Below are 133,341 nucleotides of genomic sequence, written 5' to 3' on the forward strand. Positions count from 1 at the left end.
CTTTTATCGAAAAAAAAATCGTACGCATGCGGGCTTCATCAACTGCAAATAGATTGACTTGAACAACGGATTTGAATTTGGCAATAATTCAATAAAAAACACATTTTTGTTAGTTTGCATGGGGTTTATTTATTATATAACAACTAAAAACGCACAAACTCGGTCACTCAATACAGTTCAATGACCAAACTTTAAATAGCGAAGGTGGGTTGGACAATGCCTTAAAAAGCAGCTAGGGGAAATATACCCATTTTAATCACTCTAAGCCGTTCGACCAATTCTCATCACTTTTGCCGTTTTCCGCTATTAAATCAACATTTTCAGAAGTATCATCAATGGAGAGTTTACTTGAGCTATTTATTACTTTGGAACAGTCAAAAACACTTTATAAAAGCTGAAATTTATTATCAAAGTGCTGATATGCCGATAGTAGAAATAGGCTGAGAAAGGGCATAGTTCCCCTACTTTCACTATTTTTACCTTCTGTTCCTATTACAATCTTTAACTCCACTACAATATAGACACCACAAACAATGATATTTTAAAACGATTATCACTCTCTTTTCAAATTAAACATATTAGTTAACAAAAAACCGCTGCAATCAGCACAAGCAAAACTGTAAATAACAGCGCGTAGCAATACAGATAATAAAATCTTGATAGTTTTGAACAAGGTAACTCTAAGGATGAAAAGTTTTATCAACTTCTTTTCGAAAACCATATGTATTTAAAGAAGTTCTAATCAAGACTGAAAGGCTTTGATAAAAGGGGCAGGACGAAGAACACTAAAACGAAAACAATTTGATAAAATGCCTCGTTTAGTAACGATAAATTGCAAAATAACATGATGTACATTCACTTTGACACAATAATGATAATGCACAGCACCAGTACATGCAACAATTGCAAAGCAAAAGAATTTCTGGTTCAGTGAAATGTTCCGATTTCTCACAATTCTATCACAATTCAAACACGATAAAAAACCACCAATTAAAAAATATTTTATTATTATCAACACATAGTTATTAAGTCATATGTAATTTTAAAACATTAACCGAAAATTCACTAGTAATTATGCCCAGAAGCGTTTTTCAAAAAATCAGCTCGCCTCTCAATGTATTTCACTGCGCTGTTCACGTACAACTGAATATGTCAAAGTGAAAGTACAAATCTAACAAGATTGATAAAATGCTTACGGAAGACTCAACAGATTTAAAGCAGCATTTGTTGTGTTAATCAAGCTATATCAAGAATTCTTCAGGCGTACTTAAAGTGTAAAGTTGAAAGCTTAATTAAAACTTCTAAACAAAATTCTTCATGATATCTTGAAGAATTCTTTAAAATATGTTTAAGTTTGTGGAATGGTAAAACCTGTTGGATTTGGTGAAAGATGTAACAAATCTTTATTGCATTTGATAAAACTATTATAAAAATGCTTAAGAATCAAAGGCATTTGACTTGCTACTTGGGCTACCATCCACCCCCACCACGTCGAGAACCGGCACCGGTGCTTCAGCAGCGAACGCGAGCGCTCGCGGCCAGCGGACTGAGTAGCAGATCGTCGTCGTCAGCGGAAAGACAGCGGTACGTACCGAGTCCCCCACACACACATACACTCACAAATATACACTTTTGAACCGACTTAAATACTTTGATTAAATTTCCCCTTCCGTCTCCCAAAAGAGGAGTTTTTATTCAACCCGTAACTCAAGAAAAGTGAAGTTCCCAAAGTTAAGTTCGCGTATCTCCTCGTTGGTGACTAGCGCAGCCGACCCTGCGATTACCGTGAGTCTGTGCTGTGACTAGCTAACCGTTGGCAGAAACTAATGTGGGAAAGTCCTAAATAGTTTCAATTTGAATCCAGTTTCATTGTAATAACATTTATTTTTCAATCTTGTTATTTTCCAGATGCTGAAAGAACTTAAAATGTTCGCCTAGTTCTTCAAAAAAATCAAAAATAAAACTATTAAACTTCAAAAAAGCAATTCAGTTACCACACTGAAAGCCAAAAAAACTTTAATTGGAAACATCCATTCACAACAACAATAACACACTTTAAAGCAATTCCATTTCATTTACTTAAACTTGCAGAAATTAGAAGTTATAAGCAAGAAGTTGTACAGCGTTGCTTTGGCGTTCTCGATTGCGAGATTTCTACTCGAAACTAAGTGTCCGAAGGCTTGATTGTTTGGGCAATTGCAAACCTCTTTTTAAACCTAAGCATCCATCCACCTCGGGATTTTAACTGCCGATCTTTGGATTGTGATTCCAACTGCCTACCAGCGAGTCCACCGAGACAGGACTCAGGGTGACGACTACTACACCTAGATTGAGCTAACGACCTAACCTCTAGGTTAGACCAGGTCCAACATTTACTTCCCCGTCGGGCGGAAGGCGTGATCAGACAAATCTCGTCTAGAAAAATGCCACCAGGACCTTCTGGGATCGAACCCAGGCCGACTGGGTGAGAGGCAACCACGCTTACCCCGATACCACGGATTCCTGTAATTTTGATTTGTAATTTAAATGTGTAAAGTTTCAAATTAAAGTTATGTTTACTAAATATACTTCAAAATAATAATGTTCATTGATGTTTTACTCACATTAAATAACGTATTTATGGGATAATTTGGAAATTTAATCAATTTTCTGTTTTCAAATCTAAAATATATATTTTATTTTAATGTTGTCAATGAATCGGTTATTTCAATTATTTCCAAATTCAACGTAAAGCTCCTTTAAAGCTCTTCGAACACTACTGAAACAAAAGCTTTAAAATCAAGAGACGAGAGTATTCAAACCACTTCAAGTTTTCTCTATCTCTCAAAATTCTCCAACACCAATGAAAACACCAAACGAAACAAGTTTTTCTTCAGTTCGATTCGCATATAGGACTGCTGTTGCTACATCTACATAAGTCGCAGGCAGTGTTTTTTGCTTTTTCTTGGCCTTTCAAAGCTCTCAACTCTGCCTCAAAACCACTCAGTAGCATTGTGTTGCTAGCAGAATACAGAAGTTGCCTCGAATCCGCTCAAAATTAGCTTTCAAAATGCACGTTTCACAGTCGGTAACTGTATGTTCATTTTTTGTTGGTTTTAATTGCGCAATATTTGGAAGAACTAATTTAATTTCTTTTAGATTTTAGTTACGCTAATTATAGGCGTTGTGCAATGTGATGTGTCTCATGTGCTAGGAGGTATTATAGTACAGGAAGAGATCTCCACGATTCCACCCCCACCTAAACCGTACGCGTTTAGTTATGCGGCTGGACGGCATCCAGGGCACGTTGACCGAACGCACAGTGAGGTGTCCGATGGAAGTGGCACTGTCAAAGGATCGTTCTCGTACGTGGACCCCAGAAATCAGGTCCGCACTGTGGAATACATTGCCGATGCTCACGGATTCTATCCGCGTTTGAGCCATTTGCAAAAATCTCCTCAACAAACCGAAGCAGTTGAACGAGCCTCGCAAAAACATTTTGCGTTGTACGCTAAAATTGCCGCAGAGCACGCGAATCCTCACTATCAACATGTCGTAAGTATACGTGGGCTGCAAAACCTCAACTCACATGTGAGTGACTCAAATTTTCTCAAACGTTTCGCCACACTCCTAGGAAGCATCACTGCCCAGAGATACAGTTGCAGTTTCCAAGGCCAAAGATCGACATTTTACGCTATATGAGAAAATTGCCCAAGATCATGCCAGAATTGCAGCGGAACGAGAAGCAGAACGACTCGCTTTCGAGGCTACTTCGGAAGTGACCCTATTGCACTGAATGTGTTGCAAAGTGAAAACCTGAAAGCGTGTACTAAAATTGGCTAAAATACTCAAGGACAACGAACAGTGAACAGTGAACACCCTTTCAAACTTGAATGTTAATATGTTTGTATTTAAAGAAGTACACCTAATAAACCCGTTTAGTTTGGACGGCGTGGCCCAAGAGCGTTCAGTATAAAGTTGACAAACAGCCGATTCGAGTCCTTAGTCTTTGCATCCTGCTTATTTTTCGCCGGATAATCGTAATCAGCGTATTCATAGTAGTCGTAATAGTCAGTATACAGCTCACCACCATCGTCATACCCATAAAGAGATTCTTGCGCAATGCCAGGACGACGGATTATTCCATAGTCAATCAGTGTCGGTTGCTGTCTACGAATAGGTTTGGAAACTATTGCGGAAAAAAAACAAATTAAACTTGTTCTCTGAATGGACAAAATAAGACTTACTCTGTCGCGGACCGTACCAGTATGCGAATGGTTGTTCAAATCTTGCAGGAAGTTCCTTATTTTGCGGCACGTACGACATTCCTCCGTTCCGTCTATTATTTGGCAGCATCGCCTGTAAATCGTACATATCTGCAATTACATTGAAAACCACATCCGGTCTGCCGTATTCTGAAAAATGAAATGAATTAATTTATGTTTACCGCTAGTACTAGTGGACGAACTTACGATAACCGACGCATGTTCTTGCACTGCAGGCTTGCTGCTTTCCATTTTTACCGGGACCAGCGACAATCGTTTGAGAGCTTCCCGGAACTTTTCTCGTTGGTTTTTTCTTACCAGCTGTTGTTGTCCTCATGGTTGTTGTTGTGGTGGTGGTTGTAGTCGTTGTAGGAACTGCAACAGAAATTTCATCACATTTTAAACAGATAGCAATTATCTCTCGAGACTTACCGACAGTAGAAGTGATTTCATCCTCGTAGTAATACTCGTACTCATCTTCTTGTCCTCGTACTATACCCATCTGTTGCAGTACAACAATAAAAGCATAAAGCAGAATCACAATATCAACTTTGGATTTCATTTTTACTCTTTCAATAACTAAATAACAATGGCAGCCATGGGCGCTGGGTAATGCCTTTAAATTCAAATTCTGCTAATGGCATATTAATTCGATATTATTTAATTTGGTGCTGTGATACATTGAATTAAAAGTAAATTTCATGTGAATCACCTCTTGAAGGACAAATATAACATACTTGTAAATTTGATCACATGACATTATAATTGCAAAACAACAAGTTTTTTTTCAGTTAACGAGATTTCTGAAATAATAAGAATATTAAGCTTAACTTCAAAATTCTCTCAACATTATTCATTGAATTAAATGAAATACCAAACAGTTAACATTATTAGTTAACATTACTAGTTAAATCAAATACCTAACCAAGTTTATTTATGTCGTCATATATATTTATAGGATCATAGCACATTCCATTATATATATTATTTAATTTATTTATGTGTTATAGCATCAACTGTTAACTAATTTGAAGTGATATTGTAATTTTTTTTACACATTTCTCAATTAACATTTACATTTTTAATATTTTGCTTGAATTAACTGGGGTGACATTGATATGATATCAAATTATTTTTCGGAATATTTTTCAACTGATAAGGCTGGTACAAATTTTATTTAATGTTTTAAAATTGAAAATGTCTTGAAATCAGAACAATTTTTCGGATTGTGTTTCAAAAACAAATTAAATCTATTATGTACAAACAAATTCAAATAATCTGAAAATTCAGTATTTTTTCGAATTGAACTCATTTTTATTATGACACATTGAAGTATGAATGTATGTATGTATGTTTGTATTTATTGGAACCCTCGTCTTGGCAGGACTTGGCCATGACCATAATATGTTTCAACTTCAACTGAGCCGCTTTGGTTAGTAACCGACATGTATGTTAAGGACCTTAAAAGATTGTAATTCGCATTCCAACCATTTCTTACGAAATGAAAAAGAAAGACAATGAAAATCAAGTGCCTTGGGCCAGGCAATCCACAACTACCTCATCCTGTCCATAAATATATGAAAGCTCTGGGATATTTTTTTAGAGGGATTTGATTTTTTGAAATGTAAATAAAATAAATGAATAAGGCCGTTCCAAACATTTACAAAGTTTATGGACCGAAAAATCAAGGGGTAAAACTTTAATCAAAAAATATCAAAATTTTAATGGAAAGAAAAGTGCATTCAACTAAAAACTATCAACTTCGAAAGTAACTATCCTGCAAAAATAATCACTTTTAACCATCTTTGGACTCGTTGAAAAATATTTCGAATACTTGTAAATTATCAATGTACAGTATCAGTATCGAGGGACATAAACTTAAAAATATATTTTCATAGGTGTAAGGAACATATAACAAATGCAGAGCAGAGCATATTATTTCAATTGTTAATCAGAAACCATCCCGATTTTGGTAGCCCTAATTTTAACTTGGGTTGGGACCCGTGGTGTAGGGGTTAGCGTGGTTGTCACGATGGCATTTTCAAGACGAGATTTGTCTGATAACGCCTTCCGTCGGACGGGGAAGTAAATGTTGGCCCCGGTATAATCTAGAGGTTACGTCGTTAGCTCAGTCCAGGTGTAGGAGTCGTCTCCCTGGCAGTAGCATGCCCTGCTCCTCGAGGAAGGTGGGGCAATTATATGGACGTTTTGAAAATTTCGTCGTTCATGGACGCCTCCCGACTAAAATTAGAACAAATTTCTGAGGATGGTGGGGCAGTTGCCCCATGTTGCCCCACCCTGTGCACGCTAGTGCTCCCTGGGACCTGTCCCAGTGGACTCGCTAGTAGGTAGTTGGTCTCACAATCCAAAGGTCGTCAGTTCGAATTCGGGTGGATGGAGAGTAGCGTGGCTCACGGATATATGAAAAAGACAAAAGTGTTCAATTCCAAACGCCTCGACCGGATTTTTGTAGCAATATGGCCCCAGAACATAGCCTGAAACTTTGAGCGCATTTGGTTAAGGTTTAGTACTTCCACCATTGACCTGAAGTTAGTATGGAACTTTTAAAGATTTACTATGGGAAATTTTCACTTTTAACCTCTTCTTAGATAAAGTTTCCCAAAACCCAATCAAATTTTCTTATTCTCAAGTTTCTTATAGGTTTTGATCCGGGGAACAACTTTGTAGAACATCGCAAAGCGCTAGGAATTGATCCTGAAAAGATACAGGATATTTTTTGGAGCTAGGATTTTTTTTTAACGTGCTCTAAAAATTTGCCTGTATCTTTCCGGGATTAATTCCTAGCGCTTTGTGATGTTCTACAAAGTTGTTCCCCGGATCGAAACCTATAAGAAACCACTACTTTGAGAAAAATTCATAGGGCATAGGAAAATATACTCGAAGAAGAGTTAAAAAGTTGAAAATAAATAAATTAAATTTATTGAAATTTCTTTATAACTTCAGGTCAATGGTGGAAGTTCTAAACCTTAACCAAATGCGCTCAAAATTTCAGGCTATGTTTTGGGGCCATATTGCTACAAAATTCCGGTTGAGGCGTTCGAAATTGAACACTTTTGTCTTTTTCATATATCCGTGAGCCACGCTAATGGAGAGGTTTGCCTTCGGACACCTAGGTTCCTAGGTAGGAATCTCGCAATCGAGAACACCAAGAGCAAATAATTTATTTATTTTTTATCTTTATTCATTTTAACTTTGTGTAATAAAACTAAATGGATAGGATAGTTACAAAAGTGAAACTAATTTTAATTTATGACTAGAACTTAGCAAAAATTATTGTTGATGCCAAAAACCAGACATGACAAAATCCAATGTTATAAATTGAATCTGTAGCTGAACTTAGTTCATACTAAATTTTGGCTTAAGCCAAATTAAACTTAATTCTAATACAAAGATCATTAGCAATTCCCTACTAGAACAGCCTCATTAAAAAAAAAAGTTGTCCGATTGGGCTCAAAATGTTTGTGGTCGAAATACCCGTATTTTTTCTTGTTTGATCCTTAAAATGACCTACGCCGTATTAGGGTGGTCCAAAAAATTGGCATTTTCGTCGATTTTCGTAAAAAAACACATTTTAAGCGTGATTGAGTGGGCTTTAAGAGAAAAATAGTTCGGAGTTTCAAAAATTTAGCCTTATATTTGAAAAGGTCGTATGAAAACTTGAAATCCGGGTTTGGAGGTCTCGGGATCGAATGCCCTATGTCTGAAAATATTTTTATCGGATTCCTCGGACACTTTGACATAACATATCCTAAAATGGCGAAGTTGCATTAACAGGATTCCGAGATGTAATTTTTTGAAAATAAAATCTGGGGTTTCGACGCGCCACGCTCAAAAACAGGAAAATGACGTAAATGGAAAAACAACTATTTTTACTATATCTGCGATAATTTTAAAATTTAAGCGATGGTTACCCAAATGGCCAAACAAAAAAAAATACGGGTTTAATTATTTCGGCCAAATTTGGAGCCCTATCGGACAACTTTTTTTCGAATCAGGCTGTTTTCATATGGAATCGCTGTCATGGTATCCATGAAAAATTATACCATGGAAAATAGAACATGGATGTTATGGTGGCCAATGACAACATAAACCACCAATCAATATCTAACTAATATTATGTAAATTGGAATTTCCCTACCAGGCCTCTCTCTTGAGGACAAATTTTGTTGAAGATAGCCACCTCGGTTAGAATTTATTACGCCTGACGTGAGTTTCAAACCGATGACGGACGGGGCCACAGAAATTAATATTAGTTTTTTTAGTACTAAGATATCAATGTTGAAACCGAGTTATTCATAGGGGAGAGTGGGGAGACTTGATCCCCGGGGAGACTTGATCCCAAGCCAGTATCTCGTCAGCATGTGGGTAAAACAATTAGCTTTGTTCTAGAAAGTTGTGCGAAATTGACTAAAACTCATTGTAGAAAACAAAGAAAAAAATTAAAAAATGTTTAGATTGAGTTACACACATTTTTCTAAGAAGTGCTGCAAAAAACTTCCAAGAGATCTTTTTTCTTTGTTTTGATAAGTATAGAAAACACTCAAAAATTATTAAAAAAAATATTTTTTATACATGAATTGTTTGATAAATATATCAACTCCCAAACCCTTACGCATTTGATGTTAAATTTATCGTCATACTATTTTTACAATCAATTGTTTAAAAAAGTGCGTTTAGGGAGACTTGATCCCTGCATTTTTACAGTCACTGGAATCAGCCTCAAAATTAAATAACTTGGGTGGGTTTTCGTACATAGTTTCCTTTAGTATAGTTGTACATAACTTACTGCAGTTTGAACCATTATTCAAAAGTATTGTAAACAAAAATTACCAGCTTTTGTAAACATGCTCAATTTTGGTCTAAAAAAGAAAATTTTAAGTTTTTAAATATTATACATGCTAAACTTGTTATATTTTGAACACAAACGTACAGGTTTAATGTGAAATTGCTGTAACTTATAGAAAATTAAAAGTTTGGATGAATAAGAAACATTTTGCTTAAGATTTCTTCAAAATGATGAAAGGGGGATCAAATTACCCCCAACATTTTGAAAATGCCGGTTTAAAATATTTTTTAAAAACGCTTGGCATTATTCGAAGAGCTTATCTGATGAAATACCCTTATCAGCCAAACATAGTTGAATGATTAAGCTTTCAATTCATGCAAAAAGATCATAGTTTTGTGAGAAATTGACAGAGTTATGTGCGATACAAAAAAAAGGGATCAAGTCTCCCCACTCTCCCCTATATTTATTGACGAAATATCACACGACTTGAAATCTCAACAGCAATGTTTGATTTTTTTATAAATAATATCCCCAAAATAAATCTGCTTGACCTCCAGTGTAACAACAGCACTGTCTACAACTGGAACCTCCATATTGTTGAAATCCATAGTACGAAGAAATAAAGTCTCTTGTATTCCAGAACACGGGTTTAGCCGCTTGGAGTCTTCTTTGTTGATCATAGTAATACAAATAATCGTAACTCATACCGTTTGTAGCTTCTACTTCAGAATATTGATCTTCGTAATAATCTACTGCCGTTGTTTCACGATCATATAATTCCCACCAACATGTTTTGTAACGCTTGGGGAAAACACTTGTAACAACTCTTTTTTTAGCGCCATACCGATTTACTGTTTGTAAGGGTGCTAATTTATACCAACGATATATTGTGTCACTAACTGGTCCCATAATGTGTTTCCGACCGTTTTTGTTTTTGTTGAAAAATCGAGAAAATGGATTTGATGGCGCATAATAGCTTGCAGCCAAGTAGTCCTGAGAAAAAACGCACATTTTAATAAGTGTTAGAATTTTGTAACTAAAAACATACCTGAACTAACATAAAAATCAATACTGTATTGCATTTCAAGATCCACATCGTGCAAGTGTTGTAGCAAGCAAAAACGATCAACCAGGACTGTTCATTATTTTTAAATCAGTTTCTACGCCCTTGTAAACACTAATTTGATTTCACTGAAGCATTACTACCGGACTATTATTTCAAAGTGGAGGTGAACACTATTACCGGAAGAAAATTCTGGAATATTTTTTCAATGTCATTCGGTGCACGACAATTTCCAAGCAAAAAAACAACTAAACAATTCATAACAAGAATTAACCAAATGGAAAATGTTCCTGCAACGGTATCAAAGTCTAACGACATTGGTTCAGTTGAAAGATCTTCCCTAAATTTATCCATTCCATAAATTCTTTGTAAATAATTGACGGTACCAAATGCTTGTAGTTGTAAAATTACTGAAATATTTTGTTTTGGCTGGGCTCACAACACTTAACTATGATGAACACACATTTCCAAAGCTTCTGGAATCGATTCAAAGTACCGTTTTGCAGGTTCATGCATGTAGTAAAAAAACCCAGCTGATTGAATATCTTTTATTAATCCTATTATCATCTAACTCAATACTATTACTTTAGTTATGGCTTTTTTGGGAATTTAACCAACGGAACCCCCAAAAATGCAAGCCACGTCGTCAAAACTGGCGTAACGATGATTTCCACTTTAAAAGCTTCTAAACATCTAATACTTTGATCGCTAAACATTGTTTTTGAAATCATCATAGCACAAATCAGAATAGTACAAATCACAACCCAAGCCACCGTATCGAAGGGCTTGACTAACTTTTGAAACGAGGTAAACAGCCTTACCCTTGGCGCAGCAATAACAAATTCGTTAATAAAATGAGGCTCGCCTTGTTTAAGATATAAACTACGATCCGCCGTCACTCCTAATGTACCGAAGCCCAAGTCTACCAAATTGTTTTGAATCAATCTCATCAATCCTGTACTGTTTCTTTTCTTAATTTCTCCCAATAGAGCTCCATCCTTTTTCAGCACATCGACGTCGTCGTGCTATCTTGTCGCACCCGACATTTCGACGTTCCGAGAAAAACGCGTTTTAATGTTTGACCTTGAATAAACAAAAACCAGAGCACGCAATGCAAACAATAACAAACACGTTTTTTTTTGGCTAACCATTCTGTGCATTGTCCCGAAGTTTGGTTGAAGTTGGTTGCTGGAGTCCCGAGTTATAATTACAAATGTTTACGGGAGTCTAACTTGCACAAGCGTCAAACGCGTTCTGACCTGAAATCCCTCTAGCCAATTGTCGCACTTACATCATTTTTTAGGGAGCGACAAGATAGCACGACAAGATTGAATCTACTTTCATATGTAAAGTGACAAAAATGCACGGAGTTTTTTCGGTTTTTATTGAATATCTCAGGATTGAAATCGAATTTTGGGGATCTGTGAAGGTCAAAAGGTGAGGCATTGTGAGCTACACAAAATGGCGTTCTAAACTCAATTTGGCCCAAAATGCACGTGCGACAAGTTAGCACGACGGCGACGACATATGCTACAGGAAAGTTGTGACGTTCGGTGACAGTTTCTATATTCGACACTTCTAAACCATTGTAGCACGTTTTCATAGACGAATCCTCCGAAACTATTGTAAACGGTTCACTTCATTTTCGCTAGACGCGACCATGACAATGACATTAATGATACGCTTTTGATATAACTTTTCAAACATTAGTTTCAACTCATCCGAGTTCAACGATAGTGTACAAGCCTCATGACTGTTTGGGCTGATTTTTTCATACTGTTTACGGAATGCTTCGTATGAGTCTACAACAAAAACGTTGTAAAAGAATGGTGGCATTCCAGCATAATATGCAAATGTGATTGACATCATTTTACTATTCAACTGAATGGCGTTCGTAAAAATTTCTATTGCATCATTATTCTTAAAACTGGTTTTACTCTCCATATGAAACCAAATTGGTTTGTACGATTCAACATACTATCTTTCCAGAACGTTTGATAGTGCTTCACTAAGCACATTTTGATTTGTAGGTGCAATATTATGAATAAAACAGTTTACATTCACATTGAATGTTCAAAAATTGAAACATGTTCTAGAAAGTGTGTGTTATTGTAAGTCTTTATTTCTAAATGTGAAACGCGTTGATACAATGATTTGTTGTTTTTTTTTTTTTGTGAAATAGCAAATGTAAGCTAGCACTTCCATAATACTTCGAAGCAAAAGCTTGTTACGCTTAAAGAAACGAATATCAACCAAATTATAAAGATGGCCGAAATCGTGTCCATATCCAGAGGAAGTGGTTCTACGCTATGAAACTCTTTGAAGCTCGTAATTCCAAAAACACTTTTCCAGTACTTCATTAGGCCTGCAGCTTGCAAATTTAAAATGTCTTCGTCAAACATTGCATTTAACGGAGAGTCCTTGGGGTAGTAAATTCCAACAGCATAAGTCGCAATAACATCCGTTCCAGTTTTCACAAATCCTTTTTTTATGTTCTGTTGGTTGAAATAGTTCAACGTGGACGATGGCAGTAGAATCACACCATCTAGATCTCCATTTAGTAACTGCGAAAGTTTGGGATTGGTTTCATCAGGGTTGATGAACTTGAGCCTGCAACAAAATATCATTAAAACAGATTGATGTTGTGATTAGTTGATATATCTTTACATTTTTAAAATATCCGGGGACGATGCAAAGAATCGTTTTGCAGGTTCATATAAGTAGTAGTATAACTTTTCAGATTGAATATCTTCTATAGTTTGAACAGGCTTGGTGTGTTGTCCTTTGTGAAAGTATTTAAACATAGCCCCTTGATACAAAGTTCTAACCATCAGCCCCATAACCATCCAACTCATTACTATTGCTTTCGTTTTATCTTTTTTGGGGCATTTTGCTAAAGGATTTCCTAGGAATGCTAGCCAAGTAATCAAAACTGGAGTTTCGAAAGCTTCAACTTTTAAAATTCTCAGATATCTTACGTCTTGTTTCCCAAACATAACCTTTGATACAACTATTGAGCCAACAAGTGCAATACTAATAAACATCCATGCCATAGTATCAAAAGGTTTATATAACTTCTCGAATGACGTATACAGTCTCCCGGTTGGAACAGCTATAATAAACTTACTAATGAAATGCGGTATTCCCTGTTTGAGATAAAAGCTACGTTCTGCTGTTACTCCTAGCGTACCAAAGCCAAAGTCTACCTGCTTGTTTTGAATTAATCCCATCAAACCAGTGCTATTCTTTTCCTTAATAACACCCCAACTAGTTCCATCTTCATTAAGAACATACTGTGCAGTGAAATTGTGATGTTTTGCGATAGTTTCTACCATTACTACTTCCAAACCATCGAAACTTCTATTACCAACTATTGTGAATGGGGCAACATCGTAAGTTCCTGCTTTTAAGTAGCACCCATTCATGTTAAACAGATGATTCGGGAATAAGTCAATATCAATTTCAGAATTATTGTTACTTATGTTTGCCAAGAGTTTTGGATTGATTTTACTGCAACTTCCTTCATGATATGGGAAATTTGTATAAATTTGAGCTTCGCCCGGTGTTGTCACTTTTATAACTATTGCATTGATTATTTTGTTCAATAAAAGTTTCTCAAATATAATTTCAACGACATTGGATTCCAATGCAAAGCAAATGATAGTGTACAAGCCTGAAAGGTCATATCTATCCGTATTGATCATTTCGTATTGCCGAAGAAATGATTCATATGACCGAACAATCAGCACATTATAGTACGAGGGATGCATTTCAGAGTGCAATACGAAAACAATTTGGATTATTCTGCGACTCGATCGAACAGCGTTTACCAATATCTCAACATAATCATTGCTTTCAATATTATCATTTCTTGGTGAACTCAGTAAGACTGGTTTATGTGTATTTATGTAATACTTTTCGAAAACAATAGTCAAAGCATCACTAATAAAATCATAGTTGCCATTGTTGGAAGATATTCCTTCACAGGACGGAAAGATCAAACATAAAATGAATAAACGAACCATTTCAAACCATAGATTCCTTCCAACTAGTAATTGGTGTTAGGCATTACTCTATAGAGAAGCAATATCTTGTTACTAATGTATCAGTTTTAAATAATCTGATAGAATAGTTCCATTGGTTTTTAATTGATTCTCGTTTATAGGTAACTATTCTTAATTACTGCTTTTAATCGGTTGTTTTTATCAACGGAAAGAATTCCGTAAACCAATTCAAAAACAAACACAACGGTGCATAAGAACAGCCCCAATGCCCATATGATAAATATACCAGACACGCCATCAAAGTTTAATTGTTCAGGTTTTGCATCGCCAAGATCGAAATAACTAGTTTCTCCAAAGGAACGGAGCCAGTAGTTGAATATTCCAGAAACATGCAGCTGAGAAATAACCTTATCGAACATCATATAGAAAGGCGAGTTTTTTGGATAGTAAAAACAAACTAGATACGTGGCAACGATTTCGGTCCCAACGTTGACATTCCCTCGACCAAGATTTTTTTGATTGAAATAGTTTACCATGGCTGACGGTAACACTAGAACGCCATCCCAATGTCCATGCATTACCATCTTCAAATGATTGAAAGGATCATCTGTGTTCTTGGTGATTTTAACTCTGAAAAAGAATGTATTCCAATTTATAATGGCAACAATCACACTTTACTTGAATGTACCTTTTCAGAACATCAGGAAACAACTCAAAATAGCGCTGGGTCACATCAAACATATAGAAATATAATCCCGCTGCTTCCACATATAGGAAAGTTCTAACTGGTTTAGTTTGTTGACCATGATGTAAATATCGGTAGGTCGCACTCTGGTATGATGTACGAACAACTAGTCCCAAAAACAACCAGCTAGTAATGACGGATCTTGCCATCCAGTTGTTGGGGAATTTAACCATTGGATTTCCTAAAAAAGTGAGCCAGCCATTCAGCATCGGATTTGGCAAAAAATCAATCCAAGGAAGTTTTGAATATTTCAAGTGTTGCTTCTCGAATCGAAGCTTCATTAAAATCATTCCCATACAAACTGCAATTGAAAGTAGCATCCATGCGTTCAAGGTGAATGGTTTGAACAACTTTTCCAAGGATGTAAAATTCCGTCCCGGTGGAATGGCAATCACAAACTTGCTGATAAAATGTGACATCCCAGCCTTTAGATAGAACGATCATTGAGCAGAAATTCCAACGGAACCAAACCCCACATCAACTAATTTGTCCTGAATCAGACCCATCAGTCCAGTGCTGTTTTGAGGCTCGATAAAACCCCATCGCATATTGTTTGCCGGATAGATGAACTGCACGGTGAAGTTATGTATTGTAGCCACTGTTTGCACTATTCGAACTTCTGTTCCATCGTAAAATGTGTTGCCATAATGATCATTTTTAGGTATTGTAAACGGTTCCAAAGGATACGTGCCAACCTTCAACTGACATTGGTTCATATTATCAAACTGATTCGAAAACAACGAACGATCCTGAGATTCAGCTTTGCCATCTTTCGATACCATCACCAACTCTGGGTTGACGTTTGCACAGTCTTTATTGCGAAAGGGACGATATGTGTAAACTTCGATCTGATTAAAGGTACTCGGTGCTATAAATAGCACATTGAAAATTTGTTTCTGATGTAAACAGTTGAAAACTCTTTTTTGCAATTCCGTCATGAAACTACTTACTTTTCCTGTCATTCTTTAACGACGAAATAGCCTACTTTTCTGTACCAAAAATAACAGAATCGAATAGCAACACATTTCAAAATAAATGCTGAAAAGTTCTACTTTTCAGCACTGAAATGAGGGCTGAAAAGTTGAACTTTTCAGCACTTGTTTCGAAAAGTAACACTTTTCAACATTTTTTTTTATTTAAACGATTGATTGACAAAATACATGAAAATTTGACTTAAAATTTGACTCAATGGGTGTTTTTCGGAATTGCAAAAAATGTTGTATGGAACTCGTTGCAAAACTTGATTTTTTCAGCACTCTTCGTATTTATCCAACTCGGTGAATCTCGTTGGATAAATGTACGACTCGTGCTGAAAAAAACCTCTTTTTGCAACTTGTTGCATAAACTACTATTTACTAGTTCAGATCCGTTTCTAAGAACATGTTGATAAACTACAGTGTACATTCCCGTTGAATCGTACTCAAAAGCATTAAATGATTGACATATTTTTTTAAATGATGTAAACGATCCGATTATTATTACATTGTAAAACGATTGATATACTCTGTTTTTTTGCTGTCCATTTCTTATAATGATAGGTAATTGGTAACTATATAAATGTAACACTTCTGTTAAAATATCGAGTTGCTCATTTTTTTCAACGGCATCTTCGCCAGAAAAGTTTATCAGAACACTTTTGTGGACGTCTGCATACATGTCTAGTATATGCGCGAGCGTGAAACTGATTTGATGTGAATGAATTTTATCAAATAATAAAAACGAGTTCAGAATAACGAATGCAAATCGAACCATCTTGTACTTAGTATCGAAGAACACTACTTTCAATTGAAATGCTAGCAATGTGGAACTACGGTTAGTAATCGATATGTCTATTACAATCATAAGCCACTATATTTTTCTTAATTTTCGTTCATAAAAGAACAAATAGTATTATGTACTGTTAGGATGTAACAACACTAACTGGAGCGAGATTGAAAGCAACATTGGCTGGTGTTGCACCTTCAAAAATTAAATGCAATGAAACTTTTGAAAAAAAATGTTCCGAATTGCTTTTGATCATTTATGCGATTTTTTTATTACAAGATACAAGTACCTAAATCTCCTCACATAAATAAATTTCGTTACACCCTAATTTGACTGAAAAGCTCGTTCGAAATTTTTAAATTATAACATTGCCAGAATGCTATAAAAACAAATTGATCAATATCACTTACTTATTGCAAGTTTCGCATTCAAACATTCTGCACAGATTTTTCTTAGTTAAATTTATTTGACATTCAGTTATGTTTTTTATTTCAGTATTTCATAAGTGCAGAAACTAACGTAGCTGAGACCATCTTTCAAAACCTGACCTGAAGGAGAGTTTACAATTACCTAGGACATCAAGTTGATTAGTTAAATGAAAATGTTACAAAAGAAACCGATTAATCTGATAGGTGGCTCCTTCTGAAAAACTCTATATTCGCAAAGATTCACTGAGGTATGGTGAGGACTCATAAAAAAATGGCTACAAGATATGGAAAAAAATCATTACCTGATGGGTTTTTCAGATCAAACAGTTCATCCACAACAAATAGTTTTAAACACGCAATCTCAGATAGATCCACGTGCTTTACAATCAAATATCGTGTGACTCGTGCTGTGTATTCATGTTATGTAAAACAATTTGTGAATTTCATGTCAATCGGACATGGTGTCAATCTCATCAAACCAGTTCATCATGAAATTCTTGATGGTTCTGTCACAGCTTTTAACCTTATCGCAGGCAATCATGAAAGAAGACTATTTTCATAATAGAAAGCTCAATTTTAACGTACAAACAATAGTGTCGATCTTGAACGAGTATTACGTAAACGATCACTTACCAACCCAAATAAGCTATTCAGTGTCAGATGCTAAGTTAGTTTACACGCAGAATGATTTAATAAACAAAGTGCTAAAATATGCAAGCGAGAATTCAAAAATATTATTCCACTTGGCACATTTCAGGCAACGTACAACATTTTTCTATAACCTCATATTCATTGATGATCTCTGTGCTTTTCGAAGTGTGCTTTTATTACTAAATAGTGGATTATACAATTTTTCCGGCCTCTATACGGTAGTCATCACTGGTTTATTCAATGAAGCACTAATGCAAGAAATTTTAGCAAAGTTATGGTCCATAAAAATTACAAATGCAATCGTTTTAACAATAAGCCACTCTGACGTTCATGAAACTATCTCAATGTACACATATTTTCCATTTGAAAAAAACAATTGCGGCCAGGTCTATCCAGTTTTATTAACAAACTTAAAATCACACAATGATTTCAACAAAAATGTCATTTTATTTCCAAATAAATGGGAAAATTTACACAACTGTAGTTTAAAAGCTGGCACGTTCGAAATTAAACCATTCATAATCATGGATTATTCAAATGGAGAATTTGGACGCAATATTGACGGTTTTGAGGCAAAACTCATAGAAATAGTTCAACGTAAGCTCAATTTCCAAATCCAATATCATTTTCCGGCGATTGGAACACAATGGGGTTTTATTGGAGAAAACAATAGCACTGGTCTAATGAAAATGATCCAATCTGGACAAGTCGACTTTGGAATTGCAAGCATCGCATTAACGGCGGATCGTAGTGAGTTTCTTCAAGCAGGGTCAGCTCATTACACTTCCAAAATTGTATTTGCTATTCCCGATGGACGGTTGTATACTTCTCTTGAGAAACTATTCCGACCGTTTAAAACGTCCATGTGGTATGCTGTAGTATTTTGCTTGACATCAGTTGCTTGTTCGGTAGCTGCATTCTACCGACTTGGATCTCATCGATTACTAAACCTTAATGAATCCAGATCTCCTGTCATGAACATTTTCAGTGTATTTTTCGGTGGGCCAAGTTCAGAAGTTCCAGAGCAAAATTGTGCCCGTATAGTGCTCTTTTCATGGATATACTACTGCTTCATCATTCGCACTGTCTACCAAAGCTTATTATTTCAATATTTGCAACAGGAACAAAGATGGCCTAAGGTAGAAACCATAGATGATATTGAAAGAGAAGGGTTTACATATTATATGGCGGATATAGCACAAAGATTCTTCATCAACGCGCCACATGTTCTTGAAAGGTATGATATACTCAAAGTGGTCTACTGTTGCTAAACAAAAAACTTGAGCATCGATTCTTTTTTTCAGAACTCAAATTTTACCACATGAATCCGACTATTTAAGTAAGGCACTAGAGCGATTAGCACGAAATGAAATCTACGGAGTTGTTTGTGTTGTACTCAATAATATTGCTTATCACAACAAATTTAAAGCTCATATAGGCATAGTTCATGCAATGACTAACCCCATCCTGACGTATTCTATTGCTATGCACTATCCCAAAAACTCTCCGTTGGTAGAACACTTTGATAAGATAATCAACAAACTTCAGCCAAGTGGAATTGCAGACCATTGGGCAAACAACTATGGAAATAATGCATTCCTTCATCAAATCAAGCAAACTTACAACGTTCCTAAACCTTTAACCAATGCTCAATTGATAGGATTGTACAAAGTATCTACGCTTCTACTAAGTATTGCAATTATTGTTTTCTTGTGTGAACTGCTGTATTCACATTTTGGATTTCATCACCGCATTAAAATTTTGAAAAATAATTCAGGAAATAGGCACCAAAAAACACCCAACAAAAACAAAATCATATATCATGAAAAAAAGAAGCAATCACACTCAATGGAAAGCTATTGAAATGATATAAAAAATTCCACAACTTCATGTGACTATTGTACAATTAATTATTTAACAGAAAGCAAACATGAACATGATCAATGGGTAACGACTTGACAGTTATTTTTTTTTTTTCACAATTAGATCGTATCCCGACAATGACAATGCAATTTTACATTCGTACCAATCAGTCAATCATGAAAGCTCTATTAGTGTTGACCATCTACACTGTAGCAGTGAAATCGAATCTGATTTCCAATAATTCTCAAAATGAATACATGAAAATTATTCAATTGTATTCTAGTTCCATTTTGTATATAATAGAAAATTATTATGAAAGTTCTATTTATCCAATATATGTGTTATACAATGGTATGAAGTCAGATACAATGTTATTTCAGCAAGATATTTCAAATGCAATGTTAGGCAGTGCAAGTAAAAATTCGAACAATATATACTATGTATCGTGCGAACAACTTGGATTACCAATTTATCATAGTGTCATGTTCATTGAAAGCTACGATTCCCCTGGAAAAACTTATTCCAATTTCGATCATTACCACTCATCGGGCCGGCATACTATCATTTTGAGTAGTAGCAGTACTTCCAAGCAAATTTCACTGAAAAACCTTTTCAAAAACCTGTGGTCCTCAAACATAACAAATGTCATTGTTCTATCAAATATAGACGATAATGGAAGTATCGAAATTTATACTTATTTTCCTTTTCATGAGGAAAATTGTGGTCAAATAGAATCCACCATTTTAACGAAATTTAATCTCGATAATCCTCCCGACAAAAATATCGTTTTATTTCCAAATCGATGGACAAATTTTCACAATTGTTCCGTAAAAATTGGAACGTTTGACGTTAAGCCTTACATAATCGAAGAACCTGAAAATATCAAAACCAAATTTAGTGGCATAGAAGCTGGATTAGTTCAAATTGTATCGCAGAAATTAAACTTCAACATCGTGTACCAATCTCCAACTAATAATGTTCAATGGGGATTTATCCGTCAAGAGAACAGCACTGGCCTTATGAAAATGATTCAAACGAAAGAGGTAGATCTCGGGGTGGCATGCATCGCCTTGTCACCCCCTCGTAGTCAGTACCTTCAATCAGGAGTGCCTCATTATATTTCCAAAATACTGTTCGCCATTCCTGACGGTCGTTTGTATACGCCACTGGAGAAGATTGTCCGACCGTTGGAAGCAGACACGTGGTTCGCGCTGGGATTTAGTCTGATTTCGTTCATATTTTCAACAATACTTATCCATCGAAGCTCTCAACACCATTTAAAGATGAAACCTGTACCAATCATCAACATTCTGAACATGTTGTTTGGTGGCTCCAATCCCAATCCACCTCGCCAAAATTATGCAAGAATACTACTGTTTTGGTGGGTTTATTTTTCTTTCCTAATTCGAACGATTTATCAAGGACTGTTGTTTAAATATCTCCAACATGACCAAAGATGGCCCAGATTAGAAACCATTTCGGATGCTGAAAAAGAAGGTCTTACATTTTATATGGTAGACGTTGCGGAAAGATACTTTACTCACAGTCCGGAAGTGCTCAAAAGGTAATTATTTCCTTAGCTACATTTTCTTGAAACTAAATACTACAATCTCTCCTAGAACATCATTTCTACCACATGAAACCGACAATGTGATCCTTGCATTGGAGCAGATGGCACAGCATGAAATTAAAGGAGTTGTTCTTGTAACATTAAATCACATTGCTTACCACAACAAACTTAATTCAAAATTAGGAATTATCTACGCTATGATCGATCCAGTTGCCACTTACTCTGTCGCGGTTCACTATCCAAAAAATTCGCCGTTAGTGGATATTTTTGATAGAATATTCCTTCAGCTGCGAGCTACTGGAATTGTAAACTATTGGGCCAATAAGTATGGAGATTACGCATTTTTGGCCATGAAATTGGACAACCCAGCTGAACCAACACCGCTGGGAAATAACCATCTCGCAGGATTATACATAATATTCTCGATTTCTATGTTTATCGCTACAGTGGTGTTTATTGGTGAAATTCTGTCTGCACAATTGAGGGAATTGTTTTATAAAAAAAATGTTTGTTAAGATAGAATAAGATTATATTATAAATAGAATAACATACTTAAAAATCAATCAAAATTTAAAAAATAGAAAAGAACTCCTAGTGTTTCCTCATTTGATTCGCATGACAATGGCAAAGTTGTAAAAAAAAAAACAAAAATACATAAATACACCGTCTCGAAAAAAGCCACCGGGGCCGACTGGGACTGAACCCAGCCGCATACCACTAAACCACCGGACCATACAAAAGTGAGAAACAAGAACACAAATCAGATGAAAGATTATGACGTCTGTTTGACCAAGGCTGTAGAGTCGAAGTTTGGAGGAGTCAGGTACTTTTTAGGATCCTGAATTGGTAATGACAAATTCTGAGAGATTCTAAGCAGCCAGTGTCGGAATCGGCTTATTCTCACCAACGTTGTGTAGGAGTTGTTTTTGGAGTAGGATCCGGTTGATTCTATTTGCAGTGTCGTAGAGCTAGAATCGGAGTCGCTAAATCTCCAGGAGACGGTTATTTTCAGCATCTGAAATCGGAGTCAGAGTCACTGTGATACCTACCCGACGCTTCAGTAGAGTGGTTTAAATTTGACTTTTAGTTGTCTATTACTACAGGGCTGAGTTATATGGGTGCACTAAACATTGAATCCCGGAAATGATCCCGGATAAAAACTGAAACATCTCAAGCCAAGTATTTTTTTCCATACAATTTTGCAGTTTTAGATCCAAACTAGGAAAAATAATACAATCAAACATCAAAGTTATTATTTACTTTATTATGTGCTTAATATTGCTCGTTTTAAAGCCAAAAACAAATCCTTATCACACACGCCAAAAGTACCGAACCACTCTGCCAGAAGAGCTACCTCCAGATGAAATATGTCTAGCAGCAGGACGTTTCCGGACAACGTATCTACTACGATTGTAGCCGTAAAAGCTGCTCCAGGGCATTCCATAGCCAGCTGATGGACGTCGCATTGGTTGAACATTACGACGAACTGGTGTCTTTGTCTTGTGACCCAATAGATACCAATTAATTATCATTTTTGGAACCCGGTTACATGGACGAGTAGTTGTAGGATTGACCACTATTGGTGGTTCGGTGATCACATCGTAGTTACTGTAATCGACAATAGTTGTCACTTCAAGCCCGGGGTCAACTCCACCATTCGGCAAAACTGTTGCGGCTGGCGTTTCTTCAGGGGCCTGCGTATCTGTTGGTTGAGTTTCGTAATCGTAATCCACTGGATATGGGTAGTCGGCCGGCTCTGTAGTTTCGCCATAGTCGTACTGAGCCTTTGAAATTTTCTATAATGATAAAAAGTTGGACATTATTACAACAGTTTTATTCTTAGTTAAGGTTTAAATACCACAAACAGTAAAATCAAATATACAACTTTGAGTTTAACGTACAACATCCTTGATGTAAGTTTCAAACTATACTGAATTACTAATATTAGGGTGTCAAACTGACATTAAGTGGAATGTCGTCAATTTATAAATCATTGCATTGTCCATCATGATTAATCACACGATTCAACCTTCATAAAAGTAGAACGAATGCTTTAACGATGTCATTATTTTTGAATTCATCGAAAAATGAAAGATACCAGTTGATTATATTTAATACCTCTATTTTTACAATCACAGTAAAAACGATTGCCTAACAAGACACTCTGTAATCCGTAGTTTAAAAAAATTGACCAATTTTACTAGTAAAATAGCAAGAGAATGGCCTAAACAAAGTCCACATTAACTATGGTGCCCAGAATAAAGGACTTTTTTGAAAACCCCGCTCCACGAGTTAAATATTGTTTCTTGAGCTATTGTAGGACTCTGGGCCAAATATGAGCAAAAGCGGTCAGCATTTACCCATTGATACTCAAAGGTGAACTTTGTATGGGAAAAAAATAAAAAAACAGATATTAAAAACCCAATTTTGTACATCCATCCAAAAATTCCCAAAAATGATTTTATAATGAGAAATTTAATCCTCAACAACTTTGTACAAAAACAACATACCAAAGCTGTAAAGCACGATCCTGAAAAGTTATTAGCAATTTTCACCGACTTCAAGTACAGTCATCCCACATATTCGGAACACTTTTGTGGTAATTTGTCAATAGGATGCAAAATGCAACTTTTCTGTCGACCCTACTATTTTTAGGACCTTTATTTGGACATTCTCTTGCTATTTCAATAGTAAAAGTAGTACTTTTTTAAACACAAATCTGCCTTTCAAGACTACTTTATCCAGAACAGCAACACCCTGCCTCCAAATTGCCTGTTCCATGATTGTGGGATGTTATTGTGCCTCCCACAATTGTGGAACACCTGAATTTAACTGATATTTTTACAAAAAAGTTATCAGACCTTTCATAAAACAATACTAAGCATAAGTTTTATTGGTTTCAGAGTGTGAAGTCATTATTTTGTATAAAATAAGTACACCTGGGGAAAAAAAGTTTGTTTACATCGTAAGAAAAAAGTGTTCTGAATTTGTGGATTGAATGGGTCAATGTTTTTCTTTAAAAACCTTGATATTGAAACGTAAACATATACAGCCGGTCTATACATCAACCGAAAGATCGCAAGAAAAGCTTTCACATGAAGGTAAAAGCAAATCATTATGTTCAATTATTGACTTTCCATGATTTGTTGAATATTGGCTGATCTGTAAACTGTTCCGAATATGAGGGATGACTGTATCAATTGGTTAATCTGAACCAATTTCTCTCAAAACTCGAACAGAAGCTTAAAATAACCAAAAAAAAAATAACATTTTCTGCTTGTGAAGCAGGGGGTCGTTTTTTTCTGAGCACCCAACTGCACATTCAACCCCCGGTGGTTGGTTGCTTTTTAGTTCGTACCCCGTTGGTTTGACAAAGTCATACTAAAAAGTGACGAACTATCACTTTTTAAACGGGACTCACACTTCCTATTGAACCAAACTGTGAAAAGAGGGTATCAAACTTAAAAGTTACCCCTTTTTTGATAAAATTATTTTTATTAGGTCCTTTTCGATACTGGAGCTTGACAACAATTGGTGTCAAACCATCGGGGTTTCTATGTAGTCAGGACATAACATGTCGTCTGCTGTGTGCTATCTTGTGACATAGACCATTTTGGTCGAAAATGAGTTAATGATGACGTTTTGCTATACTTAACAAACACTACAAGATGCTTTAACCCGATTTTGGGAACTCGCTTCCGTTTCCCGGATATCGCAATGCACACTTGTGACATAGACCAATTTATCATCAAAATGATCGTGCACATTTGTGACACGTCATACATGATGTTGGAAAATGTGGAAAATTTACCTTGATTTTCACAAATTTATGTTGATACACACTTTCTAAAGGCAATGTAATGTTTTGTTTTTGAAAATATACTGATTAAGTCGGTTAAACTATTGATTACAAACTATTTTAGTTTGTATAGGAATTCTGTGCACACTTGTTACACGTAGTACATTTTTACTTTCAAAACACACTTGTGACACGTGTTTTCCAGATTTTTAGTTACATTTTATAATGTAACTCTTAGTAGGTGTCACTAAATTAGTCCATACTTGGAGCGTTTGTTCATCGATAGTATACGAACAGATCGCTTTGTTTAAAAAAAGTTTATCATGTTTTGTTGTGAAAATATTCAACCTCAAACTTTAAAAATCGTTTTACTCGAAAAATACCAAATGTCTATGTCACAAGATAGCACACAGCTGACGATGTATTTTAAATTTGTGTTGCAGCAATATTGTCAAAAGCCTTGAGCGAACAATAGATCATTTTCAATTATCAACTTAAACACTTAAAAATTTAATTCAGAAAATTAATGTTATCTTTACTTAGTAGAATTTTTTTCGAAGAATCTGATAATTCAGTCAATTGTTTTATTCGTACTCATGAAACTTTGAGAGTAATAAAATAAATGAAAAAAAAAAATCCAAAAACAATTCTTACTGAACGCACTACGTAAACTAAACTGGACTACATTTCCTCTCCCATCGTATGAAGCACGTTGCATGCTCATAAACATATATCATTAATCATTACAAGAACGTCGTAAATTTGCCATGCTCTCTTTCATCAACGACATTATTTCAGAATATTCAGTTATTCTAATTTTTCGGGATCGTGTGCATTTTTCGGGATCGTGTGCATTTTTCGGGATCGTGTGCATTTTTCGGGATCGTGTGCATTTTGGGATTGTGTGCATTTTTCGGTTCTATCCATTGTCATTCCCCAGAATTCCATCAGAAATAAAAGAACTTCTAAGGTTTCTATAGGTTTCATGCAGTCAGCAGCATTACTTTCAGAAATACGCAATAATATTCATGAACCAAGCCGTACCCACCACTTTTTAGAAAAACTGCATACAAGACAAATTATTCAAAAAAATCGCCGCTAAATCAAATGATGAGCATTTGTAATGAAAATTCACAGTACATACATTTCGACATGTATACGAAAAAACTATACAATTGAAATAATATCTAGTATGTAAGAAAATTGTAAGTAGTCTACATAAGCTTGACGAGTCAACAATAAGCAATTAAATCCTTTTTATCAACATTTTCATAGTTATAGCACAGACTGTAGTCTGTGGTTATAGCACAGACAACAGACGTTTGGCACATAGGTGGAACTCCATACAACCTGATAGCTCAAAAAGTGGCACGATTGTTGAGTTCTGTCACTGGTATAGTGGAAATTTGTCCACGCTTGTCACAGCCTACTCAGCATCAACAACTGTAAAATTTGAATCTATTATACCTCTTGCAAATTGACAGAACAAAATATGTATACCACTTGTATGTTGACAGAAGCTTCAAGCATTCATTCATTAAATGAAGGAGTTTATGTTGCTTTGGTGACGCGATTTCTTTGCTAATGATTCAATTTTTATGCTCTTTCTCAACAATTAAAGCTCTCCCTCGTGATTCCCTGATGGAAAATGGGTTAGTGGCGTCGTTGATTTGAAAATTGAGAGGAACAGATTTAAGAGCTGCGAATCTCCTCCTCATATTTTTGTTCGATGTCAAAGAATTCAAGCCATGTACTACCAGTACTACCTAAATACCTGTTTGCAATCGAATAAAATGATGAGCCATGATATCTGAAAATGCAGTTTTAAATGCACAGTTTTTCCGGCATTTTGGAGCAGGAAAGGTAAAAGAATCGCAAAAACAAACGGCCACACGAGAGCCGCACGAGAGGCAAAACGAAAATTCAAATCATGGAGTGCTGCGATGTTGTTTACTTGAGGCAACTTTTCAATATACCAGTTTTGATTGGACGAAGGGTCAATGCATATTTCATGTAGCCGGTGCCTGTTTAAGATTTAATAAAATTATCAACTATGATTTATCTTGGCTTCTAATCATTATTAAAAAAAAAATGATCGAAAAAGGATCAAATTTGGAATATAACAAAATTTGTTAGAAATTTTAAATTTGGTTGTGAGTGATACAAATACATATGACATATTCCGGCGTTGCAACGTCATGAAATTTTCCACTTTTTTGCGAAATATGTCTCGTATGATGTTAAAACCTGTTCCAAATATAAATATTATTACAGATTCGGATTGACAATTGAATTTTCTACAAGTAGTGACTATGGAAGACATATCTTAAGTCGAACTTTTCATTTGCCACATCGATCACTCTGTAACGTTGCAATGGATACAAATTAATAAGGCATGTTTTAGTTATTTTAAACATTTATAATTGTTATTCCAGCTGCGATTGAAGATTGAACCAATAAAACAACGAACAAATGATTAAATTGATAGGCTGATAGGTCTTGAGCCAAAACGGGTCGTTTTTGTCGCTAGAGAATGTGCCATATGCATGTACCATAATATCTAATCTAATCTGGGATCATATGCATGCAATGCAATCATATGCATGTACCATAATATTAAGAAAAACATCTCGAACAATATTATAAAAAATCAATCGAACAAATGCTATTTTGCGCTACTTAAGAGATTGGGCACAGATGAAAAATAAAATAGAATTTGAATAAATTTGTGACCAACAAATGGGACTAGATTAAATTAAAATAAGGATTACTCACTAGCTACATCTACTGACAGTAATTATTAGAATCTACAGAACAACGACAACATCAAGGGATGTGTATGTGTGTGACAAATTGTCCAAGACATTGTGAAAATTGAAATTAATCATCGTAATCGGCTATGAAATTAATTGGCTGGCCGGAAACATTGTTTTCAAATCAGGCAAGTTTTGAAAAAAGAGTTCTGTTAAAAATGCTGTTGAAGTTTAATTGCACGCCGAAGTACTGCTAAGTCAACATTATGTTCTCGATGGAAATAAATGCTGTTATAAAAATTAAAAATAATTTTCCACTTTGTGTAATTTTATGAAATTTAAAATATCCTAATTACATTCACTATGGACGACCCATCGATGCAAAACAGCCATAAAAACTAGTCGAAAAGTTGGAGCTCTCCACCGCTAGAGGCAGTACCGTACATATCCTCGTTTTTGAAACTCAAGTTCCACGGATGTGCGTTTGGGCTCGATTCTTACCTTGTGTAAATCATTGCAACGATTTTTTAGTTGTGGCAATCCGTTTGTGGCGCTGCAGTCGCTTTGCCCTGACACATTTCCCGCTGTCAAAATATCGCTTTCCGCCTACTGTCATTTTCGTTTCGCCATAAGATTTGTCGGTTTTCAACGTTTGTTTGTTGTTCGTTTGTTCTGGATGAAAAGTTGATTCTCGCGCTTGCAGCTGCTTGACAAATGTGAGGCAACCAAAGTGGCCAATCTGGTTCCTGAACCAATTTTAGCACCGACGGATAGCCGATTGGTGTACGGCGTCGTTATGGAGAAGGTGTGCAAACGACCGACGTTCCAATCAAGATTCCCTCGGAAAATACGGTCGCCCGGTAACATTTGAAGAACCACAAGTCGCACAAGGCCATCGGTTTAATCTCTACTGATCCTTACTTGACCAAATACGACACCGCTTTGGCACTGGCGAAAGAGGATGGGAAGGGGAAGGGTGGGGGTTGGAGGATCGCTTGAACTGGATATCCGGTGGGGGAAACTGACGTGCCGGGGGGAACATTCGAGATGGCGACGAGGGTTCGCCGGAAGTGTCGGCACTAGAAGATGGTGTGGTTTTCGAGGGCGTTGAAGTGGTTGGTGTCTTGGAGGTGAGGGGTGAGGTGTTCGTGGAAGCTAGTTTGTCGGTTCCGGAGATAATCTTCGGAATGCGGTCGTTCGGGGCCAAAACGTTTACGAGGTTGGCCGCGATAGTAGCTCTTGCTGACGGCGCCGATGACTTTCACACTTTGTCGTGTCATAACGTGCTGTTTCTCCATCTTCGACAGTTCCGGATTGTTTCATTTCTGGTCCGGAACCATCTTTTTTCCTCTAAGAAACGTTTGCCCATCCTCCCGATTTCCACCAGGTCTCCTTCTCCTTTTCGCTCTCCTCTTTTGGTTTTGTTGATAAACATAACCAGCAAGAATTTGACAGCCTCAAGCGCGGCCTTGGTTGCTGTGTTTAAGCCACCACCGGAGACGGAAAATCGTCCACCCGCCCAAGTTTCATTTCTATTACCAGAACATGAAATTGACTCGATAGATTGCTTTCAAACTGTTCCAATACCTAAATTAATATATCTTGAACAAACTGAAAAGTTTTCAATGTTATCTGTTGAACCCTTTTGTTACATTGAAAGTTTGAAATTATAATTTTGCTAGATTGATTCGCGAATGTATGGGGAAATATGAAATCGTTGCCTTTGCTAAGCTATTTCTCCGATACGGCTGAAGGAATACTAGTTTTTATTGCTACAATTCCTTTTTGAGTAATTTACGTTTCCAAAATGCCTATATGTGTTGAAGAAAATCTTTCGCATTTAGGAGATTTGTTAGTTCAAAATTTTGAATCGATTTTTTCAGCGGCTGCCATTGCAGAACCACTGGTTGATCAAGATTTTCACCTTCGCCAGCGGACGGCGTCGTTTTCCTGCTGTCGTTACTATGGCCACGCGAAGTTTGTTTGGCGCCCGCGAACAGGGTGCGCGCGGATTCAAGCATGAACTGTGACTCGATCATGGTAACCACGTGGATGAAGTGATGGGTGAAGAATCATGATCATTCAACTTTCATATATTTGTGTGGCTTTGTATTCAACAGAAAATTTAGTTTTTTTATTTCGACTTTTGATTTTTTTCAAGTTCTACAAATACATACCTAGTTTTCAGTATATTTTTTTTTTGAACGAAAACACGTAGATTTAGTATGGAAAAGATAATCATCATGCTTTTTAGGGAAATGTTCATTCTTGAACATGCTTTTTAGATTCTTTATTTGATGATGCGTCAATTATGGGCAGTAGCCATCTTCGAAACAACGCAGGAGCTCCCCCAGTGAAACTGTGAAAATTACTGTTTGCATGATTTGACCAAATCACGTCATGTGACGGCTCATTTTTCCTGGAATCGGTTCTGGGAATTTTTATTGAAATGCATCTTAGCACATTTTAACGGATTTTTATGCTTCTGGTTACATTTGACTGGTAATTCGTTTTATTTTCAAGGAAAAATATGGATCAATGGAAATTCGTATCACGTACAAAAAAAATTACTTGTTGACATGGTTCCGGAAAACCGCACTCAAAAAAATGAGTTCGCGTAAACGTGCACAGAGTTCATGCCAACGGGAACCAGGACGAAAACTGTTCAACTTTTATAGTGCATTGCACCATGAAAGTGAACAGTTCTCTTCCTGGTTCCCGTTGACATGAACTCTGTTCACGTTTACGCGAACTAATTTTTTGGAGTGCAAGCTTTATCCGGTGACCTTGGTCCAGTCCATTTTCTATAACTCTTATAATTATCCTTTCAGAAATTCAAAAATACAAAAAAATAAAAAATATGCATTGCACCATGAAAGTGAACAGTTCTCTTCCTGGTTCCCGTTGACATGAACTCTGTTCACGTTTACGCGAACTAATTTTTTGGAGTGCAAGCTTTATCCGGTGACCTTGGTCCAGTCCATTTTCTATAACTCTTATAATTATCCTTTCAGAAATTCAAAAATACAAAAAAATAAAAAATACAAAAATACAAAAATACAAAAATACAAAAATACAAAAATACAAAAATACAAAAATACAAAAATACAAAAATACAAAAATACAAAAATACAAAAATACAAAAATACAAAAATACAAAAATACAAAAATACAAAAATACAAAAATACAAAAATACAAAAATACAAAAATACAAAAATACAAAAATACAAAAATACAAAAATACAAAAATACAAAAATACAAAAATACAAAAATACAAAAATACAAAAATACAAAAATACAAAAATACAAAAATACAAAAATACAAAAATACAAAAATACAAAAATACAAAAATACAAAAATACAAAAATACAAAAATACAAAAATACAAAAATACAAAAATACAAAAATACAAAAATACAAAAATACAAAAATACAAAAATACAAAAATACAAAAATACAAAAATACAAAAATACAAAAATACAAAAATACAAAAATACAAAAATACAAAAATACAAAAATACAAAAATACAAAAATACAAAAATACAAAAATACAAAAATACAAAAATACAAAAATACAAAAATACAAAAATACAAAAATACAAAAATACAAAAATACAAAAATACAAAAATACAAAAATACAAAAATACAAAAATACAAAAATACAAAAATACAAAAATACAAAAATACAAAAATACAAAAATACAAAAATACAAAAATACAAAAATACAAAAATACAAAAATACAAAAATACAAAAATACAAAAATACAAAAATACAAAAATACAAAAATACAAAAATACAAAAATACAAAAATACAAAAATACAAAAATACAAAAATACAAAAATACAAAAATACAAAAATACAAAAATACAAAAATACAAAAATACAAAAATACAAAAATACAAAAATACAAAAATACAAAAATACAAAAATACAAAAATACAAAAATACAAAAATACAAAAATACAAAAATACAAAATACAAAAATACAAAAATACAAAAATACAAAAATACAAAAATACAAAAATACAAAAATACAAAAATACAAAAATACAAAAATACAAAAATACAAAAATACAAAAATACAAAAATACAAAAATACAAAAATACAAAAATACAAAAATACAAAAATACAAAAATACAAAAATACAAAAATACAAAAATACAAAAATACAAAAATACAAAAATACAAAAATACAAAAATACAAAAATACAAAAATACAAAAATACAAAAATACAAAAATACAAAAATACAAAAATACAAAAATACAAAAATACAAAAATACAAAAATACAAAAATACAAAAATACAAAAATACAAAAATACAAAAATACAAAAATACAAAAATACAAAAACACAAAAATACAAAAATACAAAAATACAAAAATACAAAAATACAAAAATACAAAAATACAAAAATACAAAAATACAAAAATACAAAAATACAAAAATACAAAAATACAAAAATACAAAAATACAAAAATACAAAAATACAAAAATACAAAAATACAAAAATACAAAAATACAAATACAAATTTTTGTTTTTGTTTTTGTTTTTGTTTTTGTTTTTGTTTTTGTTTTTGTTTTTGTTTTTGTTTTTGTTTTTGTTTTTGTTTTTGTTTTTGTTTTTGTTTTTGTTTTTGTTTTTGTTTTTGTTTTTGTTTTTGTTTTTGTTTTTGTTTTTGTTTTTGTTTTTGTTTTTGTTTTTGTTTTTGTTTTTGTTTTTGTTTTTGTTTTTGTTTTTGTTTTTGTTTTTGTTTTTGTTTTTGTTTTTGTTTTTGTTTTTGTTTTTGTTTTTGTTTTTGTTTTTGTTTTTGTTTTTGTTTTTGTTTTTGTTTTTGTTTTTGTTTTTGTTTTTGTTTTTGTTTTTGTTTTTGTTTTTGTTTTTGTTTTTGTTTTTGTTTTTGTTTTTGTTTTTGTTTTTGTTTTTGTTTTTGTTTTTGTTTTTGTTTTTGTTTTTGTTTTTGTTTTTGTTCCGATTCTTTTAGTATAGAAACTTATGGCTTTTCGTCATTCGGGAATTACAGGAAGAGAAAGTAGTTTTAGAACGGAATGGCAAGAAGTTTTTATTCTATAACGGTTTCTATTATCAATTTATTTTAACTTTCTTTAAATATTTAGTAGGCAATTTTCAATTCAAACAAACAAACAAAATCAAAAACCTGGTGGAATTTTTTGTCATATTCACAACGCATTTTGGGTTGCTTATATATTCAGAAAGCCATCCTGGTTGAAGGTGATAAAGCAGGAAACAAGAAGGCCATTGTCATACTACATAAAATAGCAGACCACTAACGTGTCAAGCTACTCGGGAAAGTTTGAACAATAATATGATCGTTTCGAAAACTACGTCTTATATGGACAATCCCTGAACAAAAAAAAGAGTAGCTGACCAAGAGGTTTTTCTATACACGGATATAAATCCTGTAAGCTTATCTGGATACAAAGCTGAATCGACTAGAACAACGGTTGAGCGGATAATCCCTTGTTTTCGAGGTTAGGAAACTCTTATAAAAAAATGAGTGTAGGATTTCCGTAAGAAATATAGATAATATAGAAATATAGAGTCCGAAAATAGACCTAGTAACTCCAGAAGTTTTGTAAAAGACCAACAAAGCTAGAAAAGCAATTTTCAAAAAAAAAAACTGGTTTGGAAGTGGTAGAAAATCCTATTCACGAAAATGACCGGGAACGCGCTCCTGCATGTTTCTGTAGCTTCTTTTTCTGCTGGTGTTCTGCACGAGAAAGAAGTAACTTTTGTTGCAGAAAACTATTTGAACACTCTGCTTCCGATTGTGTGCAGAATTGCAGAATTCTATGATTACGGGAATTGCCCAATTATATTCTTACATGTCTGTTATGCCCGCCCGTGTGGATCAATCGGACCGCTCTGGACTCACAATCCAGGGTCGCCGGTTTGAATCCCGCGGCGGGCGCTCTAAAATTCTTTGTGTAAATATGGGTATTCGGCGCCGTCGCTCTGTGCCATACTTTCATACACTTAGGAGCCCAGGGCGGCGAAGTCCTTGTAGATAAAAAGGAAGACACTAGTGGTTGGTACTAGCAATGGTGGCCGACAGCTATAAAGTCAACTTCGTCTGTTATTGCAAAAAAAGAATGCATAGTACTAACTTTTGACTTTTTCTGCTATTTACCATTTGCTATTTGAAATATTTCGTTACAACTTGAATAGCGTGATTACATGAAAACACTACCTCGCCACGTGTTATGTGCCGTATGCAAGGATTTTAGGTAGGCTATGATTTTGGGCCACGTGGTTGGCTCGATGCACGCGCCTTGGCGCGAACTGATGTTTTTCGTTAAAGTCATCATAGTAGCAATGAAATTTCCCCTCTCTGGCAGTGGTTCCAATAAAAATAAAAATCATCCAGTTTTCCTCTCCGGTGGGCCCTTAAAAAAGCATCAGGCTAGACTCTTATTTTAATATCGATAATTAAATGGAAAAAAATACATCCATATGCTCGTAAATCGCGTTGATTAATTATTTAAGTAGATTTACTACAGCATAAAAACGTAATCTTTACCTATTTACATGTTTTTTCGAAAAATTGAAATAATATATTTTTAATATATTTCTAGGTGATGCATTTTCAAACACACCTTCTCAGAAAACCATCATGGCTGCTTCAGAGAGTGGCAATAGGCTAACAGATGGCGCTAGTAGATTAGCAGGATGCGGCAGCCATGTTTTTACACAAGATTATCAAATTATTTTGTTCTAGCCGCTACGTCTGTTGTCTGTGGTTATAGTTAACTAACTTTGAAACTTTTGTTGAAAACTTCTTCGTTATCTGGAGCGAATCGGAGCAACTTTTACGCCAATTTTTGCACAGTTTTGGAAAATGCTTCATTTTGTTTCAATTAATGAATTTTTGTTTTTTGGTAATTTGGTTTTTTTCTAAAGAAAAACTGAAACCCCGATGTCCAAATGGGTCTCTTTTTTGGTTGACACCCTATTTACACAGAGCGCTCTCTTACTTCCAAATGTTGAGTTTGATAGCACTGACCTACAAAAAATGACAAAAATGACTGCGCAGGCCTAGATCGAGGGGAATCATGACGTTTAGGGTCCCCAGAAACACGTGCACTTTGTCTTTTTCAAAAATATTTAGACAGGGCCGAATGGTTTTTCTCCAAAGTTTGTATGAAGAATTAGGACAGTTCGTCAATCTTGCTTGTACAACCAATAAATAGCATGCAATATGGCTTCATCCATAAAGTACGTCACGCTAAAATCAGCCAAAATTAACCCCCCCCCCCTCACCCCCTTTGTCACGCTTTTCCTATACTTATAACACGCAATGTCACACTTGCTCAGACCCCCCCCTCCCCCCCTAGAGCGTGACATACTTTATGGATGACGCCTATGTGGGAGTAGCGAGCAGCACTATTTCTCCATACAAACTATGGAAAAAAAACCATTCGGCCCTGCAGGGACATGTCTAAATATTTTTGAAAAATTCAAAGTGCACGTGTTTCTGGGGACCCCACACTTTATGCTTCCCCTTGAGTTGAGTCTGCGCAGAAATGTTGTTGGTCGGTGTAGTAAGTGTCCCGCGAAAAAGATAATTCACTTTTAAGTTTGACTTTATTAAACAACAGGGTACAAACTGGAAAGTGTCAAACGAACAAGACCAACCACAAAGAAATACAGTTGATCCAAAAAAAACAAAAAGATGGTCTGGTTATGTTGGCAAAATTTAGATAAATGTTTTTATGGATATGGTGAGCACTTTTTTTTGTTACAGAGTGTCAATTATTCAGCAAAGCTAAGCCCCTCGTTAGGAAAAGTTCATGAAATACGAGACGTTCAAGTTTCGATTTAGGGTACATTTTTTTTCTTTTTTATTTACGAATAAGAGATTTCTTTGGAATGTTCATATTTTAATGTCAAATGGAGCCTACCATTTCCAAAGATCACAAAACTTTTGTAAACAAGAGTGTGTCCCTTTCACTCAAACGACAGTTTGCATTAGGTGTGAAAGGGATACACTCTTGTTTACAAAAGTTTTGTGCCCTATTGAAACGGCAAGCACGAAATGTTTTCACATTTCACAACATGTTAAAAATAAGAATAGATGATGTCTGGAGTTTTTTTTTTTTTTCTTTTTTTCAAAGATCCAATAAACCAAAATTTCAGTTTTTGCTTTTTGGGTGTTTTTTAATACCCCTGACTCAAGGCGGTTTCAAAAACACCCTAAAAGCAAAAACTGGAAACTTGGTTTATTGGACCTTTTCAAGAAAAGCTCCAAAAGTTCTTCTTCAATTCCATGGAAGCCCTTAAAAACACTTCGTTTTTAGAAAGGTGTTGAAGCAAGTGAACAAAGCAATCACCTAAGCTGTCATTTCTTGTTTCTTTTTTATTGATTTTCGTTACCGAAACCATCCTCGAATTCCCTCCTGTCACTGTCAGGCAGTCTGTCATCGTACTTCGGGAGGCGAAACTTCAGAATTTTTCATTCATTGCGGTCGCGAACTTTTGCGAACGAAATCTCTCCAAAGAATGGCGGCCCGTTTGATTAACAAAATTGTAAGAACAGTGTTCTATTTAGTGCAAAGTGTGAAATCTGTTTTTGAATTTCCAAAAGTACACTTGTTTCGTGAATCGTTGCCAAATAATTGTATTCAATTTACTTTGTGAACAGAATGGCGGTTTCAAATGCTTAGAAATTAAAATGTTTTTTTTTCTCTTAGTTTTTTTTGCGCTTATAACATTTGATTCTTTTTCAATGATAAATATTTTATTTGTTTTTCAGTTCGGTGTCGATATTGAAAATTTACTAAAGAATTTGTCACAAAAAGTGAAGGGCAACTCGGTCAAAATTTACATAACCTCGTCTCCCGAATCCAAGCATAATAAAACCGAGCCAATTGTCCAAGTAAATAAACATTCTGATAAGTAAAATATTTACTAAGTCTAGAAATCACGCGTCATCAAAATTGATAGCGAAATGTTGAAAATAAAAGCTTACCGACCATTTTTTCCATTGACTCCAACATAAACTTTATGTTACGTAACTACACTATAGTGCTTGTGCTGTATCTAAATGAACAAAAATGTCCCATGTAAAGCTCACGTTACCAGTAAAATAACTTTTCCCCACTTTCAGGCCTCCAGTCCCTTTGGGGCACGTGGATACGCGTCCGGCACCAGGAAGGTTACGCTTATCCCGGGAGATGGAATTGGACCGGAGATTTCCGCCGCTGTGCAGAAGATTTTCGCAGCTGCCAACGTGCCCATCGAATGGGAAGCCGTCGATGTCACACCAGTCAGGGTGAGCTGCTTTGTGATTGGGCTTCAGCACTAACAAGCCCGAATTGGGTGGGTGGGCTGGGTCAGTCGATATAATTGTCATCAATACCCAACCCAGCAGTGAGAATCAAGACAGTTCTTCATCACACACACCTGAACTCGGATGTCTCTTGAATCGCTTAGTAGTAATGCCGACCTTTAGTTTTGAGCATCTATCAGCATGATCATGTGATAAAACACCAATATCCAAGCTAATCAACCTTGTTTCACTATAGATTAGAGTTAAAACAAACATGGAAGCTGGTATATTGGAGTTTTAACGCGAATTATGCTGAGAGTGGCTCTAAATAGTTTATGTGAACCATGATCGAGTATTAACAGGTCTCAATAGATAATGATAACAACTTTGTGATTGTGATTTTCCAGAATCCGGACGGCAAGTTTGGAATTCCACAAAGTGCCATCGACTCGGTCAACCGTAACAAGGTTGGTCTGAAGGGCCCGCTGATGACTCCGATCGGCAAGGGTCATCGCTCCCTGAACTTGGCCCTCCGCAAAGAGTTCAACCTGTACGCCAACGTGCGTCCTTGCAGAAGTCTGGAGGGGTATGTTGCGTCTAGCATGTATGTTTGTACAATCTCCTAACTTGTATGTTTCCCGCAGTTACAAGACCTTGTACGATAACGTCGATGTCGTGACGATTCGAGAGAACACTGAGGGTGAGTACTCTGGTATCGAGCACGAGATCGTTGACGGCGTCGTGCAGAGTATCAAGCTGATCACGGAGGAAGCCTCCAACCGAGTGGCCGAGTACGCGTTCAAGTATGCCAAGGACAACAACCGCAAGAAGGTCACCGTGGTGCACAAAGCCAACATTATGCGTATGTCCGACGGCTTGTTTCTGCGGTGCTGCCGTGACATGGCCAAGAAGTATCCGGAGATCAAGTTTGAGGAGAAGTACCTGGACACTGTGTGCTTGAACATGGTGCAAGATCCTAGCAAATTCGATGTTCTTGTAAGTATAACTTTTTTTTCTAAGTCAATTCGTTATAATTTTTTTTTCTCTCTACCGTTCGCAGGTCATGCCAAACTTGTACGGTGACATCATGAGCGACATGTGCGCTGGTCTGGTGGGAGGACTGGGTCTGACCCCGTCCGGTAACATGGGCCTCAACGGTGCCCTGTTTGAGTCGGTGCACGGTACCGCCCCGGATATTGCCGGAAAGGATCTGGCTAACCCAACCGCCCTGCTGCTATCTGCCGTGATGATGCTGAGGCACATGGAGCTGAACCAGCACGCGGAAAAGATCCAGGCTGCTTGCTTCGAAACCATTAAGGACGCGAAATATCTGACCGGCGATCTGGGTGGCAAGGCCAAGTGCTCGGAGTACACCAACGCCATCTGCGAGAGAATTAAGTAAACACTGTCGCTCTTCCACCAAAAACAACTCGCTAGCCCCAGGCAAGAATACAATTCGGATAGTTTCAATTTACCTTTAAAAGCGCGCACCGGTCAAATTAGGTTGAAAAAATTAACTTATACCTCTAAATGATATATTCTTATTGCCTACATCTAATTGAGTGTCACCTGTCCCGTGTCAGAATGCAGAGCACTCCTCCCTTGAAGATACGGCGCAACAGTAAATCTAGTTTCGAGCAGCCAGTATTATAATTCTGAATAAAACAGTCCACCGTTCAATGAGTCAGTAGTTTCGTTTCATTCAGCAGTGAATATTGGACAATAACACAAAACAGCAAGCAGAAAATGTGCGCCCTCTGCCATATTCCTCTCCCGCTACAAACAGCCGTAGATTCGTTGAGTTTACTTTAAGATCGATTATGCGACACCGAAGTTTTATTTATTTAAAATTGTGAAAGAAAAAACCAACGTTACTTACTCGAACAATAAAACAAGCCATGCGGTAAATAGTAAAACGAAGTCTAATTTTTTTGTCAAATAATTTACCTAAAAAATGCATTCCATAAAGAGGGAAAATAACAACAAATTTAAAGAGAAAAATGTACTATAAATAACCATATCCGTTATTTAAGTTATTAACTTATCGATAACCTGAATGTTATCAACCGTACTTGTACTGACTTGGCTTTTCCTCCTCGACTCGCAAAAAATAACATAAATTTTATCCAATAGTTAGTGTAACATTATGGAATCGTTATTTTATGTTACTTCCATTTTACAATTTCCTGTTCCTGTTCATTTTTAATCCGATCAACATTATACAATGAACAATAACAATGAATTTTGTTATTGAGATGTTATTTTTGCCTGCTTGGACTGCGGTATACATTTTTTCCGAGGGGCGGGACAATAGTAAGATATTAAATTATTTAATTCATTATCGGTAGGAATTAAATACATTAACGATTGTTTACGTTCAAAACAACGCCACCTCTTCTCACACTGCATTGATTTGACAGTTTGACACCGCGCGTATTTCTTGTAGTGTGTTGGCGCAAAATTTGTGTCCTAGGAGAGCAGGTCGAGCAGGAAAGTGCCAGCGTGGCACAGGCAAACCGGAAAAGTTGCGCAGCGCCATCCAGGGCGGTAACCTGGACGTACTGGATATATCAAAGCTGGCCCAGCCAGAAGATTTGTTGAGACACACCGACACCTGGATGCTGTGTTTATTGAAACGGTTTAAGCGGATCCTCGACTCCAATTCTTCCTACTCACAGATTTCCGCAAAAATGGTCCAGTTGGTTTGGAATCGTTTCTTCGTCAGCACTCCCGCCAAACAACTGGGCATGTTAAATGCGGCTCACAAGAAGTGGTTTCCCCTGATGTGTCCCTACCGTTGCAACCTCATCACCGCCGAATCCTCGACGTCCATTAATCCCATGATGACCACCAGAAGGCGTTTTTTTTCTGTTTTGTTTTCCTCGCGAGCACAACTCGGACTAGACGCAAAACTGCTCTGGTGTGTCACTACCACACCAATCACAACCGAAAACCTCTCTTCTGTTCTTCCTCTCGTTCGAATCAATTAACACTCAAACGCTCGGGTAGTCATTTGACCCCTATTTTTTTTTTTCTTAAAAATCTCATAAATTTTGATAAAATTGACCGATTTGGATGCTTGCGGTTGCAAAAGATCCAGATTTGTCTATATTTTTAACTGTCAGATGGGGGACAAATATGGTCCATTTTCACCGGAGATATTCCGGATTCCGTTGGGGTACCTCGGCTCCCCTATAGGGATTTTTGATCAATATAACAAAAACTTTTTCACAGAACAATGCCGGAAATGATGCAAAACATCAAGGCAACATCCTAATACATCATCCTGCCAAAATAATTGACGTGGTTAAATCCTACGGGCCACCGGAGCCAGTTCCAAATGGGCACCAATCGACATCAGCTCAGAGAACCGTTTCCGGTTGGAACCTGTTCCGGTGCCCGAAGGTCTTGACCACGTCATGTATCTATGCAGGATGATGTAGTAGGATGATTCCTTGATGTTTTGTATCATTCCGGACATTGTTCTGTCGAAAAGTTTTTGTTATATTGACCAAATACCCATATAGGAGGGCCGAGGTACCCCAACGGAATCCGGAATATCTCCGGTAAAAATGGACCATATTTGTCCCCCATCTGACAGTTAAAAATATAGACAAATCTGGATCTTTTGCAAGCGGAAGCATCCAAATCGGTCAATTCTATCAAAAGTTATGAGATTTTTAAGAAAAAAATAGGGGTCAAATGACTACCCGAACGTTTGAGTGTTAATACAGCAAATGGCTCTAAGAAGGCCGATTGTCGCTCTAAGCTGATTCAAAGTAATTTTTTTCAAAATCTGTTCAAAAGTATTGTATCAATAGTTTAAAGTACAACATTCTGTCCAGTTGGCGAGAAGTTGACCATGACAACTGCGAAAGTTTCATCGGGAAATGATGACAGATTTTGTGTCCAAATAAATGATTTATTTTGGAATTGATGAATTTTCATCAGGTTTACTTTTTTACACATTTTTTAGGTAGTTTTACTCAAAAAAGAGAACTTTTTTTCTGTGGATGCTCACATCTCTCTTTTTAATTTCTCTATTACGCAATTGACCAAATCGCTGACAGTTTGCGAATAGAGCTTTAGACATTTCGCGTACGCACACTAGCGCACTATTTTGCTGGCCGGACAAAATTTAACCTCACTTTCTGTCGTGTACGTACACGCCATACATGCGCACGTAGATAACTTTATTGTGGTTGCTCACGAATGGTTGCGCGCATCAATCTGCACAGTTTTCATCAGTGAAGAGCTATACTTTCTGAGCTTTGGAACAAAAGTTAGAAGAAGTACAAAAAGTACACTCAACCCCCGGTGGTTGGTCAACAATTGGTGTCAAACCATCGGGGTTTCAGTGTACTTGTTCGGGAACTGGGCTGTGAACGTAGCCTGTGAATGCTGTTTGCTAACTGGGCTGAACGAAAAATAACGAAGGATTAACGAATACCGATGCATAATATTTTTTGATGAAATATAACAATAAAAGTTAGTCAAATTTATTTACAATAATTAGTTTTCATATTTCTTTATTTGTGACTTTAAATTACATAAAAATTTGAAAAAAGTTTTTTTATTAGTTGAACATGATTTTTGTATCCATTATCCCCTCGGTGATTTCGGTTTGTTTTGGTTTTTTGACGTTTGTCTGCTTTTGAACTGGGCTGCGGCCCAGTTAACGAACCACTACTGTACAAGGATGGTGTGTGTATGTCCCGCTTTAACCCAGGAACGATGATTGAGAAGAAAAAATCCGAAAAAGGCCCATTTTGAGAGCCTCGGAAGAAACCTTGTGTAAAACCAATTACTTATCTATATTAAGTAGCCTAGCAGGCGCTCGGTACTAGTAAGATATAGAGGATTTGCTTTCGGATGAATAAAATTTCAGTTTTATTACTCAAATGCATTTCTGTGTATTTCAGATATTTCTAAAAAAAAAAACAAAACAAAATCATCCCAAGGTATAACAAAGCAGAATCAAACTTAAACCAGCAAAGTACGGTTTTTACCTACTCCCGTTACAAAACTGTGACCGTAAAGTTATTTATTTTATTTTGTTGTAATGTACTGATATTGTTGACATATTGCTTCTGAAAAAAGGTCGCCCATTCTTTTGATTCTCCACTCTTCATTTCTCTATCACAGACACATTCGTCAACGAAAAAGGAGCAGCAGTTTGGCATTACATGTGTGAAAAATGCAGTTTCAATTAAATCATTTAATCAATGTGGATGAAAAGTTATTGGCAAGGTAAATAACTCAGTTTAAAAGCTGTTCAGTTAAAGGAAAACTACTAAGGCATATTGCTGATAATGTTGGTGGATTGTAATTGTAATTGTAATTGTAATTTATTTGGTAACGATATCCTGTTAGTTTACACTTTGTATCAGGGCAAGGAAGGGATTAAGGAGATTGTACATTTGGAGCCAAAGAGCCAAAGGTGGATATTTTTTTAAACTTTATTCTGTCAACTACAACATGCCATGTCGGTGACATTTTCGCCGGGATCAACATACAAATGACACGTGATGTTGAATTTGGCAGATGAAATATTTCAGAAAAATCCACCGAAATTATCAATTTAACAATATGCCTCCGGTCTTGTTATGAGTTCATAACAATAATTTCTCAAAACATTTCTAAACGAACTTTTACACTAGACGTATAACATTTGTTTTGTTTTAATTTACTCTACACAAAAGACCCAATTTATAAGAACTTTTCAGCGCCACTTGATGAACCACAACAAAAACCATTGCTCACTCCTTGTAATCTCAAAGCTGTTTGAAATACTACTAAAAGTCCAAAAAGTTGCCATCCTAAACCTGGGTGGACTATGTCCGTTGTCTCTTCTCTTCTGCTGTGACTAGCTAGCTTTTGACAACTGCGATATCGATAATTTCAGAGCCATGATCAAAGTTCAGCTATGCTGGGAGTACGGAGTAATCGTCCTAAACTTTAGCACGTGTGGATAGGCCTAAAGGAACTAATGACTAACAATTTGTTTAATTTTTAATGTTGAATTGTGTTGAACTGTCTTTCTGTCTGTTAACTATTTTGGCTGTTTCTGTGATCGATCCAGCGCACACATTTTGCTTTTGTTAATTTTCGTTCTTAAATGCAACCTAGCTTTCGCGAATAAATACTTAAAAATAAATATCACGATTATAAGTTAAAGATGATAGCAAAACTATTCTACTTGCAGCTTGTATTACTTTTTTTGCTTTTTGAAGCACACAAACACTACGATGCACTGTTTGTTACTTTGTTTGTTACGTCGTATATTCGGATGTGCTCTCTAGAACCACGTTGCCCGCGTCGGGGTTGCCACTCGCCACACCGTACTTTTTGGAGGAATCGTGCAACAGAACTGACAATGTTTCCAAACTTTTGCGTACCTGAACGAGAGGATGAAAGAAAAAAATCAGTAAGGAGGTAAAATGCCGACTTGGCGGTGTCAGGATCAAAGATATTACGAGCTTACGATAACAAAATGAGGAAAAAAATCAACTTTTAACACATAAACAGCGATTAGTTGAAAATTGATGCGATGACGTTATAAATGGTAACAGATGGTAACGGCGTTATGCCCACTTGCAAAATCTAAATCTCGTCCCACTAAGAAGTGTAACGCCCCGATCGGCCTTCGTCAGCCCGATTTTATTTTACAATCAGATTGATCGGGTAGATTTCTCAGTGGGGTGATGGTAGTGTGATACCAACATCAGAAAAAAAGTGTGGCACGATTGTCAGTCACACTTTTTTATAATGTTGGTACCACCACGTGATTATGACTTTTCAGACGGGCATAACGCCGTTACCATCCATAACGTCTTTAAAACATTCTTTAAAATCAGAAAAGTTTTGGTCATTATTGTGGATAATGAATACCCCAAAATTGACCGAGTTAATGTACCTCAATTTTGATTCACAGCTGATGTACCTTTAAATCAAGGCAGCACAACTCCAAACAACATTGAATTAACGAAAACTTTCAATAAAACAAGAAAAATACTTAAAAGCGAAAGTAGCTTTACCTTAGCAATTTGCTCTAAATTAGAATTAAGAACTATTTGAGCCTCCTCCGTGCTTTTGTCCTGCATTTGTTTCTGCCACCGTAAAACTTCAGCGTAAACATCCATATTATCGTTCTCGCCCTGCAAAAAAATAATTTAAATTTAAAAGTCATTCGTGTTTATACAACAGTTTGAAGATTTACCCAACGGAAGTCGTTGAAACTGTACATCCGGGTCTGCAGGTAGTGTATTTTGTACATGAGAAAACAGGAAAACAGAGCTAATCCTATTGCTAAAATTATTCCTACGTGTATAACACCAAAATCGGAGGGAAAGATTTTCTGTAGCCTGTTTCTAAGTCTTGTTAGCATACTATCGTCATTACTACTGCTGCTAGTGTTCTGATAGAGGGTATCACTACAGTTGGATTTCTCTTTGAGACCGATATTGGCCGAAGCTGCCGCCTTCAGGATCACTCCGGGTGTGAGCAGTGCCACCGGAGACTTGATGATAATTTCCTTCTGCACCGATTTAATACTTTTGGTGACTGAAATGATACAGAAAAAAAAATCCCACGCGATGAGTCACCCCGTCCACATGCGCGCAAAGTGCGTAACTCACCGTCGTGGGATCGCTTGGTGCCATCTGTTACCGTCAACTTATCGTTAGTCGAGTCACCCGAATCAACTAAGTCAGACTTTTTATCTTTCACATGGGAAGAACTTTCGTTACCACTAATTGAGCAGCTGCTGTCGTCCTCGACCGAACATTCGGACACTTCGACGTCGGGAACCTTCTGTGCGGTCGGTTCCAATATTTCCGCCGGGGCCACCGGACGCCACACGCTGCACATCAACCGGTAGGCGGCCTCGCGGCTCATAAAGCTACCAAACACGTGACGATCGTCACACGTAGTCACACCGACCGCGTTCGGGAACATTTTGGCGGTCTTTTCCTTGGAGATTTTGATCACCGACACCGTGGGAATTAAAAGCTAAAATGAAACAGAGTTACTTATCTGTTGGCACGCCATTACCGAAACAAATGCTCACCTTTGTTACATATCCAAACACGTTGGAGTAAAATGCAAAGTAATTCTGCGTGATGTAGAGGTGACCTTGTAACAGAATGTCACTGACCAAAGCGCAGGAAAAGTCTGTAAATTTTTAGATTAAAAAATGCAAATAGCAATTATTTTTCAACAACAAAAAAGCGTTGAAGGTTGCTCCAGTATTTTGAAACATTTTATAGTTATTCAACTCACAGTTCAACACTTTCTCGTCCTCCACCTGGATAAAATGCCGGGAGAACTTCTTCTGGCGGGAACTGTTGAACTCTTTTTTCTTCTTCTCTTTCTCTGGCTTTTCCGGCTTTTCACTGGAGTCATTTTTGGTGACCGATTTTGACGGATGGGGGCTGGAACTTCTTATCGTCGGTGCTACCGCCAGCGGTGAAGACGTGAGGGATTTTAAAGATCTGAAAAGAAATCGGAGACAAAAACACACACACAAATCGATCAAACAAATGAACGTACAACGTAGTGTTGTAGTTACGCCGGAGCGTTGTAAGCAATATGAAAAGGGAATGTGGTGAATGATTATATAGTGTGACATTGTGCCTATTTAAGTTGTTATTCCGATGCACTAGATCCAATACAAACGCCACTACCCTTCTATAACATGATTTGCATATCGTCAATTGGCATGGTAATAAGGTCAAGTTGATTCGGCTACGTAGTGAAACTTCTTAGAATTCCTTCACAACTTACAAACTCCTTTTGATCGTCTTCATCATTGCAACCAAAAATGCAACATACCTTTGTTTCTCATCCCAGAGAAAAATATTTTCAATTAAGCTTTTGCAATTTGCCGAACTATTTAGCACGTTGACGCGTGACACGTGAATTAAAAGTCAATTCGAGCGATTTCACAAACACTTAACACTATTATCTCTCGCTAATGACATATTCAAACGTGAGGATCACACGTAAAGCTTCCCCCATCTCTATACATGAAATGCTATCACAACGTACGTCTGAGACTCAATATAACACTGTTGGTGCAGTTCATTATTACAGAATAGTTTGCACAAGGTCCAAAATATGTCACTCACCCATAATAGAAGGCAGTATGCTTCCTACGGTAAACCACCCCCTCGGCATCACTGCTATCTTCAAGCGCAATATTGGGCGTGGAATGGGCTGGAGTCATCGGCATGGTGATCGCACAAAAAAAAATACTGTTTGCTTGCTAAAGACGATTGTCCACTTACAATTGTTAGCACTCACTTTAACGGTCACACAGTAGATTCCATCTGGTGTGTTGATGCCAAAAAATCTCAGGCTAACACTTAACTTTGTTTTATTGCTTTACCTATTCCCATGTTTTCCCTACCTATTGAAATTGTACGTTTGTTGTTAATAGTGTACTAACTACGCTAAGTATATCAAAGAATACCGAGCATAATCGAATGAAATCAATGTTTCAAGAAATAAAACTTATATTCCATCTTTATTGAAGCCTCAGGGAAGCATCAGGGAAGGCCAAAGTTATGGCTGTCGAGCCAGTTTTAAACATTAAAGATGCTTATGCATATTACATTTCATGTCACAATATTTAATTTCTATAACCGTCGAAAATTGTTGTTTATAATTTAATTTATTTAGTAACGATGAAATTACAAATCGATGCCTTTGTGATCTTTTATGCTAACTAGGTAAGAATCCCAGCAAGCTTATTGCAAAGCATCGAAATAACAAAATGGTGATTAACTTTTTTGTCAAAAACATAAACATAAGCAGAAAAAATTACAACTAATGTCAAATAAGCAATATTTGAGATATACAATTGGAAAATGTTTCATATAATTCTTACTAGACCAAACTATGGAGAGCCTGTACCCAAAAAGGCTCCGAAAAGCTTTAAACTTCAAACCCATACTTATGCCATACTATATAAGAAAAAAGTGACTTTTCTCATACAAAATCGCATAAAAATGTATTTTGCTTGGGATGCTCGAGTTTTCGTTCGATCATATTTGAGGTTTAGGATCGTTATACCAGAGTATTTGATACGCTTTGGTGGCACAAATACATACATGGCATGAAAATTTTTGATAAATCATTAATTCAACAGGTTAAATTCTAAAATGCAAATGCAAAGCGCCAGCTCCTGTTACGTCCAATCACGCTCATACATATTTGGACTCAGTGCGTCCAACGGAACAAGCCTTTACAAAAAAAAACGTTACTTAATCCACCTTTAGGTGGTTGGTGCCTTCCTCATATTCATAAAGTCAATACATTCAGTAAAAATAGCAACATTCCCCCTTAACATGTTTAACTTTATTACCCATTTCTTTTGATATGGTTCGCAGACCATCAATATTTCTGGGTCATCGGCAAGGTCTGATAAAAAAAACCTATCCAACGATAGTTCGCATGGAAGATTCAGACAATATTTATATCTGAAATCCAACCTCTAACAAGTGTATAAATAACACTTAAGTGCCAATAACTTTTAATAGGGTTGTTAGATCCTTGATGTTTTAGGCTCATTTGAAATGTCTTTCGATTATCTAACTAACGATGGGCCGCATGATGGACCCGGACATCATTTTTACTGAAATATCTGAGATCCGGCCTCCAAAAAGTGTATAAATAACACTTAAGTGCCAATAACTTTTGATAGGGTTGTCAGATCCTTAATGTTTTATGCTCATTTGAAAGGTCTTTCGATTATCAAACTAACGATGGGTCGCATGATGGACCCGGACATCATTTTTACTGAAATATCTGAGATCCGGCCTCCAAAAAGTGTATAAATAACACTTAAGTGCCAATAACTTTTGATAGGATTGTCAGATCCTTGATGTTTTAGGCTCGTTTGAAAGGTCTTTCGATTATCTAACTAACGATGGGTCGCATGATGGACCCGGACATCATTTTCATTGAAATATCTGAGATCCGGCCTCCAAAAAGTGTATAAATAACACTTAACTGCTAATAACTTTTGATAGGGTTATCAGATCTTCAATGTTTGGGCTCATTGGAAAGGTCTTTTTAATACCTTTCTGAAAATGTATATCATGACAGGGTTTCTCACAAAAACCACCCTTTTTACAATCTTCCGGACATACGCCAAAATCGTTTTTTTAGCATAACTTTTGAAGTACTTAACTAAACTTGCTGATTTTAAATAGAGACCACAAGACGGATCGAATGAGACTAATACGGTCTAAATCCGTTCATCCAGTCCGGAGATAATCGAGTGACATTTTTTTTGTCCACCCACCTACACACATCCACACAGACATTTGCTCAGAACATGATTCTGAGTCGATAGGTATACGTAAAGGTGGGTCTACGAGGTCAAATTAAGAAGTTCATTTTTCGAGTGATTTTATAGCCTTTCCTCAGTAAGGTGAGGAAGGCAAAAACCATAATCTGTTTAACATTAACAATGTTTTGATAATTTGAGAGTTTAAAAATTCCTTCAATTCAAATAATTTGAGTTGAAAGCAAGTGATAGCCTCGATTTATTACACACTTCAACTACCCAATAAAATGTTTACACAAGATAATCGCTTTGCAAATCACCACAATATCAAAGGTTTGTTTACGGATGCTGTGCAGATTCTATAGCATACACTGAAATAAATTCTCCGCTTTTCTTCTCACACATTTAAATTAGCCCTCACGACGACGCAGAAAGTTCACGTCTTGTTCATCAGTTGTGTTTAGCGGCGTATTTTCACAAACATAACTTTTATTCTTGAGTAAACATTTCTTCTGATATTTACACGTTCATCACATGATACGCTGAGCGCGCGGCTTTTGTTTTTGCTAGCCCAGTTGTTTACAACTCTGTTCACACTCGTCCGTGGATTTTCAGTGTGCGAATTGCCTTTTCAAAAAACGCACGAAACTAGGATGCGTAATTCGGCTAAACCGTAAATTGAAACGCAATTAAACCAAACTACTAACTGTGAAAGTAGCACTGAAACTGATTCCCAAAGCTCACTACTGACGTTGCTGGTCAAAAGTTATGATTTTCAGCCGCAGAGCACGCTCTCAGGAAGTTCCCCTCGGACTGATAAGATAGAGCTTATCAATTGTGCTATACATCATCGCCTATTAAATCAAGCATAGACACTGTGTAACCATGTTGGTTTTTGAACCCTACGTTACTTGATATAATTAGATGCAAAGGAAATGGAAGACAATCAACATTATTGTTTCAACTTTATGCTTCTTCGTATCACCATGAGATAAGCTAAACATCAGAGTTGAACAAAAAAAGTAATTCAAAAATACGTCTTTTCAATAAATTTTGCTCTACAGTGTACACCGCAATACGGGTTAGAGCTGCTGATTGATGCGCTAGAATTGAATTGCGTCAGCCTGTACAAAAAAAAAATAAAGCAGCACAAGGGAAACCTACATTCACTCTCCCCACCTGATTAAACTCCCAGAACAATTGTGAACATCTGGTTTGTATGCCTACCCGGGCCGTTATCAGTGGGTAATCGAGCAGAGCAAGAAAACAAAAAAAAGGTTGGTCCTCCTATCTACTATCGTCTAGTGACACACAAGTGTTTCTCTGATAGAGCATTTGAACACCTGGCAGATTTTATGACGATTGTTTGATGAATGCCACGGGAAGCAAGAAGCTCGGTATCTGGGCGCAGTATTTTGCGTTGCTACCAGATTTGTAAATAGACGTTAGGCTCTAAATCCGACCTTAGTGTAGAGATAGCTCGACAATTTACTCACTTTTGATCACTCTTTCCCGTGGAGGTGTGACTTGGGCTACGCGACAACTGACTGCTGTTCTGGAGCTGCAGCACATCAGAACTCAACGGCTCGATGGTTGTGGAAATTGGAAGTGGACGACAGCCTATACCAACGCTGCTTGTAGATCTGAAACGGAATTATGTGTAAATAATTGCATTAGAAAAATCTAATTTGCTTGATTCAATATAACACAGATTCACTATTATTTATATTTTCAATATTAATATCTCTGTACTTAATAAACAGAGGCTGCTACAATACATAAGATAAGTAATAAAGTACTTAAAAATAGTTTTAAAATGAATTCCGAAAAATCATACTTCAAACACCATGCGTCTGCATAAGACCAGCGTCTTTTCTGGAGACGCATGGTGTTTTAAGTTCATGAAAAACAAATAAAAGACCGATTTGATATCTTCGAAAAAGCTGTAGGTTATGATTAGGGCTTGCCATACAAAATTATTACACGGATTTTTTTATTCAACATTCTAGAATTTAGAGCAACAACTCGATTGTGCCCCTTTGCTTTTTTCAATTTTTGATAGAATTTAGAGCAGCGATTCTCAACTGGAAAACCAGGCCTACTCGATTTACCTGCCAGGTGGTAGCAGTATTCGTCTAGTCTAGTATTGTACAGGAATGTACAGGAATCCATGGCAAAAGTTTTATCAAAATAAATAAAAGTCGTATACAGCAATTCCCCACGAAAACAGCATGGAAAAAAACAAAAGTCCTTGGATCGGGATCAAAATTTTTCTGGGGGTTCCCTGGTCGAAATAATTAGACCCGTATTTTTTTGTTTGGCCATTAGGGTGACCTACGCCGTGTTAGGGTGGTCTGAAAAATGGCCATTTTCGTTGATTTTCGCAAAAACCACTTTTTTCGAAAAATCATAACTCCTCGTCATTTTAACCGATTTCATCTGTCTTATACGCAAATGAAAGGTGATAAGTTGACCTTACAAAGAAAAATAGTAAGAAGTTTCAAAAATCTAGCCTAACATATGAAAAGGGCGTATGAAACTTTAAAATGCCGTTTTGGCGGTGTCTAGACCAAAGAGCCTATGTCTGGAAATATTTTTATCGGATTCCCCGGACATTTTTACATAACTTACTAAAAAAATGGGAGGAGTTCATTAACAGGATTCCGAGATATGATTTTTTGAAAATAAAATTCGTGTTTTTCGACGCGCCGCGCGCAAAAACCGGAGAATGACGAAATTGGCAAAAAAACAACTTTTTTCACTAAAACTGCGATAACTTTAAAATTTCAGCGGTGACCTATAGATGTTTGGGTACCAAAATTTTTGTAATTAAAAGACGCAACTTTTGGTACCCAGACATGTATAGGTCATCGCTGAAATTTTAAAGTTATCGCAGTTTTAGTGAAAAAAGTTGATTTTTTGCCAATTTCGTCATTCTCCGGTTTTTGCGCGCGGCGCGTCGAAAAACACGGATTTTATTTTCAAAAAATCATATCTCGGAATTCTGTTAATGAACTCCTCCCATTTTTTAGTATGTTATGTAAAAATGTCCGGGGAATTCGATAAAAATATTTCCAGACATAGGCTCTTTGATCTAGACACCGTCAAAACGGCATTTTAAAGTTTCATACGCCCTTTTCATATGTTAGGCTAGATTTTTGAAACTTCTTACTATTTTTCTTTGAAAGGTCAACTTATCACCTTTCATTTGCGTATAAGACAATTGAAATCGGTTAAAATGGCGAGGAGTTATGATTTTTCGAAAAAAGTGGTTTTTGCGAAAATCAACGAAAATTGCCATTTTTCAGACCACCCTAACACGGCGTAGGTCACCCTAATGGCCAAACAAAAAAATACGGGTCTAATTATTTCGACCAGGGAACCCCCAGAAAAATTTTGAGCCCGATCCGAGGACTTTTGTTTTTTTCCATGCTGTTTTCGTGGGGAATTGCTGTATATATATATATATTTTAAAAGTCAGATTGTAGGCCTACATCAGCAAACCTTCTGAAACTTGGCCCAGAGATATATGACAGTCATATGAAGCAAAATCCATCATTATCTCGAAATGCACATTCTTTAAAGTACTGAAATTGTATTGATTTTATAGATTTCCTTACGAAAAATCGGAAATAACATTTTAAAATGGCTCTATCTCTAGAACTACATCAGCAAACCTTCTGAAACTTGGCCCAGAGATACTTGACAGTCATATGAAGCAAAATTCATCATTATCTCGAAATGCATATTCTTTAAAATGCTGAAATTGTATAGATTGTTTTGGGTTTCTTATTGAAAATCGGATGTAACATCTTAAAAGGGCTGTATCTTGAAAATTACATCAGCGAATGTTTTAATTTTTTGCTCAGAGATGCCTTATGGTGTAAGGAATCGATAGACACCAAAATCCCGGATTGCATTTTTTTTATTATAACGTTATAATGAGCACCGTGCGTAGGCTAGGACATTAATTAATAAAATTAAGAAAAAAAACGTTACTTAATCCACCTTTAGGTGGTTGGTGCCTTCCTCATATTCATAAAGTCAATACATTCAGTAAAAATAGCAACCCCTTAAGATGTCTAACAGATCAACTTTATCACTCATTTCTTTTGATAGGATTCGCAGACCTTCAATATTTCTGGCTCATCGGCAAGGTCTGATAAAAACATATCCAACGATAGTTCACATGGAAGATTCAGACAATATTTCTATCACAATATCTGAAATTCGGCCTCGAAAAAGTGTATAAATAACACACTAACAAGTGCTAATAATTTGCTGACATTTGAAAAGTCTTTCGATTATCTAACTAACGACAGGTCGCATGATGGATCCGGAAATCATTTTCATTGAAATATCTGAGATCTGGCCTCGAAAAAGTGTATAAATAACACTTAACTGCTAATAACTTTTGATAGGGTTGTCAGATCTTCAATGTTTTGGGCTCATTGGAAAAGTCTTTTCAATACCTTTCTGAAAATGTATAACATGATAGTTTTTTTTAAACAAAAACCACCCTTTTAACAATCTTCCGGACATACGCCAAAATCGCATAACTTTGAAATACTTTGCTAAACTTGCTGATTTTAAATAGAGACCTATGGGACCCCAAGATGGATCGAATGAGACTTATACGGTCAAAATCCGTTCATCCAGTTCGGAGATAATCGAGTGACATTTTTTTGTCCACCACACACATCCACACAGACATTTGCTCAGAACATGATTTTGAGTCGATATTAATACGTGAAGGTGGATCTAGGCTGTCAAATTAGAAAGTTCATTTTTCGAGTGATAGCCTTTCCTCAGTAAGGTGAGGAAGGCAAAACTTTAGATTTTTTCAAAATTGGCTGCCAATTTTTTATTGTATTCGATGAGATTATAATATAACATAACAATTCCTGGCATTTTTTTAGAAAATGATATTGACCGCCAATATAACCTGGACTATGTTTCGGTCCTAGAAGAAATGTGCTAATTTCAGCAATCAAAGATAAAAGATCATATGACAGAGAAGATTTCAGATAATTTGTTTGTATTCTTTTAATTCAAAATATCGAAAAATAAAAAAAGCAACTGCGTTTTGACGATTCAACTGCTGTCCCTAGAACGTCAAACAAAATACTTTGTGTCATAAAGGACTTTAACACTGGAACGCCCAACGCATGTCCAACTTACACGGACGCCCAAGCCTCCCAAAAAAGTTGGAACGGTAACTTCAACTCGCTGGTTCTCGGGCATAACTCAACCAATCGGGACGATTCTTGTTTCCAGTAATTTGTTAGGATGTCTAGATGATTCTAGAACTTTGCAGAACTTAATTTGATCAACTCTGTAATTTCTGCGACCGAAAACATCGTTCCACCTTTTTTCAAAACGACTGCCTCCGCGGAATTTTAAGCGAATTTTTTTTTGTACGCGAAAAAAAAAGTTGGAACGATGTTTTTGATCGCAAAAATTACAGACTTGATCAAATTAAGTTCTGCAAAGTTCTAGAATCATCTAGACATCCTAACAAATCACTGGAAAGAAGAATCATCTTGATTGGTTGAGTTATGCCCGAGATCCATTGAGTTGAAGTTACCGTTCCAACTTTTTTGGAGCCTTGGGCGTTGGAATGTTAATCAAGAAATTTCATTGCACAGCAATTAAAATTAGCAATCCAGCTGCGTGTAAAATAAATATTGCAATATTTTATGATATTTTATGTAAATAATATTACACCCAGAAATATCTAGCCTATCAGTATGGGGAACCTACTTGACCGAAATGTCAGACTCATATAGGCGTTTATCTTTCAATAATCCATCTGTCTAACAGCCGTCAGAAATTAATATACTTTTCTAATTTTCCCTGAAGTAAAACCGATTGAAATTCTGAACTTATTACGCAGTTGGCAGTCGCAACACCATCCGTTGCCCACAGCAACTCCGAGAATCTTGAGCAACGGATAATGAGCTCGATGTTGTCGCGGAAAACATTTATGATTTCAACACTATAAATACCTAGATTTGCGTAACATGCCCCATTTGTTGTTGCTGTTGATGTTGTTTCTGCAACCGCCACCGATGAGATTACTATCGAGTATTTCCGTGGACGATCCATCCGATGAATTAATTTTGCTATTTCTGTCACCGGGTATCGTTCCGGTAATACCTTGCACGAGACACAGCATGGTTGGAAAAATTTTGACCGGTCGTAAAACGAGTCTCTCATGCGATTTTTCTTTTCTCGCTGCCGTTCGCTTTCGTTTCTACTCATCAACGTGCAACTCTTGTAAGTGACCCAAGTAGAAAGTCCTCTGCACAGAATTATGATAATGCTGTCCAGTACATCGACACGCCACTACTAAACTGCTCCGGTACTGAAACCACAAACAGAAGCAACACTTGACCATGTACAACCTGTTGTACCATAAGTAAATGTCCACGATAGCAAGGCGCCAACTTATGAATAAACAATTCTGTTTTTCCTCACAAAATTAATATCATCTTCTGCTAATACACTTTCCTCCATCACAAGCTTTTATCACAGTTCGCGGTGGTTCGTAGAATTTCGATGTTTCTTTCTCTTTTTTTGTTTTTGCTGGTCCACTAATGCATGCGGTCAGTTACTACTGTGTGAATGAATTTTTCAAAATAGTGTGCATAATTTATCACTCAATCGTCTGAACTCCACCCAGCTCGTGCGCGGTAGATGGAGGTCACAGATGTAAAAAAATGTTCAAACCGTGGAGCAAATCCCACAGCAGAGGTTTGAAATTCTAGAAATGTGTATGAAATCATAAACCAACAATCCAATTCTATCAAATTTAGTTTTGATTTTAACAAAATAAATTTTAAATTGATTTTTTTAAGCTCATTTAGTTGATTCGAATCATGTGTCTTTGAAAATGTTTTAATTTTGGTTACATTGGCTAGATTTTCTAAAAATAACCACTGTTTTTTTTTATTTAAAGCACATTTTTATGTTGCAAACATTTTATTCACACCGAAATGTTAGAAAGTTAATATTTGTTTGTTTATAACTGATTGCTCATAATTGGCTTAATTTGCATAAAACAGATGAATCTATAATTTCAGATGCAGAAATAACATACAAATGCATGAAATTTCTAATAATTTAACGGTTTTGTTATTTACTTGTGCCTTGAATAATTTATGTTAAACTTATAAGTAAAATACTTTTAGTTACATGAAAGAACAATAGAAGAGTTGAGGCACAATCCGATTAGCTACGACAAAGGCGTGCTATTTTTTGACGGAGAAGATGCAGCAACTTTCACTCAACAATACCATCCGTTCTCGTACCACAATGTGTATATAAGTAATTGTAGAGCTGCTGTATGTGCAAGTATCTACACGATTGAATCTTTTTTCTCCACCTCTCAGCTCACGTAAACAGTTCAAGGGTGAGACCAAGCAAAACAATAAACTGCTGCTCCTTCCTGATGCGATAAATGCACCACGAGCAAAAAGTTTACATTTGTTTGCTAAATTTTTTTATCGATTTTTTTCAGAAAAAAATTTTTCTGCAGAAAGTTTCTCTTGCTATAAAAATGTTTGAACCCAGATATTTTCAAAAAAAAAATTGTAAGCTCTCTGAAGATTGTTATAACTGTTCTCATGTAATACATGAGAAGTGCTATGCTTTAATATATGTCAGAAAGCAACATTTTTTTGTCGATTTCTTAAAAAAAAAAAACAATATACAAACGTTAATGAATTTGAGCTCAGCTGAAATAAAGATTTCTTTAGGTAATTCATTGAAACTTGATTTTATATGCACATTTGAAAGAAAAGTTGTGAAAATAAAATAATGGTGTTTTTTAACGAAAATCCTACAAATAAAGGAAAAATACTTATATTTTGACGTAATTTTAACTTTTTTCTTTCAAATTGATACTTTTCGGCGAAAAAAAAACACGCACAGCACTCGTTGGAGTAAATCACTGTTGTTATAACATTTAGATTTAAAATTACGCTGAATCGCTGAATTATCAAGTTATCTAACGATGTTTGCATGAATAAAAATACCACATTTATATCACGAAAAATATGTAAAATAGTCTGCAAACATAAAACTACTCTCAATAAAAAAAAACTTGTTAAGATAATCCCTAAATTTTCTGATGTTTGCTATGAGCTGCTTCAAATGTGCATTTAAAAAGAGGCAAATTCGAATATTTAAGAGCACACATATTTTGACACACACGAAAGAAATCGTAAAAATAAACACTTTCTACGCGTCGTCGTGTTCAGGTCGAACTTCCACAGTATTTTCGCTTTGGGGTTTCCACTGATCCAATATTGCATAAAACCGTACCAAATTTACATGGCTTCTACTGGTGTTGGCACCACCAATTAACAAAATGTGCTCTGCTTGGGAAACCGATCCCGAATGACGAAATTCAACGTGCAAAACCGCCGAATTACTTCACATTGACACAATTCCCTGATCGATATGTTGAGTTCACACTGGGCAGAGTACGACACCGGGGAAAAGAGCATTAACGTGGCTATTTACTGTTACACTTTTTTCCCACATTTCCAACTGAACACAGAAAAAAATCGTTACTCTTCGGCAGAAGATCGAACGAGTGACGACCGAGTCCGGAGAACCGTTTTTCAGCTGTAAACTCGCGAAAACCTACTGACGGCCTACAACAAGTAAAGGCAAAACTAATCGGAACGTTTAGGACCAGACAACAACACTAACACTAAACTAGCAATTAAGGTGAGCGAACGGACCGGAGACCACCTCTGCTGCTGTCCGTTGCACACTATCGAATGAAACTATACTCTGGCGAGCAGGCTAACGGCTGATTTCCAAGACCAACAAATCCAAGCCGAGTTGTGGATGCACGTGCTTCAACAAATACAGAAATAAAACGCATGATGACCACAACGACGACGAAGACGACGATGACTGCCAGCCGGTCTACTACCGACAGGTTTCATGTTGTTATACACACATTCGAGTCGTGTTGTTGCTTTTTTGCTTTTTCCGTATTCTACATTCGAGGTGGTACCTAACATACACGGTGAGCTCTCTTTCTTTTCCCAGAAATGCAAATCAGGGTTTACAAACCAAATATAGAGATATAACAAGGAAAAAAAACTAATAGTTCGAGATTTGAGTATTACTGTCTTGAAATGTATTTAATTTTCAAGCAATAACTACACAACTCGACATTACACTGAAATTAAAAAGAAGTACCAAATTCCTAAATTTTAGGAATTTTGCCCCTTTTCCTTATTAAGTAATCGGGTTTTTGGATTACTTAATAGAATTTAGGAATTTGAAGTTGATGTCAGTGAACGCTTTAGTTATGTCAAGATATGATGAATGTGGGCTCCCTGTACATGCTTAAATCGACTAGTTAACATTTTATTGGATTCTCTGCAAATAAATAAAATTGTAAATTTCGGAAATAAGGAACCAAGTGCACCCACGTTTATCTATGAGGGGAGCAAAACATAGGTTACTTATAGGAGGGTGCGCATGGTTGCTTATCATGATTCCATAGCATTTATACCCAAATATACCTTTTTTCACTAGCATGGAATTCACTAATATTCCGTTCTGTCGATAAGAACGTGTTCAGGGAGCCCAAATCTATTATACCTTGATGAAACTGAAGCGTTTACTAACATCAACTTCAAAAATGTCGAGTTGTGCTATCTGATGACCCCCAGCACTGATATGCATCTTTCCCTAAAACTAAGTGAAATTTCATTCACGCAGAAAAACATTTTGTAGAATCAGCCTGCACGAGGTTTGATTCAACAAAATTTTTGTTGATTATAATCAACGCCGATTTTGCGTTGAAACAAACCTTGATTTTCTCAATTCCACAAAAATCTTTTGTTGTTTTGAAAAAGTTGCTTTGACGTTTAGCGTTGATTCAACAAAAATCTTGATTTTCAAATCAACAAAACGTTTTGTTGATTCAAATATGCCTTATTTTTCTGCGTGTTGAGAAGTTTTCTCAACATCACCCAAATCACACATTTTAAAGGATGATTGTTTGCACTAAAATTCTCCGTTAAGAGCTGTGAATTGCTGTTAATGGGTTACATACATGTAGAAAATCAGAAAATTTCATATTACTGAAAATTTATTGAATCCACTAAAACATAATGTTCAATCACTCCTGAAAGTGTCATGAAGATATTACATGCTCAAAAGGAGTCCGCAAAGCGGACTGTCAAACTTGCTGAGCGTTTTTCTCGAAACAGCGAGTTTTTTACGGGTGCCACGATATCTCGAGATGGGATGGACCAAATTGGCTGAAATTTGGGGTGGAGACTCTCAAGACATATCCCATGTGCATGACGAAGCCTGATTTTGAAATTTTGCTTTTTAAAAAATATAAATATCAAAAACTGATGATTTTTTATATGAAAAACACAAAAATATTTTTTTCTTTTTTTTTTAATAAGTTTTTTGTAAATCGGCCTTCATCATGCACACAGGACTGGTTTAACGAGTCTTCACCAAAATTTTGAGCAGATTTGGTCAAGGCAGTGTTGAGATATCGTGGCACCCGTTTTTTCGAAACTGCTAACATCAAATAGCTATATCTCAGCAATGATACAACCAAATGTCTTCAAACTTGTTTTGATAATAGATGGAAAAGTATATTTTAATGCCCTGAAAATATATTATAAATTAAATAAAGTGTGTGCTCACACCAACCTCTGACTTTTTTTCCGATTTACATGTATGTAACCTCTTAAAAAAAGTAAAACACAATCGAATATTTCTCGAGTTTGAAATGCCCAACTTGATGAATTGACAATACAACGTAAACTACCAAGATTTTCTAAAAAGTTTTGTAGCCGAGAAAATTTCCATCTATTGCCAACAGAAAACAACTAGGCATGTAACACAACTATTAGCGGAACTAGTCGTCAAGTGTCGTAATTCAACTCTTTATTATATCGACCAGAATAGCAAAAAGAAAAGAAATGCGACGACGTTTGCTTCCATAAGCGGATTTGTGTCTACTTCCTCTGTGGCTTGTAAACTGCAAATGAAGTGCCTGTTGCTTATTTTTCAGCAAAATATGTTGCTTCTATTTTTTAAACTATGAATGTATGTTTGTAAATACTAATATATCGACTCACCTATCGGTGCCTGTGGCAGCTGAGGATACGACACTAAAGTACATCGAATCGGAATGCATTCTTCGATGGGACTTTGCCTTGTTCTTCACTCCAAAATCTTCATTGAGCTGTATCACAATATCGTCAAATATGTCACCCGTACTGGCACGTTTCGAAGGCACCTTTTCCGGCAGGAAGGCATCCAAAAGAGGTTTATTTGGCGTGTTGGCACAACTATTTTCTTCGTCTAGCTCGAGAACGGCGTTGGAATCGCTATCACTAGTGCAGGACCGGTCCTTTAATTTCAGTCGATTTCGTTTGAAGAGGTAGTTAAAACTTTGACGAAAGGACGAGCCCCGTCTGAAGGGAGACGAAGATGATTCGTTTCCGGAACTGTTGGTGCCTTCTTCTAGCGGTTTCCCGTTCACTTTTCCTCTGATGAACAATTCACGTCCGTCTTCGACCACGTACACCTGCGAACCAGGTTGCTTAAGAATCGACGTCAACCGGGCGGCTCCTTCGCTGCCCAAGCTAATTGCCTTTTCCTCCCTTCCAGCGTCCACCGATTGCCTTTTGTCACCGTGTCTGATCAACAACGGCAAACTGGTGGGACGGTCAACTGCCTCGTCACCAACCCCATCGTCATCGTCGTCGAATGACACCATCTTTTTCCGCAGGCACACCTCATCTTCCGAATCCTGTGCGGTACCCGGCTTGATGATGGTCTTGTTCCGGCCAATTCCCAGCCGTCGAACCAGTTGCGGCAGAAATTTGTTTTTTCTCTGCACACCATTGGAATCATCCGACAGAGAGACCATTTTACGGCCTTGCTATAACCACCCACACCCCCCACCACTCGACTGCCTGGTCAACGCGATCGATATTGGCTAGGTTTCAACAACATAAAACTTGAACCACTCTTCTCATGCCGAATCACCTCAAATTATGCACTAGCTCTCTCTCACAAGCCAAATCGCAGTGTTTTCGGCGAAATTTTCCTTCATTTTCACTCACTGCCACCAATCGTAATTGAGGTACACTCTTCATCGATCAATAATAATACTTTCATACATTCAACCACCAGAGTCAGCATAAGTCACACGTATCCACTATAAGTACACTACCGGCTTCATTTGTAATGCATGTTGTTTTGTTGCTTCAGTAAGTTTTTTTTTTTTGCTGCTGGATTCAAGCACGTTTGTGTGTTTAGTTCACAACCTACAGTGTTGCAATTACGAAGCTATGTGTATTGAGGCTAAACAGCAGTTTGTTCTGCAAGTAGCATGTGCAAGTTAAATTAATGGGCCTTGTTTTCGCCACAATTGTTGAAATTCGGGTAGTCGAACTATGCGAAAACGATTGCATTTACACACATTTACTTTAAACCACATTCAAAAATACATATCACAGAAAGTCCCCAAGCTATTTTACTAATTCGACTGACCGCCAGAGCTAAACTAAGATACAGATCGCAAACAAGATGTGCAATCCTTTAAAGACAAATCTTCTAATTGATGTGACTCGCGACTTTAAATTATCACCGAGTTATAAATTAAAAGCTGAACCACCAAGAATCTGATCACTCGTCATGTATCGCTATGATTTTATCAGAATATGTTCAGTAATTATTTTTAATCTTGTGATGAGGATTTTTTTTTTAATTCAGGTTTTCAGAAAAACGCATGGTTAAATCTTAAGTTAAACGGCTCCAAAGTCAAAACAATTTTAAAAAAAAAGTGTAACATTGGTACTTGAAATGTTTAAACTATCATTAGATAACTTTAAATCTGTTTATTTGAAAATAAATGTTTTTTTAGATTACCAAGCACCTCCGCAAGTATGTTGAAAACAAGTTTTTTTCAGAAAACTTAAACGTCCACAAATTAATTTATTTGAATATTTGTAAAGTTTCAGATTATCATTCAGGCCGATATTATCATAACGTTAAGTAAATATCTGCGATAGGCCATCTCGATTTTAAATATTTTGCTGAATTATTTCAAAATTCTCATGAGCTCATAGTTTCTCTTCCAGGGAACAACTTAGCCGAAGAGTCCGAGAAAAGCTTGAAGAAAAAGTTTAATTTTTGAACGGCGGTGTTATAAATTCTGTAACATTCTTAATAGTTTACGAATCTTGTGTGCGACTTCGGCAAAGTTTTTTGAGGTTTTTGATTTATTTTTTTTTAATCTTTATGAGGCTTCGGCATTGGCAGAACCCAAAACTCACAAATTTTACGGATTTTTTTTTAAATACAATTGAAAAATTTTAACCCTCTACAACCTAACCCCGCCTTTAGGCGGGCTTCGATCTGAAAAATCGCCAAAAATCAATTTTCCAACCAATTTTTGATATTTAAAAAGCATTAGAAAGAAGAACTCTTAAAATTTTAGAAAATTTCAGGGTTGGAAGTTTAACTTGTTTTATGTGACTTTGCCAATGTTTTTAAAAATGTAATTTTTTTAGTGGTCAACTTTGGCTGTGTTTTTTACTAACATTTCCTATATTTTCAGTAAAAAGAAGTATGCAGTAATTTTTGTAGTGTCCCAGACTATGCCTCTACGCATTTTTTTGCAATTTAAATGATGATGGTGCGATTCTATGGCAGAAAATGTGAAAAACATGCAAAAAATTGAAAAAGTGGCTGTAAAAACATGAAAAAATTAGATAGGCGAAATGTAATTATATTAGATGGTAGAGTAGGCCAAATACTACCAAAAACAAACATAAACTAAACAAGATAAAAGCAAATTAAAATACTAAAAATGAAACAAGAAAAACATAAAACAAGAGAAGTAAAGTTTTTCGTAGAACAAAAGTTGCTCAAAATGACCTCCTGAACACGGGAAAAATAAATATTTTCGAAAAAAAAATTTGGGCAGTAGAGGGTTAACTGATTTTTATGTAAAACATTTTCAATTTCTTACAAAACTTCACGGGTTTGTAACATAAAAAGAATTGATACATTGGAACCATTTTTCGCCAGATTCAGAGCAAAAGCTATAAGGGGTCAAATTAAATATTACAATTTTAAAAATGGAATTTCAGACATTTGTTTTGACACTGGAAAACACGATATATATTTAACTTACACGAATGACTAAGCCTCCGAATTAAAGTTATTTTTCACAGCGATTTATACGGATGTTTAGTTTTACCAATTATCTTATGGGTATTTCACTAGTCGCGGTCAGGGCGAACTTTCAACATTTCCACAATTTTTTTTCAGGTTCTAGAATCTATGGGGTTTCCTTTTTTATAGAGCCGAAAAAATAAGTATTTTTCTTATTTCACCAACATTTCGGCTGCTCACCAAATAATAAAATCTCATCAATAGTGACAAAACCCGGATCAAAGTTTGTTTCCCCCAAAGTCAATTTAAATTGCTTATTTTATTAAACAAGACGATTAAACAACGATACTTTTGTCTTGTTGAAATAGTGAGAATATGCTAATTGGGCGGAATTAGGACAGAGTCCTTAACCTGCCCGAACATACGAGAATTTCCTTTCCTCACACTTTTAGATATTTCGTGACGAAGGGACGGTACAACCCCTTGCATTTAAAAAAAATCGAAACAAGTCGTGTTCTTCAATAATTTACAGCCGGTGATGGTTTGGAAATTTGGTGCCAAAGGAACTTCTGAAATCCCGAAAATCTATTAAACAAAGTTTAACTTAAATATCAAAACATACCGTAAAGGTTGTCCGATTTGGAACCATTGTGCCTGTTGACGTTATCAACCCTGACATTCTATACAAGATTGATGGATTTCCAAGGCTATTCATCCATATTTGTTTGGTTCAATAATGCATGTATCACTCAGGCTAATACTTAAGTAGTCCATAGCTTTGCACAAGAACTTGAAGAACAAACCCATTCATCGCACTAATCCAGCTAGTCAAAAAAATAATTAATTGAATCTACCTCGCAAGTCACAGTCACAAACCTTCAAAATGCAAGCACCGTAAGCAAACTGAAGTACCTACTCTCTGCTACTCTCTTTCTCTGAAATTCGCATAAATCCGCGACACTTATTGCAAACCAGCAGCAGCACTAACACCACTACACGATAACACTTTCCAGCCATCCAGCGAAGGGGGCAGCAGCTCTATCGCGAAAGCAGCCACACACAGATATGATGACGGTGACGACGACGAAGACGACGAAATCATCGTCGTTTTTCTCATCAGGCGAGATTTTCTTTTTTGTTAATTAAGGAGTTGGGGACTAAAAATAACACACCACTTTTCATGTTGCTCAAACTGGCATCACGGACGCGAAAATAGAACAAACGATCCGCGTATCACCTGCGCAGAATTATTTTGCAAAAATTCGGTCAAACCGCGCGATACATCGATGCTTTCTCGCATGATAGATGGATGAATGGTGATCGACCAGCCACTATTGTTGGTCCTCTGTATTCACGCTACTACTGCTCACCACAGCCAGCCAGCCAGCCCCACTGACACATCGTCGTTGGGCCAACGTTGGGAGACAGAGAGAAAATTCGAACTGCTTACTAGTGTGATCCACCCCCCCTTAAAAGAAAGTTCAAGTTTTGTTTTCAATGATCAATAATATTTATAATTTATGTAGTATATTTATCAATAAATCAACTTATTTCAAAACTGTTTAAACAAAAACTTTTTGTTTGGAAAAACTAAACTTCTGAATCATTCTAAACAAATTCAAAGCTCTGTTTTATTGAGTTTCAATCATTTTATATGAAAGTTCAAGTCTAGAGTTCTTTTTTGTTAAAGGGACATATAAACATATGGAACAAAATAGCTAAAAATACCTCTTTAAAAAACTCTAGAAGTATGTTTTTATTGATAAACAAGCCTTACCCGACAAACTTCGTTTTGTCATTTTTTCGTTTGTTGACGTTTTTAACTTTTTTGCTTATTCAGCCTCCTGTGATCAAAATTTGATTTTACGTAACTTTTCCCATACAATCTGCAGATTTTCCGGAATCGGTTCCAGAGTGGCCAAAGTGTCAATTAGTTAGCGTAAGAACCTTCCTTGGGCTTATACGAACCCAACGCAACAAAGAGCACCTCGATCCGACGCTCCGTATTGAACTGATTCGCGTTCGAACAAAACCGTCGAAATTTTTTATATATCTCGAGTTTTTTTTGAAAAGGTCCCATAAACAAAATTTCCACTTTATGCTTTTTGGGTGTTTTTGAATACCCCTGACTCAAGGCGGTTCTAAAAACACCCAAAAAGCAAAAATTTAAAATTTTGTTTTTAGGACCTTGTCAAAAAAAACTCTAGATATATAGATTATCGAACAGTCTCCAAACTCGCTGGTAGCTAAGTTTAGTACACAGGTGTTCGCATGATTAAACAATTTGCTATTTTATGATCAGTAAGTAATCTGTACATCCAAGCACATACCCAGAGTTTTTTTTTTAACTATTGTGTTTCATATGTTTATTGGACCTAAAACAAACTCTAGATACATTTTTAAAGTCTAAGTATGTTTCAGATATATGTTTTTACAATGTTAAGTTATTAATGCCAGTTTAAACATAAAGATTGCTTGAATGGGGTGGAAGATATAAGCCTCCCTGCAAAGGCTTATGAATTGATCTCAGTTGAAAGGTTCTCCAAATCTCTGAATTGCAAATGTAACATCCTGGAGCAGAACTGTTAAATTCTAATAAAAACACAATTGAATTGAATTGAACAAATTTTGCCTTATTCACGTAAAAATTGGATCACGCTAATGGCACACGTTTGGGGAGACACCAGCTCGCAAAATTGAGAGCGAGAGAGTTCGCGAACCCCGAGAGTGTGTTTTGTTTGAGCATTGAAAAAACGTACATTTTTTATCATGTACGGGGAAACAAAGCAGGGTGTCGATTCGGGAAGGAATTTAGAAAGTGGCAAAGGTTGGGAAATAATAAATATCAATTCCAGAATTTTTTTTTTGAATAGATCCAATAAACTATTGTGTTTCATATGTTTATAGGACCTAATAAAAAAAAAAGTCTAGAATTGTCCATGCTCTATACAAAAACAAAGTGTTGTATGTAAATTGTCGACGACAGGGGGAAGGGGGTGTTTCGAGATTTAAAAATGTGTCCACGTGGATTATGGATGGTCCCAGTAGATTGTAGCCAAATTCAACTAATATAAAAAATACAAGTCGACACCATGCCCAACCGAACCCATTCACACAAACCAACCCGGAATGGTAATCTCAAGTCGACACGAGGGCTAAAACAAAAGAAAAAACAACGAAAAATACGCGACTCGCTTCATCCCTGTACGATACGCCCCTAATGCTATTGAATTAAAACCGCGGTGGCGGCGTGATACTGTTATAATGCGCGCGCGGGTAAATATTTGCAAACTTCAATTGCAAATTTCCTCCCCGTCGCGACATTGCGCGCGTTCTTCTAGCAATAGCCGCTAATATGTATTGAAACCGAACCTCAGTCGTGCGGATTAGCGCGATAACGCGACTGTGTCTAATGTAGAACAGGGAGATGAGCTGTGTAGAATAAAACCAGCAAACGCTCGAGAGAATCAGCCCGGCAGATAAGATACGAGCGCACGTATTAAACAAAGCAATTAACGATGGTGGTGACTTATAATTGCCACATTTTACTGCGATATTTATTTGTACGTCATTACCCTCAGTCTGCTGATGCTGGCAACACTCACTCGTACGACCTTAACGCATGCGCTTGTGTTAGTAGTAGCACTTAAAGTATAGGGGTTCATATCTTGCAACTTTCGCGAACAGCTGACTTCTATCTCGCCGCAAGGTCTCTCCGACTTGTTCAGGGATCGTGATACTTGGTTAACATATGTGCCGTTTTTCACTGTCCAATTCCTGTAACACGTAAGCTACTTTTCAATTATGTTTTCATAGAGTTTGAAAAGACGTAAGTTTCGAATCATTTTTAACTTTTGCTTATACACATACACGAAAACATATAATCAGCATGTAATTCGGGATCAAATCTCGTCACATTAAAAACGACTGATCCTATTCAAGCTATCCAGCTTTTTAAGCGAAAATGGCGTTGGAATGGTGAACGCCCGAAATGTCATTTCGGACGTTCAACATTCGAACGCCATCTTCGCTTAAAAACCTGGATAGTCCCGATTCAGCCCAGTTGACGGTATTTAATTCTTATATTTTATTTTCAAAAAAAAAATCTTTATTCTTTCAATGTCACACCGGCTGTCAATGTCACCCAAGTATATCGTGAAATTAAAAGTGAGATTGTGTGCGAGCAACATGGAGTTAAACTTTTTGAAAAGCCTTGGTGAGCAACACATCAATTGCACAGAAAGTTTAACTCCATGTTGAGATTTGACAGCTCGATACGGTTCTCACAACTGTAAGACGATTCAGTTAAAAATTATGAAAAATTAAAATCTTTAGAAATGAAAAAAATTGTCAGTTTTAAAATGTCTAAAATGCGGGAACACTGCCAAAATTAAAGTAGGTAATTGAAAAGTCAAACAGGTGACCAAAAACTGAGTAAAATGTCTCCCAAAACTCACATTGCTTATCAGCCGTTAAAAATGTAAAGCAACACCTGGTGGCGTGATTGTAGCAATAACAATGTGCAAAGATGATGTAACCGATAATGAGTCTGAATCAAAAGCACTCGCAATTAAGAATTCTTATTGTCATAAATGGTAAGCTCGTGCTGCGCAATGTTTGAGAAGAAATTGTTTTATCAATGCAACAAAATAATCCTGTAAACATAATCTATGTTGCGAGTGACAATTTTTAAAATAATCGCATTCTTTGAATCAGCACGTTGTATATTTTTTTTAAAATAGTCATCTCTCATATTTCTGCTAAAAAATACAAAAATACACAAGATGATCTTCAAAGCCGTTGCAAAAAAATATTTTGAGAAAAATCATGAAACTTTTTATTAATATTGGTTATCATTCAGAAATTTAGAAATCGGCATATTTTTTACCATAAGCACCCCCAATGACGGTGTCTTTAAATAACTTCATTTATTTAAATATTTCATAAGGTGGCTCGATATGATGAACAGACGTTTCATAACTTATCTTTCGCTTACTGTTTTCCAAGAAGATTTTTTTATTGTTCGATGTTCACATATTAAAAATAAAAATGAATTAACTGATTTTTTCAACTAATTTTTTTTGTAGTTCATCAAAAGTATAATTTTTTAGCTTTTAAATTCCTAATGCATTGCTCTTATTGTAAAAAATTGCCATTCAGTATCATTGATTTAGGGACTAAAATTAGTACTCCTGGTTTAGACTTACCCTTCAATATCTAATCGAGCACACTCTGCCGCCACAATTCCGCTGCGACCGGGAAAGCCACGCAAAGCGATCCCTTTACGAGGTGATCTGTAACAAAACGAACAACAAAAACACAGTTCGGTCATGTTCCATAGCTACGGTATACGTTGCTTGCGCTTAAACAAGGTGCCAGAAGCTAGCATTTTATTTGGCTTTTTGTTGCTTCTGCACTACAAAATAGGTCATCCACCCACACCATTCGTGCAACGGCACGTATGAAAAATCAATGTGTAGCATTTTAAATAATTACATAATTATTTGCTAGCACCCGCATAATAACAGCTCACTAATCGTATCCTAATCGAATACAATGCTCAACGAACCCTTTGAGATCAGCCAGGCTGCGATTCTTCCGCAGCATCCCTGCAGTGTGGAATCCTTCCGGACGTTCACAAAAACCAGCCACTCACGTCGTCAGGTAACTGCACTTGCCACTATAAGCTATGACATGTTCGTAGGGCCACAACTTCCTTGAATTGGGCGAGAAATTGAACTGAACCCGGTGTAGCGACCTAGAACTTGCTCTCCGGTAGCAGCAGCAGCTCTTCTTGCTGGATGTTGCGGCATGTTTTTATTTCGACACACTGAACTACACTGCTGACATACACCACTTCGGGGTAAACTTAAAAAACGGAAAAAGGACACCATCGAATGGGAGAAAAGAAGGAGAGCATAACAATATAATAAATAAAGAAAAAAAAAACTAAAACACCGCTGCTGTTGTTGCAATTCTGAACGAAAACCATCATATAGACTCCAAGGTATGCGGACGCTTGACTAAAAAACGATATTCAATTCACTTTTTAGATAGTTATGCCCTTCCTCACATTTCCCATAGGCATTTTTCAAACTGCAAAATTTAAGAGAAAATCGCGTTTCAAACCTTCTAATTTGCTACTTCCAGTCTTGTAAATTTCATACAAAAGTACATAATATATTTGGACTCTCAAATGGAGCCATTTGTGTTTTGATCCACCCTATTTTTTTCTTTTTTTTATAAATAGTTATATCTTTAGCAGTTTAAAATAAGCAAATTGTGTTAAATAATAGTTTTTTGAAAAAACAACAAATCGTAATCAATATATTTTGGACATTTTTTTGTGATTTTACCTCGTCTATACTGCCCCTGTTTATAAATGTCTTATATATATATGTATTTTCATCACTTTGAGTTACTGATGCAGTTTGGTTCAAAATGGAGTGCTCTTTCAGAAAACCCAAACATATCCAGTACTTAGTTCTATAAATCTGGAGAACATCCAGATTTTTTCGCAAAAACTTAACACCTGATGTGTGGGACAAACTTGCCTTGTGTTTTTTTCAGGATGCTGTTTGCTGTTTATGGGACATTTATGCGAACATTGACAGTATCGAGGTTTTTAAGCGAAGATGGCGTTCGAATGGTGAACGCCCGAAATGTCAAAATCACGCAGTGGTACCAACATTACGGAACAAGTGTGCCATGGGATGACAGCCACATTTTTTTTCTAATGTTGGTGCTACTGCGCGATTTTGACATTTTGGGCGTTCACCATTCAAACGCCATCTTCGCTTAAAAACCTGGATAGATGCGATAAGCACATTACGGTTAGTTGAAATTTCAAATTACCTTCTTTTAAGTTATAAACAAAATCGGAAATAAGGCAAAACTCACATAATACCAGTTTATGCAACAAGTTGCAAAACTCGATTTTTTTCATCAGCCGAGTTGGATAATTAGGAAAAGTGCTAAAAAACCCGTGTTTCACAACTTGTTGTATTAAATCATTTTGTATAGAATTTTTCATACAAACGTTTGTTACCCAACTTTAAGTTAGCGTCAGTGTGTTTGATTAACGCAAAAACAATGTTGAAAAGTATTACTTTTCGAAACAAGTTTAATGATCTTATTTTCTATGGCCACAGAAGATTTTCAATTTTTTTTTAAATTAGTGTTGAACAATTGAAATTTTGGTTGGACAACCACGTGTACAATAACTATAAGATTGATTTTTAAATAAATTTTGGAAAAAAACTGAAATCGCGATATTTGACGCAAGGATCAACCATGCTAGACCATATTAAGAATTCAAATAGCCTTTAATCTGGGGTAACACAAAAATGGTTTAAAAATCCAATTAAACCATATTGTTTACTTTTGAATTACAAAATCAATTAATTCACGTGATTTAACTTCCTTTTCCAGAGGGCAAAAAGTAAAAACAAGTGAAAAAATTATCGTTCTACACTTCACTACCCCATCCCATTGCCATAAGGGTTCCGTTCGATTTGGGAGCAACCGCGGGGTGCGCATGCCATGGTCATATACATTATATTCGCTCTCTCTCTCTCTCCTGTGGTGGGCACGAAAAAGTTGTATGTAAATTATGAGATCGACACATTATGCTTGGCCCTTCCGCTTTTCGTTGGTTCCGCTCGAAACCGGCGAAAGTGTGAGCTTTCAGTCCATAATGTGGTTGTGACACCACCACCGGCCAAGTCCGAGTGTGGCACGGAAGGTTTCTTGTTTTCAGTCTCGTTCGTGTTCAAGTCCTGGTCGAACGATTGGTTGTGGGTGGACTTTAATTGGCGATGTATTTGATATTCGTGATTTTTGCCTAGTTCTAAGATGACTTTGTGAGCTTTCAGGAATTAAAGTCTCTACTTTTGGGGCGTTAAGATGGATTCCTCATTTTCTTTTTGTTAATCCAATGTTGTTGAGTTTTAGTTGGTTATTCAAACATTACATTGCATCATGCTTCGAATTGCCGGACGCTTCGAAACCTGGACACCACATCTTGTTTTTACAATTATTATGCGAACTTATATCCATCGCATAATAATTATCAAAACTGTGTTATTTTATGAATTTTCACACCAACTTTCGTTTCAATTTTATTTGGAGGCTGAAGTCAATGCCAAAACAATTAAATTAAATTAAAATATCTAGAGTTATTGAAAATGTCCTATAAGCTATTTTGTTTCACATATTTATAGGACCTTTTAAAAATAAAACTCTTAATAACAGTTTACCAAATACACTCAACCCCCGGTGGTTGGTCACTTTTTCGTTTGACACTTTTTTTAGTTTGTACCCCGTTGGTTGGTCAAAGTCAAACTAAAAAGTGACGAACTGTCACTTTTTACACGGAGCTTACGCACACTATCAAAACAAACGTTTGTTAGTATGTGTGAACTCCGTGTAAAAGGGGTGTCAAACTAAATAGGCTTCCTAAGCAACGGGAAAACAAGGCAGAAATTGATGGTTCTGATTTCGAAATATTTAATCAAAATTAAGATTTCAAAACATTAAAAAAATAGTCGTGCTCATATACGGTATTTGGGCTCAGTGCAATTTATCCCTCTATTACACTCAACCCCCGGTGGTTGATCACTTTTTTAGTTTGTACCCCGTTGGTTGGTCAAAGTCAAACTAAAAAGTGACGAACTGTCACTTTTTACACGGCACTCACGCACACTATCAAAACAAACGTGTGACCCCGTTCGTTTGGCCACAGTTGGTGTCAAACCATCGGGGTTTGAGTGTAGCATTTTTGATAATGATGATGATAATGTGAGCATTTTTTAAGAGTTGTAACAGTCGTCAACTGGAGACAGTTTCTAAAACTCTGCCTTACGAAGAAGATATAGAAAATCGTGTGAAAGCATGGGATTTTTTTTACTTTGATTTTAAGAAAAGAAAATGGACTGAATCATAAGGTGGTATTCGAAAATGTAAAAGTAATTTCGAATACCTACGTCATCTTCAAAAAATATTTTTGGTTCACACCATGTCACAGTGTCAACAGATACACCTGCGTCATTATGCAAAATATATGTGCTTGATTTTAAAATGTTTTTTTTTTGTCTTGAATTCGTTTTTCTGTTTAACTCATTTAATTCACAACTTACCTTTTACTTTCGGCAGCAATTTTGTTCGGCTATAAATTCACCAAATCGATTTCAACAGCATTACAGCTATATCCTGAAGTGGTTGCGAGCCGGAGAATTATTTTTTGCGGCCCTTTTCACCTTTTTGCAGTATCCGTTCCCGACTTGGAAAGACTTGAAACACCCAAAACATCGACAAGCAGAGCGAACTTTACGCGACTTCTCAAACAACGCACGAACACGTCAATTACACAGTACAATTACTTTTCGGAAGAACTTCAAATTTTACAATATTTGCACTTTTTTAATCATCAAATTTCGCAGTTTTATACCGCCTTTGAAATGGAAGCAAAATACCGATAGACGCTTTTCTACTTTGCTCTTCCTTTACCGTACCAGGGAGTTGAACAGGAATAACCTTCAAGAAAAAAAGCTCCTTTTAAAAAAGTAATTTGCACAAAATGTTATCCTTGCAAATTCTACAGCTGATTCATTATAACTCCAAAAGTACCTAGAAAATCTGTATTTATAAATACGATAGCAATGAAGCTTATGATCATTACAAACCCTCACCCCATTTCGGTAACCATGAGAAGAAAAGGACTCGGAAATCGGATGTGCCGGGAAAACCTAAACCCTCTCAGCTGCGAAAAACTCTCACGTTCTCTCGCTTTCGCTCAGTGCTGCCATATTTGCAGGCAATTTGCTTCCAGTACCTACTGATTTGCGATTATTTTTGAGTTCAGATTTCTAGAATAAATTTTCAAAACAACCTATGAGTCATGGATTTGCAGATACGACCTTTTGAAATGTGATCTAAATTTCACGGTTATTTACATCATTCAATGAATTACGCAATGGATTTATATGTTAAGATACTTGTTGTTGGCTTCTAGAGTTATTTTGCAGTAAGTCGTAATAACCATCGAAACCTCCTACACTCATTTGATTATTTCTCAAAAACAAATTGAACTGTCATGGGTTTTCAGAAAAGAGCATTTAAAGAACAATTTGAAACATTTTTGAAGTTTTCGTAAATTGAGCGAGAATCGATCGAAAAAAGGCTTAGTTTTTAAATGGTTCTTGGAACCTATTGCAAACTAGCTCAAGATATTGACTTTATAACTTCAACTTCCTAACTTTCTCTTTCAAAGAATTGCAAAAATGTCTAAAAAAATTGTAGTTTATGTAACTTGATGAAACATGATGCATTTTTCAGCACGAGTTTTGAAACGAGTCAAGAACAACAATTTTATGCAATTTCACGCTTCATGTATCATACATTAGGCATAATGCCTAATCGAAAAGTCGGTTGACTCGCCGTTTTGATCTAGTAAGCTTCCATTATTGAAATGATGTTTCCCTGTGACAAGTCTTTGAAAGTTAGGCCGTTGTTAGGCCGTTGCAAATATTTTCAGTTTAGGTCACCACCCCCGCACCTCCACCCCCTTTCAAAAGACAAAAAAAAATGTTTTTCAAAAAAATGAAGATAAATATCAATGAAGGTCTAGTCAACTGAAAACAATCTGAAATGCATTTTTTACATTGATAATCATATTTAGCGTCTTTGAGCACGTTTCAAAATATTTGAAATTTTTATGAAATTGCAAAACATTTTATTTCTTGCAAAAAAAAAATGTCGATACATAATATTTTTGAAACTTATGAACTTTGCATTCATTCACAAATCGACCAACCCCTCTTTTTTAAACTACCCCAAAGTTTCGCGCTTTCGCAAAAAAAATGTTAAAACCTCCGAAACGTAGAATCGATTTTCATAGTCCAGTTTTTAGTTAAAATTGGTTTTCAGTTTATGTTGCGTAAATGATAACTTTTTGCTTTATTTTCACATTGAGAGCATATTTTAAATAAAGTTTTGACTTCACCATCGTGTTCCTGAGAAGATTCAATGTTTTATTTTTAGTTCACGAGATATTGAAATTTGAATGTTAGAGATGAATAATTACACTGAAAACTATTTTTAATTGAAAAATGAACTTTTCCAATCGATTCTACTTCCAATTTTCTTTAAAATGCATGTACTTCCAGAGATATCGCAGTTTGATAATTGAGGATTTTAACTTTTTTTTGTGAAAAAAGGCGAAAATTTGGGGTGTTGTCAAAAAGGAGGTGGTGGTCTCCGCGTTGGTTAATTTAAAAGATTGCTGGAAAAAATGAGTTCAGCAACGAGTTTGATGCAACATTCTTAGCAACTCCAAAAAAAACCTTTGAATATAATTTTCCAGTGAAATAAACGTAATTAATGCATCATGTTGGTGTCCATGCGTAACGCAAACACTCCAGCTTTTTTGACACTCAGTAGTCTGTGATTATTGGAATGTTTGCTCGACACAGGTTTTCAAGGCCATTGCCTGATCACGCCTTCTATCGGATGGGGAAGTAAAACGTCGGTCCATTTGCGTAAAGGTGGTTCTGGGTGACTCACTACACATAATCTTCGGACGCCTAGAAATGAGCAGAAACTTGCAACAGAGAACAGAGACAACAAAAGACCCAGGGGTCGTTAAAGTGAATTGCTTTGCTTTCTGCCAACGTTCTAAAAAGTGCAACTTTTCGCATTTTTTTTTTTTTTTTTTTTGCGTTTGGCGACGTTCTTAGTTATTTTGGACGAGAAAAATAATTTCGTTACGTTACCCCAAAAGACAGTAAACTGTAAAATTTTATAGACCCAGTTGACGATACAGTATTAAGGCTCTGGAAGGCATCATTCCCGATCGGCCATTTGGCGGCCATGTTTGTTTTAGAAAAACATTCAAATCTCGATTCAGAATGTTTCAATCAAAAAATGGTTTTCTCTGTGTTGTTTGTAGAAGCATTTTACGTGTAGTGATTATATTTTCATTTCAATTTACTATTTCTAGACCAGGAATTCAGAACCATCATTGACAGTCATTACCTCAAAAGTGAGAGACACCATCTACCACCTTTAAAAAACTGGTGAATCGATGTTACGCATAGTCGCCGATATAATGCATGGGAATAAGATTATTCCATTGAAAAATCTATGTATTTTTCGATTTTTTTTCTCATGCTAAAAAAATCTTTATTATGAAACAAATTGCATAAGAAACAGCTTGAAGTGCTCCAAAAAGACCGTCAAATGCAATAAGAGAATAAGAGTTCATCGTGTTTTTCAAGCAAGTTCATGTTTCTCATGATTTCATCCCATGTATAGACAAACAAACGCTGAAAGTCTTATCGAAATCGGGACACCTCGATACGACCTCTTGAACAATCCGTGTAAAATCTTGCAATACTGCCGCTTATGGTTTTTTTTCTTTTTTTTTTTTGAAATTATGAACAAATCATGTAATCATGCGTTTTGAGAAAAACGCATTTGAATGTTGAGCATCTATTTTCAATTCCCATTTTAATATAAAAGCAAAATAAGATGTTCTAACAAACGATGAAAAACGTTGCTTTTATTGAAACTTGATCATCCAATTTCAATAAAACATTATTTCCGTAATTTTATTTGAGAAAAACAAACATAACTTCTTTTGAAATCACCAACGTCGATATCACCCTGCTGTCATTGAGGGGGGCGCTTCGTTATGATTCGTTTTTCTTCGCCGAATGTACATGGCGCTTTGTTCATGATGCTTTTTTTCGTCACGAGGTTCATGTAGTCTTTTGTTTGACAGGTTGACAGGGCTATATAAACAGGGACTGCTGAGAGAGGCAGAGATTTTGTTTATGTTACTTTATTTAAAATCATGATTAAACAGACTTTACTGAAGTAACTTTTGCTCATTTTTGGTGGAGAGGTAGCTTATTAGGAGTACTTTCAGAATATGCAATAACCCAGAAAGTGTCAAAATGTACATGATGCCTTTTGAAATGTTACCGTCGAAATATGTCTTTATTGAACTTTCTTATAATAATTACATTTCTTTTACATGCTAAGTGGTATGGCCTAATGCTCTTCATCTTTGTTGTATTTTCCGTTTTATTATTAACTGATCACATTTATTTTATTTACTTCAAATTGTTTTACATCATTGCATTGAATCGGATACATTTGGGTAAAAAAGAAAAAAATCACTTTAACAACTAATCCTAACTTAAAACTAAAAAAAAAAATCATTTAAATATTCAAAATCACTAGAACGAGTAAACTACGAACTGTATTTTAAGATGAATGCTCCAAGCGTTCTTACTTGTTCCTGGCGAGTTTTGCAACCACGCAGTGTATTGTCATCTCGATGAAAAAGTTCAGAAGTAAAAAAAAAACGAAGTTGACTTTATAGCTGTCGGCCTCCATTGCTAGTACCAACCACAAGTGTCTTCCTTTTTATCTACAAGGACTTCGCCGCCCTGGGCTCCTAAGTGTATGAAAGTATGGCACGGAGCGACGGCGCCGAATACCCATACACTCAAACCCTGTTGGTTTGACACCAACTGTTGTCAAACGAACGGGGTCACTTTTTAGTTTGACACCCCTTTTACACGGACTTCACACACACTACCAAACGTTTGTTTTGATAGTGTTCGTGAGCGCCGTGTAAAAAGTGACAGTTCGTCACTTTTTAGTTTGACTTTGACCAACCAACGGGGTACAAACTAAAAAAGTTTCAAACGAAAAAGTGACCAACCACCGGGGGTTGAGTGTATTTACACAAAGAATTTTAGAGCGCCCGCCGCGGGATTCGAACCGGCGACCTCTGGATTGGAGTCCAGTGCGCGGTCCGATTGATGCACACGGGCGGGAGTTCAGAAGTTCTTGTGGTGAAAACAGGTCACTACTGCCTTCTCCCGTTGATGCTGGTTGGTTTTCCCTAGGATGCTGACTGAAGCCTGGAGGTGTTGTATTCTCTGCAACTCTTTGCCGCTGATTCAACAGCAATGGCTGCAGATTTGGAACCACTCGAACAGATCCTGCTCCTGGTGACGCCAAAGCAGGAAAATCCACGTCCGTGTATGCTGGTGGTGTTTTGCAATGATTTGGTTGGTGCCTCGTCGTCGCTTGCTGCCGATTTTTTACAAACTCAGCTCTTTTTGGGCAGCTTCGATTCTTGGTAGAATGGTCGCCGCCGCAATTGAAGCATTTCGCTTCGATGTTCTCGTTGATTGTTTCGCAAGCTTGTGTTTTGTGCTCACCTCCGCAGGTTGCACAACGACTCTTGATGAAACAGTTCCTTCCACCATGCCCAAACTGCAAACAGTTCGAACATTGTGTCACGTCACGGTGCACTGGACGATAACGTTCCCAAGTCACGATGATGTTGAAAATTGCCCGAACTGCTTTCAGCTCAGACGGCGTTGTCGATCCTTTCTCGAGATGAACCAAGTACAGTTGATCACGATACTTGATGTCCTTGTTGTGTCTCGTCATCTTGAAGACTTCGATCACGTTCAACTTAAGAGTTTTGAGCTCTTCTTTCAGCACACTCACATCCATGTCGTACAAGCCACGGAGGACCTGTTTCATGGGGCGTTTACCTGGATCGTCATGGCTGTAGTATTCAATCTTGGTGTTGTTCAGGAAATCCCGAACGTAGTTGTAATCCTTTCTGGTAGGTAGCAGAATTTTGAGTCCATCAGCACACAAGCGAATGGAAGCTCGTAAAGCACCAGATTTGATAAACCCGGTCAGCCACTTTCGCACCGAATCCGATGACGATGTTTTCACAAAAATGGGTGGCAACTTTTCCCGTCGTTCAAATTCTTCCTTCTCGCTCACGTCCACAGGGAGGGTAGCGAACTGGTTTCCAGACAATTTTTGAGCGTCCTTGCTCAAACTGCCTGGCTTTGCAGGTAGCGCTTTGGCATTTTTTAGCTTCTTCAAATCTGCCGATCCTGCTGGTGAGGACCACCTCTTTTTCTTGCCGTGAGGCATTTTTGCACTTTTTAAGCACTTTTCAGGAGCTAATATCCAGGAGTACCTTACTGATTGGTGGTCCACAAAGGAATGAGCCGCTTATGGTATTTCGGATATTGTGAAAAGATATAAAAAAAAGTTTGTAAGGTAACGAAAATCTTGCAGATTTATTGCTTCCAGCTAAACTATCTCTGAGCTCAAACTAACATTTTACTCAACAAGAGGCTTGATTGAAGTGGTGACAAAGTGTCTCTCATTAATATAATGATTCGGTTCCCTATACATTTGCTGGCAATGCTGGTGTAAATTATTTCCAAAGTATATGAATATAAAAATGCTTCGAGAACGGATGCAACATAACATGATTCAAAAATAACAAAATAAATACACAAATTTAAAACATAAGTAGGTGCTACGATAAAAGAAGTAAAAGTAGAGAAGAACATGTTACTAGTAAGCAAAGGAGAATTTCAAACAAAGCTACGGTACAATGACTGTCGACAGAATGAGTAACAATTGTTGTTCATTTCGGCTACTTAAAAATCTAGGAACTGTTATAAAACAATGTGCAATATGATAAAAAGCTAAAATTATAATGTTTTTCATTCAATATCGAAACCAAGAAACAGTTTGCACCATTTTTTATGCTGAGGAGCTGTGCGGTTCATTTCACTGTTTTTGATTGCGCGAAGGAAAACACTGTCCTGATCGTCGAGTTTGGTTATTTTGCTCATCGGTTGCTGACCGGTGACGCCGTTTCTACCGTTACCAGCGTCAGTGAGTGTGCACGCTGCCCCACGGCATTGGTCAACGATGAACTTCACCATGAAGCGACGGTGATTCTCAAATGCGTGCGATTCCCCGTACAACGCGCGCAATTCCTCGCAGAACCGCAAATCGTACGCTGCCAGATTAAGGCAAAACAGAAACGAATGCAGCCGGATTTCGTTCATGCCCTCCCGCAGGATGCTCGGCGCCAGCCAGCTGAGCAGATCATCCACGTTGTCTATTGTGGCGTCGTTCAGCAACTGGCCAACGTAACGGAACAGTTCTTCGAAATTCCTTCCATCGTCCTCGTCGTAATATCCAACTTCGGACATTTTAGCCAACACAAACTGACGATGATTGTAGCAGCTGTAGTCATGGATGTGCTTGCGGATGAACTTTTCCGTTTTAAAAATTTCAAACTTCAACAGATGAGGAGCCTTCATGATGGCCCACTGGCGGTGGCACCAGGCGTGATAGTTTGTGGTACTTTTATCCGCACACTTTTCGCACAAACCAATCTCGAACGACCAATCGATTGCATCGTAACCTAGAATAACAAATTAAAAATGGAATTATTCTTAAACAAAACAGAAAACATTGCCCCAACTCACTTTGAAACAGATACAACCACCGGCGATAGGCGAACGCTTCGTTTGATTTTGGCTTTTTGCTCAGCACCACCGTTGCAAATTGAAACTCTTTCGTAATGTCCAGCCGGTTCCGGGCAAACAGCTGTCTTCGGAGATTCCAGAAAGTGGCCACGTCCGGATTGATGAGGATGGCACAGTTCAGGTACTTGACGATGGAGTTGTTACCGGTCCCGAGAACGGCCAGAAGCGAGGAGCTGCCGCCTGACGTAGTGTTGTTGTTGTTGTTGCTGGTGGTGTTGCTGTTACTGTTGCTGGAAGAGGAGTTGGCCGAACTGTTTGCACCCGTTGGTCGGCCACATTCGGTCTTGTAGCGCAGGATCAACCGGTGGGCGTATTCGTAGATGTACTTTACGCACCACGATTGTAGGCCCAGATTGTGCTCCGCGTGAATAACCGGAGATTTGTTCGTGTTGGATGGCATCGGGATTATCTCGAAGCCCGTGCTGGAAAAAAGTTAAATGAAATTATACCATATTTCTTGAGTGGATATGACAATAAATAAGAAATCTCTAAACCTCATAAACCACATAAATACATATACCCAGGTTTTTAAGCGAAGATGGCGTTCGAATGGTGAACATCCGAAATGTCAAAATCGCGCAGTAGCACCAACATTAGAAAACAAATGTGGCTGTCATGCCATGGCACACTTTTTTCGGAATATTGGTACCACTGCGTGATTTTGACATATCGGACGTTCACCATTAGAACGCCATCTTCGCTTAAAAACCTGGATACTGCTCATGTTTGCATAAATGTCCCATATACAAAAACAGCAAGCTGAGAAAAAACGCAAGGCAAGTTTGTCCCACACATAAAGCTACGTGTAAAGGGGGGGGGGGGGGGCAGAATGGCCCGCCTGAGTAAAATGCGCCAAAAACCATAGAAAACGTACAATTTTTTTTTTAATTTATATTTATTCAGATTTTCTCTTCCATGTACATTCATTCAGTTAAAATAATATTGAGTGTCCAATCACAATCGATGACTTTTCACCTCAATTTTAAATACTAGCAACTTTCATTTATTCATGAAATATTGTAGCTTTCGCTATTCAGTGATTTCAAATGTAGGAGTTCCTACATGTACAAAAGGGAAAAGGGATACCTTAAAACTAACTTATAAACTATATAAAGAGCGGATCAATGCAGCTGAAGACTGCAATGATTTTTGTCGAAATGCATCAATTATGTTATTGGACATAACATCCAAAGTGTCAACTTCGGCTAATTGATGAAGTTCACTGGTGCTGAACCAGGGAGGAAGTTTCCGAATCATTTTCAGAATTTTGTTCTGAATCCTCTGAAGTTTTTTCTTCCTGGTTAAACAACAGCTTATCCAGATCGGCACAGCATAAAGCATGGCAGGTCTGAAAATTTGTTTATAAATTAACAGTTTATTCTTGAGACAAAGTCTAGAATTCCTGTTTATAAGTGGATACAAACATTTAATATATTTGTTACATTTAACCTGGATACTTTCAATGTGATCCTTGTAAGTAAGGTTTTTGTCAAAAGCAAGTCCAAGATATTTCACTTGATCCTCCCACTTTAAATTTACCTCATTCATCTTTATAATGTGATGACTTTTTGGTTTAAGAAAATCAGCCCTTGGTTTGTGAGGGAAAATAATAAGTTGAGTTTTTGCATCATTTGGAGTAATTTTCCATTCTTTCAAATAAGAATTGAAAATATCCAAGCTTTTTTGTAATCTTCTTGTGATGACACGAAGGCTTCTACCTTTGGCGGAGATGCTTGTATCATCAGCAAAAAGTGATATCTGACATCCTGGGGGCAAATCAGGCAAGTCAGAAGTAAAAATATTGTATAAAATTGGACCCAAAATGCTTCCTTGAGGGACGCCAGCACGTACAGGTAGTTGATCAGATTTGCTGTTCTGATAACATACCTGCAGAGTACGATCCGTCAAAAATTTTTGAATAGTTTTCACGATATAAATCGGAAAATTAAACCTTTTTAATTTCGCAATCAAACCTTTATGCCAAACACTGTCAAATGCTTTTTCTATGTCTAGAAGAGCAGCGCCAGTAGAATAGCCCTCAGATTTGTTGCTTCGAATCAAATTTGAAACTCTCAACAACTGATGAGTAGTTGAATGCCCAAGGCGAAATCCAAACTGCTCATCAGCGAAAATTGAATTTTCATTAATGTGCGTCATCATTCTACTAAGAATTATTCTTTCGAATAATTTACTAATAGATGATAGCAAACTAATGGTCCGATAGCTTGAGGCTTCAGCAGGATTTTTATCCGGTTTCAAAATCGGAATTACTTTGGCATTTTTCCAACTACTGGGAAAATATGCCAAATCAAAACATTTGTTGAAAATTTTGACCAAGCTACTTAAAGTTGCTTCTGGTAATTTTTTAATTAAAATGTAAAAAAATGCCATCCTCACCAGGGGCTTTCATATTTTTTATTTTTTTGATAATAGATTTTATTTCATTCAGATCCGCATTAAAAACTTCATCTGATGAAAATTCTTGTTCAACAATATTCTGAAATTCTATTGAAATTTGATCTTCAATAGGACTCAAAACATTTAAGATGAAATTATGAGCACTCTCAAACTGCTGAGCAAGTTTTTGAGCATTCTCCCCATTAGTTAATAGAATATTATCACCATCTTTTAAAGAAGGGATTGGTTTTTGAGGTTTCTTAAGAATCTTTGAAAGTTTCCAAAAAGGTTTGGAATAAGGTTTAATTTGTTCGACATCTCTTGCGAACTTTTCATTTCGCAGAAGAGTGAATCTGTGGTCAATAACCTTTTGCAAATCTTTTTGAATTCGCTTCAGTGCAGGATCACGAGAACGTTGATACTGTCTTCGGCGAGCATTTTTCAGACGAATCAGAAGCTGAAGATCTTCATCAATAATGGAAACGTACAAATTAATGTTCCCTTCAATGTTGTATGCTTGGTTGATGAAAAAATAACTTTAAACTATTTTTGATGCACATGCACAGGATGCGAGCCACCTTAGAAAACAATCGATTTCGTCTAATACAACGTTGAAGGGTGATAAGACATGACTTGAGGGATCTTTCCAGCACAGTTTCTATGGATTTTGATCACTTTTATAAAAAAATCACTTAACATAACAATTTTTTTTTTTTTTTGAAAATAATTTAAATATGTCGAATTAAGATACTTTAGACAGTGATACAATCTATTTTATTCAAATTTAATAACATTTGATTGTTTTTATAATGCAGGAAAAGGGTGGTCCATTCTGCCCCAAGTGGATTTTAATTTAACACTTCAACCACTAAATGATGTGAAGGTTCCGTTCTTGTTTGTTCGCCTTGGTAATAGCTCCCGGTAGCATTCTAAGCATTGATCAAACTTTTTCAACCTATCTAACTTTTCAGAAAGCTTATTAAAGAACCTCAAAATAAATAGATTTAAGGTGGTCATGTAAAGATATTTACATTTTTGCTGAATGAATGACAATGAATTCCGATGTCGTTTTCGGTTTGTGAATGTTATTAAATGTATTTTATAAGACCCATGCCTTATAGTTGGGTCTTAATGCATTCTAAAGTCCAAAACGAAGGGTGGCTCATTTTGCCCCCCTGCCCCTACCAATTAGAATCTGTCCCCCTGCATACCAATTTAAATATTGCGTATATCTGATAGCAACAGATCTTCGTAAATCATACAGAAAAGCATCAAATGGTTCCATCACGCGATAGCGGAGAACTTTTTATGTTTTCTTCACTAACCGTCGTAAAACGATGGCCGACGACGGCGCGACACACCCTCGGGACCCGTGGCGACAACGACAACAACGTTAACGAAGCAGATTGAATTGACCAATTGGCAGGAATTAATCTCAATTTAAACAAGTCAAAAATGGCGCACAAAGTTTTTAGTTTTCGGGGCAAGTGGTCTTAAATTTGTAATTTGAAATACTTTCACAAAGAGGCTCATTATTTTTACCAATTTAAGTATACGCTGTTAGTGCTGTACAGTGACTATATTTAGTGCTGGATGGTTACTTGGGTAGGTATTCTCTGACCTAATTAAACATCCCAAGATATTGCAGTGACTCCAAGTGCAATCTGCTTCGTTCCATTCTTTTTTGCAATTGACCTCCAGATCAATGACAACGGCTTCCTCTCTGTGCAGATCAACCGTACCATTATTCTCAATTATATTTTGCGCGCGTGATCAATTGGATTGTACCATTACGAACCCGAACAGCCCCCAGATAGTCGTGCGTTCCCGTCCTTGACAAAGAATGAACGACTTCTGCCACTCGAATACTCACAGCTCGGGGTCCTTGTGGAACACGGCATCGATCTCGTTGATGATCTTCTCACAGAACGCATTGCTATCGTCCGTGTCCGCAGCTTCCGAGGCCATCATCGCTTTCCGAAATGTCCTGGTTCTACTCCGTACAAGCTGTGTGCGCCGTTCCCCGGTTCCAAAGCGCCTCTGCACTGCGAACAAATCTCAAAACTCTAGCCAAGACAGACACGACGCACGAACGACCCGAACAGCACCGAACTCTACCAAATAATGGCCAGCATCGAAAAAATTGCGATCCGCACGTATTATTTTGATCTATTTTGATAAACGAGAGCGACCCGCGGGAGAAACGTCAAGAGCGGGAACGCACTGGAAAGTGAACCTTTTGACAGTTGCTCGAATCAGCTGTGTTGTGCTTGATTGCGAAATTTGGAAAATAATGCGCTAAATTATTTCGTGATTTTTAAATCCTCCGTAAATCTGCTTGTTGCGAACTGAAATGGCATCGAAAGTGGTGGCCACGGCTACCGTGAGGGCGCTGAAGAACCGTAAACTGTTACCAACCCGGGCGGCACTCACTTTGGTAAGATTTTAACGTCCGATCGCTTCTAAGCAAAGTGGACGAAAAAATTAACAAAATTTTGCGTTGCAGACTCCCGCGGCGGTCAACAGAATCAAGCAACTTTTGCAAGGGAAATCCGAATACGTGAGTTTCAGCATGAAGGTCGTAATCCCCGGTGATTAATGATTAACTTGTTGTTTTTAGATTGGGTTAAAGGTCGGTGTCCGGCAGCGGGGATGCAACGGATTGTCCTACACCCTCGATTATGCTACAACCAAAGGTTAGTTGACTTATATAAGAGCGTCGAAAACAACATTAACTTATTCTAGAAAGTGTTCTTTGTAAACATTTCTAAATTATACATTGTATCTTTATTGTGCATTTTGGGTTAAATTTAAATTTTAACACACTATCACATCGAAATTATGCTTCTGAAACACTTTTTAAACTACACCAAAGTAATATAAACATCAAATGAATGGATACTTTCAAGCATTGTTCTGATTTCTCGAAAATTTAAATTGAAACGTTTCCACTATTAAGACCGGGCCATGTGTTTACACCTCCGCCTTATAAGCAAAGGATTGGGAGTTCAATTCCCGATATTGACAATTTCTAGACCCACCATCACGTATACATATCGACTCAGAATCAAGTTCTGTGCAATTGCTTTGGCAAATGCCCAGTTAGAATTTTGGCTCGAGCTTCGAGTCGATTTAGGATCGATCTCGAGACAAAATTGACCCCTAAAAAATGACACTTTTAAAAACATTGGCAAAGTCACATAAAACAAGTCAAACTTCCAACCCTGAAATTTTCGAAAATTTTAATAGTTGTTCCTTCCAAAGCATTTGAAAAATCTAAAATTGGTTAAAAAAAATGATTTTCGGCGATTTTTTAGATCGAAGCCCGTCTAAAGATGGGGTTGGATTGTAGAGAGTTAAATATGTAATTTGAAAATTCCTGCCAATAATATCGATATATTTATTAAACTTTTTACTAAAACGCATGTCGAAAAAGTAACGAAATTATACAAACTAAAAATATAAATATAAAAATATTTTCCCCTTTAATTTCAGATAAAATGGACGAGGAAGTCGTTCAAGATGGCGTTAAAGTTTTGATTGACAAAAAAGCACAACTTTCCCTGCTAGGTGAGTAACGACACCCCATATTAAAACCATTAAATATTCCACAAAACATTTTATTCAACTTCCAGGCACCGAAATGGACTTTGTAGAAAACAAACTTTCTGCGGAGTTTGTTTTCAACAATCCCAACATCAAGGGCACGTGTGGATGCGGCGAATCTTTTAGTATTTAGGGCACTGGCTGTACATTAGTTTGCTTTAATTGTAGAGAAAAATAAACCCACAAATTTCGACATGTTTAATGTAATGAACTACTAGGCTTACGAGATGTTTGTTGTTTAGCAAATAAACTACTTTAAACTTCATTTAAATGATTTTTTCCCCTGTAAATTTCCCCTTTTAAATTATTAATTTTGCTCGAATAATTTTAATTTTTATTGAACGCTGTCAGCAGTGTACAAGTCTTTAGCATCCCTAGTCGCATGTTTCGCTTTCAGAATGGTCCTTTCGTTTGAAACCGCATTTCGCACAACATTATTTAGATTGAATCTCTGATTCTATTTAATAACTCTTTGAAGTTGCAGCTAACTTTAAATTTAAGAAAACACGTAATTTTGTTCAGTTCAGTTCTAGTTCTAGCATATTAAAAATTATGAGTGAGTTTTAAAATCTAAAAACGAACGCACCCAAGAGTCGATAAGGCAGATTTGCTAGAACGTACGTCTGTTCAAGTTTCAGCGGAGCAGTGACAGCTTGTGTCAGACTTTTTTCCTTCGCTGACCTGACTCCAATATTATTCCCGATTAATCATCCATAATCTGGTGTCTTGGTAAAAAGTTGGAAAAATGTTGTTTTAATCGCTCGTAAATGGTTTAAATCGAGACAAATATGGTGTAAAAGTGTTCCTCTGTTACCGGTGTGCACAGGTAGGTGAAACATTAGTCATCGGATGTCGAATTCGGTCGATTTTCCGGCCAAACATCGTATTGACAAACTTTTGCTTTTGTTGCCTTTGGTGTTGTTTGCGCTGCAGTAGGCGTGCGAACATTGAAAAATCAGCCTACTGCGGTTGTGGAGGACGAAAAGGGCTTCGCAAAACAAAGAAAATGTTTGCGAAAGTTGTCAGAGAACCGTTTTTTTCTGTTTTCGTCTTTTTAGCGAACATCAGCGAACCTACCCCCCAGGAAGAGGATCGGATCGCTGGGAGTGGTGGCAACGGGTTGAGGAGACGGGTGACATTGGGTGGATTGAAGCGGGGGGGAAACAACAAGGGCCATCATGGCAGATATGATGCGAATGAGTGGCAGCGGGGGAGCCATCGGCGGATTCCAGCGGGACAAGCTCGGTTCTCCGTCGACTGGTTCCGAGGACGGCGGAGGCATCGATCTGGGTGACATTGCCCAGGAGCTGGACCAAGACGAGTTTGACGGGCCGACCACGTTGAATGGTAGGATTTGATTTGTTTTTGTACTAAATTAACCCAAATGTATACATTCAGGAGCACGAGTTTCTTCCACGACGCAGTGTCTTCTTCCAGCTTCTCGGACATAATCGACGTCAGAACCTATACCGTTGCCAGCCAATCCAGCAGTAGTTGAATCCCAAGTCATAACACCACGCATTTGAGTCTACGGCTCAAGTGTTCACCCAACGCAACTCCGCACTCTAAAACACTAACGCACGTTTCGTTTCTCCACCGTCTAGGGGATCGTCCCGCCATAACGGCTCCGCCGGAGAGCGAGTGGTACCACGGTCGGCTGGATCGGTTCAGCGCCGAGCAGCGCTTGAAATCGGCTTCCCGCTTGGGCAGTTATCTGGGTACGTCTGCTGGTCAAGTTGAGTTATGCTGCGTAAAAATAAACAACTCTATTTTTTGCAGTTCGTGAGAGTGACCGCAAGCCGGGTTCGTACGTGTTGAGTTATTCCGGGAGGACTGGCATCAATCACTTCCGGATTACGGCTGTGTGCGGAGATTTCTACATCGGTGGGCGGCAGTTCTTTTCGTTGAGCGATCTGGTCGGTTACTACACGTCCTGTAGCGATTTGTTGAAGCGGGAAAAGCTAGTTTATCCGGTACCTCCGCCGGAGCCGGTCAATGATAAAAAGCGAGTTGTGGCAATTTTGCCGTACACAAAGATGCCGGACACAGACGAGTTGACGTTTCAGAAGGGGGACATTTTCTTCGTGCATAATGATATGGGTGATGGCTGGCTGTGGGTGACCGCCCATCGAACCGGTGAACAAGGAATGATCTTCCGTGAGTTGGTGGAAGATTTGGACCCGGCAATCGATCCAAACACGGTGTTCTCGTGGTTCCATCCGACTTGCTCAAAGAACGAGGCTGTGGATATGCTGGTCAAGGCTGGACCCGGAAGCTTCCTGGTGCGGCCAAGTGACAATTCTCCAGGAGATTATTCGTTGTTCTTCCACATCAACAACCAAATTCAACGCTTTCGCATCGAGAAAAAGGGCGTCCGCTATCTGATGGGTGGCCGTACGTTCGAGTGTCTGGACGCGGTCATCAATCGCTACCGAAAGGAGCAAATCGTCGAAGGGCACACGCTGATGCATCCGGTTGTCAACGGAAGCCAGCCGGAGCTGCATCCACCGAACAGTGTCGCGAGTGCCGCGGAGAAGATTTATGCCACGCTGCGCGAGTGTCGCGACCAGAACATTCTGAAGAAGACGAAGGGTATTAAGCACCACGGCTATCTGCTGAAAAAATCGGACAAGACGAGCAAGTGGAAGCAGCTATACTTTGCGCTGCTAGTCGAGGGCTCCGAAACTCATCTCTGCTTCTACGACAATCCGAAGAAAACCAAACCGAAGGGCTTGATCGATCTGTCGTGCGCGTATCTGTATCAGGTGAGTTGACTCTTATGAGTTGTATGTACCTTTGAGGTAATAGACCATTCTTCTCCTTTGCCAGTGCCATGAGTCATTCTGGGAGCGAAGCTGCGTTTTCCAAATAGTCGAGCGTGCGTTGCCGTGTCTCGCGACAATAACCTATCTGTGTGCCAATAGTCAGGAGAGCTACGTCGAGTGGGTGAACGCGCTTAAGTCACAGTGCGTGTCTCAGCTCAGCAAGGCCCAGTCGAAGGTGCCGCGGCTGCGCGAACTGCGCTGTTTGAATCTGCACATCCTGGAGGCGCATCGGCTGCCGTTCAAGCTCGTGCCTAACCCGTACTGTATTGTGTCGCTGAACCAGGTCAAGGTGGGCAAGACGCGCGTCAAGACCGCACCCGATCCCGTCTGGGAGGAGGAATTTGTGCTGGAGTAAGTTCAGCTTTTTAGGGAGAATAAGTTCGTTGACTAATAGGAATCGTTTTTAGTGATGTCCCGCCGGATGTGGTGACCGTTACCATCACCGTACTGAGCAAGGGCAAACGTGGTAAGGATTCGGAGGTGGCCGAGCTGATCGTGGACCTGTGTGGGCTTAAGAACGGACAGGAAACCGAGGAGTGGTACCCGCTGATCGGGATGACCCCGATGGGCGAGTGGGGATCGATCCGTTTGCGTATACGATATCTGGACGATTTGGTCATGCCGTGCGAGGTAAGTTGAGCTTGGGGTTTCGAGTCAAGAAGTCTGTTTAACACATCCGGTGATATTTGCAGGAGTACAGCCCGTTACAGCAGCTGCTGGTCGAGGCGGAATTGAACGCGGTTCGTGCGTTATCCGAAATCTGTCACAACGATCGCATCCCGCTGGCCACCTCGCTGTTGAAAGTGTTCCGCTACGAGAAGCGTGAAACCGAACTGCTGAGAATCCTGTGCCAGGCGGAAGTGGCACGGGAAAACGAAACGACAACGCTCTTCCGTGGCGCCTCGCTGGCCACCACCCTGATGGATCTCTACATGCGTGCCGAGTGCACCGTTTTTCTGCAGTCGGCCGTGTCCGACACAATCCAAAGAATACTCGAAAGTAAGCAGTCAGGAGAGCTGAACCCAACCAAAATGGACGTGAACGACGACGCATGCTCAAACGCGGAATTTTTGCTGATGATCCTGGACCAGGTGACGCAGTCCATCTTCACCTCGCCGGACGCGTGTCCCCGGACGGTTCGCTTCATCTGCAACTGCCTGCAAAAGTCCGTGGTCGCCAAGTGGCCATCGCCCAGCGAACGGTTAGTGCGGACCCGTGTCGTCTCCGGGTTTATCTTTCTGCGCTTGCTGTGCCCCGCCCTCCTGAATCCTCGTCAATTTGGTCTAGTCAGCGAAACGCCGCATCAAATGGGCACTCGCACGCTCATCATGGTCGCAAAGTGTTTGCAAAATCTCGCAAATCTCGTCGAGTTTGGTGGAAAGGTAAACGTTTGTTATGTCGCGTTACAATTGCAATCTCATTCAAGTTTCTCCTTCGTTCAACGCAGGAACCGTACATGGAGGTGGTCAACCCGTTCATCCTGAAGAACAAGGAACGCATGATTGTGTTCCTAGACCAGCTGTCTTCGGTGACCGATCCGAACCCGCCGCCCGGGTGCATGATTGAGCAGACCAATCCGGTGCTGTCCAGCTCGGATGCCGGTAAGTGCTACGCTCTGCATGATAAAAAAAAAACAATAAATCAACCTAATTTTCAAACAGGACGCGAGCTGGCCACGATCCTGCACATTTGCGTGTCCTACCTCCCGGAGCTGCAGTCGATGAGCAAGACCAACACTTCGCTCAAAAAGCTCGTCACCGTCACGGAGATGCTGTCGAAGCACAAGCTAAAGTACCGCGAGATGATTAGCTAAGTCAGTCAGTCACACAGTCAGTGATGAAGAAATTGATATTTTGCTCTCTTGACACGGAAAAAAGCTAAATTTACGGTCAACATTTACAACACAAGGAAAATTTATATATATTCTGCATATATTCATGTTCGTAATAAGGCGCAGAGAAATCGCATGTTTAACAGTTTTCAGCAACAACAACAAAAAACAACAAGAAAAAACAGTCAATGTAGGAGAAACAAGCTTAATTTGTTCTATCGCATGAAGGAAGGATGGACACGTGATGGCATAGAAAACAATCGTTCTTAGCATTTTACGTAACTCAGGAGAGGTAAATTTATAGGTTTAACTTGATAACCACAGGGAAAAATTAAGAAGAAAAAATCAACCGCAAATCATCGCCTCGTAACAATGAAGGGCGTCGCACAAAAATGTCATGTGTTTTAAAAGGTTTGGATGTTTTTAGTTTCCAAAATAAGCAAAAAAGAAAACAGATAATTTTATTTTAATCCGCAAAATATACATATATATCGCTTCTTTAGAAATACAGGGCTTTTCAGTAAAAAAAAAGATATTATTTCCACTACTCAGTCATTAACAATTAAAAACGTGGTTAAAATTTGAGAGAAAGCGACAGAATTGAGAGGAAACATTAGTCGATTCCCGTATATTTCCCCCCGAACACGTAGCGTCTTTCCTCAACAGTGCTCTATATTCGTATCGTATCAACAGAATTTTTATCTACTCCGATTTCTCCCCAAAAAAACACACACACAAGGATTAGCTGACATGATTAAGTGTATTGGATCAGTAACGAATGCAAATTTAGCATAGCCCGGTAGAGAGTGGAGAAAGCAACGCAACGGGACAAAGTGAAACGAATTAATTTTAGTGGAAAAGCGCATAAATGGTAGGGAAAAAGGGCATGAGTTTGTTTATACCAAAAGACGTGGACAAAATTTAATCCTCGGTTTTACTCTTAAGAATACCGATTTGTTTCACCTTAGAGACCGGGCGCACAGCTGCCTGCCAACAAAAGAAAAAAAAAACCTTTGTAGAACCAACGCCATTTTAGTTTATATAACGTCGTACATTATATACTGTATGTGTTTTTTTTTTCAATGTCATAAACATTTTCTATTTAAAATATATTTTTTTATCTACCCTGTCATCCAGAGCAATTAGGCCAAGCTTTAGCCCAAAACAATTCTCAATGCATTTTTATAAATATTATATATATATACTTGACGTAAAATGTAACAAATAATAATCTATAATAAAACGATTAGAAAAAAAGTTGTGCAATTTATTTTTTGAAAGTTCAGAACCATCCATGTAAAATAAAAATCACGTGAACTGGTTTAATGGAATTAGAGCGCCTCCACCGATGGGGGTAAATCAAATTTAATCCCGTTTTATAGATACCTACGTTTATTTTGCCACCTTACAAAAACTCCGATTGTTACACCGTGGGATAGCAAATTTTGCTACCGATTGAACTTCACCGCTGAGGACAACAACGTGCTTTATTTAATTTGTTATTTTTGTCAGCTATCTAAATCACAATTCAAGAGTTTTTTTTTTTTTTTTGATTTTTGATAAACATATGAAACACAGTAGTAGGTCATAGAACCTTTAAAAAAAAAACTCTAGAATAACACATTGATTTGTGCCTAGAAATGTTGAAGATTTTGAAAACTTGACAAATATTAAACACGTATGACATTTTTCGAAAGTTCATCCCTTTGCTTCTACCGGTTTGGCTGGCTAGTCCACAATTTAGAAAATACAAAATTTTATATTTTAAAAAAAGTTTATTTTTTTATTTAAGTAATTTTTTGGCCGTTGCAAATATTTTTCAAAGTTTATGCATTTATATTTTTAGCTTTTTTTGTAAAACTTCGATGTACCGCAAAAAGTTTTTGTTTAGCAAAAAAAATCATCGATAGGGGAAATTCTCGTATGTTTGGCAGGTTAAGCTCTCGCTCCTAACTCCATCCAATTTGCTGATTTTCACTATTTAAACAACTAATTTTGCAATACTTGTGATAGAAACTTGCTTGCTCACTTCTTATTGAGCTATTTATCACTCGATTTCAGTTGAAAACGCTTTTAATTAGCTTTAATTGAATGTCAAAGTTCTGACCTGCCAACATTAGAGGCACGCTGGAAAAAAATTGTTAAATAATGTATATTGTTAAATATCCAAATTTTGCTTTCTTATTCGTTATATGGGTCATTCCATCTCAACTGTGCACGAAAAAGTGCAAATTTGAAAATTACCCTCTCCGATCCTGCTCAAATTTGGCAGGGCTGTTGGTACTATCAAAACATGCAAGAATCCTGAATTTCATCCAAATCGGACCACCCCCTCCATTTTTGTACCTCCCCAAAAAATCGACTTTTTGGTCGGTCTTAGACTCAATTTTGAAGGAAATTAGACGTAGAATCCATTTGATTTTTGACAAAATTTTGATTAATTAATTAAATTAATCATCTCCCAAAACACCAGCTAGCAGTTATTAATCAGCCCGCCTGTGTGCTTCAAGCAGATGCGGCGAATGAAGCTGATGTAGGTAATCTTGAAAACACATAACTTTTAAATTCGATATCTCTGGAACGAAACATATTCATTTCTGTCGATAAGTGATTAGTATTTAAAATTGTCCGGGGAATACGATCAAAAAAAAAATACGAATACGGGAAACGATGGTGAGGTCAAATAAAAAAAATAAGTTTGGGTGTTTTGAGATACGGCCGTTTGAAGTTTTCAATTGCGTAATACAGGTAGACAAAATAAATTATTCAAAGGTTTGATCACGGAAATGGATTCTACGTCCAATTTCCTTCAAAATTGAGTCTAAGATCGACCTTCAAAGATTTGTGGCTCCTGAGCTATCGCCGTTTGAAACTAGGAGGTTCGCTCCAAAATCGCCAAAAAGTCGATTTTTGGGGAGGTACAAAAATGGAGGGGGTGGTCCGATTTGGATGAAATTCAGGATTCTTGCATGTTTTGATCTAAGGCAAGCGGAGAGGATGTCGAGCCGCTGTCAGTGCGAGCCACCTCCATAAGCTTGCGGTTGTGAGAGCAGAAAGGAAAACTCGAGAGATAGCGTGAAAAATGAGACAGAAGATTCTCTCCGTTCGACCCAGGTTTTGATAGTACCAACAGCCCTGCCAAATTTGAGCAGGATCGGAGAGGGTAATTTTCAAATGCTGTTCCGCTTCAGATGGGATGACCCACTTCGACCAGTCTCCCTATTAAGGATCTCTATATATGAAAGCATACATTTAAAAATCTCAAAAATTAAAAAAAAAATACTTCTGCCCTTCACGAATTTTTAGATTTGGCCATTTTTAATATGGATTCTTATTTAAAATGGATTCAGTTAAATATTCATTTGCTAAAAACAAATTATTACTTGCTATCTAGCTTTATTTTAAATTTAATATTTTTGAATATTTCAACCAAAAAACAATTTTAGAGTTTTTTTTAAAGGTCCTATAAGCTAATGTCTTTCATATGTTTATAGAACCTATTCAAATAAAAAAAACTCTAGAAATGAACAAATAAGGATGTTTGAAGCATAGAGTTATCTACGTGCGCGTGTACGTACACGAAAAAGATTGAGGTTAAATTTTGTACCGACCAGCAAAACAAATGCTCAACATTCATATGCGTTTTTCTCGAAACGCACGGTTTGTATTTACATGAAGCTTTTTGAAATGTTGGCGTCGAACTATAATCATGTTGTAAGTTTAAAAAAATATTAGCAATTTTCGAAATAAGCCATGAAATTTAATATTTGTGATTGTGCTTATTTTTAAAGATTTAAACAAGTTCAACTTATCATGTTTTTAAATTTAGATTTTGCTAACTGAGTGCTCTTTTAGGGAAAATAAATTTTGAGAAAAAGCCCTAATTCTATGATATTTTTTCAAAAGTAATTAGTTTTACAGAATTTATTAATAAACTGTTGTTCGACGGTTTCATGATTTGAAATAGAAACTTTGCGTGAAAAATGTATTTTATTCAAGTGTCTGAAAATTTTGGGAAGAGTCCGGAATTTTGAAACGAGATTTGAGTGAACTCTTTGAAGTCTTGAGTTTTTAATTTTGAAATTTTGGGGAATTCCATAGATTAAAGGACCTTAACATTGAACCTGATGGAAAAGGAGAGCTGTGATACAGAACGATAGGTAAATATTGATTTTATAAACTTTATTCGCACTCACAATGTCATTCAACACTGATTACCCCTTGCTGCTGGGCCGACAGCGAAACCTGCAGGTCACTTTCCTTTTCCTCATCTCCGAGTGCTGGCTGGTTCAGGTCGGCTGCGGCCGATATCATCTCCAGCAGTCCTTGCACCTCGAGAAACTCGTTCAAAATTTTCTCCTCCTTTTTCAGTCTTCGCGACAGATTGATAAACATTTTACCGACGTCCGTTCCGGCAAATTGGCCAAACTCTTCCTCGTACACGTCCAGCAGGATGTTAGCTGCGTCCACCAGGGTGGGTGTAAACCGGTAGTCGCCGATGTGGCGTAAGACGAAACCGATGAACTTTACCAGAAACGAATGCTTTCGGTCCTTAAGTGCCCGCTGCAATCCTTTCCGCCGGATGAGTTCCTTGATGAGGGCGACCGTTTTTTCCGGGGTCTTTCCCATGACACTCGCGACAAACACGCTATCCAGCGCGCGGTTGTATTCGTATTTTTTCAACATGCGATCAAACTGTTCAATTTTATCGTGTCGGAAATCCGTAATTTGCTGATCCGCGCTTTCGAAAATGTTGTTGAACCGAGCGCGACCTTTGTTGCGAGCTTTGCCCTTCTCCTCCTCGTCCTTGCCCTTGTCGCTGTCCCTTCGGTGGATGGCTATAAGTCCGTCGACCATTCCCGTTACGAGGGTGTCGTCATTTTTGGACACTCCCAAGCTCAGCACTCCGTTCGTGTTGTCGATCGTGTGAACAACCTGGTACGTAGCAATGTCGTAGATCTTCACGTGTCGGTCCAAGCTTCCGGAGAGCAGCCGTTTCCCTTCGCTGGCCAGCTGCAAACAGGTCACGGTTTTGTGGTGCTGCGACAGTTGAGCAATCTTGCGTCCTCCGGCCAAGGCATCGTACACGTTGACAGAGGTGCCTCCTGCGCTGATAAAGATACCGCCACTGGGAAGGAAAATCAACGACTCTACCGGACTTCCGTGGTCTAGCGAGAGAACCTTTTCGTTGGTTCTGGTGTCGTACATGTTGATCTTCCGGTCGTATCCTCCCGACAGGATAATATTCGGACTAACCGGGCTCGTACAACCCGCTCGGACGTAATCCGAGTGCTCCGAATATGTGGCCAAATGCTTCTCCGTGGCAATGTCCCAGTAACGCACGGTTTTATCATCGGAGAAGCTGCTCACGTGGTGGCCATCGGCGTTAAAGAACGTCCTGTGGACGGGTGCTTTGTGGCCCTGGAAGAACCGTAGAATCGACTTTGTGGACACATCGAACAGTCGCACCTTGCCGAGGTCATCGCCCGCCACCAGCAGGTTTCCATCGTTTCGGAACGAACCGCAGTGGGCACCCTCCTGGAACTTGGTAATGTTCTTCACGACTAGTTTCGTGACCGGGTTGTAGATCTGCACGCGAACAGACGCCGTCACCGCAAACAAATACGGCTCCACCGGACTAAAATCGATGTAATCGATTGCGCCAAACTCCTTCACGAGCGTCGGAACCTGAAAGTTGAAATTATTTTGTTCATGCTAAATTCTGCTCCATAAATCATACACCGCAAAGTGCACACTTACTCCAAGCTTCTTCCAGTAGATTGTGTCCGGTGAGAATGTGGTGGCCGTTTTGGCGTAGATTTGCGCGTTGATCTTCTTAAAGTCCGCCATTTCATCAGTTTGAATATTTCAGCACAAAAATCATAAGAAATTTTAAATCGCCGGATAATTTTTGTGGTCGCACGTGGAGAAGTGTTTTGTTTTGAATTATGGTTGACAGTGATCAAATGGACCGATTAATGAAGCCCCTACTGTAAATTACCAAAGAGGGCTAACCTAGCGCTCAAAAAAAGTATTATTAACGTATGTTCCAAAAAGGCGTAAACAGTATAAAAATGTATTTGGTAGTTTTTTTTAGCTGGTTTACATATTCCTCAAAATTTCTTTGTAAAAAGCATAACATTCGACATAAGTTTCAATTTCGATCCATCTTCTTATGCTCCGAGACGAATCCGAGTAGAACGCTTTTTGCTGACCCATCGCACTCCACCCTTTTCAAAGTGTAGTTTAGCTTACTAGTTTTGACAGCTCTCAAAGTAAACACGTCACGTCGATGGTCGATCGGGACAGAAATTTGTTTCGCAAATTTCAAAAGTTTTCGTGATATTCGGATATTTGAAAGTTTATAAACATGGTAAGTTTGATCTTACACTTCTAATTTAAGTCATTAACCAAAAGCAACTCGCATTTCGTGTTGCAGAGTGCGATATTTAACTTCCAAAGCTTGCTGTCGGTGATTCTGCTGATGATCTGCACCTGCGCCTACCTCCGATCACTCTTCCCGAGCATCATCGACCGTAAAAAGACCGGGTAAGAATGAGCATCATTTTGGCCTGCTGAGTTTCTCAACTTTATTTTCTTCTCACAGAATGTTGGGGATTTTCTGGAAGTTGGCGCGTATTGGCGAACGGAAGTCTCCCTGGGTTGGCCTGGCCTGCGTCCTTATGGCAGCCTCGATACTGTTCTACACGTAAATTAGGAAGTTGCATTTACGATATTTTTCAAATTGATTATTCTGGTATTGAAAATTGTATGAAATCAGACAAATTCGTAAAAGCATTATAATTAACAGAGAACTCCTTATAACATACCTAAGCAAAGATTGGTTTATTAGAATTTAATTTAACAGATTTTTATTGGTAGCTTAACAACCTGTGAAAAATAGTCGGAGATTTTAAATGTGATGTTATAATTTTTTGAACAAACTTCAGAGGCGACAATAATTATTCTCTTCGACAAAGTTATTCCATGGAAAAGCTAACACACAAAAATGCACTAGCTTGGCAGAAAAATACTGAAACGATGTTTTTCCCCATACATCTTCGCGATTTTCCCCATATAAACTTCAACGGTAAAAAGCGACCCCTAAACCTTAACCGATTTGGCTCAAAATTGGCACAGGTACCTACTTATTATACTTATTATCGAGCCAGTATCTATTGAGATTTTACAAAATTTTAAATTTGTTGGTCACCCTAGGGTGCACGCATGTTCAAATCACTCCATTTTCGTTAAAACGGAACCGAGAACGGAACCTACTCAGAAATGATTAAATGGGACATCTGTCAGATTTCGGTGAATTTTACCCAGATTCTGGTGAATTTCATTTAGTTTTCGTTGAGTTCTGAGTGAAATTCACTCAAATCTGACAGATGTCCCATTTACAGTAAAGTGCCTAATAGAAAGTGAGGACAAGGCACTCAAAATTCAATGCCACTCACAGTTGGTCACTCAAAATTTACCAAGCGTTTAAATGGAAGGTGTTCATTTTTTGACAAAACCTATGGAAGAAGTAGAGATTGTAAGCACCTTATCTGCAAGATCTTGGAGGTGCTCAATTCTTTGACAGAAAATCGCTGGGTTCTCAGTTTCTCGTGTCCCCACTTTCTATTAGGCACTTTAATTTACAGACTCATTTCTGAGTAGGTTCGGTTTTGACTAAAACTGAGTTTTTTTTCTGAACGTGTGGGATGCATGCAGATAACCAAACTGAACATAAGGGAGCGTTCATATATGGGATTTGCCCCTCCCCCCCCTCCCCCCCCCTCTCTTTCGTAACAACATTTCTATACAAATTTAAAAAAATGTATGGGTCGTACAACAGCCTTCGACCCCCCTCCCCATTCCCAGTCACGGCGTTCTCACAGGATTCTTTGACGTACCCAAACAGACACGAGTTTGACGTATCCAAACGAGCATTCGCCTTTACGCCCAGCAAAACTTATCAGTGTTGCCAAGCTCAAAACATACGTTTCCAGATCGATTTAGCAAACTTAGACCAGTCTCCCTATTTAGGGTCTCTATTTAGGACCATAATATACAAACTTTGGAGAAAAACCATTCGGCCCTGTCTCAACCCCCGGTGGCTGGTCACTTTTCGTTTGACACATTTTTAGTTTGTACCCCGTTCGTTGGTCAGAGTCTGGGTGTTGAATAGTGGTTCGCAAAACGGCCTCAATTTAGAACTGTCAAAGTGGAACCAATTTACTGTTCGCCAAATGTAGAGAGTATTGTTATCGATCATCAAAAATTGTTTTTTTTGCAAGAATAAAAATGTGTGGCTTTCGAGGAACTGGAGTTGAAGTCAAGAAATCTTATTAAGTTGCAGGCGAGATCGAAATTTGTATGATTATTCATAAATGGAAGTTGTTTATGGAGTCGATGCGGTTGTATCCATCCAGAAGCTGTCTTAATTGTTTGATTCCGTTTGAAAACCTACTGGTTTAGTAAAAATCTTCTCTGTTTGTTGGATCAGCATTGCTAAAATTAGTTATGTTTTTTCGCTGGACAAGGAAGAGCTGCAGGATTCCAAAATCAGCCAGGGAATTTATCGGCGATATCGCAGAATGACACTCTCGCCGCAGTTCTTCGTCATACGTGAAAAAGAAAAACCTCTTCTAACCGATCGAAACTTGAAAATAATTACCAGCAAAAAATGTAAAAAACTAGACAAAATAAAACACTTACTGCTGATTGTAAAACAGCTCATTTATCAGTAAGAAAAAAGTGGGATTACCTCAAAAGGCCGAAACTCAAAAGGCAGAATCTCGGAAGGCCGAAATTCAAGAGGCCGAATTTTGTCTTTTGCCCAGAAGGCAGAACGTCTCAAAAGGCCGAATGTCTCAGAAGGCAGAATGATTACGGAATTCAGAATTTAATTCATATTTTGACGATTTTCATTGATTATGATGTTCAAAGATTCAGTAAACTAATGAACTGTGTTCTTTTTTTATAATTTTAAGCAAAACAAGTACATAATGAGTACATTCTGTTTATCTTTACCGATCATATTGTTACCATGCATACAAATGAGTAGAGTAGAATGAATTAAAACATTTCAAAAGTGTTTGTTGTTGATTGAATTATGGTGACGGTAACCGAAATTGGATCATTCGTCACCAAGTACTTAAATGAATTCAAATAATTACAATTATTTTTTTGCGGCAAATACCTAAAATTTTGTTAGCAGCCTTCTTTTTTTCGAAGCCAATGTTTATTACATAACTATGGTTTAAAATAACAATAATAGCAAACCGCGCCCAAAAAGGCGGAAACGCATTACAAACGAAGTTTGGAATGCGTTTCCGCCTTTTTGGGCGCGGTTTGCCTTATGAGATTCGGCCTTTTGAGCATTCGGCCTTTTGGGATTCGGCCTTATGAGAATTCTGCCTTTCGAGTAATTTGTCCTTTTGAATTTCGGCCTTACGGGATTCGGCCTTTTGAGATTCTGCTTTTCGTAGGAGACCCAAAAAAGTCATGCTTGTGCTTGAACAGCCTAATACATTGTTTATGTACCGTAAACTGGGGTCAATCGGGACACATGGGGCGAATTCGGACAGCAGTTTTAAGCATGTTGGAGCACAATATTTTGATTTTTCTGGTTGGTTGTACGAACACGAAAAAGATTGAGGTTAAATTTTGTATCCACCAGCAAAACAAATGGGGTGCTAGTGTGCGTAAGCTCAGGCTAAGATAACTATTTTTAAAAAAAAATCAAAGTGCACGTGTGTCTGGGGACCCGGGTTAGGGCCCTAACTTCCCCTCGAGTTGAGCTTGCACATAAATTTTGTTGATCGGTGCTACCAAAAATTGTTCATCAACTGAAAAGGGCAAAAATTTAACTACTCAAATCATATTTTTTGTTTACCGTGTAGATGACTGCTGATGTCTTGTCACAAACACATTTAAACTTCTCTTTGTGTTGATTTTTCTTTGGGGGTCATTCATAAGTTGCCCAGTGATACTCACATTTTCTGAATAATAAAAAATATTTTGAAGTTGTTTTTAAGTTATTTTTTTCAGCCTACACCTAATTATTTAGTTCAGCTCAGTTCGGTACCAGTTCTCTTTTGAAATATTAGCCTTTAGTTATGGAAAATAGAATTTTCTCTAAACAATATGAAAGCGTAATTTTCGGATGATCCCTTCACCACGCAGTTTCAAAACGTAAATATTTTCCTTTAGTTGGACGTCCATCACAGTAGCCTTCTCGCAGTTCTCTTTTTTTTCCTCTATCGTTGTGTCATACGCGTATCGAGAAATTAAAAGTGAGAGTGTGTGCGTGCAACATGGAGTTAAACTTTTCAAAGAGTCATGGTAACCTTCACAGCATCTTCATAGAAAGTTTAACTCCATGTTGCACACACTCTCACTTTTAATTTCTCGATACGTCTAATCTGGTGGAAGAGTGAAAAAGTTTCCCGTGGAAACGCCATTAGTGGTGCAGAAAATTGAGGAAAAAGTGGGCGCAGCTGGTTGCAATCATGACGATTAAACCGCTCGTCAACCAAAAAACCTCCGGCGACGACAGCCAAGAGGGCACATCGCAAAATTTGGCCAACAACGGGACGGCGGTCCGTGCCACACATCGGAATGTTGTCCTAAATCAGCTGACGTCAGAAAGTCAGGTATGGAACCTTCCGGACCTGGAGTGGAGTGAGCTCACTGAGGGAACCGTCTTTTTTTTTTTCTTCTCTTTGCAGCCCCTCCCGCGGGAGAAACGGGTCCACACTCCGCACAGCTTTGACAACGAAAGTGTCCGCCACCGTCGGAGCCCCCACAAAAAGTAAGCGAAAAAAAGTGCATTTTCTCGAATGTTTTCATGTGACTTTTTTGCTTCCGGAAGCTTACATCCGGACGGTATTTGTGTCCCTAATGTTCAATGGTCAATGTGTCGGGAAAGGGTCCAGATTGAAAACCAATCGGGCACAATCCGTCGCGGATTTTCCGATAGGGCGAAAAAAAACAAAGTGGAATGAGGAAGGACAGCAGCTCGTAACAAAATCGCCATCTTATTCATCGTCGTCTCTCGCTACGACGGAAAGCGCACCAGCAGCAGCAGCAGAAACTCAGCATGGAGAGCTCGTTGTTTGCTGCTGGCTGGCATTGATTTTCTTTCTTTTTATTTCTGGTTCGATGAGAATTTTGTGTTGCACTTTGTACTTGTTCCAACACGCACACACACACATTTACAAGCACAACATTTAATGTTGTGATTAGCCATCTTCCCGTGCGTGTGATTCGTCAACCTGGAATGGGATTGAAAGGACAGGTGAAATCCTAATTTGCTGCGTTAGTGATGACACTATCGTATTTGCAATTTAAATTAAGAACCGTCTGAGTCTGTTTTAACCAAAACCAACAAGAAAAATCAAAATATTGCGCTCCAACATGGTTAAAACTGCTGTCCCAATTCGCCCCATGTGTCCCGATTGACCCCAGTTTACGGAAACTATTTTAGTATCAAAAATAAATAATTTCTTAGGCATGCTATTTAACTGGTTTGGAAAATGCATATTTTGATTATAATTATATTTGAATTTGTCACTAATAAATCATAATTTATTTTATAATGGGTAGTTAAATGTTCAATATTATTACACCTCGTATAAATAAACTTAAAAAATATTTAAAGCATTTTCCCCCTAGAATTTGAAAATGCATGAAATGCAATATTAAAGCCATAAGTTATACTTCTGGCATATGTCGAAATTTTCAAAATATCCAACAATTTACGGAAGCGTTTGTCACTTTTCTTTTGTAAATATTTTTTCAATTTGTGATCTAACAGTCCAGCTCAAGGCTGAAAAAATGTTTTCTAGCGAAAAACGATTGCATTTGATCTTGTTTTTCATTTTGCTTTGTTTACGAGTTTGGTAAACTGTCAGACAAGGAAAAGTGCGAATTTGTTTGTTTGTCATAGTAGTCTAATACCTCCTTAAAAACCCCCGGATAATATTTCTTTGGTTACCAGATGAAAAAAAAAACACTGCCCATATTTTTCAAACTAAAATGTTGTTACGATAAACGGTTTGATAGACGCATTTTTTACAAAGAAAATACACAAAATCATCTATTTTTCGAATTTGCAAAAAAAAAAAACGTTACTTAATCCACCCTTAGGTGGTTGGTGCCTTCCTCACATTCGTTGGAAAGGTCATTTAATTACCTATCCAAAGATAGGTCGCATGATATATTGGACAACGTTTTCATCAAAATATTTGAGATCCGGCCTCTAAAAAGTGTATAAATAACACTTAAGTGCTTATAACTTTTGATATGGTTGTCAGGTCGCGTTGTTTAGGTCGCGTTGGAAAGGTATTTTAAATACCTTTCTAAAAATGTATAATTTCATACGAAAACCACCCTTTTTGCAATTTTCCGGACTTTTGCTAAAATCGTTTTTTTAGCATAACTTTTGATGTACTTAACTAAACCGCATAATTTTTAATAGCGACTTATGGGACCCCAAGACGGGTCAAATGACGCCGAGACGGACAAAATCGGTTCAGCCAGTGTCGAGATAATCCAGTGCATTTTTTTTGATCAACATCCAACCACACACACAGACATTTGCTCAGAATTTGATTATGAGTCGATAGGTATACATGAAGGTGGGTCTAGGAGGTCTAATTGAGAAGTTCAGTTTTCGAGTGATTTTATAGCCTTTCCTCAGTATGGTGAGGAAGGAAAAAACCCTTAACTTTTATACGAAATGAGTTTTTAGTCCATGCGATATTTAAATTTTTAATTTTCCTTTGCGAATTTTAAAAACAAAACGCTGTATTGAATGGTTCGTTAGGACTCAAACTGTACCGAATTATTGCTTTTCGATTCTAACTTCTCACTGAAAGACTTGTTCTGAATTTAACGAATTTGTCCGAGTCGTAGTTGGTAGTCGTAGACATCAACTTGTTATTCGAATCTTAAAAAAAATAGTTTGAGAATCAATTTGCAAGATCGGGATTTTCGTTATAAGACAAATAAGAATCCTAAGCAACATTTAAAAGTTGTTTTTCGTCTTCAACTGTTGATTAGCAGTAAAGGAATATTTACAGTTACAAGGTATACTGAACTGAATATGAAAAGTAGACTTTAATAAACATTATAAAAAATGCCAAAGTTTTAATTGAAGAAAAATTGATTTTTAGTGCCTATTCGAAATTCAAAATTACATGCCTGGATGTGAGTCCGTGCACTCGATTATCTCCGGACTGGCTGAACCGATTTTGACCGTTTTGGCCGCATTCGATCCGTCTTAGGGTCCCATATGACCCTAGTGAAAATTTTGAAGTTTAGAAAAGTACTTCAACAGTTATGCTTAAAAAAACGATTTTAGCAAAATTTCGGAAGATTGTAAAAAGGGTGGTTTTTGTAAGAAAATCCGTCATGTTATACATTTTTAGAAAGGTATTTAAAAGATCTTTCCAATCTGCTTAAAAAATCGAAGATCTGGCAAACCTATCAACAGTAATTAGCACTTAAGTGTTATTTATACACTTTTTTAAGGCCGGATCTCAGATATTTCGATGAAAGTGAAAATCTCTTAATAAAATTTGTACCAGCCTTATTTTAATAATAAAAGGCAATCATGAGTACACAAAGCTTGTTTTTTTGAAAAAAGAAGAGTACGCATTTTTTCGGCTGGTAACAGATAATCAAAACTTTAGAAAACCTTGCCTTTGCTGGGCTTCAATTTCAAAAACAACTTTTTTAATATTTAAATAAAAATATTTTACAGCATCGTTCGCCCGAAGCGTGAACACCACCACAAACGCGAGAACCGGGAGCGTGACAAGAACGCTTCGCCAAACTACCCGCTGGGCTCACCGTCGTCGGCCAGTGGCAAAAAGCAGCCCACGTCGTCCACATGTACGAGTCCGTTGGCCAGTGCCAGCGCCGGAAGTCGCTCTCCAAAGAGTACCGTTACGTCGCCTGCTCCGGCCCTGCCCAGCAGCAGCAGCTCGGCCAGCAGCTGCAGCAATCCGTGCAAGAGCAGCGTTCCGACCGCTGCCGACGAGGCCTCGCTGTCCGGGTACAACAGCGGTGACGAGCACGTCGGCCAAAAGGACGCCCAGTTGACGCCGGACGAGTGGAAAAAGCGGGACGAATCGTTCGCCAAGATTATGTCCGATCGCGGGTTCATCATCAAGGACATGGAAGAGGACGGCGCCTGTCTGTTTCGGGCGATTTCGCTTCAGATCTACGGCGATCAGGACATGCACGAGATTATCCGGCAGCAAACGATGGATTACATTGTAGGTTGATTGGTTTGACGACTTTGAGAGACTTTGGATTTGATTTGTTGATCTTTTTGTGTTTCAGTTTCAAAATCGAGAATACTTTGCGCAGTTTGTAACCGAGGACATTGACAGCTACGTTGCTCGAAAGCGGGCCAATCACGTTCACGGAAATCACATTGAAATTCAGGCAATGTCCGAAATGTACAACCGCTCGGTCGAATTGTATTGCTATCAATTGGGTGAGTGAAGATGAGTGTAACCTTATCTAGTTGAGGTCAATAGTAATTTGTGTGTGTTTTGTACTATTTCAGAACCGATCAACATTTTCAACTCGGATCAGATCAACAACGGAAACGAGCCGTTGCGTTTGTCGTACCAGCGATGTTCGCACTACAACGCAATCATGGATCCGTACAAAGCGTCCGTCGGCGTCGGTTTGGGTCTAGCTGGTTATAGACCCGACGAGGTGGACATTAAGCAGGTAGCCGAAGCCGTCCGAATGAGTGAGGAGTTGGAAATTGAGCAAACAATGTTTGAGGACAAGCTGAAGACCACCGACTGGGAGGCCACAAACGAGGCCATCGAGGAGCAAATTGCCAGAGAATCGTACCTCCAGTGGTGTCGGGACAACATGCGCGATAGTACGGGCAAGAACAGCAAAAGCACCAGCACGATAACCTCCAGTGATGCTGCCGGCGGTGGAGGTGGCTGCTGTAGCACCGCGGTCAGTCCGGAAAAATCGCCCAAGCAGAGCCTGGATGCGGCGACCTCGTACTCGGAGTCTTTGCTGCGTGATTTCCGCAAATCGACCTCGCCAACACCCTCAAACAACACTTCGTTCAACGCCGGCAGCTGCTCGTCTAGTTCGAAAAACACTTCGTTCGAACTCGATTGCTCCCCCCTTCCGGAAACGTCGTCCTGCTCCGTTCCGTACTACTTCAACAACAGCAACAGAAGAAAGAAAAGGAATCTAAACTCACCGTAAGTAGCAAAGCAAAGGGCATCTCCCAGCTATCTCGCCGCTAACGCTTGTCCTCTTTGCAGTGTGGAAACCCCGGCCGTCGCCGATGTTCAACCAAAAAAGTCAAAACAGTCGCCTGCCCGCGAGGACGAAGGTGGGGCGGACAGCGGAGCTAGCACATCAGGCACGGCCAAGAGTGAAACCCGAACAAAGGAAGAGCCCGTTTCGGAGTTTTACCAATCCCTGCTCGAGTCCTCCTACACCGATGATGGTAGTGAGTTACAGTTCAAGCGAAAAACAAAAAAGAAGCAATTTGTACCACCATCTAAATTGTTCCCCCTTTTCAGGTTGGGCCCAGCTAAGCGAGCGGGAAATGCTGCAAAAGGCGCTGGCCGAATCGGCGATGGATTTCGTGAAGCGTTGCGACCGAACCAAAGGCTCCTCCTCGCAGGACGACAAGTACGGCGGCACGACGGACGAGGAGTACGATTCACCGTCGCCTTAGTGTGGGTTGATCTTGAGCAATAATCGTAACAACAAACAAACAAGCAAACAAACACATTGCAAGTAGAAGCAAAACACACACGTGCAAGCACTACCTAATAAAGAGAAAGATAGTTTGGTGAACGAACGCAGCGCAAAACAACAACAAAAATATGCTAATATAAGGCTAAGATTTATCTCTCGTAATTACTTCCCACTTTTGTTCGGTGGACATTGAAATGGTTTGTTTAACTTTTTTTTCTTTATATTTCTTGTTTTGCCAAATCTAAGCAAATTTGCGAATCTAAAATTCTTTTTAGTTTATTCACCAAGAAATCACTTCCAAATTGATGATAAAATTTGCTGGAGTTTTTTTAGCTAGGCTAAGTGATTTATTGAACCATTAATAAAAATGTATTATAAAATAAAATGAAAACACAACAACAACAACACACACACGCATATTAAATGTAGACGCTTAAGTTTTTGCGTAAATGATAAACATTTGAATTCGAATCACAAAATAAATGTAGCCTAATGACACAGTCGTGTTTGTTATTTTTTGGATGTTTGGATGTGATATCCAAACGTGATGTTCGTCTTTTGCGATGATTTCGATTGATAATTCTCCCTTATTTTTTTCAAAAAGTCCTATGTACATATGAAACCCATGGCGCATTGGTCTACGTCCGGAAAGTCGATCGCGTGGACAACGTGGTTCGCAAACCTGTTTGCGGCAAACTCGTAAACAAAGCCAAAATAGAGAACCTAGAGTTTACTAGAGAACGGGCAACTCGAATCAAAAGTACCAATCGAATTAAGGCTCTGAAAGGTAACATTTCCGATCGGCCATTTGGTGGCCATCTTTGTTTTAGAAAATACTCAAATCTTGATTCATTTAGAAAATACTCAAATTTTCTTCATTGCCCCAAAAGTGGAAGACGACCTTAAATTAGGGGACCATCCATAAACCACGTGGACACTTTTTTGGGTATCTCGAACCCCCCCCCCCCCCCCTTCGTGGACAATTGTCCATACAAAAAAAATCTTTTTTGTATGGAGCGTGGACAATCGCCATACCCCCCCCCCCCCCCCCTAAAGTGTCCACGTGGTTTATGGATGGTCCCTAGGTATCTTTGAATCGAAGCACGAGAACTGTCAAACGGAGATACCAAACGAGCAATACACAATGGATTTTTCTCGTTTGTTACCTTCGTTTGACAGTTCTCGTGCTTCGATTGGTATTTTTGATTTGAGTTATCCGTTCTCTAATAAACTCTAGGTTTATCTAATCCAAATGTATAGAGTAATCCACGTGCGCATGTATTGCGTTTACGTACACGAAAATTAAGTGAAATTATATTTCGTCAGCCAGCTAAACAGAACTAAACCAAATAGTGCGCTAGTGTGCGTACGCGAAACGTCATAAAGCTCTATGCAGGTTGACGTTTCTGCAAACAAATGCAGCCAACCTGCCACAAAGTTTGTTTGTTTGTTTGTCATATCTAAATGCTTTGTTTGTTTGCCTGGATTTGTTTGTACAAACATCAGCCTGCATACATTTTGCCTTGTTTGCGAGTTTGGCAAACTGTCAAAAAAGGAAAAGTTGCGAGTTGGTTTGTTTGTTTGCGGTAGTGTAATGGCTCCTTAATACATCCTTGAGGAGTAAATTGGTTAGACAAAGTCAAGCTAAAAAGTTACGAATTGTCACTTTTTACACGGAACTCACACATACTATCAAACAAAACGTTTGGTAGTAATTGTGAGCTCTGTGTAAAGGCTAGTATAGAGATTGGAAGGAAAGGGGTCAAGAAACAGCTTTACGAACAGCAGAACAAAGAAGAGGGAACGATTTCTTGGGGCTTTTCTTCACCCTCTCTGGCTTGCTTACTCTGCCGCTGTTGCCCATTTGAAATTTTTCTTGACCGATTCCTTCCGAAGTGCGTATACCGCTTAAAGAGGGTGTCAAACTAAAAAGTGAACCCGTTTGTTTGACAACAGTTGGTGTTAAACCATCGGGGTTTCAATGTACTTGATTTGACAGCGAAAAGAGGCGCGTGTTTACGCTTTGGACAGCCGAGAGTGAACGTTCGGCGCGGAAGTGTGATTGACTGGAACCGGGTGGCGGAATCCGTAGCCGAAAAATTCTGCGTCCACCATTAGATGGCAAAATTGAATGTGCGTACTCGATAAATTTTGTATTCCGCAATACCAGCGAATAAAAAAGATGATTGAATAAAACTAAAATGTCATCATGCAGACAAACATTCAACGGTTGGTATAACAAATGACTGAAGCGCTTTATTCCAAACAGCTCTAGGATCAACGGCTTAAGATTCAATCCGAGCTCTGCAATCGTAAGCCAAACTGTGCCATCTTTAAATCGGTTTAACATGCTGCTGATAGGTAGCTGGTAGTTTAAGGCTTTCAGAAGGTCCTGCTGTTTGTGACACGAAAACACTTTTGATTCCGGAAACCGGCGCGGATTCTTTGCTGCTGTTGTTGTTGTTCTAGATGAACTCGTACCCGATGCCAAATTGGAAACCTTTTTTGACACGATCGCTCGGCTCGAATGACAGTGGTTGGCAGTAGTTGAACTCGATGCGAGCCTTTTGGCCAATTCTAAATGCCAGACCCACTCCGGCTGTGCTGCGGAGTTTGTCTGAAAGGGGTGACGCGGTTTGAGTTAGTTTTTGTTTCTGTCTATAATCTATAGGGGGTGAGGATTACCTGTTGTAAATGTATTGCACGTTCCAAAATTGTAGAATAAATGCGTTCTAAACAGGTTTCCAAATCCTCCAAAGTAACTGCTGAACGGAAGTGGACTCCAGATATGCAGACCAGACGTCCAGTAAGACTGCAAAGATTTTTTTTTTGTATTTTATGCACTAGATTCAGTTATTCGAAACCTACCTGACACCCGGCGGCCACTCCCTCGCGGTAGGGACAAGCACCGGCCACCTCAAAGCCACGCAGCGACTGAGGCCCACCCGGGAAGAACAGCTGGTTGATGGGTATGCCTTCCTTGAGTTTATCGTTGAGTATCATTCCAACTCGTCCGCACATTTGCAGCGAAATTCCCGCAAACAATGGCACGTTCAGCTCGCAATGCACGTCGCTTTTCATAACGCCAAACTGCGACAGCGAACTGCCCATCAGTTCCTGGGTGGTTTTGACAAACACTCCGTTCGTGGGGAACACATTGCTGTCCCGGCCCTCGAACACTCCGATGTAGCGAATGATGCCGGCCAGCTTGGGGCCACAATTCTCCCGGACGAAGAACGGCGTTAGCTTGTCCATGGCGAAAATTTCCTTCATCCCGATCTCGTACTGTAAACTGTTGCTCAGACCAAACGGTAGCGTGAAGGAAAAGTCCAGCAGCACCCCGGTCTCGTCGGTGCGGAATTTGGACGCTGGCGCCGGCGATGAATGCTTGAAAATGCCTATCGATGTTCTGAAAATAACACACGTTACGAACTCAAAAGATCTCTCACTCACACTTTCTACTCACTCTGGGGCGTAATCTCCCAGCACAGTGTGGTAATACGGTTTCGTTAAGCGAAGATTAAGTACGCTGCTTCGCACGTAGCTGTAGCTATAGTTTAAGCTAAGTCGCTCTCCTCGGCCAAAAATGTTGGGCGATGTGAGTTCTAAGAAAACAGAATTACATTACAGACTCGTCGAGAGAGGCAAAATCAAACCAACATACCCGCAGTCGCTGCTCCATCGTTTTGCCCCAGCTCGGTTCCGATACTTCCGGTCAGACGGGACAGTTCAACGCCCTCAAATGACACTTCGTAGCCGTTCTTGGTGGCCTGCGGTCCTTTGCTAACGTCAATGTGTATCTTAAGATTCTTAAATATTCCCAGCTGCATGAGGTTGTCTTTTACGCTGAAAGCATCAACATTATTTACTCTGTTCAAAAATTATGAAAGGCAACCACCCACTTGGTCGTTTCAACGATAACATCCTGGAAGTTGGTCGCCTTGAACAAATCTCGGGTGGCGCGCTGCACATAGTCGTCGTGGGTTCTGCCTAGCCCCTGGATCTTGACGCAGTCCACCCGTGCCTTGTAGCGCGTAAAGTCCACATCCCCCTTGCGGCCCGACACCGGAGGTTCCTGCAAACCACCAAATCCGAACCCGGTTAGTTTGTTGTTGGCACTTCCAAGTTCTTCTTCCAACTCACCTTTGATTTGCCGCTTCCCATTGCGCTGTGTTGACACGGGTTATGTAATGTATACCTATAGGATTGGTGAGTTGCCGGTCTCGTAAAAACTTAATAAAATGGGTATGATGTCAGGAGCTAAATTTTGCAGCTTGTTCTCCTTTTAAATTTCAATTTTCCAGTTAAATTTAACCCATCAACTTTGAAAACGAGGCTCACGAAATAAAAATTAAAATTTTGTGTTCGTCCGACTTGACAGTTGACATTCGATACTGTCAAAAACAGTGCCGATCGGAAGATTTCGAACCCAAACAACGGGTGCGGTGTTGTCGAGGGGTGATTCATGTTTACGACGTGTATAAATCTGGAGCAACATTTGAAAGGGGCGGTACGACATTGCTCTTACGGCCTTTCGTCCCATTTAAACGCGTGTAATGAAGGGCCGTAAGAGCAATGTCGTACCGCCCCTTTCAAATGTTGCTCTGGAAATGTAGTGGAACCCCGTTGGTTCGAGATTGAATGTGTTGTCGAACTGGTCGAATATGCAGATTAGCGTGGTTCACGTTTCTATGAAAAAGACAAAAGTTGTTATTTTGTCTTGCATCAACCGGAATTTCGTTCTTTTATGTCCCCAGAAGCACTCCTGAAAATTTGAGCCCATTTGGTAAGGTCTAGGAGCTCCAGTTTTAATTTGAAATTTATATGGGATTTTGATTTATTTTCCATGGGAAACTATCTTTTTTACATTGTATTAGGATTTTTTTTTATAAATCGATGAAATGACTTGATTCTTATAGTAGGAGATAGGTTTTGAACTGGAGAATAACTTTGTAGAACATACCAACAAGCTAGGAAGTGACCCTTTAAAGATACAGATACTTTTAGATGGTGGCTTTTGGAGGTTAGAAATTTGACAGCTTGGCTTGACGTCACGAGCGCACACGCACACACATTTTTACCGAGACACACGTGCAAAAATTGTAAACAGTGCAGCCAAGCTGTTAAATTTTTAACCTAAAAATCGAGTCGGCGTAAAACATAATGGCGCAACAGCTTTGACAGCTAGGTTGCGCTCGTATGTTGATTATTGTCTGCTTTCATAATATCTCGGCCAGTATGTACTATTAATTATACTCACAAATTTAGGTGGGTTGTTTGGGGACGCGAATGGCACCAAAAAATGCCTGTTCTGAAAAATCGATCATGTCGAGCCACCCTACTAAATATCACTGACAGTCTGCGTAAATCCAGCTTTTTAAGCGAAGATGGCGTTCGAATGGTGAACGCCCGAAATGTTAAAATCACGCAGTGGTACCAACATTACGAAAAAAGTGTGCCATGGCATGACAGCCGCATTTTTTTTCTAATGTTGGTGCTACTGCGCGATTTTGACATTTCGGACGTTCAACATTCGAACGCCATCTTCGCTTAAAAACCTGGATACGTTCTAAGATGAAAAATACCGTTTTATTAGTACAAATATGACTGATTCTGGCACTGCAATGAGTGTGAACCACGGAACAGCGGAAAACAATCGAATTGCCCGAAATTCAAATATCACTAGGAAGACATTTCGATTCACATCTGCTACAACCTTCCATCGTATGAGGAAGTAAAACGTCGGTCCCGGCCTTGGTTGTTAATAGGCCGTTAAGTCATTCCAGGTGCGGAAGTCGTCTCTCTGGCATAAGTACAAACAACACACAAAACCAAGCCTGCTCCGGTGCCATCGCTGGCGGCGGTTGGACTCGCAATCCAAAGGTCGTCAGTTCCAACCCCGGGGTGGAAGGTTCCTTGGAGTAGAAAAGAGGTTGGGGTGCTCTCCGTATTCAATCCTTCGGACTCCTAGGTTCGAGCAGAAAATAGAAATAGAGACCACAAAAGACCTGGGGGTCGTTAATGTGGATGGTTTTTTTGGGAAGACATTTGAAGCATTGCAGAACTAGTGGACAGAAGGGATTGTATCAATTTTAGAAACTTTGTGTTCACTGAAAAACTAAGAACTTTATTTTTTTCAAAATCTGCATAATTCGAACTGATCAAACAAAATTAAGTATTGCTTACACTGAATGAAATAGAAACGAGTATATTTTTAATATGGGTCAACACATTATGAATTTGAGAATTTTCAACCATATAAAACGGAACGTTGTCGAGAAGGACGAGCTCAAAAGTTAGTACTTTTTCAGATAAATACATATTTCTAATATCACATACTTGACTAATAGGTATATGGTGTGTTTCTTGTTCGATAATACACATATTTTCTCCGTTATTTTAGTTTAGCCTTACGATGTTAAAAGATTACGGTTCACATCTGTACATAAAAAAGAGAAAAAAGTACACCGGAATGCATCTTTAAGGTCTAGTTTGTTTCTATCTTGTTGTTCTTCTCATGCTGTGTGTAGGGAAAGTTAGCTTTAGTTTTGTTTATCAGATCATTTAGTTCTTCTTTTCCTCCGAAGCATCCGAGGGTTTGATTTCCGGGTACTCCAGCTTGACTCCTGGCTCGCAGGTGAACTTGGGGCAGCAGTACGGGAAGGGGGCGGTCTTGTTGGTCTTGTCCGTATCCAGCTTGCACTTGTCGTTGGCCAGTGGGAGCGGTCCGCAGTCCTCGACCAGTTCCAGCAGTCTGTAATGAGCGATTAGTTGAAGTTGACATATTTAAAAAAACACAACTTGAATGAGGAAACTTACTGGGCGGGGTTGCTCTCGGACACAACACAGGTCGAGCGGCCGCAGAACGGAGCGAGGTCCCACGACTTGCCGGGTTCAATGGTGGCGCAACGGGTTGAGGCGAAGCACATGCCGGGGAAATCTGAAATGAATGCAAATTGTTAGTTTATTAGTTGGCGTAAATTAATTAAAAAAAAAAACAACAGAGAGTTTTGCCGGTTGATTGTTAAACTTATTTGTACAACTGAAATCTAGAAAACCTTCACGATGTTAAACTTGACCTAAAAACTACCTCTCCTGTTTGAGTAACCTTTTATGTTGAATGTCCTTTTAAACGACCATGGGTAATGGGTAAATTTAATTTTATGCAGCCTTTGCGCGATATTCCGTCTAGACATCGCAAGTTTATCGGAAAGGACGTACAACTTTTAAGATGTAGGTCAACGAGCGAGGTATGTCTCTTCCTTGCCCAAGGTACCAGCCATAGATCAAGTGATTGGCCAATGCAAGCAAAAGGTTGGTTGTAAATTACGGTTTCCGATCGCAGTGTTGGAAAGAACGAGCCATAAAGTCACGGCTTGTCATCCACCAGAGGACAACAACGTGGTAAATGTCGATCGCGCTGGTTTGCCCACGTTTTGTTGTATATTGGTATCGGTTGGATCGGTCTCGTGATCGCTTGGGGCGAAGAAAAAAACGCACGCTATTATGCAATATTTGCACAAAAAGGGGTGTAGGTACATGAAAGCGAGAGGAAACAAAGATTAAATAAGGCGCGAAAAACTGGTTTCGCAGTGGACCATGCAAAAAACAAGATGTGCAAATAATCGAGAAAGGACTGTGGCTTTCATTGTTGCCATTTACAGGTCAAAGTATGGTCCCGATCGCGTGGGCTTGCAGATTACGTAAAGTTTGCACGAGACATGCAGGGGTGATTCATCGGGGACTTTCAGAGGCTGCATTGGCATCCTGGTAGATTTATTTTTCAATTGTGAACGTTGAATACATGAATTCAGAACATGATCCCCTAAGTGAATCCCAAATATGAGCTTGATTAGTTGTGGGTTTTGAAGTTTAAATCCGATTCTCGTAACTCGAAAAGTGTCTTTGGGGTTTGCAGTGTTTTTTGGGTTTTGCCATTTTCATGCTTGTTAACGATGATTGGATTTAAAAAATAACTTTTAAGCTTATAGCTCGTGTTCGAGAGAACAAATTTGCCATAGAGCTTATATGCTAAGCTACAGCTAACTTGCTGCTATTTGTGCCATTAGAGTGACGGTTTACGTTTAGTTTTACGGATTGTTCTGAAATTTCGACCATCGGCCTATTTTTGCATGCAAAATCGACCAGCAAATAAGTTATGATTAAGTGATAATTATGTACTTTTTGGAAGCCTGTATTAAACATATGTCCGGATTAACAACACTAACTTACAAAAATGGACAAAAATGCCTGAGCAGGGGAGCCGGGTCCGGTGGTTTATTGGTTAGCGTGGTAGCCTCTAAACCCCAGTATGGCCTGGGTTCAATCCCAGACGGACCCGGTGGCATTTTTCGAGACGAGATTTGCCTGACCACGCCTTCTATCGGATGGGGAAGTAAAACGTCGGTCCATTTGCGTTAAAGAGGTTTTGGGTGACTCATCACACATAACCTTCGGACGCCTTGAAATGAGCAGAAACTTGCAACAGAGACCACAAAAAACCCGAGGGTCATTAAAGTGGAGTACTTTGCATTTTTTTGCCTGAGCAGGCTTAACTTGAGGAAACACATGCACTTTGAATTTTTCAAAAATATTTAGACAGGGCCGAATGGTTCTTCTCCAAAATATGTATGGAAAATTAGGGCGGTTCGTCGCTGTGTACAAGCAAAAATTGCATGCAATATGTGGGAGTAGTAAACAGCACTAATTCTTCATACACACTTTGGAGAAAAGCCACTCGGCCCTGTCTAAATATTTTTGAAAAATTCCAAGTGCACCTGTTCCTGGGACCCCAAACTTTAAATACTTTTGTACCAGCCTAATCAAAACTTCGGATAATCTAATCACAAAAATATTTTTTAGTTTGATAGGCAATCAACTATTAAAATTTGACTAAAATGGGCCGCAGAACTCGAACTTGATGTTAACTGTAAGAAAATAAAAAATACTATTTTTTTGTTCATGATTCGCTTATCCGAAGTTCCATAGAAACTTTCGGATAATCAAGGCTTCGGATAATCGAGTCTGGACTGTATCTTCAAAAGATTAAACTTTTAAATATTTTTGAAATTTTCGATGCAAATACAAGTGGTAAGGCGAAATCGTATCATACTACCGATTAAAATCACAATATGAATCAAAAATAATCGATCATATTTAAAAAAAATCTTTCGTTCAGAGTGTTATTATTTATGTTTGTGTTAGTTCAAAGTTATGATTGGATTTACTATTTTATCTTCACGAACCAATTAAGCGCCTGTGATCAACCGAAACGTAGAATTACGACACCGACAAGTAAATATAAAATCCACGAAGCGTTACTAACAATCAACCTGCGTTGACAAAAACATGCCTCGACCGTGAAAGACTTCCGAGCCTAAAGGCCGGTTCGTTAAAAAGTTCTTTATCCGAAAGGCTGCCACTTTTTTTATCATACAAATGTTGCAATTTGTCATCCACAAGACAACAATTTCACGGTTGGATTGATGGTCATACATAATTCCAGATTCCATAAGTAACCTTCGTGTCAGCTATATGGACACCGCCAATCATGCACACATTGTTGAGCAATACAAAAGCTCGAGTCCAAGCGATACTGTAATATCTGCTGGGCAGTGAATTCTCTCACAACATGCTAATGTGTCTAACTAATTAAGTTAATTTGACTCTTACTCTTTTGCAATGTCTACAGACTAGCTAAGTTATATTTGCTCAGCGTTTAAATTTTCCTATGCATCTGAGAACAGTGCATTGTTCTGCGGCGAGCTGTGCGCAATTCTGCACATTCAGCTGCAAATGCCGAGAATCGTGACGCGATAATTTACCGGCTTTTACCATCACTTTGATTTGAATTGAAGCGTTAAGTTTTCCCTTTCATCTGTTTATGATTACTTGTGCGGATTCCCCTTCCTGAAGTGTTTTGCAACTGTTGCAGCTTGTGAACGTAACTTCGTGAAAGGTCAGCCATAGAATAGTCAGGAAAACTTTGCTCACGACGAAGAAGCTAAGCCGGCTGGTGACTCACTTGCTGCTACTCATTAGGCGGTACTTTTCCGGTTTTAAACCCCCCTCCCTTCCAATCCCGATATGACGAGCATGACTTTGAGTGAACTTGATTTGAAAGCAAAACAATTGCTTTTATTACCAATGGTAATTAATTCAGCACCGATTGGAGCCCACAGATTAACTAAACCGTTCCAAAGTAACCTTGAGCGATGATGCCGGGGCGGTAGCTGATGATGGTTGTCGTGCCGTTCTCCTCCGAATGGTCAGCGGAGCGCACTTTACAGGTTGGAAACCGGTAACTATAGGGGCGGATTTCCCCACGCAGTGTTTGGCGATGGACCGATCTGGGGGAGCTTTATTTGGCGACAGTCTGCGTTGGCACGAAAATCACGTTTTGGGGATTTACCAGATTTTAAACCATGAATTTGCAAGATTGCATCGGGCATCCTCTACTAACCTATAATGTGAACTCTTTGCTGAGTCATTCGTGATTTAAAATGGATATTAAATTATTCTGATCTCGTGCTCTGGCAATGGATCTCTTTCTTTGTTTAACAATTTGAATGAAGATTTCGATAGTAAATTACTTTATTAAATAAATAGTTAAATAAAGAAAATAAATATACACAGAATTCGTAAAGGGCTGAAAAGCCATGCGTCTCCACTAGTCTTTTAGTAATTTCATGGAGACGCATGATATTTTTTTTAATTAAATTTAACTTAAAATCTCGTTCGATACTTGTTTCTCAACTGATTCAAAGTGCGTTCAAATATACTCTCCAAAGCATTAAACTTAAATTTCCGTTTAGCTGGTTTAGTTTTTTGCAGCAACGTGCTCTGCAGATAAAAGTATACCATTAGCCGATACGATACGACGGTCAAGTTCATCAAACGGTCCCGATATGCATGATGAATCGCTATGACATCAACGGGGTCCGGCCAGCGAGTGGAAAAATATTTGCGCATAGAAAATACAGCAAAGAGAGTGAGGAAAAAAGCTTTTCATCCGCTTGTTAGCGTCGATATTGAAATTTTGTCCCATTTGCAACGCATAAATTGTACGTTTAAAAGTGTTTAACATCTGACGTTGGTGCCATCCGCAGATGACGTGGCATTTTTTTCGAGGATCATTAATTTGATTTGTTGTCAAATTTACTAAATAAAAATAAAATAATAAAATAAATAAAATATAAAACTTGATATGGGACACGCTTGCACTTAATGCACACCATGTTTGATGAATCTGTCCGCAACAGTTCACAAAAGAGCGAAAAAAAAAGCTGATGCCAACCCCTTCCGGTGTCGTTATGCTGCTGCGGGGGAACAAATTAATTATTGAAGTTGGGTTGACTTAGGAAGCATGGTTATGGTTTTTTTTATATCACAGTTCCGAGAATGGCAAAGTGTTCCGCGTGGCGGGCAGCATTCGTCCCGGTTGGCTGCTGGACTACACAGCTTGAAATGAGTTGTGGTGGGTCACTTTAGGGCATTTTTTCAGATGGTTATTTAGATAAGTTTGGACATTTCATTTTCCGTAAACCGTTTTTCCTTAAATGAAAATATTTTGTTTTGCAAGTACTTTCGAAACAGATACGAGTTCAAGTTATTTGAAAATAATTTAAAAAAATGACTGAATATGATTGCTAAACTCACCATTTATGAAGTTTTTGACATCAAATGCTTCGGAATTTGTCAAGGTATGATAGGATTGGGCTCCCTGAACACGCACCAATCGAATACAATTTTAGTGAATTTCCTGCGAAAGTTGGTTATTTCAGGTACAAATGCTATGAAATCTATCTAAGGAACCAAGCGCCTCCTTCTGAGTTTCCTTTGTTCCAAAATTTACAGCTTTATTATTTCGCAGGAAATTCCAAGAAAATTCACTAAAATTCAATTCTGTCGATTGGAGCGTGTTCAGGGAGCCACAATCTATCATATTTTGACGAAACTGAAGCGTTTACTGACGTCAACTTCAAAAATGTCAAGTAGTGTTATTTCATTACTCAAGGAAGGGTTATGATTGGCTCATTGAAAATATTTTTTAATTTTAAAATTTGCTGCATTTACGGATTATTAACACAATTTTGTACTAAGAGCAGGAAAATGTTTCTTTTTTTCAATAGAGCATTTGGGTTTGATGCTAAGTCTTTCTAGTTTCAAATCTTTTTCAAATTAATCAAAATAAATTGTTACTTCTTTATCCTAACCTCAAACTTTTATACAATCCTAACATAAAAAAGTTACACCAAATATCTGGAATAATTTTCGTCTGAATTATTAACTCTTCGAAAATCTCAGAGAACTCGAGTTTTGGTTTAGAACCCAAACATCTATCTAAGATCTGTTCTCAAAAATTAAATAAATAGCTTACAAGTTGGGATGGGAATCAACCCCAGAAAAAAGGAAATAAAAGTTTGGATGCTCTCCCAAATTAAGCCTTCAGTCTCCTAGGTGCGAGCAGAAACCTTGCAGTAGAGACAACACAAGACCTGTCTCTCGTTTTCACTATTATATGTCTTTTTTTGTTATCCTGTATGACTTTATGACTAACTGGGCAGGATATAGGAAACCAATGAAATCTGAAACCAAAAAAACTAATAAACATTTCTTGAGAAATGTTTACCGCCAAGCATCAAGTGACGTCCAAATGAAAAAAAACAAGCAGTGCAAATTTCTATGAAACCTTACTAATGTCATCTTGTAAGCTGTTGATCTATGTAGCTGAGAGTGTTGTGTGAAATACAAATTAGCACCTTTGTCAAAACAAGTTTTTGGACTTAACGGTACCCCTAGACGGGAAATACGTTTGAATCAGCGTTTTGTTACTAGAACAAGGACACGTTTCGTGCTGCATCATCGTCCTAATCTATTCTCAACGGCATCGATTAAAAAGCGGGAATTAATGGGTGCGAGCGACTAGTCGTATCAAATTTAAACCCATGCTCGATTTATATGGAGCACTTTGTGTTTCTCAACCTTAATTAATGGAAAGATCTAGAAAAGCATGCAACCGGTTTGCAAAGCCACACACACACATTCGCTATGGAAATCGCGGCTCCAAGATCTAAGACAAGGTGCACCTGTGATTGGAAACTGCTTTTTTTTTGCTGTTGGTTGGCTCGTGTTGTCCCCCCTCGTGTCACGACGGATTTGATAATTCAGAGTAGCGCGATCGTTGGTAGGTTTGTCCCACTCTACACACACACATAGCTCACAAAACCCACTAACCCATGCGACATAGTCTGGTCTGGTCTGCGAAGGCTATACTAGTAGCAGCGTTTCTTCTTAGTACAACGCTCGAAAACGTCCCTTGCCTCTGCTTTTGCTGCGCGCGGTGACCAACTTTGACGTGCATGACTGATTGCATGAAATGGAGGGAAACACACTGAATTAAGTAATTGCAACTCGTAAATTGCGTCTTCTTTCGAGACGAAATGGCAGCAGCAGCAGCAGCAGAAGAAGACGAGCACCAAGAGGTTGATAGAACAACGGAAAAATTAGCACACTTTTAAGTACGCTATAGGTGCATTTCCTCTGCCCTTTACCAGTGATTACCAAACTGTTTGTTTGTTTGTCGTTGAATATTAGAAATTAGTTTGCTTCTTGGTCCATCAATACTATTTGCCGTGAGTAGGGGGAAGGGGGGCAAGTGTAACAAGCTAAGGAAATGCTCGTTATAACCCATTAAAAACGTTAAAAAATCTGTCGGATTTTTTAGAATCATCTTATTCCAGGTCTTGACTGAGACTTTGATAGAACAAGTTTTTAAAAAAATCTGTTTTTTAATGTAAAAAATTGATTTTGAAATTTTTGATTTTTCGTACGTTCTACTCAACTAGTGGGGCAAGACGAACAACCCGTTGTGGCAAGAGGAACAATGCATGAAAAAACATGTAAATTTACTGACATTTGAACTATTATCACTTAGATACATCAGATTAGGATGTATTTGAAACGTTTCTTTCATTTTTAGATTAAAAAATAATATTCTACTAGAAATTTTACCGTTCTTACAAAAAAAAATATTACTTAGATGATAAAATAGTAAATTTTCATGATATTATTATATCGTGTATGGACTATTTTTTAAACAGTTGTTTATCAGTTTTTAAGAACTTTTATGTATTTTTTTTTTTCACAATAAAATATGTTGCTGCAGCAATTCGTATTTTTTTCCATACTAAAAATCCATATGGTACACTTGCCCCACCTAAACATGATTTTTTAAAAGCTCTCTACAAAAATAACCAAAACATAAATCATACTTTATAATACTTGCAAGTCATTGGTAGGGACACTACTGATCTAGGAAAAATAGCATTTTGAAAAAATGAGCCTTAAAACGAACCCTAAGCCTTATTTTGTACTTTCCAAATATTATAAGAAAACAAAGGTTTTGAAAAAAACTTCATTCAATCTTATGCCCCGTGGCGTTTACGTCGTTTTGGCGGTTATGTGGTAGTAGAATCAGCTAATTGCATTGCTAGCAACAATTCCTCATACTGGAAATAATAAAAATTGTAAAAATTACGGCCTTACGAGCAATTGTTCCTCTTGCCCCATATGGTCGTCTTGCCCCACCTTCCCCTATGTCTAAATTCCACAAACTTATATTAAATATTTGACCATACTTCTACAAAAATATCACATCAAACGAATTTTTGAACAATGATGTACATATTATCATATTTAGCCTAGAAAGTTTAAAAGCCAAATGAAATTTTATAGTTCGAACAGTATTTCGTCAACTGAATTTCATGACTTCATCCGCTGTAATAAAAAAACTCACTGGTGATTGTATAAGTTTTTGGAGAAGGGTTTTGCAATTAATAAGCCTTTAGCGATAGCCATAACATTTAATCCCAAATGTGCAATATGTTTACATACTCCACTCATATCCCGCATTTTCAGAACATCAAGTATTTTGAATCAAATTTTTGATGAAGTATTTGATGTACTTTTATTTATTTTTTGAAAGCATATCTCCAGAACTGTTTGAAAAGTCAGTATTCGCCCAGGAGCAATATTTAAAAAAATCGAAAGAATACGGAAAACATACCTTTAAAGTTAGCTTTCAAAATTTCAAGTAAAACCATTGATTTGCTTTGAAAAATGTGTTCACAAACTACCTATACTTTGTTATTTGAACAGTTTCAGAATACCCAAAAAAGATTACAATCGTATTCAATCGATGTTTCAGGTTTCAGCGATTGTCCACGCTCAATACTAAAAAATGTTTTGTATGGTAATTGTTGGGGAGGGGGGGGGTCTAAAATTTCAAAAAAATGTCTACGTGGTTTATGGATGGTCCCCAAGTAGAGTACGCACTTGGTAGGAAATACGTGAAGTAATTTTTAAAGTGGATAGCAGCTGTAGGGAAAAGGCTAACCAGAGAGGGTGAAGAAAAGCCAAATAAATCGCCCCTTATCCATTGTTCTGCCGTTCGTAAAGCTATTGACCCATTTTCTTGGAAGGTGCGTCCGGATTCCCAAATTCTTGCAAGATGTTTACGAAAATAAGAGTTTTTTTTTTTCAAATTTAGGACAACAATTTTCACGACAAATTTAACTAATATAATAAAACATTGTAGAGAAAACTAAAGCATAAGTAATCGAAATCACGATTTGAAATATTTTTTGAACTGTCACATTTTTCTGATTTTTTTTTTGATGATTGGCGAACTCTACAAATCCTTACAGGAGCATAGTCGATCTGCGCCTATTAATTTGAGTGCTTTTTTTATACCGTCAACTGGGGCGAATTGAAACAGCTGATAACCTATGGTTTTGTGCAATATTATGATATTTTTGACTGGTTTCGGTTAGAACAGACAAGACTCACCCCCTTATTTTTGCTACCCCCACAGATAAACGTGGGTGCGCATGGCTGCTTAAGATGATTTCATACCATTAATATCCGAAATTTACAATTTTATTTAATGGTAGAAAATTCACTAAAATTCAATTTTGACGATTGGGAACCCAGATCAATCATACCTTGCGAAACTGAATCATTTACTGACATCAACTTCAAAAATATCAAGTTGTGTTATTTCGTGAAAATTTTGAAGAGTGCAACTTTGTATGTTGGTTCAGCATTCATAAATTATTCTTGTCCTCAAAAGAAGATTACTTGATTTACTTTTAAAAAGTAACATTTAACAAAAACTCAAAAAGTAATTCTATTTTTGAGAAAAAAAATATAGCTTAAAAACATGAAGTCTGTTTTTGATCGCCAAACCAAATCGTTTAATAAAATGTTTTTTGATTCCTGATTTTTGCGATGCAAAGTTTAAATAATATATCAAGCAAATGTAATTGCTTACATAAGATAGCACACCACCCACCAATTGAGGAGAACAAAATTACACCTAAAACCCACCAGTAAGGTGGATCGCAGGGATCGCAATTGTGGGAACCACTGACTCTGTACTAACTGGTGTCTCTATGACTTGTTGCGAATGGGTGTGCTGCTGCTACTAACTAGCAATCATCTATTATTTGTTGCGAAAAATTCCTGCTGCTTCTTCACATGGAAACAGAAAAAAATACAGCAGCTCTTTCAATGAATGGTGGCGGAGTTGCGTTGTGGACACCCCGTCACTCACTCAATCGCCATAAATCTCCATTATTGCGCGGATTATTGTGTCGGATTATGTAAAAGCATCATACGGTACGTATGTGCCTTTGTATGGGACCCACCTCGGAGTACGTCGGCCGGGATCAGACGCTTGTAGATCTTGACACCCTCCTCATCCTTGCTGTCCTTGGTGCTCGCAGGCTCGTCTGCGGCAAACACGTTGGCCACGCAGAGGGCAGCAGCGACGACAAACACACCGAAAGTGAATGGCTTCATGGTTTCTTTTATTGGTGGGAGTGGAGAGTTCTGGAAACAATCACACAATAATCACTACAATAGCCGACTTAAGCCACACTCCGCTCACACTTGAGAGGGGCAATTTTCTAATAAACGTTAATCAACGGAATTCTGTTTTTATTTAAATTTTTCATTCACCAAGAAACTTACAACCAAAGGTGTGTTGATCAATATAGCACAAGCAAGAAACAATTGCACGTGTTAGCCAAACTGTGGCGCAAATCGATTCTCTTCTTTTTCCGCAAATTGCGCCCAAAAACGGACCACACGACGCCGGAGACGTTGACACAGTAAAAGTTGGTTCACTTGTGAGGTCGGGGATAAAGCATCCAGTCGTATTTATAGGGGTCGAAGGAAAAAAAAGCCGAAGCACCAGTCGCCACTTTACTGCGTTCTCCTCTCCGTCGTGTCGTGTCTGGTTTGCTGCTCTCTGGAAACGATTAGTATTATTAGTATGTACTACCATCCACGGGGCTTGGCACCTTCTACTACTACTACTTTTTCTCTTTGGGACAGAGCCGCGGCGCAGACCAATCGTCTCGGCTGCTGCTGGAAGGGATCGTGCCATCATCGATCGAAAGGCGATACGTTCGAGTTGCTGATTCAGAAGATTCGCGAAGAACTGAGCCGAGACTTCAAGGGGAGCACTTCCGCACCGGACGGCTTAAATCTGCTGCGTAAGATCCTGTGACAAGCCCAAACTCCAGCTTAAAAAATAAATCTCTTCAAATAAGCTCCAAAGTTATTGGTTAACAATTTCCCATACCACTCAAAGCGTAACGGCCCTGAAATGCCGTCACCAAAGAGTATTCAAAATAGAGCGCGGATTCGGAACAAATTTCTACCAAATTCATGGTACCAGTCAAAGGTACAACCGTAACGCCTTTGATAAGGCGTTACTTTTTTCAGGCGTTATGAAAATTAAAGGTGCCGATTTTTTTGATCACAGCAATCTCCAAAATTTTCCCAGTGACAGTTGAAAATAAACAAACCCACTCACCGTCCCGGGACAAATTCTGGTAAGCAAATTATTGAATTTTCAAAATAAATTAGGTATAATTAAAATTTTATTTTTGCAGAAAAAAAGTGAGATTCACAAATCAATGGAGGAAACCCGGGCGCTCTTGATTTGTGCATTGGACAGTGCGACGACCGCACTGTCCTGGAGAAGTACGTCTCCCGCACGACAAACGCTACCAAAACGTCACGCTGGTCTTCAGCACCGGTGAAGACCAGGACTACGAGTATCTTCCCTTGGCCAGCTCTGATGCACCTCAACAACCCGCAGCCCAGCAGCCCACTTCCAAAATGGAAAATTTCGACGACCTTGTCTCGATTCAGGCTACCTTAAAGGACCGGCCTATTCGTTCCTTCAAGTGGCCAAGAACTTTCTCTTAACGCCCACCCACATCATAGTTTTGCGCGAGCTCGAACGCAAAGACAAGGTGCGCGTAATCGTGCGGCAACTGCTCCAGAACATCACCAAAAGCGACACCGTGATTTAATTGAAGAATTTCATGAACATAAAGTTCATTGTAATACTCTTAATAAAAAAAATGGCAATAAAAAGTAAAATAAATCAGTTGAGATTTGATTTGAAGCAGCACAGAAGTCACGTTACGGAGTTACCGAGTTGCCAAGTTTTCCATTGGCCACCTAGCAAATGTTGTTAGCAATTTGCGCAATTGATTTTGGAGAAAGATGACAGAAATGTAAACCATTCGGAAGTTATATCGAATGATACCAATTCCATATCAATTCAAATACGGCTAACGAAGGCGTTTTATGTAAGTCTAGTTGTCCACACGTTCTCGTGGTGTGCCTGAGAGTCCGCCCGGAAACAGCAGAAGCAGGTCATCACAAGTGATCTCGAACTGACCGGCAGCGTAATCTGCGTCGCGACCCTCCGCTGATAAACAGCTGCAGCATAGCATCGTGTCCGTAAGGCTGCTCCGGTAAATCACGAACTAAATCGTTCTTGCCATCCCAGCTGGAAAGCATCTGGCCGTGATCGGACATGCGTGCCAGTCCGAATAGGACGCGCCCAATCTTCAAGCAAATGGACCACGCCGGCGACAAAGATTGTTGCAACAGTTAAACCCCCACACGCTGCTGCTATCGAGTTGAATGTTTTGACATTTTTAATTCCTTGAAAAAAAAAATGACAACGAGAAATGTCAGTTAAAAACGTAACGCCTCAACTCGCCACTGAACGAAAATTGAGCACCCCGATTTTTTTTCTAGACTGCTGAGACGTGTACCGCGTGTACCGCGTTACGGGGTCAAAAATAAATTGCCAGTGTACCCTCTCATTTCCCTTCTCTCTGCCGTCACCACGTTTCAAACAGTCACATTTTGTCTCGATTAGTTTGTGTGTACGTTATTTTGGAAAATAAAATCAATAGAGCTTGAACTATGAACCTTTGCATCCGGATGTTTGTTCCGCTTGATGGAAAGTTTCCTGGGTAAATTATGCGTTAGGTAATGAAAGAAGCCTTTTTGAAATTTGTGTACAATTTGCGATTTTTGTACAAGGAACAGGTGAAATATTTTTTTAATTAAGAAAAAACCTGCACACGGAGAGACTGTGCCCAGAAATTTTAACAATTAAAATTGTTGATTTTACTTTCGTAAATTTTAACAAAAACGTACTTGTTACTGCCAATTTTCAGTTAAAATAGCCAAAATTTAGTATTAATTTAATAACCTGTTTGTTGAAAATGCTAAAGGCATAAAGCTAACAGATTTCCTGAACTCGAATGAACGTGCTCGACTGTTAGCTTTGGTTTTAGGAAAAACAAAAATTTTATTGGTTGAATATAATTAACAATTGGTGAAATATTTAAAAGATGAACTTAGATTTGTTTACGTCTGTCATTTGAAGTCAGGATTCGAACGAGAGCGGTCGATTTGTTGAGTTTGTGTTGTTAATTATGAAGCAAGAGGATGTGAAAGGTGAAAATTACACTATTTGGCTATTGTTGAAGTGGCAAATCAAAGTGTTGCAACTGGAGAAGTGGAATTGGTGAGTAGGTTTGTTGATGATTTCTTTGCAGGTGATAAACTATGAAGAGCAAGAGGACGACCTTCGCCATCAGGACCTCTAATGCAAGTGAGTTGAACACGTTATAGGAATGTTTGATGGAAAGAGAGGGCAGTAGAAGGGAGATGCGGGCTAACTCTTCGCGGATAGAGCAGTCCGGGCAAATTTAACAAAATATTGGTTAATCCAAGTAAGTATGGGTTTACTTTTGGACAATAATTTATCTTATGTGATTCTTATTAGAAAACTGAATCATTAAAAAGCTTCTTGCTTACGACGGATAAAATCTTAATGAACCATTCTTTTTTTTTCAGAATCATCAATTATAAAATACATAGAAATGCGAACACATGACAACATAAAAAATAGAGATGAAGTAAAATATTAAAAAAAATAAAAATATATAAAAGAAGATAGTTATTATCTTAAAAGTTTTGTTGCAATACGACTGCTCAATAAACTGGTAAGTAAAACTCAAAATATTTTTTTCAGGAATCGGAGTACGTTGAATAAATTGAATCAAATGCAGTGAAAGTGTGTTGCCAAAAGTAATTGTTAAATTAATGCAAGCTTGGTAAGTAGAATTATTGATATTTCTTCTTTCCTCATTATAATTACATTTATTTACGTTCCTTTTTTCAGTTTACAGCCGAAATTAAGAATTTCGTATAAAATTACTAATAAATTTCATATGTCTATTTGCAGCAAAAGGTTCGCTTTGGTGTGAATTCTGTGTCCAACCACAAGGAAAATAACTAAACCTGAGACCGTTGTAGATGATGATGACTTATCGAATGATTTCACAGTGATGGTAAGTGAATAACAACACTTAATTTTATACAACATAATAAAAATATAAGCTTCAAACTTGGTGAAAATTTTGCTCGGTTTAAATTTTTAAGAAATTCACGAGAAATTAAACATCATTTTTAAATATGTTTAACAAAATTTGTAATATGCTTTCATCATTATTATTTTTTAGAACATTAATTAAACTTTACATGTTTTATAATAACAGTTAAAAAAACGTGTTGTTTTTATGCTTTTTAACAGTAATTTAATAACTTCATGCAAAAAAAAAAAAACAAATTAGTACAAAAAGTTAAAATTTTTGGCAGAATAAATGCGAATATAAAAACACCCAGCATTAATTTGTGAGGCATTATTATAAAATTTACTGCAAATTCAATAAAAATATTGCTAACAACAGCTTATTACTGACTTCATGTACGAATATTTTTTCTGTATTCAAGTGAAACATTAGTTAAAAATATAGCTGGAAATTCGGCTCAGCCTGTATCGTTAAATAATCAAAGAAAATATTGATAGAAACTAACATAAATTATGTTTAATTAAGGAATGTTTTGTTAAAAACCACTAATAATTTGCTGCATGCAAAAATATTTCGGTTGATACAACGAAAAAAAAATTGTAAAAAATAGTTGAAAAATATGGTCCAGCCTGTTTTTTACGGAATATTCCACAATATTTCAGCTGAAAACAAAAAAAAAATTAGTTAATTTTCAGAAAAAAATATTCTAGCAGTCGACTGCTAGAATTTTTTTTCGGCCATTTAACCAACAAAAATGGCAATTCTAACTATTTTTTTAGCTACTTTTAGTTACAGGTGGTCAGCAATTTCGGGTTAACAAAATCAACAATCGATTGTTGAAAAAAAGCTGTGTAAAAAATTAACCCATACTTTTAGTTAAATTAACCAAGATTTTCTTAGATTTGCCCTGGCCGGTCTCTCCGTGCATTGATTCTCAATTTCCTAATTTTTTTACCCGATGTTGAAATTTATAATGAAAAAAGCTGTTGTATGCTCAAGAGGAATTGCAAAAAAATGCGAGTTTAAAAGTTTTCATAAAAATTGGATGTTGGAGGTTTGAGATGCGAAGTTCTTAAAACTCTTCAGAGTGGAGTTTTCATCAAATGTTTTACCTGGAATACTAACTATAAGCTTATAATGGTTTTTTTTGGCTAAAAAATTATTTTTTGAATTTTTTTTTATACTCGATAGTAGGCTCTACATACAATCAATGTATGAAAAAAGTCAGTTCAACACGGGACAATTATGCATAGAACGGCAGTGTACTGAATTAAAAAATCAATCTCAACAATTTTGTGACTTAACCTGATTGAAAAAAACAGCGTTTTGGTCACGAGCATCGAAAACCGCTTTCGATGTCGACCATCAAAAAAACAATGAAAAAAAAACTATACTCATTGTAGTGAACTTAGTTGAAATTTTAGTAAACTTTTCGTAAATGATACCTTCCATTTAGAAAATCACGATTTTGTTATGAATTGGTCTTGTATAGCATGATGAAAAATCAGTAAAGCAGTTGTTATTGACATTGACTTTCAAAATGATGGGCTGTGAAATCGATAACATTATATAATACAACATTTGTACTTACACAAAAAAAAACTGAATCCTTTTCCAGGTGGATGGAAAGGGACCATTCATAAACCACGTGGACACATTTTTGGGAATCTCCCCCCCCCCCCCCCCTATCGTGCACAATTTCCACAAATTTTGTATGCAGCGTGGACAACATCAAACCCCCACCCCCAAGTGTCCACGTGTTTTATGGATGGTCCCAAACCTCCCTCAATTTAAAAAGGGTTGGAACCACGTGTCGCTTGATGGATCTGGACTCATACTCTTTACTGTAGAAATGTTTAGTCCATGACTGGTTCAACTTTTATAGATATGGAAATCGACACTTAAGTGATTTTGACTTAAGCCCTGGTTTGTAAGATTACTCATTGGTTGGGTCGTTTGAATAACTTTGTAAATGTGAACGTAATTTGGGGATCTTTCAAAAACCACAATATTATGAAACATCCAGATTTTAGTCAAAATATTTTGATTATATATTTAACTTTTGAACAAAATTACTTGTCTTTGATTTTCAAGGATCATAAAACGGATCGAATCAAACTAACCCGGCCAAAATCGGGTCAGCAAATCATTTAAGTGAGACTATAAGCTGTGATTAAAAAAAGTATAATAAACACAAAACAGAGTTTTTGCATATCTTCATAGCGGAATATTAAGAGAAATGATTCGAATCTGTTTCTCTGCTTATCCAAATTTGGTTAGACATAACTTGCTTCAGTAAAGTAGCTGCAAGTATGCGCAAATGTTCTTCCGGCGCGTTTTGTTTAAATTTTTCCATCCGATATTTACCATTTCGTTTTCTTTCTTTCCCTTTTGTGTATAGGGGCCATTGTGAGGCATCCAAATGCAAGGTGCATTTCCATACAATAGTGCAAATCTTGGGCCAAACCTGGTTTATTGCATGATGAACCCTGAACCGAAGGTATAAAACGTGCAGAAAACAGCATGCGCTTGTTATGAGAAAGAAGCAACGTTGAGCATGCAATAAGGCGGAACGGAACATTTTAATTCAACTCAAAAAGTGCTATTGTTTTTGTACTTAAAATGTGAGGAAGAGTGAAACTTGTTTGCAACCTGCCGTTGAATTAACACTTACCGCGAAAACTTCCATTGTGAAGGGAAGATACCAACATTTTGTAGATCGTCCGCAAAAAACAAAAAACAACAAAAAAGTATAAATCAGGCAGTTGAGCCGGTTCGAGAAGAAACAAACTTTTCAAGTTTTTGAGCTGCTTTACTGCATTTAATCGTTGACTGCAAAACTCGTTCAACCGATTTAGGGAGGAAACGTGATACAATTCAATAAATTTTGGAAGAGCCTCGACGACCGTTCGAATGCAACCACCAACTTCTGCGTCTGAGGAGTTTGAGCAAGTTGTTCTGATGGTACCTTAAATGTCAAGTGACCCGATGTGGAAATCGGTCTGTTCGAGAAGTAATCGCCCATATTAGGGTCATCGATTAATAGTGGAACTACTCATAACATGAAATAATCGTAGAGTGTACATTTCTCCTCTATTAACGTTTTTATTGCATAATGCAAACTTTTCACCTATCAGAAATCGACCACCCTTTGTGAGCATTTATTAAAAAATATTTTTTTTGGTATGATTTCGGTAAACGGATGCGAAACTTGAAAGACTAAAAATATGACGCCCCACGAATTCAGTCAGACTGGGCCATGGATCGTCGATTCAGCTTAGTGAGTGACGCCAAAGTTGTTTTGTTTGCCAATTATAACGTTTCACAGTATATCATACATCCAGTGAATGGATTACTCATCGTCTATGCTAGAAGTAGGATCAAACAGAAAAAGTAAATATCTCGCAATTAGGTAGTTTAAGGTCGTTGCAAATATCTTTTGAAATCTATGTTTTCGACTTTGATTGAGGTCAAGGGGAGAGTTTTTTTTTTAATTTCAATGAAAAATCATTTTGACACTACATAGTTAATAACTATTAGTTATTTATACATGATTACAGTTGTCTTACAATCCTTTCAAAGAAATAAATAAAATAAAAAACACAGGTAACGTAAACTGGGGTGTCATTGATAGGTTCGTCATTTGGGGCTGTTTTAGCAATGTTCTTGCACAGCTTTTGTAATAAATGATTGGTTTCACTCAAATAGTGGAACACAAATAAATTATTTTTCCCGTGTCATTTTGACCTACTTTTGTTCTACGAAAAACTTTACTTCTCTTGTTTTATGTTTTTCTAGTTTTATTTTAAGTCTGTATATAAATTTGCAAAAAAAAAAAATGTTTAGTTTATGTTTGTTTTTGGTAGTATTTGACCTATTCTACCAACTCCTATCATTAAATTTTGCCTTTCTAATTTTTCATGATTTCGCAGTCATTTTTGCAATTGTTTGCTTGGTTTACAAATTTTCTGTTATAAAATTACACCATTATCATTTAAATTGTAAAAAATGCATGGGACATAACAAAAATTACTATATACTTCTTTTTGCTAAAAATATAGGAAATGTTAGTAAAAAACACAGCCAAAGTTGTCCCCTAAAAAATTGCATTTTTAAAAACATTGGCTAAGTCACGTAAAACAAGTCAAGCTTCCAAACCCTGAAATTTTCTAAAATTTTGAGAGTTCTTCTTTCTAATGCTTATTAAAGATCAAAAATAGATTGAAAAAAGGATTTTTGGCGATTTTTTTGATCGAAACCCGTCTATAGGCGGGGTTGGGTTGTAGAGGGTTAACTAAATTAATCGAGAAATTAAAAAAAAAATTAATCGAACGCGGGAAAAGTGGGAATCGAACCCGCGCCCCATTGCAACTTAGGGATCGGCAGCCGAAGCCGTTAACCACCGCACCACGAGGCCCTCCAAACTAAAAAGTCTCTTTTTACACGGCGCTCACGCTCACTATCAAAACAAACGTTTGGTAGTGTGTGAACTCCGTGTAAAAGGGGTGTCAAACTAAAAAGTGACCCCGTTCGTTTGACAATAGTTGGTGTCAAACCATCCGGGTTTGAGTGTATAAGCCCAAGGAAGTGCCAAAAAGCGACCCTGGAACCGTTTCCGGAAAATCTGCAGATTGTATGAGAAGTTACGTAAAATCAAATTTTGATCACAGGAAGCCGAATAAGCAAACAAACTAAAAACGTCAAGAAACGAAACAAGATAAGACGGAGTTTGTCGGGTTTAGCTAGCTACATTTAACATTAAAATGGTAACTTCGCAAACGGTGCACTCTTAAAAAATACAGTAGTTTTTCGGTAACTGGGCTGCTTTTCAACTGGGCGCTCGATAACTGGGCCGTAGCCCAGTTAAAAAGCAGACAAACGTCAAAAAACCAAAACAAACCAAAATGACCGAGGGGTTAATTGATGCAAAAATCATATTCAATAAATAAAAAAACTTTTTTCAAACTTTTGTTTAATTTCAAGCTACAATTAAGGAAATATGAAAATTTAGCACTGTAAATAAATTTGAGTAACTTTTATTTTTATATTTCATCTGGAAAATATTATGCATCGGTGGTCCCCTTGTTATTTTTGTTCAGCCCAGTTAACGAGCAACATTCGGTGACTGGGCTACGTTCTCAGCCCAGTTACACAGCAAAAAATCCGATGGTAAAATCGCATGCAAAAGTATGCACATCACCTTCGTCAAAAAAGACATTTAATATTACACACTGCATGTACAAATTTTGTAAACACAAAAAAAAGTAGCAACCGACGGGACTCAAACCCAGCACCTACAGTAAGGACTGGCGCCTTAGCCCGCTCGGCCATCAGACCGATGTAAAATGGAAAGGATAAACGTATATGTGAGCTTGACATTTCGGTCAAGTAGGTTTCCCATACTGATGGGCTACATATTTTAGGGTGTAATATTACACAGAATTTAATAAAATAATGCAAAATTCATTTTACACCCAGGCCTTTTACACGCAGCTGGATTACTACTTTATTTGCTGTGTACCAAACAACTACTGTATATGAAAACTATGATTCGATAGCAAATTTAATTTAAAGTTAAAGCATTACTTAATCCACCTTCAGGTGGTTGGTGCCTTCCTCACATTCATACAGTGAATTCATTCAGTCAAAATAACATCATACCTCTTTAACATGTTTATCAAATCAAGCTTCATCACTCATTTTTTTTCGATAACCTATCTAACGACAGTTCGCATGATAGCTCCGGACAATATTTTTATCAAAATATCTGAGATCCGGTCTAACTTTTGATAGGGTTATCAGATCTTTCAACTTTTGGGCTCGTTGGAAAGGTATTTTGGCTACACGGAGAGACCGTGCCCAGAAATTTTAACAATTGAAATTGTTGATTTTACTTTCGTAAATTTTAACAAAAACGTACTTGTCACTGCCAATTTTCAGTTAAATTAACCAAAATTAAGTAATAATTTAATAACCTGTTTGTTGAAAATGCTAAAGGCAAAAAGCTAACAGATTTCCCGAACTCGAATGAACGTGCTCGACTGTTAGCTTTGGTTTTAGGAAAATCAAAAATTTTGTTGGTTGAATATAATTAACAATTGGTTAAATATTTAAAAGACGAACTTGGGTTTGTTTACGTTTGTCATTTGAAGTCAGGATTCGAACGAGAACAGTCGATTTGTTGAGTTTGTGTTGTTAATTAAGAAGTGAGAGGATGTGAAAGGTGAAAATTACACTATTTAGCTAACGTTGAAGTGGCAAATCAAAGTGTTGCAACTGGGGAGGTGGAATTGGTGAGTAGGTTTGTTGATGATTTCTTTGCAGGTGATAAACTATGAAAAGCAAGAGGACGACCTTCGCCATACGGACCTCTGATGCGCGTGAGTTGAACACGTTATAAGAATGTTTGAAGGAAAGAGAGGGCAGTAGAAGGGAGATGCGGGCCAGCTCTTCACGAATAGAGCAGCCCGGGCAAATTTAACAAAATGTTGGTTAATCCAAGTAAGTATGGGTTAATTTGTGCACAATAATTTATCTAATGTGATTCTTATTAGAAAACTGGATCATTAAAAAGCTTCATGCTTACGACGGATAAAATCTTAATGAACCATTCTTTTTTCAGAATCATCAGTTATAAAATACATAGAAATGCGTACACATGACAACATAAAAAATAGAGATGAAGTAAAATATAAAAAAAATAGAAATATATAAAATATATAAAAGAAGATAGTTATTATCTTGAAAGTTTTGTTGCAATACGTCTGCTCAATAAACTGGTAAGTAAAACTCTAAATATTTTTTTCAGGAATCGGACTACGTTGAATAAATTGAATCAAATGCAATGAAAGTTTGTTGCCAAAATTAAGTGTTAAATTAATGCAAGCTTGGTAAGTAGCATTATTGATATTTCTTCTTTCCTCAATATAATTACATTTATTTACGTTCCTTTTTTCAGTTTGTAGCCGAAATTAAGAATTTTGTATTAAATTACTAATAAATTTCACATGTCTATTTGCAGCAAAAGGTTCACTTTGGTGAAAATTCTGTGTCCCAGCACAAGATAAATAACTACTCCTGAAACCGTTGTAGATGATGATGACTTATCGGATGATTTCACAGTGATGGTAAGTGAATACAACACTTAATTTTAAACAACATAATAAAAATATAAGCTTAAAACTTTGTGAAAATTTTGTTCGTTTTCTATTTTTAAAGACTTCACGAGAAATTAAACATCTTTTTTAAATATGTTTAACAAAATTCGTAATACAACATTTTATTATTTTTTAGTTTAATGCAACGT

The 133,341-nt window shown here is 37.7% G+C and overlaps 15 protein-coding genes and 1 long non-coding RNA gene across 23 annotated transcripts; 8 read left to right on the plus strand and 8 right to left on the minus strand.

The window, feature by feature from the left end:
• The first annotated feature begins 2,904 nt into the window (after positions 1-2,904).
• LOC120418277 (uncharacterized) lies at positions 2,905-3,942 on the plus strand. Its single transcript, XM_039580597.2, has 3 exons — positions 2,905-3,073; positions 3,139-3,534; positions 3,614-3,942. Exons 1-3 carry the CDS (start codon positions 3,050-3,052, stop codon positions 3,773-3,775), a joined length of 582 nt encoding a protein of 193 aa, XP_039436531.1. The 5' UTR covers positions 2,905-3,049; the 3' UTR covers positions 3,776-3,942.
• Positions 3,683-4,989, minus strand: LOC120418276 (uncharacterized). 2 transcript variants are annotated; one of them, XM_039580596.2, is made up of 4 exons: positions 4,677-4,989; positions 4,452-4,619; positions 4,227-4,394; positions 3,683-4,168 (listed from the first exon to the last, which is right to left on the minus strand). In XM_039580596.2, the coding sequence occupies exons 1-4, from the start codon at positions 4,804-4,806 to the stop codon at positions 3,918-3,920; spliced, it is 717 nt and encodes a 238-aa protein (XP_039436530.1). In that variant the 5' UTR covers positions 4,807-4,989; the 3' UTR covers positions 3,683-3,917. The 2 variants fall into 2 exon arrangements, with proteins under 2 accessions (XP_039436530.1, XP_039436529.1); XM_039580595.2 differs by having other exon boundaries at positions 4,452-4,989.
• Positions 4,990-12,279: 7,290 nt separating this feature from the next.
• LOC120418279 (uncharacterized) lies at positions 12,280-14,192 on the minus strand. Its single transcript, XM_039580599.2, has 2 exons — positions 12,782-14,192; positions 12,280-12,724 (listed from the first exon to the last, which is right to left on the minus strand). The coding sequence occupies exons 1-2, from the start codon at positions 14,137-14,139 to the stop codon at positions 12,307-12,309; spliced, it is 1,776 nt and encodes a 591-aa protein (XP_039436533.1). The 5' UTR covers positions 14,140-14,192; the 3' UTR covers positions 12,280-12,306.
• Positions 14,193-19,942: 5,750 nt separating this feature from the next.
• On the plus strand, positions 19,943-21,798 carry LOC120418274 (uncharacterized). 2 transcript variants are annotated; one of them, XM_052710823.1, is made up of 3 exons: positions 19,943-20,950; positions 21,026-21,133; positions 21,189-21,798. In XM_052710823.1, coding segments are annotated over exons 1-2 (984 nt in total). In that variant the 5' UTR covers positions 19,943-19,967; the 3' UTR covers positions 21,027-21,133; positions 21,189-21,798. The 2 variants fall into 2 exon arrangements, with proteins under 2 accessions (XP_052566783.1, XP_039436527.2); XM_039580593.2 differs by having other exon boundaries at positions 19,943-21,133.
• Positions 21,799-22,382: 584 nt separating this feature from the next.
• On the minus strand, positions 22,383-23,066 carry LOC128093668 (uncharacterized). Its single transcript, XM_052711301.1, has 2 exons — positions 22,998-23,066; positions 22,383-22,935 (listed from the first exon to the last, which is right to left on the minus strand). Exons 1-2 carry the CDS (start codon positions 23,043-23,045, stop codon positions 22,450-22,452), a joined length of 534 nt encoding a protein of 177 aa, XP_052567261.1. The 5' UTR covers positions 23,046-23,066; the 3' UTR covers positions 22,383-22,449.
• A 13,024-nt stretch (positions 23,067-36,090) lies between these two features.
• Positions 36,091-38,906, plus strand: LOC120418281 (probable isocitrate dehydrogenase [NAD] subunit alpha, mitochondrial). Of its 2 annotated transcripts, XM_039580602.2 has the most exons (6): positions 36,093-36,248; positions 36,475-36,597; positions 36,829-36,993; positions 37,398-37,576; positions 37,635-37,986; positions 38,051-38,906. In XM_039580602.2, exons 1-6 carry the CDS (start codon positions 36,222-36,224, stop codon positions 38,390-38,392), a joined length of 1,188 nt encoding a protein of 395 aa, XP_039436536.1. In that variant the 5' UTR covers positions 36,093-36,221; the 3' UTR covers positions 38,393-38,906. The 2 variants fall into 2 exon arrangements, with proteins under 2 accessions (XP_039436537.1, XP_039436536.1); XM_039580603.2 differs by lacking the exon at positions 36,475-36,597 and having other exon boundaries at positions 36,091-36,248.
• Positions 38,907-40,228: 1,322 nt separating this feature from the next.
• Positions 40,229-63,859, minus strand: LOC120418239 (uncharacterized). 4 transcript variants are annotated; one of them, XM_039580545.2, is made up of 9 exons: positions 63,643-63,859; positions 59,419-60,517; positions 49,780-49,926; positions 45,271-45,482; positions 45,059-45,162; positions 44,628-45,000; positions 44,210-44,553; positions 44,028-44,147; positions 40,229-43,388 (listed from the first exon to the last, which is right to left on the minus strand). In XM_039580545.2, the coding sequence occupies exons 2-9, from the start codon at positions 60,213-60,215 to the stop codon at positions 43,263-43,265; spliced, it is 2,223 nt and encodes a 740-aa protein (XP_039436479.1). In that variant the 5' UTR covers positions 60,216-60,517; positions 63,643-63,859; the 3' UTR covers positions 40,229-43,262. The 4 variants fall into 4 exon arrangements, with proteins under 4 accessions (XP_039436479.1, XP_052566057.1, XP_052566056.1 ...); XM_052710097.1 differs by having other exon boundaries at positions 63,459-63,859; XM_052710096.1 differs by having other exon boundaries at positions 63,387-63,859.
• Positions 63,860-77,595: 13,736 nt separating this feature from the next.
• Positions 77,596-83,388, minus strand: LOC120418261 (protein prenyltransferase alpha subunit repeat-containing protein 1-like). The gene is made up of 3 exons (XM_039580577.2): positions 83,138-83,388; positions 78,808-79,289; positions 77,596-78,743 (listed from the first exon to the last, which is right to left on the minus strand). The coding sequence occupies exons 1-3, from the start codon at positions 83,233-83,235 to the stop codon at positions 78,031-78,033; spliced, it is 1,293 nt and encodes a 430-aa protein (XP_039436511.1). The 5' UTR covers positions 83,236-83,388; the 3' UTR covers positions 77,596-78,030.
• Positions 83,389-83,506: 118 nt separating this feature from the next.
• LOC120418262 (iron-sulfur cluster assembly 1 homolog, mitochondrial) lies at positions 83,507-85,135 on the plus strand. The gene is made up of 5 exons (XM_039580579.2): positions 83,507-83,701; positions 83,771-83,824; positions 83,885-83,960; positions 84,760-84,834; positions 84,900-85,135. The coding sequence occupies exons 1-5, from the start codon at positions 83,618-83,620 to the stop codon at positions 85,001-85,003; spliced, it is 393 nt and encodes a 130-aa protein (XP_039436513.1). The 5' UTR covers positions 83,507-83,617; the 3' UTR covers positions 85,004-85,135.
• A 402-nt stretch (positions 85,136-85,537) lies between these two features.
• Positions 85,538-90,514, plus strand: LOC120418248 (ras GTPase-activating protein 1-like). Its single transcript, XM_039580562.2, has 9 exons — positions 85,538-85,696; positions 85,929-86,217; positions 86,475-86,588; positions 86,650-87,635; positions 87,700-88,046; positions 88,103-88,325; positions 88,388-89,077; positions 89,143-89,296; positions 89,357-90,514. The coding sequence occupies exons 2-9, from the start codon at positions 86,049-86,051 to the stop codon at positions 89,506-89,508; spliced, it is 2,835 nt and encodes a 944-aa protein (XP_039436496.1). The 5' UTR covers positions 85,538-85,696; positions 85,929-86,048; the 3' UTR covers positions 89,509-90,514.
• A 3,179-nt stretch (positions 90,515-93,693) lies between these two features.
• On the minus strand, positions 93,694-95,492 carry LOC120418263 (U3 small nucleolar RNA-associated protein 15 homolog). The gene is made up of 2 exons (XM_039580580.2): positions 95,287-95,492; positions 93,694-95,214 (listed from the first exon to the last, which is right to left on the minus strand). The coding sequence occupies exons 1-2, from the start codon at positions 95,374-95,376 to the stop codon at positions 93,727-93,729; spliced, it is 1,578 nt and encodes a 525-aa protein (XP_039436514.1). The 5' UTR covers positions 95,377-95,492; the 3' UTR covers positions 93,694-93,726.
• A 249-nt stretch (positions 95,493-95,741) lies between these two features.
• LOC120418264 (protein kish-like) lies at positions 95,742-96,312 on the plus strand. The gene is made up of 3 exons (XM_039580581.1): positions 95,742-95,899; positions 95,966-96,075; positions 96,134-96,312. Exons 1-3 carry the CDS (start codon positions 95,897-95,899, stop codon positions 96,237-96,239), a joined length of 219 nt encoding a protein of 72 aa, XP_039436515.1. The 5' UTR covers positions 95,742-95,896; the 3' UTR covers positions 96,240-96,312.
• A 3,610-nt stretch (positions 96,313-99,922) lies between these two features.
• On the plus strand, positions 99,923-105,774 carry LOC120418254 (OTU domain-containing protein 5-B-like). Of its 2 annotated transcripts, none has more exons than XM_039580569.2 (7): positions 99,923-100,172; positions 100,248-100,330; positions 103,286-103,802; positions 103,870-104,026; positions 104,099-104,768; positions 104,832-105,019; positions 105,096-105,774. In XM_039580569.2, exons 1-7 carry the CDS (start codon positions 100,029-100,031, stop codon positions 105,251-105,253), a joined length of 1,917 nt encoding a protein of 638 aa, XP_039436503.1. In that variant the 5' UTR covers positions 99,923-100,028; the 3' UTR covers positions 105,254-105,774. The 2 variants fall into 2 exon arrangements, with proteins under 2 accessions (XP_039436503.1, XP_039436501.1); XM_039580567.2 differs by having other exon boundaries at positions 99,924-100,172; positions 104,832-105,022.
• A 1,732-nt stretch (positions 105,775-107,506) lies between these two features.
• Positions 107,507-109,663, minus strand: LOC120418275 (SAM50-like protein CG7639). Its single transcript, XM_039580594.2, has 7 exons — positions 109,420-109,663; positions 109,179-109,351; positions 108,941-109,122; positions 108,743-108,881; positions 108,145-108,685; positions 107,962-108,088; positions 107,507-107,893 (listed from the first exon to the last, which is right to left on the minus strand). Exons 1-7 carry the CDS (start codon positions 109,438-109,440, stop codon positions 107,742-107,744), a joined length of 1,335 nt encoding a protein of 444 aa, XP_039436528.1. The 5' UTR covers positions 109,441-109,663; the 3' UTR covers positions 107,507-107,741.
• Positions 109,664-111,387: 1,724 nt separating this feature from the next.
• LOC120418259 (uncharacterized) lies at positions 111,388-122,466 on the minus strand. The gene is made up of 4 exons (XM_039580576.2): positions 122,311-122,466; positions 121,986-122,169; positions 112,096-112,216; positions 111,388-112,030 (listed from the first exon to the last, which is right to left on the minus strand). Exons 2-4 carry the CDS (start codon positions 122,137-122,139, stop codon positions 111,841-111,843), a joined length of 465 nt encoding a protein of 154 aa, XP_039436510.1. The 5' UTR covers positions 122,140-122,169; positions 122,311-122,466; the 3' UTR covers positions 111,388-111,840.
• Positions 122,467-122,475: 9 nt separating this feature from the next.
• Positions 122,476-123,444, plus strand: LOC120418260 (uncharacterized). Its single transcript, XR_005605572.2, has 3 exons — positions 122,476-122,612; positions 122,677-123,179; positions 123,240-123,444. It is a non-coding gene; the product is annotated as an uncharacterized LOC120418260 (long non-coding RNA).
• The last annotated feature ends 9,897 nt before the right edge of the window (positions 123,445-133,341 follow it).

Source organism: Culex pipiens, chromosome 3 (assembly GCF_016801865.2).
Source record: "Culex pipiens pallens isolate TS chromosome 3, TS_CPP_V2, whole genome shotgun sequence".
NCBI classification, from domain to species: domain Eukaryota; kingdom Metazoa; phylum Arthropoda; class Insecta; order Diptera; family Culicidae; genus Culex; species Culex pipiens.

Coding starts and splice junctions, on each gene's coding strand:
- LOC120418277 (XM_039580597.2), top strand. CDS start 3,050: ATGCACGTTTCACAGTCGGTAACT. Junction 3,074..3,138: donor ACGTTTCACAGTCGGTAACT/GTATGTTCATTT, acceptor AATTTCTTTTAG/ATTTTAGTTACGCTAATTAT. Junction 3,535..3,613: donor ATCCTCACTATCAACATGTC/GTAAGTATACGT, acceptor CCACACTCCTAG/GAAGCATCACTGCCCAGAGA.
- LOC120418276 (XM_039580595.2), bottom strand. CDS start 4,806: ATGAAATCCAAAGTTGATATTGTGATTCTGCTTTATGCTTTTATTGTT. Junction 4,395..4,451: donor AAGAACATGCGTCGGTTATC/GTAAGTTCGTCC, acceptor TTCATTTTTCAG/AATACGGCAGACCGGATGTG. Junction 4,169..4,226: donor CTGGTACGGTCCGCGACAGA/GTAAGTCTTATT, acceptor TTTCCGCAATAG/TTTCCAAACCTATTCGTAGA.
- LOC120418279 (XM_039580599.2), bottom strand. CDS start 14,139: ATGGTTCGTTTATTCATTTTATGTTTGATCTTTCCGTCCTGTGAAGGA. Junction 12,725..12,781: donor TCCCCGGATATTTTAAAAAT/GTAAAGATATAT, acceptor ATTTTGTTGCAG/GCTCAAGTTCATCAACCCTG.
- LOC120418274 (XM_039580593.2), top strand. CDS start 19,968: ATGTTAGGCAGTGCAAGTAAAAATTCGAACAATATATACTATGTATCG. Junction 21,134..21,188: donor AGTCCGGAAGTGCTCAAAAG/GTAATTATTTCC, acceptor AATCTCTCCTAG/AACATCATTTCTACCACATG.
- LOC128093668 (XM_052711301.1), bottom strand. CDS start 23,045: ATGTTGTACGTTAAACTCAAAGTTGTATATTTGATTTTACTGTTTGTG. Junction 22,936..22,997: donor ATTTGATTTTACTGTTTGTG/GTATTTAAACCT, acceptor TTATCATTATAG/AAAATTTCAAAGGCTCAGTA.
- LOC120418281 (XM_039580602.2), top strand. CDS start 36,222: ATGGCGGCCCGTTTGATTAACAAAATT. Junction 36,598..36,828: donor AAACCGAGCCAATTGTCCAA/GTAAATAAACAT, acceptor CCCCACTTTCAG/GCCTCCAGTCCCTTTGGGGC. Junction 36,994..37,397: donor TCGATGTCACACCAGTCAGG/GTGAGCTGCTTT, acceptor GTGATTTTCCAG/AATCCGGACGGCAAGTTTGG.
- LOC120418239 (XM_039580545.2), bottom strand. CDS start 60,215: ATGGTCTCTCTGTCGGATGATTCCAATGGTGTGCAGAGAAAAAACAAA. Junction 44,554..44,627: donor CACCAAGCGATCCCACGACG/GTGAGTTACGCA, acceptor GTATCATTTCAG/TCACCAAAAGTATTAAATCG. Junction 43,389..44,027: donor ATTTAGAGCAAATTGCTAAG/GTAAAGCTACTT, acceptor CCTCTCGTTCAG/GTACGCAAAAGTTTGGAAAC.
- LOC120418261 (XM_039580577.2), bottom strand. CDS start 83,235: ATGATGGCCTCGGAAGCTGCGGACACGGACGATAGCAATGCGTTCTGT. Junction 79,290..83,137: donor TTCCACAAGGACCCCGAGCT/GTGAGTATTCGA, acceptor ACTTTTTTCCAG/CACGGGCTTCGAGATAATCC. Junction 78,744..78,807: donor GTGGTTGTATCTGTTTCAAA/GTGAGTTGGGGC, acceptor TTGTTATTCTAG/GTTACGATGCAATCGATTGG.
- LOC120418262 (XM_039580579.2), top strand. CDS start 83,618: ATGGCATCGAAAGTGGTGGCCACGGCTACCGTGAGGGCGCTGAAGAAC. Junction 83,961..84,759: donor CGATTATGCTACAACCAAAG/GTTAGTTGACTT, acceptor CTTTAATTTCAG/ATAAAATGGACGAGGAAGTC. Junction 84,835..84,899: donor AGCACAACTTTCCCTGCTAG/GTGAGTAACGAC, acceptor TTCAACTTCCAG/GCACCGAAATGGACTTTGTA.
- LOC120418248 (XM_039580562.2), top strand. CDS start 86,049: ATGGCAGATATGATGCGAATGAGTGGCAGCGGGGGAGCCATCGGCGGA. Junction 87,636..87,699: donor CGTGCGCGTATCTGTATCAG/GTGAGTTGACTC, acceptor CTCCTTTGCCAG/TGCCATGAGTCATTCTGGGA. Junction 89,078..89,142: donor TCGTCGAGTTTGGTGGAAAG/GTAAACGTTTGT, acceptor CGTTCAACGCAG/GAACCGTACATGGAGGTGGT.
- LOC120418263 (XM_039580580.2), bottom strand. CDS start 95,376: ATGGCGGACTTTAAGAAGATCAACGCGCAAATCTACGCCAAAACGGCC. Junction 95,215..95,286: donor TCTACTGGAAGAAGCTTGGA/GTAAGTGTGCAC, acceptor TTCAACTTTCAG/GTTCCGACGCTCGTGAAGGA.
- LOC120418264 (XM_039580581.1), top strand. Junction 96,076..96,133: donor ATCGACCGTAAAAAGACCGG/GTAAGAATGAGC, acceptor TTCTTCTCACAG/AATGTTGGGGATTTTCTGGA.
- LOC120418254 (XM_039580567.2), top strand. CDS start 100,029: ATGACGATTAAACCGCTCGTCAACCAAAAAACCTCCGGCGACGACAGC. Junction 104,027..104,098: donor ATTGTATTGCTATCAATTGG/GTGAGTGAAGAT, acceptor GTACTATTTCAG/AACCGATCAACATTTTCAAC. Junction 104,769..104,831: donor AAAAGGAATCTAAACTCACC/GTAAGTAGCAAA, acceptor TCCTCTTTGCAG/TGTGGAAACCCCGGCCGTCG.
- LOC120418275 (XM_039580594.2), bottom strand. CDS start 109,440: ATGGGAAGCGGCAAATCAAAG. Junction 108,089..108,144: donor GAGTGGCCGCCGGGTGTCAG/GTAGGTTTCGAA, acceptor AAATCTTTGCAG/TCTTACTGGACGTCTGGTCT. Junction 107,894..107,961: donor GTGCAATACATTTACAACAG/GTAATCCTCACC, acceptor CACCCCTTTCAG/ACAAACTCCGCAGCACAGCC.
- LOC120418259 (XM_039580576.2), bottom strand. CDS start 122,139: ATGAAGCCATTCACTTTCGGTGTGTTTGTCGTCGCTGCTGCCCTCTGC. Junction 112,217..121,985: donor CCCGGCCGACGTACTCCGAG/GTGGGTCCCATA, acceptor CATTCATTTCAG/ATTTCCCCGGCATGTGCTTC. Junction 112,031..112,095: donor TCCGAGAGCAACCCCGCCCA/GTAAGTTTCCTC, acceptor CGCTCATTACAG/ACTGCTGGAACTGGTCGAGG.